Source organism: Thalassophryne amazonica, chromosome 15 (genome assembly GCF_902500255.1).
Source record: "Thalassophryne amazonica chromosome 15, fThaAma1.1, whole genome shotgun sequence".
Lineage (NCBI taxonomy): Eukaryota > Metazoa > Chordata > Actinopteri > Batrachoidiformes > Batrachoididae > Thalassophryne > Thalassophryne amazonica.
The window spans coordinates 10,375,527-10,486,983 of NC_047117.1; the positions used below are offsets into that span (position 1 = coordinate 10,375,527).

The following is a 111,457-nucleotide window of genomic DNA, read 5'->3' on the forward strand; positions in this document are numbered from 1 at the left end:
TTCATCTGCAAGATCGTCTGAGACCAGCCACTCGGACAGCTGCTGAAACAATCGGTTTGCATAACCAAAGAATTTCTGCACAAACTGTCAGAAACCGTCTCAGGGAAGCTCATCTGCATGCTCGTCGTCCTCATCGGGGTCTCGACCTGACTCCAGTTCGTCGTCGTAACCGACTTGAGTGGGCAAATGCTCACATTCGCTGGTGTTTGGCACGTTGGAGAGGTGTTCTCTTCACGGATGTATCCCGGTTCACACTGTTCAGGGCAGATGGCAGACAGCGTGTGTGGCGTTGTGTGGGTGAGTAGTTTTCTGATGTCAATGTTGTGGATCGAGTGGCCCATGGTGGCGGTGGGGTTATGGTATGGGCAGGCGTCTGTTATGGATGAAGAACACAGGTGCATTTTATTGATGGCATTTTGAATGCACAGAGATACCGTGACGAGATCCTGAGGCCCATTGTTGTGCCATACATCCAAGAACATCACCTCATGTTGCAGCAGGATAATGCACGGCCCCATGTTGCAAGGATCTGTACACAATTCTTGGAAGCTGAAAATGTCCCAGTTCTTGCATGGCCGGCATACTCACCGGACATGTCACCCACTGAGCATGTTTGGGATGCTCTGGACCGGCGTATATGACAGTGTGTACCAGTTCCTGCCAATATCCAGCAACTTCGCACAGCCATTGAAGAGGAGTGGACCAACATTCCACAGGCCACAATTGACAACCTGATCAACTCTATGCGAAGGAGATGTGTTGCACTGCATGAGGCAAATGGTGGTCACACCAGATATTGACTGGTATCCCCCCCAATAAAACAAAACTGCACCTTTCAGAGTGGCCTTTTATTATGGACAGTCTAAGGCACACCTGTGCACTAATCATGGTGTCTAATCAGCATCTTGATATGGCACACCTGTGAGGTGGAATGGATTATCTCAGCAAAGGAGAAGTGCTCACTATCACAGATTTAGACTGGTTTGTGAACAATATTTGAGGGAAATGGTGATATTGTGTATGTGGAAAAAGTTTTAGATCTTTGAGTTCATCTCATACAAAATGGGAGCAAAACCAAAAGTGTTGTGTTTATATTTTTGTTGTATCATTCAGCCCCCCCCCCCCCCCCCCCCCCCCACACAGCACACACAATGTGCGTGAAAGTGTCTTGTTGCTGTATTTTAACCCATGTGGGTCAAAATTCTAAATTGTTTCCAAACTCACATAATTTTGATCATGTTGGCAAAATACGGTGATTGTGACAAAGACTAAGAAACAAAAACTAGAGTTAGACAACGCCGGCCTCTTCTGAGCCGTTACAAGTCGATCAACAGTTGATCCAGCAACAGCAAATGAGCAGGATGCTGAGGTAAGCGGCAAACTGTATGGCGGCTAATTCTAAAAAGATTCTTTTACATTTAGTGAGGTGACTGTGTACCTCCATAAGGATCCTCTCCATGCTACCAGAAACTTCTAAAGACATTTACACCCATTCAGTTACAACAAGAATTGGTTTACCTTGAATGTTTTTAGCTTTCACCATACAATCACATTATGTAACTTTATGCAAACATTGTTTGCATTAAAAAATTAAGCCCAGGTTAAAAACGCTGGAGTGCTTCTTTAGCTGTACTGAAGCACAGTACTTCATGGACTATACTTTGGCTACTTTGCACTAATGGGCTGGTTCATGCAGACAACTCGGGCTGTTTATTCATACTGTCTACATAATCCACTAAACACTACTCCCAATTTGGGTGGGCAATTTAAGAGGTAAATTTAACCAGACGCCGTCCCCCACCTGTCAAACTCTGCCACTGCTACATCATGTCACTGCTCCACCCCAACCTCCACCTGTGACCTCTGATTGGGGAAATGTATTTATCTAATCATGACTTTTGACCCAGACTCTTGATTTATCTAAAGTCTGGGTCTGTTAGTGAAGCTTAGGGCTCGTGGCCGACAATCTCCTTAGTATTTCTTCTGCTTTCCTGTTGCTTAATGCTGACAAATTATACCTTAAATGTAGTTTTTCTGGCTGACTGATTCTGTTTTTTTTCTCTCTGTCCGAGATGCGGCTGAATTGGATGAATTAGGAACAGATTCAATGATTGACTCCCCCTCCCCAATCTCCCTGAAGGTGAACTGGACGCCTGCATGGGCTCTCGTCAATTGTTGTTGTGTTGTGTTCTGTATTGTACACGTTTTTGGAAGAATGAACTAAGCAGAGGGTCACCCCTTTGAGTCTGGTCTGCTTGAGGTTTCTTCCTCAATATCATCAGTAACTTTTTTAAGTGGGTTCAAACATTCTGTTTTTTCAGTGTTGTGTGAAGCGCCTTGAGGCAGCGTTGTTGTGATTTGGAGCTATATAAATGAAATAAATTTAAATAAATTAATCAACCCTTCCCAACATCACAAGCATGAATCTACAGGAAGTGATGAAATCAGACCCTCGATGGCAAACTCAAACTATGTTCTGCTGCAGCAGCAAATATGCTTAAACTTGAGTTGACTGACCTGCTGGTTGTGTTTTTTTTCTTACTGAAATCTGAAATCAACATGTTTGATATTATCTACAATCATGTCCTCCTCCTCCTCAGTCGCCCTCTTCCTTCCTGTGAGGTCATGCCAAAACCTGCTTCACATCAGGCCTGACAAACACCAACAAAGCCGAGCGCTCATTGTGGGGGTGGCAAGGCAAATAGCTCAATTGCATCAATTTAATGAGGGGAGTGGAAAAGCCTGGAGGTTTACCAGGTTTTTCCTGAGGAGGGGAAAAAAAATAATAATGAAAGAGGAGCCAGAGACGTAAAGGTGAGAAAGAAAGTGGAAGGTAAAAAAATGATAAAAGGTAAAAGTTTGCTGTAACTTAAAACACTGAAAAGGAAATGACTAAAAGGCTGAGACAAAGATTTAAACAAAGAAGCGTCTCATGAAAAATTCAGTCTGGAATGAGACACTGCAAAGAAAATTAAAAGCAGCAGATGGAGAAAAGGAATGAAGTAATCACAGATGACAAGGAGACAGATGAGTTACTGAAAATAACCAAACAGCCCAAACACCCCTGCTGCAATGAGCAGGCATCGGGAGCCTCAGCATTAACTATTCTGGACAGGGGTGAAAGGTCACCTGTTGGGGGGCCAAGAGTCAAAGCAGATCAGGTCCACCAGCAGTAGAGTCCTGCAGATTAACATTCTGAGCAACACCTCCAAGCTGCTCAGGTTCTTCATCAACATTTATACTTTTGTGTTGGCAGCTGTCAGTCACATTGACGATGGTGTCGCACCAGAAGAAGAAGTAGAAGATGAAAATCATCGTCTTTTGTGGCTACATGAGACCGTTCTGAGAGAACATTCCAGCACCCAACTTTGAGCACTGTTTTCTTCGGTTTCTTTTTTTTACTTGTTTGGTGCAGCAGTTGTTGCCCACATGACCACACACCTGGTGGGGCAGGCGCCCAGTGACAGAACAACACCTTATTGGCTGTGGGCCGCCTGACTTAAGGCGGGCGGTAGTCGTCCAATAAAGTTAATTAACCTCTTCCGCCAACAAGAAAGAGTCCAGGTGCCCAAACTGAGTTGAACAGATTTTTTTCAGAAAGTCCCTCTTGGTCAAACCCAGCAGTGGTGGGTACAGCTAACCTGAACGTTAGCTTAAATAACCGCTCATCCACTAATAATATGCTAAACCAATAACACCACAAACAAACTTTTAACTGAAGCGACCGCTAAATGCTAACTTCTATGATATGAATTGACATACCCAGCATTATGGGCGGGTATGTCAGTTGGGACCGCCCTGGATGGACGAGTCTATCAGTCACCCGTCAACAACAAAAATAAATAAATAAATAAAAATCGCAGGCTGCCATGATTACAATTTGTATACATTTCCAATATAGGTGATTCATATAATATTGATAAACAGACTGTGCTTTGTCTGATTTTTACTAAAATAATTGTGAAAGATTGAATGGTTCATGAAATGATCTGGTTAAAATGAAAACGTAACGGAAAGAATGTGTATAGAGTGTTGACTACTCAGCTGTGAAAGAGAGTGAGAAGTGAAAAAAACTACGCTGAACTAAAAGACTGATATATGACGTTTCTTTAATCCAGGACCACAGTGGGTCCTAAAAGCAGGGGTGCCAAAAAGGAGAGAATAAGGAGAAGGATTCTCTGGGCCCATGATTGACAGGGGCCCAGAAAGACCCCGAATACAATTCCATCCATCCATCCTGGCATCCGTCCATCTTGTTTTTTGCTTTTTTGTTTGTGTTTGTTTTTATACACTTTTACAATTCAATTTCAATTTATTTAATTTATATAGGCGATTCACACAAGTAAAGTCTAACCTTACCAACCCCCAGAGCAAACACACAGGCGACAGTGATAAGAAAAAAACTCCTTCAGATGATTTGAGGAAGAAACCTCAAGCAGACCAGACTCAAAGGGGTGACCCTCTGCTTGGGCCATGCTACCAATACAGCTAATACAAATATACAGAAATTTTTTGTCTTTTGTTTCTGCACCTGTACCAATGATATCAGTCCAATGCACGAGTGATACAATTCTAATACTGACAAAATAACCTGGTGGTGGCCCAGTAAGATTTCCTTTCATGGGGCCCAAAATCCCTGGTGGCACCCCTGCCTAGAAGAGAGTGAGTTAAACGCTGAATTTCATCATTATGGATAACTCACGTTGGGTACAAGTTTCATGTCCTGCTGGTAACAATAACAAACCATCTTTGGTGCATGAAATGTTTAAATCCTATTCAGTAGCCCAACATTAGAGGTGCAGTTAAACTGCGCTCACATGCGTTTATCCTGCACTTGCGCTGCAGTTCTTCTCTGCATGAACAAGACAACTGATGCTCGTGCATGATTTGTGCTCCTGCACACTATGTGTAATAGGCACTTACGCATTGCACTGAAGTCCAGAAAAAAGTTATGAGAACTTGATAATCCCAGCTCTGTGCAGAATTATCTCCTGCCACAACAATATCCCATCCGGCCCAGAGGACCTATTGTTGTGAGGCTAAAAATCCTCAAACCCAGTCAACCCTCAACTGCTGCTTCTGTTAACTGCAGCAGCACAATCCCCTTGTGTACCTGCATCGTGTTTCTGCTGCTTCACTTGTAGTTGTTTCATATTTTTTTAATCTCTCAGCCTGCTGAGATTCATTTTGAAAACTGGTTGCACAATTGTGTGTTCCTCCAGCCCAGTCTCACGTTTTTTGTTTTTTTTTTGTCCTCCCGTCACGAAATGATTCAAATGTTCACTATTGCTAAACCTACTCCTACCCCGTAACCTTAACCATAACCACTCCTGACCCCCCTGCTGCACTTTTAATTACGTGCACCCGTCACGGAATGAATTAGAATACATTCATGCTCCTATGATGAGAATTTTGCACTTTTTGTGACAATATACTTACAGTAACCAATATATTAATGTATATTATTAATGTTGCTGAATCACGACATGCATGAGACTGCGTTGGTTCCCCTCTTTTTTTGCTCATTATTTTCATACAGTTCCAGTCATCTATGTGTTTATCCTGCATTGTATATATATATATATATATATATATTCAGCCTTGGAGAATGTGGAAGCCATTAAGGCCCCGGGTAAGGGGAGAGCTTTGGGGTCTGCACTCAAACAAATGGCAATTTAAAGTTAATTCAATTAAACCTTGTACTGGCTTTCAGATGAGTTGTTCTTAAACAGCTTTTGTCCACTGCGCTGTTCTCATGAGAGTCAGAAACATGAGCTGTTACTCCGTTCTGGAGATGAGTCCAGAGTCGGTCTGCTCGTGTCTTCGTTGAGTTCAGCTCTGGATTTGATTAATTTTAATATAAAGGCAGTGACGTAAACACGTGTAATATCTTCTGCCTGCTTTTTAAAGTGCTATTCTGTGAAATTAAACATTTAAATATGCAGAAAACACATTTTTACAAGCCACTTTACTGAACAAAAATTAGATGTAAATATATTTCCAACGTGCGTGCTCATGCATGTACAGATCCTCGTCATTCATTTGTGTTTTACTGAGTTTAAACACTAGAGGGAGCTAATTACGTCAGAGATTTTGAAACATTGAAACAAGTGAGGTGACATGATGAGGCCACATCTAGCACAGCACACGATGTCTTCATTTTCATGCGGACTCTGGAACAATGTGCCAAAATGTGTGCTGCAAAGGTTTCAAACATTCTGCGATAGTGTTTCGAGTTAGCCGTCACTAATTTGCGGTATTGAGTAGGAGTGCAACAAAGCATAGTAATAATCATATTGTGATGCCTATATTGAAGTGGATTTAAAAAAAATAGTACCATGATACTGTGAAATGCCATCTACTGCACAGAAGAAACAACATTGCACAAAAAAAATCATAAATACCTTCAAAAATAGACAAATAGGAAACACACAACATCAATGATTACAATTTATACTTCAAAATCATTTGTTTCTTTAGCGTTAAAACATTCACCACAGATTATTTCTAAATAATTAGCAGGAATGGTGATGTAATGATGTATAATCATATGTGTCAAATCATGATATGTTGCGTATCGTACAGCTAGCGTATCGTTACAGCTCTAGTATTGACAAAAAGTTTTGGTATCATCCCCAGCCACACATTCTATCCATTCTTTAATTCTGTTTTTACTTTCCTGTCATGCTCTCTTGGGGAGGGGGAGTCACTCACTGGATCTTTAATTCTGCTTTTACTTTCCGGTCATGCTCTCTATTTCATCCTGTATATGCAAATATATTTGGCATCATGCTTCTCCTCACAGTTGATAACGTATTCACTGATGTTGACGTGTCAATGGGTGCACAGATGAGCACGTGACTTGCTCAGTGTTGACACGCTCAGTGTTCAGCAGGTGCCAAACAAACTACATGTAAAATTCAACCACAACTATTTGTAATTTTTCACAATTCCCCGTGTCCACTAACCATCCAGCAGGTGGCAGACACGTCTATGAGACATTTATTTATTTATTGATTTGGTGCATCATTTTTTTCAGAAGATGCAAAAGGGTTTGCCATTATGTTGTTTTAACCGGCTATTGTCTCACTCACCCACTGACTCACTCACCCACTCATCTACATTTTTGCTGTACAAGCCCAGCACTGTTACCTGTGCAGGAAAAAACCTTTCATGCCTCCTCTAATAATAGAGAAGCTTGAATCCTCGACTGGACGGGGTTGCTGTCCCTCCTAATGATGGGACTGACGCCTCTCCTGACAGCTCTCCTGATGACGTGAATGACTCATTACCATGGAGCGAGTGGAGAAGACAGCCTTGACGTCTTTCACGGGCATCTCTCCCAGTCACTGGTTCAGATATGTTGATGACACATGGGTTAAAATCAAGCAACAGCAAGTTGAGGACTTTACAGAACACATCAACTCGGTGGACGCCAATATCAAGTTCACACGTGAGGATGCCAGAAACAACCATTTAGCCTTCTTGGACTGTGATGTTATGATTGGAGAGAACAGGCAGCTCCAGACAGGGGTTTACAGAAAACCAACTCACACTGACCAATATCTGCTCTTTGGCTCAAACCAGCCCCTTGAACACAAGCTCGGGGTGATCAGGACGCTTCAACACAGAGCCCTACAGGTGCCCACAACTGCAGAGGGAAGGGTTAAAGAACAACAACGTGTCCGGAAAGCCCTCACAGTATGTGGGTACCCACGATGGTCCCTGGACAAAGTGCAGAAGTCCCAAAGAACAAAGAGACCAGATAGACAGGAGATGGAGACAAGAAGAAGAGGAGTGTCTCTCCCTTATTTAGCAGAAGTAGGGGAAAAACTACAGAGGATCTTCAGACAGCACAAAATCCCATTTTACTTTAAACGGGTTAACACCTTGAGACAGAAATTAGTTCACCCTAAGGACATGATCCCTAGTTACAAACAGAGCAATGTAGTGTATCATATCAGATGTCAGGAAAACTGTAACGAACACTACATAGGTGAAACGAAGCAACCTTTACACAAAACGCTATACCAGCACCGCAGAGAGGGCGCCAGTGGACCTCAGTCTGCAGTTCATCTCCACCTTAAACACACTAACCACACGTTTGAGGACAAGGAAGTTAAAATATTAGCCAGAGAGAAGAAATGGTTTGAGAGAGGGGTCAAGGAGGCATTCTTTGTGAAACGTTTGAAACCCAGCCTTAACCGGGGAGGGGGTCTGAGACACACTTTATCCCCTGTTTACAATGGGGTACTCAAGCCAAAGGAGTTTCAGTCTTTTGTTCATGGTAATGAGTCATTTACGTCATCAAGGGAGCCAGCAGAAAGTCATCCATCCCATCATTAGAGGGACAGCTGTCCTGCCATTAGGTGTGCTAACTAGAGCACAATAGTTGCTAATTAGAGCTATTGTTTAGTCACTAGCCTATAGCAGTCTGCCTCTCAGTAGGAGGGGTCTGGTTAGGTTTAAAACTCCAGCTTTTGTTGGCTTCTGTTTTATTCTTCTCTACAACAGTCAGACAGAAGTCAGACTTCCAGAGCAAGAATTTTAGCTGAGGAAGCTTCTGCGATTTGAAGCAAAACGTCCTCGCGTCAAGCAACCCAGTCCAGTTGAAGATTCAAGCTTCTCTACTATGGAAACCACCTGGACAACTGAGAGCCTACACAGAAGCATTACCATGAACAAAAAACCGAAACTGCTTTGACCTGAGTTGGGCTCTGTAGTGGAGTGTTTCGGTCTTTTTTCATGGTAATGAGTCATTCACGTCATCAGGAGAGTAGTCAGGAGAGCTGTCAGTCCCATCGTTAGGAGGGACAGCTACCCTGTCATTAGGAGGGTGCTAACTAGAGCACAATAGGTGCTAAATAAAGCAATTGTTTAGTCACCAGCCAATAGCAATCTGCCTCTCAGTAGGAGGGGTCTGGTTAGGTTTAAAACTCCAGCTTTTGTGGCTTCTGTTATTCTTCTCGACAAGAGTCAAGACAGAAGTCAGACTACCAGAGCAAGAATTGTAGCTGAGGAAGCTTCTGTGATTAGAAGCAAAACGTCCTCACGTCAAGCAACCCAGTCCAGTCAAAGATTCAAGCTTCTCTACTATGGAAACCACCTGGACAACTGAGAGTCTTCACAGAAACTCCTCTAATAAGGAAATACTGCTGACGCGATGACTATCTCCAAAAAATGACAAAGGATGGCAGTTAGAACACGCCCCCGCCCTCCGCCCCCATCTATACCATATGTTTTTACTGTATGAGAATTTTTTGTATCAGACACCATATAAATCTGTCAGTACTAAACAAGTACTGTGTCTCTGTGATTGAATACCTGTATGATGTCATGCTCCATTTTTGATGTCATAAAGAAAGTATTTTACATGGGCTCTGTAGCATACAGTCTAAAACACATAGCACATATGCCTTTGGGGGGGAGGGGGTCCAACTTTACTTTGCAATTTACACAGCATGTAATCTGAGCGTAAAATAAGACACAGGGTGCAAAAGAGCTGTATTTTCTCACTTAAAACAATCAACCTTCTTTCAAAAGAGGAGGCAGGTGCCGTCCCAGAGAGTAAATTGCCAAATAATTTCAGGAAGTGGGTGTGGTCATGAGTCACGAAGACTCTAGAACACTGGAAACGCATTCCAGAAAATAACAAAACATCTCCGTTAATAAATGGTCCGCAAAAGGTTCAGTGTGTTCATGAATCATTTCAAAACGTGTTACTCACTCCAACCAGCTGTTTTTGGGCTTGAATCTGTTCTCCAAAACTCAGAGAGAAAGATATGTGGCAGCCTAAATGGATTGCAGCTGGAATTTATGGTAAATACAAGGACGTACGCACACACGTACAGTGAGCTGGGGGTTAAGAGGATAGAGGGGACCTTTAAACCATTATCGAGGCCAACAATCTGTCTGCAGCTGGATTTCACCCCATTCACTTGTCCCTCTTGCCATTTTTCTCTCTCCCTCTCTCTCTCTGTGTTTCCACACCCAGCAAGTCCTGGCTGCTTTCATTACATCCAGATTGTTGAAATAAGTCAAGGCTGGCCCTCCTCGTCTCTTTGGTTTCCCTCAGCAGGCCGTGTGGAGGATGGTTGCTAAATGAGAAGCACATTGTGCAGCTAATGAGGGTGATGGGCTGTGAAGTTGGGGTTTGTTTAGGCTCATTGTGGCTCCAAAGGCTGTTGTCTATGAGTTGACTCTGTACTGACTAGTTTTGCTTGTATTAAGTGGATTAAAATGGCACAGATGAAGAAAAAAATGTTTTGTGTTGCCATTTTTTTTTATTTTTTTTTTTGAAGGTTTCAAAACTGGAGATTTTTGTCTGATGGGAATCTCGTCTTCCAGTGTGGTTCTGATTAAACCCATGTTGCGTTGATGATGCAAGCGCCAATTTTGGTATGAATACCACTGAAAAGTGCTTTTCTTCTAAAATGCCATTAGCCGTGTGAAATTTTGTGGGGTTATAATGTTAAAGTCATTCTTTAACTGCTTCAAACAGTCCATTCTGGAAGTTTCCAGTCTTCGTGCACTGAAGTGGAGCAAAACAAACTCTATCACAGAGAATCTCTCTGTGTGCTAAACGCAGGCTTGGGGAGTAACGGAATACACGTAACGGCGTTACGTAATTAGGATACAAAAAAAGGTAACTGTATTCTGCTACAGTTACAGAAAAAAAGACGTATTTAGATTACAGGTATATTTCGTAAAAATGGGGATTACTTCGCAGGATTACAATTTTAATGCCTTTTATGATATTATCTGTATATAAATTTTTTTTTTTTCTTTGAAACGAAAACGTCCCTTCATGAACAGCAACATGACGTCTCCTAATCGGGCAAAATATTGATGAAGTACACGGATGTTAATGCATTTTCAATGGAGATTCGTGACTGAACACACTCAGAAAAATGCTCGCAAAATACGTGTTAAAAAAATGCCATTTTGACCTGGATATCGAGCCAGTAAAATTAAATGACATTAAATTATATCAGGAAAGTATTAAACCTACTCGGACACTCACACATTCCCAAATATTAGTGTTGAAAGTGACACGGATCTGCGCTGTTTAAGCTGCTGAGGCGTCCTGCTGCAGCTGCTGTTCAACACAGCGCGGCTCCTAAAACCATTACAATACATTTATATATATATATATTATATTTTTACACAATTGTCCTTTATTGACCGAGTTTCATTCATGAAGTCAGTGGTGTGTGTGTGTGTGCACATCTCTATGTGTGGGTGTGACTGTGAGCGGCACAGCGTGGGTCATTATAATCTCATTATTTTAAGGTGCAAATTTAAAAAAAAAAATCCCCAGTCTTGTTGAACAATTTTAATCACTAACGACAAGTATTTTTACTAGACATTGGTCTAGCAGTGGACAAATATCAACTCTACATAAGTGAAGAGTTAATGGTCCGTGTCATAGGGTGACACGGGTACGGCAGGAGACATACAGCTGTTTATCATCCAAATATCACGGACAAAGTGACAAGAAGAACCAAAACCACTTACTTATGGAAGGAAATATTGTCTCTCTTGTTCCTCCGTTTGTGGCTTTGCCAACATGCGCAGCTTTCCGGCATGTTCCACCTGTTTCTTGAACTTCTATGCACCCAAATCACTAACTTGCCCGGAATTAAAATGGCGATCACGCCTCCTTACTGACAGGATTTACTTAATGGTTTTCATTATGCTTTTGTTCTTATTTTGAAAGTTCAATAAGCGGACTGATATGTTAAACATGGTGCAAATTTACTGAACAAGTAGCAGACTTTTTTTTGTTGTTTTCTATATTGTCCTGTAAGCCACTTTTAATTACAAATTCATCCTCACACGCCTGAGTCTTCATTATCCTTCATTTGTTTGGCATTTTTTGTTGAGAATTTAGCAGGTGAACACTGGGTGTGTTTAAAACATTATTGTGGTGCTCTTAATTCATAATGTGAAGTAAAACAGAGCATGCCATGTAAAAGAAACTGTTTTATTTTGGCTTAATAAACTGTACTATGTAGTCAAGACTATTTTTATTTAGTTTATTTTGTCTGTATTAGCATATTTGATATTGGAGTAATCCAGAAGTAATTGAAAGTAATCAAATTACATTACTTTAATATTATGGTACTTGGATTACGTTACTGATTACATTTTTTAACAGGTAACTAGTAACTGTATCAGAATACATTTTTAAAGTAACCCTCCCAACCCTGGCTAAACGTAGCTAGTTTAGCCCGCAAGCTAATGTGGTTTACTGTGTGTGGCCATTGCTGTGCACAAGCCACTACCTGGACCCACAGGTAAGAGATAGTTAATCAGTGAGGACTAGAGACATGGATGACTTTTAAAGCAAAAGTCCGTTGGCATTGCGGGTGAACTCCTGGAAGGAAATTCTTTGTTTTTTTTGTGTTGTTTTTTTTTTTTTTCATTGAACCCACAGATCCAACACGCCATCCCCCCCCCCCCCCCCCCCCCCCCCATCCCACTATGCTATTATGACACATTATTAGATTCATACTTCTTTTGCTGTTTGCCAAATCCCAAAAAAAGAAAGTAGTTCCGTTGGTGTAAGTTATCGTGCGCCATGTGAGGTAACACCTTTCAAAAATGGTTCATGTTTAATGGACAAACAAAGCGGCGAAAGAAAAATATTTATCTTCCATATAATTTTCTGTGGATTTCATTATGATACTCTCTAAAAAAAAAAAGTAAAAAAAAAAAAAATGCCCAGCTGTCCGAGCCGCAGAGACTGCTGTCAGTCTTCCAGCACTTTAAAGGAATGCTTTAAAACTAAAGGGGTGTAATCTGTCCCATGGTAAGTGTATATAATTAGATATTTGTGTTTTGTGTTGTATTTTCTGAGGTTTTACTGGGTTTTACTGTTTGCCAGCCTGAGACAGACGGAGAAACACTGTCCTATCCCATACGAATTGTTGGAACCATGTTCCCAAACTGTAGGTCGGGTGCAATGGTGAAGAACTGAGTGTGGAATGACTGATTGTCTTCTGAAGAGTCCTCTGCTGAATCCATGTCACCAACCACCATGTGTCCTGATCTTATTGTTGCCCTATTGCTTGATGACCTCACTTTGGATGGATCCATCTTGAGCAAAGGAATTATTATACCTAATTTTATCACACTGTGAGAGTGATTGGGACACGTTTGATTAAGATATAATTAAAATATGCATTAAATGTGGATTTAAATGTTAAATTTAAATGGCCACAAAAACCACAATCCAAATCAGATCCAGATCAAACACTGTTAGGTCATAGTGAGTGACAGTCTGCACCTCACTTTCAAATATGAGAGTGATTGGGACACGTTTGATTAAGATATAATGTAAAATATGCATTAAATGGGGTTTTCAATGTTAAATTTAAATGGCCACAAAATCCACAATCCAGATCAGATCCAGATCAAACACTGTTAGGTGATAGTGACAGTCTGCACATCACTTTCAAATATGAGAGTGATTGGGACACGTTTGATTAAGATATAATGTAAAATATGCATTAAATGGGGTTTTCAATGTTAAATTTAAATGGCCACAAAATCCACAATCCAGATCAGATCCAGATGAAACACTGTTAGGTGATAGGGAGTGACAGTCTGCACCTCACTTTCAAATATGAGAGTGATTGGGACACGTTTGATTAAGATATAATGTAAAATATGCATTAAATGGGGTTTTCAATGTTAAATTTAAATGGCCACAAAATCCACAATCCAGATCAGATCCAGATGAAACACTGTTAGGTGATAGGGAGTGACAGTCTGCACCTCACTTTCAAATATGAGAGTGATTGGGACACGTTTGATTAAGATATAATGTAAAATATGCATTAAATGGGGTTTTCAATGTTAAATTTAAATGGCCACAAAATCCACAATCCAGATCAGATCCAGATCAAACACTGTTAGGTGATAGGGAGTGACAGTCTGCACCTCACTTTCATATATGAGAGTGATTGGGACACGTTTGATTAAGATATAATGTAAATATATACATTAAATGGGGTTTTCAATGTTAAATTTAAGTGGCCACAAAATCCACAATCCAGATCAGATCCAGATCAAACACTGTTAGGTGATAGTGAGTGACAGTCTGCACCTCACTTTCAAATATGAGAGTGATTGGGACACGTTTGATTAAGATATAATGTAAAATATGCATTAAATGGGGTTTTCAATGTTAAATTTAAATGGCCACAAAATCCACAATCCAGATCAGATCCAGATCAAACACTGTTAGGTGATAGTGAGTGACAGTCTGCACCTCACTTTCAAATATGAGAGTGATTGGGACACGTTTGATTAAGATATAATGTAAAATATGCATTAAATGGGGTTTTCAATGTTAAATTTAAATGGCCACAAAATCCACAATCCAGATCAGATCCAGATCAAACACTGGTAGGTGATAGTGAGTGACAGTCTGCACCTCACTTTCAAATATGAGAGTGATTGGGACACGTTTGATTAAGATATAATGTAAAATATGCATTAAATGGGGTTTTCAATGTTAAATTTAAATGGCCACAAAATCCACAATCCAGATCAGATCCAGATCAAACACTGTTAGGTGATAGGGAGTGACAGTCTGCACCTCACTTTCAAATATGAGAGTGACTGGGACACGTTTGATTAAGGTATAATGTAAAATATGCATTAAATGGGGTTTTCAATGTTAAATTTAAATGGCCACAAAATCCACAATCCAGATCAGATCCAGATCAAACACTGTTAGGTGATAGTGAGTGACAGTCTGCACCTCACTTTCAAATATGAGAGTGATTGGGACACGTTTGATTAAGATATAATGTAAAATATACATTAAATTGGGTTTTCAATGTTAAATTTAAATGGCCACAAAATCCACAATCCAGATCAGATCCAGATCAAACACTGTTAGGTGATAGGGAGTGACAGTCTGCACCTCACATTCATATATGAGAGTGATTGGGACACGTTTGATTAAGATATAATGTAAATATATACATTAAACGGGGTTTTCAATGTTAAATTTAAGTGGCCACAAAATCCACAATCCAGATCAGATCCAGATGAAACACTGTTAGGTGATAGTGAGTGACAGTCTGCACCTCACTTTCAAATATGAGAGTGATTGGGACACGTTTGATTAAGATATAATGTAAAATATGCATTAAATGGGGTTTTCAATGTTAAATTTAAATGGCCACAAAATCCACAATCCAGATCAGATCCAGATGAAACACTGTTAGGTCATAGTGAGTGACAGTCTGCACCTCACTTTCAAATATGAGAGTGATTGGGACACGTTTGATTAAGATATAATGTAAAATATGCATTAAATGGGGTTTTCAATGTTAAATTTAAATGGCCACAAAATCCACAATCCAGATCAGATCCAGATCAAACACTGTTAGGTGATAGTGAGTGACAGTCTGCACCTCACTTTCAAATATGAGAGTGATTGGGACACGTTTGATTAAGATATAATGTAAAATATGCATTAAATGGGGTTTTCAATGTTAAATTTAAATGGCCACAAAATCCACAATCCAGATCAGATCCAGATCAAACACTGTTAGGTGATAGGGAGTGACAGTCTGCACCTCACTTTCAAATATGAGAGTGACTGGGACACGTTTGATTAAGGTATAATGTAAAATATGCATTAAATGGGGTTTTCAATGTTAAATTAAATGGCCACAAAATCCACAATCCAGATCAGATCCAGATCAAACACTGTTAGGTGATAGTGAGTGACAGTCTGCACCTCACTTTCAAATATGAGAGTGATTGGGACACATTTGATTAAGATATAATGTAAAATATACATTAAATGGGGTTTTCAATGTTAAATTTAAATGGCCACAAAATCCACAATCCAGATCAGATCCAGATCAAACACTGTTAGGTGATAGTGAGTGACAGTCTGCACCTCACTTTCAAATATGAGAGTGATTGGGACACGTTTGATTAAGATATAATGTAAAATATGCATTAAATGGGGTTTTCAATGTTAAATTTAAATGGCCACAAAATCCACAATCCAGATCAGATCCAGATCAAACACTGTTAGGTGATAGTGAGTGACAGTCTGCACCTCACTTTCAAATATGAGAGTGATTGGGACACGTTTGATTAAGATATAATGTAAAATATGCATTAAATGGGGTTTTCAATGTTAAATTTAAATGGCCACAAAATCCACAATCCAGATCAGATCCAGATCAAACACTGTTAGGTGATAGTGAGTGACAGTCTGCACCTCACTTTCAAATATGAGAGTGATTGGGACACGTTTGATTAAGATATAATGTAAAATATGCATTAAATGGGGTTTTCAATGTTAAATTTAAATGGCCACAAAATCCACAATCCAGATCAGATCCAGATCAAACACTGTTAGGTGATAGTGAGTGACAGTCTGCACCTCACTTTCAAATATGAGAGTGATTGGGACACGTTTGATTAAGATATAATGTCAAATATGCATTAAATGGGGTTTTCAATGTTAAATTTAAATGGCCACAAAATCCACAATCCAGATCAGATCCAGATCAAACACTGTTAGGTGATAGTGAGTGACAGTCTGCACCTCACTTTCAAATATGAGAGTGACTGGGACACGTTTGATTAAGGTATAATGTCAAATATGCATTAAATGGGGTTTTCAATGTTAAATTTAAATGGCCACAAAATCCACAATCCAGATCAGATCCAGATCAAACACTGTTAGGTGATAGTGAGTGACAGTCTGCACCTCACTTTCAAATATGAGAGTGATTGGGACACGTTTGATTAAGATATAATGTAAAATATACATTAAATGGGGTTTTCAATGTTAAATTTAAATGGCCACAAAATCCACAATCCAGATCAGATCCAGATCAAACACTGTTAGGTGATAGTGAGTGACAGTCTGCACCTCACTTTCAAATATGAGAGTGATTGGGACACGTTTGATTAAGATATAATGTAAAATATGCATTAAATGGGGTTTTCAATGTTAAATTTAAATGGCCACAAAATCCACAATCCAGATCAGATCCAGATCAAACACTGTTAGGTGATAGTGAGTGACAGTCTGCACCTCACTTTCAAATATGAGAGTGATTGGGACACGTTTGATTAAGATATAATGTAAAATATGCATTAAATGGGGTTTTCAATGTTAAATTTAAATGGCCACAAAATCCACAATCCAGATCAGATCCAGATCAAACACTGTTAGGTGATAGTGAGTGACAGTCTGCACCTCACTTTCAAATATGAGAGTGATTGGGACACGTTTGATTAAGATATAATGTAAAATATGCATTAAATGGGGTTTTCAATGTTAAATTTAAATGGCCACAAAATCCACAATCCAGATCAGATCCAGATGAAACACTGTTAGGTGATAGTGAGTGACAGTCTGCACCTCACTTTCAAATATGAGAGTGATTGGGACACGTTTGATTAAGATATAATGTAAAATATGCATTAAATGGGGTTTTCAATGTTAAATTTAAATGGCCACAAAATCCACAATCCAGATCAGATCCAGATCAAACACTGTTAGGTGATAGTGAGTGACAGTCTGCACCTCACTTTCAAATATGAGAGTGATTGGGACACGTTTGATTAAGATATAATGTAAAATATGCATTAAATGGGGTTTTCAATGTTAAATTTAAATGGCCACAAAATCCACAATCCAGATCAGATCCAGATCAAACACTGTTAGGTGATAGGAAGTGACAGTCTGCACCTCACTTTCATATATGAGAGTGATTGGGACACGTTTGATTAAGATATAATGTAAATATATACATTAAATGGGGTTTTCAATGTTAAATTTAAGTGGCCACAAAATCCACAATCCAGATCAGATCCAGATCAAACACTGTTAGGTGATAGTGAGTGACAGTCTGCACCTCACTTTCAAATATGAGAGTGATTGGGACACGTTTGATTAAGATATAATGTAAAATATGCATTAAATGGGGTTTTCAATGTTAAATTTAAATGGCCACAAAATCCACAATCCAGATCAGATCCAGATCAAACACTGTTAGGTGATAGTGAGTGACAGTCTGCACCTCACTTTCAAATATGAGAGTGATTGGGACACGTTTGATTAAGATATAATGTAAAATATGCATTAAATGGGGTTTTCAATGTTAAATTTAAATGGCCACAAAATCCACAATCCAGATCAGATCCAGATCAAACACTGTTAGGTGATAGTGAGTGACAGTCTGCACCTCACTTTCAAATATGAGAGTGATTGGGACACGTTTGATTAAGATATAATGTAAAATATGCATTAAATGGGGTTTTCAATGTTAAATTTAAATGGCCACAAAATCCACAATCCAGATCAGATCCAGATCAAACACTGTTAGGTGATAGGGAGTGACAGTCTGCACCTCACTTTCAAATATGAGAGTGATTGGGACACGTTTGATTAAGATATAATGTAAAATATGCATTAAATGGGGTTTTCAATGTTAAATTTAAATGGCCACAAAATCCACAATCCAGATCAGATCCAGATCAGACACTGTTAGGTGATAGTGAGTGACAGTCTGCACCTCACTTTCAAATATGAGAGTGATTGGGACACGTTTGATTAAGATATAATGTAAAATATGCATTAAATGGGGTTTTCAATGTTAAATTTAAATGGCCACAAAATCCACAATCCAGATCAGATCCAGATCAAACACTGTTAGGTGATAGGAAGTGACAGTCTGCACCTCACTTTCATATATGAGAGTGATTGGGACACGTTTGATTAAGATATAATGTAAATATATACATTAAATGGGGTTTTCAATGTTAAATTTAAGTGGCCACAAAATCCACAATCCAGATCAGATCCAGATCAAACACTGTTAGGTGATAGTGAGTGACAGTCTGCACCTCACTTTCAAATATGAGAGTGATTGGGACACGTTTGATTAAGATATAATGTAAAATATGCATTAAATGGGGTTTTCAATGTTAAATTTAAATGGCCACAAAATCCACAATCCAGATCAGATCCAGATCAAACACTGTTAGGTGATAGTGAGTGACAGTCTGCACCTCACTTTCAAATATGAGAGTGATTGGGACACGTTTGATTAAGATATAATGTAAAATATGCATTAAATGGGGTTTTCAATGTTAAATTTAAATGGCCACAAAATCCACAATCCAGATCAGATCCAGATCAAACACTGGTAGGTGATAGTGAGTGACAGTCTGCACCTCACTTTCAAATATGAGAGTGATTGGGACACGTTTGATTAAGATATAATGTAAAATATGCATTAAATGGGGTTTTCAATGTTAAATTTAAATGGCCACAAAATCCACAATCCAGATCAGATCCAGATCAAACACTGTTAGGTGATAGGGAGTGACAGTCTGCACCTCACTTTCAAATATGAGAGTGACTGGGACACGTTTGATTAAGGTATAATGTAAAATATGCATTAAATGGGGTTTTCAATGTTAAATTTAAATGGCCACAAAATCCACAATCCAGATCAGATCCAGATCAAACACTGTTAGGTGATAGTGAGTGACAGTCTGCACCTCACTTTCAAATATGAGAGTGATTGGGACACGTTTGATTAAGATATAATGTAAAATATACATTAAATTGGGTTTTCAATGTTAAATTTAAATGGCCACAAAATCCACAATCCAGATCAGATCCAGATCAAACACTGTTAGGTGATAGGGAGTGACAGTCTGCACCTCACATTCATATATGAGAGTGATTGGGACACGTTTGATTAAGATATAATGTAAATATATACATTAAACGGGGTTTTCAATGTTAAATTTAAGTGGCCACAAAATCCACAATCCAGATCAGATCCAGATGAAACACTGTTAGGTGATAGTGAGTGACAGTCTGCACCTCACTTTCAAATATGAGAGTGATTGGGACACGTTTGATTAAGATATAATGTAAAATATGCATTAAATGGGGTTTTCAATGTTAAATTTAAATGGCCACAAAATCCACAATCCAGATCAGATCCAGATGAAACACTGTTAGGTGCATAGTGAGTGACAGTCTGCACCTCACTTTCAAATATGAGAGTGATTGGGACACGTTTGATTAAGATATAATGTAAAATATGCATTAAATGGGGTTTTCAATGTTAAATTTAAGTGGCCACAAAATCCACAATCCAGATCAGATCCAGATCAAACACTGTTAGGTGATAGTGAGTGACAGTCTGCACCTCACTTTCAAATATGAGAGTGATTGGGACACGTTTGATTAAGATATAATGTAAAATATGCATTAAATGGGGTTTTCAATGTTAAATTTAAATGGCCACAAAATCCACAATCCAGATCAGATCCAGATCAAACACTGTTAGGTGATAGTGAGTGACAGTCTGCACCTCACTTTCAAATATGAGAGTGATTGGGACACGTTTGATTAAGATATAATGTAAAATATGCATTAAATGGGGTTTTCAATGTTAAATTTAAATGGCCACAAAATCCACAATCCAGATCAGATCCAGATCAAACACTGTTAGGTGATAGTGAGTGACAGTCTGCACCTCACTTTCAAATATGAGAGTGATTGGGACACGTTTGATTAAGATATAATGTAAAATATGCATTAAATGGGGTTTTCAATGTTAAATTTAAATGGCCACAAAATCCACAATCCAGATCAGATCCAGATCAAACACTGTTAGGTGATAGTGAATGACAGTCTGCACCTCACTTTCAAATATGAGAGTGATTGGGACACGTTTGATTAAGATATAATGTAAAATATGCATTAAATGGGGTTTTCAATGTTAAATTTAAATGGCCACAAAATCCACAATCCAGATCAGATCCAGATGAAACACTGTTAGGTGATAGTGAGTGACAGTCTGCACCTCACTTTCAAATATGAGAGTGATTGGGACACGTTTGATTAAGATATAATGTAAAATATGCATTAAATGGGGTTTTCAATGTTAAATTTAAATGGCCACAAAATCCACAATCCAGATCAGATCCAGATCAAACACTGTTAGGTGATAGTGAGTGACAGTCTGCACCTCACTTTCAAATATGAGAGTGATTGGGACACGTTTGATTAAGATATAATGTAAAATATGCATTAAATGGGGTTTTCAATGTTAAATTTAAATGGCCACAAAATCCACAATCCAGATCAGATCCAGATCAAACACTGTTAGGTGATAGTGAGTGACAGTCTGCACCTCACTTTCAAATATGAGAGTGATTGGGACACGTTTGATTAAGATATAATGTAAAATATGCATTAAATGGGGTTTTCAATGTTAAATTTAAATGGCCACAAAATCCACAATCCAGATCAGATCCAGATCAAACACTGTTAGGTGATAGTGAGTGACAGTCTGCACCTCACTTTCAAATATGAGAGTGATTGGGACACGTTTGATTAAGATATAATGTAAAATATGCATTAAATGGGGTTTTCAATGTTAAATTTAAATGGCCACAAAATCCACAATCCAGATCAGATCCAGATCAAACACTGTTAGGTGATAGTGAATGACAGTCTGCACCTCACTTTCAAATATGAGAGTGATTGGGACACGTTTGATTAAGATGTAAAATATACATTAAATGGGGTTTTCAATGTTAAATTTAAATGGCCACAAAATCCACAATCCAGATCAGATCCAGATCAAACACTGTTAGGTGATAGTGAGTGACAGTCTGCACCTCACTTTCAAATATGAGAGTGATTGGGACACGTTTGATTAAGATATAATGTAAAATATGCATTAAATGGGGTTTTCAATGTTAAATTTAAATGGCCACAAAATCCACAATCCAGATCAGATCCAGATCAAACACTGTTAGGTGATAGTGAGTGACAGTCTGCACCTCACTTTCAAATATGAGAGTGATTGGGACACGTTTGATTAAGATATAATGTAAAATATGCATTAAATGGGGTTTTCAATGTTAAATTTAAATGGCCACAAAATCCACAATCCAGATCAGATCCAGATCAAACACTGTTAGGTGATAGTGAGTGACAGTCTGCACCTCACTTTCAAATATGAGAGTGATTGGGACACGTTTGATTAAGATATAATGTAAAATATGCATTAAATGGGGTTTTCAATGTTAAATTTAAATGGCCACAAAATCCACAATCCAGATCAGATCCAGATCAAACACTGTTAGGTGATAGTGAATGACAGTCTGCACCTCACTTTCAAATATGAGAGTGATTGGGACACGTTTGATTAAGATATAATGTAAAATATACATTAAATGTGGTTTTCAATGCTTAATTTAAATGGCCACAAAATCTGTAATCTGGATCAGATCTAGATCAAACTTTTTCAGATGATAAAGGATACCATCCTACATAATTCTCTCAAATATGAAAGAGTTATGAATTTGTGAAAATTCATTTAATGTTAAAGATAGGGATTTTTCCAATTTTCCAAGATTTTTCTTGACTTTGACCTAGAAAATTGAATCAGTTCTTGTCTATCAGGATAGAAAATTCAGTAAAAATTTCATAACGATATATGAAAAATTATGGGTTTCAGGTTTTTCATGAACAGACAAACAGCCAGGAGTGAAAACATAACCTTCTCCAAACTTTGTTGGCGGAGGTAAAAATAAAACCTCAGCACTGAATTACCCATCATGCTCTTCTCTACACTGACAAGCACAAGAGTGAAAACAGGCCTTTGCTAATCTGATACGTAACTCTCTGCATTGCAAGTGGGGCTAAAAAAAAATTGATGTACGTATCCCAGACCTGAATAATTTCCAAACTCTCCCCCCTCAGTCCTAAAATCAAGTGCTGCAAAGACCAAGAAGTTGATTCAGATGGTTCAATCAGTTGGCAGTGCAGCTCCAGTTTTGCAAGGTTTTCATGATCGGGGTTGAGATTCGGGAAGCACGAGGTCAGAGTTTCAGCTTGGTCAATCGAATATCCAACAGTGAAGGAAAAAAAATCTGATCATTTTTATAGGTTTATGTTTCAGTTTTTGTTGCAGATGATTGTAAAACGTGAGTTCAGCTGAGTTATGATGAAAACGATTGTTGGCAGTAAAACCGTGATACCGAGCTGGAAACTGTGAAATGTTGTAATATTTTCCACTGATATCATTCTTGGCCGTTAGTGAAGAACACTGAAAATGACATTTCTGCACAAACCAGTGTAACGTCACAAAGTTGCAGTTGAGACTGTTTATTAGTGTAATAAGCGAGGCAGGCTGCGAATTATTAGCTTCTACTGAAGCTGGAAGTCCTTTTCCCACTTGTTTTTGCAGTTGTTATGTAGATTTTAGCTGATTCAAAGCCTCAAATTGGCCCAAAATTCCTAAAACCCAAAAGCATGTGACGGCGTCTGTGCCATTATAAACCCAAGTAGAGTTTTATCCAACACAATCCTAAAAAGGAAGCACAAAGCAGGCGTGTTCACGTCAGATCTTTTTAAAACTGCTGTTCCTCCACCAGCATTACTTTTCTGTCAAATGTACACAAAACATTTTGTATTATAAAGAAAAAGAGTTTTCCCAAAATGAATTGTGAAGGTTAAAAATATTTCAAGCGTTTCCTGCCCCCTCGCTGTCTGCAGACATACAGAGAGGTTTCCAGTCAATACATTAAAGCAGAGCGGATATATGAGCATGTGCATCTGTTTATTCTGGAATAGTGACAGATGACGTAAATTGGTTTTGGACAGTGCTGGAGTGTCCAGCACGGACTCAAATATAAAACAGAAAACGTCTCCTGTGTATCAAACATAAGGCCTTTTAAAATCCTTTTACATTGCTACTAAGTCAAATTAATGTTGCGTTTGAGGCAAGTGACAACCTCCAGTGATGAAAAATGAAGCCAACATAGAAGTGAGAAAATTTGCAGTTCCTTAAATGGCCACTTGAGGCGTGCTGCAAAAGAGGGTCACTCTGATAGACTGTATACATACTGGACTAAGCTTTCATGACATCACACATGGGTTTTATATAGAGACCCAGAGCAGCCGATATGAAGCCCTTATCTGGGCGTCGCCATGTTGGCAGCCCCTCCCATGTTGACTCACGATGTACTCATTAATGCATAAAGGGGTGGAGCATGGGTGACTCAATGTGTGACGAAAGAAGCCTGAACACTCCCCTGTCTTCGAGTCCGAACCACTTAAGCTAACAGGCTACCCTTGGTTTGGGTGTTTATTAAATCATAGTTTTGGGGACTGTGCAGTGGTTCTACTAATACGTAATTTGCTTGCTTGTTTTTGCAGTGATAAGGGCATCTGGAAAGTATTCACAGCACTTCACTTTTTCCACATTTTCTGGAACTGACATTCCTCAGACTGGGGTGACGGTTCATCTTTTAGGAGGACAATGACCCTAAGCACACAGCCAAGATATCAAAGAAGTGGCTTCAGGACAACTCTGTGAATGTCCTAGATCTGAAAATGGCTGTGCACCGACGCACCCCATCCAACCTGATGGAGCTTGAGAGGTGCTGCAAAGAGGAATGGGCAAAACTGCCCAAAGATAGGTGCACCAAGCTTGTGGCATCATATTCAAGAAGACTTGAGGCTGTAATTGCTGCCAAAGGTGCATCAACAAAGTATTGCAAAGGGTGTGAACACTTATATATACTCAACAAAAATATAAACGCAACACTTTTGGTTTTGCTCCCATTTTGTATGAGATTAACTCAAAGATCTAAAACTTTTTCCACATACACAATATCACCATTTCCCTCAAATATTGTTCACAAACCAGTCTAAATCTGTGATAGTGAGCACTTCTCCTTTGCTGAGATAATCCATCCCACCTCACAGGTGTGCCATATCAAGATGCTGATTAGACACCATGATTAGTGCACAGGTGTGCCTTAGACTGTCCACAATAAAAGGCCACTCTGAAAGGTGCAGTTTTGTTTCATTGGGGGGGGGATACCAGTCAGTATCTGGTGTGACCACCATTTGCCTCATGCAGTGCAACACATCTCCTTCGCATCATCCGTGAAGAGAACACCTCTCCATCGTGCCAAACACCAGCGAATGTGAGCATTTGCCCACTCAAGTCACTGACTTGAGTAATTCCTGTTAATTCTAGAATAGAATTTAAAATTCTTCTTCTTACTTATAAGGTTTTGAATAATCAGGTCCCATCTTATCTTAGGGACCTCGTAGTACCATATCACCCCAATAGAGCGCTTCGCTCTCAGACTGCAGGCTTACTTGTAGTTCCTAGGGTTTGTAAGAGTAGAATGGGAGGCAGAGCCTTCAGCTTTCAGGCTCCTCTCCTGTGGAACCAGCTCCCAATTCAGATCAGGGAGACAGACACCCTCTCTACTTTTAAGATTAGGCTTAAAACTTTCCTTTTTGCTAAAGCTTATAGTTAGGGCTGGATCAGGTGACCCTGAACCATCCCTTAGTTATGCTGCTATAGACGTAGACTGCTGGGGGGTTCCCATGATGCACTGTTTCTTTCTCTTTTTGCTCTGTATGCACCACTCTGCATTTAATCATTAGTGATTGATCTCTGCTCCCCTCCACAGCATGTCTTTTTCCTGGTTCTCTCCCTCAGCCCCAACCAGTCCCAGCAGAAGACTGCCCCTCCCTGAGCCTGGTTCTGCTGGAGGTTTCTTCCTGTTAAAAGGGAGTTTTTCCTTCCCACTGTAGCCAAGTGCTTGCTCACAGGGGGTCGTTTTGACCGTTGGGGTTTTACATAATTATTGTATGGCCTTGCCTTACAATATAAAGCGCCTTGGGGCAACTGTTTGTTGTGATTTGGCGCTATATAAAAAAATTGATTGATTGATTGATTATGACGACGAACTGGAGTCAGGTCGAGACCCCGATGAGGACGACGAGCATGCAGATGAGCTTCTCTGAGATGGTTTCTGACAGTTTGTGCAGAAATTCTTTGGTTATGCAAACCAATTGTTTCAGCAGCTGTCCTAGTGGCTGGTCTCAGACGATCTTGGAGGTGAACATGCTGGATGTGGAGGTCCTGGGCTGGTGTGGTTACACGTGGTCTGCGGTTGTGAGGCTGGTTGGATGTACTGCCAAATTCTCTGAAACGCCTTTGGAGACAGCTTATGGTAGAGACATGAACATTCAATACACGAGCAACAGCTCTGGTTGACATTCCTGCTGTCAGCATGCCAATTGCACGCTCCCTCAAATCTTGCGACATCTGTGGCATTGTGCTGTGTGATAAAACTGCACCTTTCAGAGTGGCCTTTTATTGTGGGCAGTCTAAGGCACACCTGTGCACTAATCATGGTGTCTAATCAGCATCTTGATATGGCACACCTGTGAAGTGGGATGGATTATCTCAGCAAAGGAGAAGTGCTCACTATCACAGATTTAGACTGGTTTGTGAACAATATTTGAGAGAAATGGTAATATTGTGTATGTGGAAAAAGTTTTAGATCTTTGAGTTCATCTCATACAAAATGGGAGCAAAACCAAAAGTGTTGCGTTTATATTTTTGTTGAGTACATGTGATTTTTTTTTAGTTCACTTTTAATAAATTTGCAAAAAAAAAAAGTTTTTCATGTGGTCATTATGGGGTGTTGTGAGTAGAATTTTGAGGGGAAAATGAATTTACTTCATTTTGAAATAAGACTGTAACATACAAAATGTAGGGAAAAAAATAAAGCGCTGTGAATACTTTCCAGATGCACCGTATGTTGGATGATGGAAAGCAACAAGCTTTCTTAATGCAGAACTCAAGTTTCTGGTGTTTGATTTGATTTTTTTGGAGTCAAGATTTTGAAAATAGCACACATCTAGTTGCCATCTGTAAAAACAATGTTTTATTCTGGAAATACACATCAGTATATAATATGACAATGATGTGTTCACATTCTTGCGACCTTGCACTTTGTGCACCGCCGTAGTCCGTACATACCGTTACCACCCCAGAACTGTCAGTGGCGCTAAAACATTTCTTTTTTTTGCTTAATTTGCTAAACACTCTTAGCAGTCAGACTTTAAACTATTTTTAATGCAAACCCAGATTTTAAACACACACACAAAGACATCATACAGAACTATACTGCTTGCATTTCTTAATGATCGATGTAGTTGGAGTCCAAGACATATTCAGTTACTTCAAAAAATTTATGAATCCATCCCCAATTTCTGGAAGTAAAACGAGGTAAAAGTGATGATTTACTGTAATTTTTCCAAAAGGTGCCAATAACAGTTTCACATACGTTTTCTGTATGTATTTTTAATACACAATATGAAATAGAGGTGTAATACTTGCAACTACATCAATGAGGTACTATGAACCGGTAGGGTTCACAATTTTAAATATATAAATCAGTTGAGTTATGCTGTTGCTATTTCCAAATCTTCAAACACTCGTAAAACTCCAGATTTGTGCAAGACTTTATCGAGACTGGCCACAGGAGTGTTAACTTTGTGATATATAATCAAAATCAACAGATAAATGTACCCGTGTGAACTTTATGTTCACTTCAGAATTTGTTAATAGTGTCGTACAGGGTCAGAATGCGAAAGATGTGTTATCTATGCTTAGCTAAGAATTAGAGGTGGGCGGATCGATCCTAATATCGATAATATCGATACCAACACTGGTATTGATATTGAACGATCCTCGTGTAAAAAGATCAATCCTCAAGCTTTTTTCTCTCCCGTACGCACTGACTGCTGCACACACAGATTCATCAAAGTCTACTCTCTGTCTGTAAGAGCAGCGCTGCGCTGCGCCACACAACACGGAGCAGCGCACCCTTGTTTGTCAGCCCTCTACCTCAGGAGATTTTAAGTTGTGTTGAGTGATTATTTTTTTCAACAAAAATGTTGATTGTGATAAAGTATTGTGTTGTCGCATACAATGTTTGGCAAAATTCTATCCTAGGTCTTTTGGATCCTTTGGATCTATGAAGCTAAAATATGAAAAAGTATTGGTATTGGTATCAATATCGGCGATACTGGGCCTGTATTTACTTGGTATCGGATCAATACCAAAATTCCCGGTATTGCCCACCTCTACTAAGAACCGCTGGCTTCTTCTACACTGTGCTTTCTGCAACTGTATCTGGTGCTGCTCCCAGTAGTGAACAAAAGCCAAGCAGAGGCAGTGCCAACATGCTGCAGCACAGCAGCAAAAATCTGATTTTTCGTAAAACATGTATTTGAAGGTTGGAAATGCTGCTTGTGGCGTATTCTATCGTGGAAAATTAATGTCTACATTCAACAAAAAAATGGGATCATTTTGCATCATCATCATAAAAGGTATTGTGCCAGAATTATATCCTATAATGAACGTATTTTTATTGTTGAATACTTTTGCCCATTTTATTATGTATCCCGATTACACAAAATTGGTTAATTTGCATTCATTTACAGAAATATTTTAAATTATGTTCTTACAATTCAAAGACGCTACAAATTTTGACCAGAACTGTGATTTTTTTTTTTTTTTTTTGTAGTAACTCTTAACATGTTGGACTGAAAAATCAAACAAGCAGTATGGACCTTTAAGATTGAAGTTTGTCATTAAGGAAAACATAATTAATAATAATAATAATAATAAAAAAAGCAGACAAGAAGCTGAATTCCCAGCATCAAACAGAAAAACAGACTAAATAATCAGACGACACACTCGGCCTGCACATTTCACAGTCTGCTTGGCTGTAAACATGTAAAACGTTCTCTAAACACACAAACCAATAATTACTGTTGAGAGTCTGGGAGAGTCAACACGGCCGAGTTGTACGTCACACACGATGTGGTCAACGGCCCAAAAAGAAAGGAGCGTCTACGGTCCAGCGACGCGCACAGCAAACGGCCTCAAAGCTCCATCATCGTGCTTTCTTTTCTTGCTGAGCATGTTACGCTTTATAGGAGAGGCCTCTGTGGTAAAACGCTTTTGAAGACCATTTAGGGCACTTTAGTGGTCAAAAACAGTCTGAAATGTATCTTAATGACATCCGTATGGAGCGCTGACTGAGCGGAACGCGACGCCTGCGACGCTTGGACTTGGGGCGTAACAGCTGATTCCAAATCACACTGTACTTTAAGCAATATTTGTCTGTTTGTTGATTTTCACAACGACACTTCACTCCAAACTTGGGACACATATACTCAACAAAAATATAAACGCAACACTTTTGGTTTTGCTCCCATTTTGTATGAGATGAACTCAAAGATCTAAAACTTTTTCCACATACACAATATCACCATTTCCCTCAGATATTGTTCACAAACCAGTCTAAATCTGTGATAGTGAGCACTTCTCCTTTGCTGAGATAATCCATCCCACCTCACAGGTGTGCCATATCAAGATGCTGATTAGACACCATGATTAGTGCACAGGTGTGCCTTAGACTGCCCACAATAAAAGGCCACTCTGAAAGGTGCAGTTTTATCACACAGCACAATGCCACAGATGTCGCAAGATTTGAGGGAGCATGCAATTGGCATGCTGACAGCAGGAATGTCAACCAGAGTTGTTGCTCGTGTATTGAATGTTCATGTCTCTAACATAAGCCGTCTCCAAAGGCGTTTCAGAGAATTTGGCAGTACATCCAACCAGCCTCACAACCGCAGACCACGTGTAACCACACCAGCCCAGGACCTCCACATCCAGCATGTTCACCTCCAAGATTGTCTGAGACCAGCCACTCGGACAGCTGCTGAAGCAATCGGTTTGCATAACCAAAGAATTTCTGCACAAACTGTCAGAAACCGTTTCAGGGAAGCTCATCTGCATGCTCGTCGTCCTCATCGGGGTCTCGACCTGACTACAGTTCGTCGTCGTAACCGACTTGAGTGGGCAAATGCTCACATTCGCTGGTGTTTGGCAAGTTGGAGAGGTGTTCTCTTCACGGATGAATCCCGGTTCACACTGTCCAGGGCAGATGGCAGACAGCGTGTGTGGCATCGTGAGCGGTTTTCTGATGTCAGTGTTGTGGATCGAGTGGCCCATGGTGGCGGTGGGATTATGGTATGGGCAGGCGTCTGTTATGGACGAAGAACACAGGTGCATTTTATTGATGGCATTTTGAATGCACAGAGATACCGTGACGAGATCCTGAGGCCCATTGTTGTGCCATACATCCAAGAACATCACCTCATGTTGCAGCAGGATAATGCACGGCCCCATGTTGCAAGGATCTGTACACAATTCTTGGAAGCTGAAAATGTCCCAGTTCTTTCATGGCCGGCATACTCACCGGACATGTCACCCATTGAGCATGTTTGGGATGCTCTGGACCGGCGTATACGACAACGTGTAGCAGTTCCTGCCAATATCCAGCAACTTCGCACAGCCATTGAAGAGGAGTGGACCAACATTCCACAGGCCACAATTGACAACCTGATCAACTCTATGCGAAGGAGATGTGTTGCACTGCATGAGGCAAATGGTGGTCACACCAGATACTGAGTGGTATCCCCCCCCAATAAAACAAAACTGCACCTTTCAGATTGGCCTTTTATTGTGGACAGTCTAAGGCACACCTGTGCACTAATCATGGTGTCTAATCAGCATCTTGATATGGCACACCTGTGAGGTGGGATGGATTATCTCAGCAAAGGAGAAGTGCTCACTATCACAGATTTAGACTGGTTTGTGAACAATATTTGAGGGAAATGGTGATATTGTGTATGTGGAAAAAGTGTTAGATCTTCGAGTTCATCTCATACAAAATGGGAGCAAAACCAAAAGTGTTGCGTTTATATTTTTGTTGAGTGTATATAACGGCATTCCGGAATTGCCAAGGCGAGATCAAATTGACCAAAGGTCAATCATTGATGGTCAAGGTCAAATTTTAAGGGGTTTTTTTTTCCACTCTGATTTGCACCAAACATGGCACACACACAGTTCTGGAATTGTTCAGGTGAGGTTAAATTTGCCAAACGAAAGTACGGCGCATTTGGCATTTGGGTTTGGGGTCAACTTCAACCAGAACTGGAACCACCAGTTTGACATTGACTTGTTTCTGTCAAATAAATGAAACATTACATCACATTCAAGTCTCCATATTAAAAAAAATAGCATTTTTTTAATCCATCCTACAATAACCACTGTAATGTTGTAAAATGGCCCAGTCCCAATGACTTTCCTTGGATATAGAGAATGTTTTACGAAAATAAGATAATTCATGTTGCCAGATGCTGTTGTTTTAATATAAAACACATGTCAAAATCTGTGTGACAAAACACATGAATATGTATATAATAACACATTTACTGCACTCTATGACTGATCAGTAATGGAATGGAAATACATGTGGGTCATTTTGTGATACTTTTCATCCTCAGTCTACAATATGTACACTCTAAGAAATAAAACGTTGAATTTAATTGATAAAGTTAAGGTAACGTTTTCCACATAACATTGTCAATTAAGTGCAAAACAATATTGTAGCTGAAATTAATTAAGTCAAATGAAACATTATTACTTAAATCCCTAAATTAACAACTGCAAGTATATTGAAAATAATAGTATTAATTACATTTTAAACCCCTGAGTTTCATTTCTTAGAGTGGACTTGAAATTAGAATAGGAATTTACTCCATCCATGGTGTAATTCTTCACTTTATTATTATTACTACTCACTTACTTACATACTCATTAATTTACTTATTTTACTGGTTTGTTGCAAGGAGCTCTGGAGTTATGATTAAAATGTAACCTAAAACACTGTAATCCATCATGACCTCAACTGGTATGTTCATTAAAAAGCCGTTAATAATGATTCTTTAAAAAAGTGACAGATAACAGCAATACTGAGCAGACAACAACAGAAAAACCCCAAAGAAACCAATAAGTATTAAAAAAAAAAAAAACAATCAGATACTATATCAAACATCCATGACGATACCAAACAATCCAGATTAATGTTAATTTTCTGCAGTTCTTCATTCAGTCCATTTATTTTACACAGCAAATATATTTTCCATGTAGACAACAGATTTTGGCTGTGAAAAAATGTTTGTACAACTGTACACACCAAAGGTTCTAAACCAACAATACTTGCAATTCCGGTTTAGATCAGATGATGGCAACAGCAAAAATCTAGACTTGTGAACCCTGTCCCTGCTGGTACCACTTCTGTGTTTTTCTGTGGTCAGTCTGTTCTTAGAGACACTCTGGAAAGGAAATCAATCTTTGTTTTCAGTGCAGTTGTTTTTTTTTTCTTAGTAATTCCCCATTGTCCCATTCGGGTTTACCAAAACCCTGTTTTGTACCAGGACTTGACGTCCAGCTGAGTCTACATTCGTCATTATTTTCATCGACTCACTTTCCTCTTGTTCTGTAGCTTAAATGGTACGACACACTCCTCCATGTCTCCCAAATCCAGCAACAAGATTACAGCTCACTTACATGGCAACTTTTAACAACAAGCCAAGAGTCAAAGGTGTCAATGCAAAAAGCACGTCCATTATGGATCTGATATAGACCCTCCTAGGAGACTGCACTTGGTTAAGTTTGACCAGTATCAAACTTATGAGATGACTTTAAACCACATCTTCTTTGGTTGTCCTACAGCAGTTTTATGATGATAATCATATTTCCAATATGCTATGATCATCAAAAACCCTCTTTTAGTGTCTCTAGGAAGAATCCAGTCTGTGTAGGTACATCTGGACATCAGAGGAAGCTTAAGTGCCACATTTCAAACTATCGATATCTGGCACTGGAATGAAATTGGTGACTTTGTGCACCAAGAAGGCCACATCAGCATGCTATGATCCTCATTGGACAAGTTCATGTTTTTCTGAATATCTCCAAGAGTTCATGCAGAATTGCATCTTAAAAATAAGATGGTTTTTAAGGCGGGCTACATTGTTATTTGAAGGAAAATGTCCTTGCATCAATGGCACCTCATATTCCAAACAATTTTGTTGCAAGGGTGGAGGGAGTTGAGGTGTGTGACAGCGCTCAATTTCAGACTGTTTGTGGGGTAGCGTACCATTTTCCCCATTGTCGAAGCATGCCTTGACCCCTTCCAGTTCTGTGAGGTCTGGATCAGTCGTTCCCAGCTCCAGTTCCATTCCAGCCTTTGCCTGTCTCCTCCTTCGCAGGCAGATGACCGTCCCAGCTAGTACAGCCAACCCCACCACCAGTGCCAGTGCAGCCAGGGTAGGTATGAGCATGTACGTAAGCTGGCTCTGTGTCTCCACCCTGGGCTCTGAAAATGTAAGGGGAACCTCTGAGGTGCGAGCCTCTGTACATGACGCCATTTCTGTAGAGTTATTACTCTTCAAATTGACTCGTTCACCTAGGGGGCTGGCACAGACTGAGTAGGTACAGTTGGGTTTCAAGCCACGAAGAGTGTATTCTGGGTAGGATGCCGGCACACTCAGGATCATGGGGCGTCGGTCAGGACCCGAAAGGTTACGATAAGTGAGCCTGATACCACGGATGTGTGGCCGTGTCTCAATGAATCGATGCAGGTCAAGAAGGACAGAAGTGGAGGTCACCTGTCTCGAGCTGATGGCTTCTAGTTCTGTATGTATTGCAGGGGCAACCACGGAGACCTCTGTTGCTAAGGGCTTAATTTTCTCAGGAACTTCATCCACATTCTCACAATAGAGGCCAGAGGTTCCTGAAGCACAGACACAGCTCAACTGTCCCATAAAATCAAAATGGCAAGTGCCACCATTGAGGCAGATGTTTGCTGGGCAAATGTGTTGCTCGTATTCTGTACTTGTGGAGCTAGGGGAGACAGGAGGCTCAGGTGGAAGAGGGTAACTGTCTGTTTTTGAAGAGACTGGCTCCTTGTTGGGTGGAGGAGGAGGAATGGCATTAGTATGAATGGATTCTGGTGATGTAGTAGGCATATGGGGCACAGGTGTACTGCCAATGGAAGAGCCCATCATTATCATGGTGGTCAAAGGACATCCAAAATCTTTGTGCTCAAGCTCTGCAAGCATTTTACCGGCATTAACTGGGGGGAAATGGCATCTGGTTTCCTCAGGCCTCCCAAGACTCACATTCTTCTCCTTGAGCCACACAGGGAACCATGATAATGGACACAAACAGTTGAATGGATTCTCAGCTGCTGTTAGGGTCATCAATCTTGTAAAGATCTGGAAGAAACCCTGTGGAAAACCTTGCAAATTTAGTGTACTTAGGTCCAGTTCTTGCAGTCCCGAAAGCTTCTGGAAGTCTTCCACTCTGAGCTCAACCATGGGGGTTGGCAGCTAGGTTGAGCTTAGTTAGGCCCTTCAAGAGTATTGCTTTAAGGCTTCAGGAACTCTGATAGCATGTTTAATGAGATATCCAACTCATGAAGGTTCCCATGGAGGCTATGAGGTCCTTATTCAAAGAAGTAAGCCCCAGAGAGGCTATTTTCAGAGCTTCCAGGTGGGAGTCTGGAGGTCTGATGGTCCCAGGGTTGGGATGTGGTTGTAGCTGAGATCTATAAGCAAAGATAGGGGAAATGAAGGGCTGGGAGGGAGGTGAGCTTGTTCCCCTGGAGCTTGAGTTCCAGTAGCATTTTTTAAATCCTGAAAGGCTTCCGAGTGGATGCTTTGGATACGGTTTTCATGGAGATACAGCCTCTCTAGCTGTACAAGCCCAGCAAAGCTTGCTTTGGATATGTGGCAATGATATTAGAGGACAGATCCAAGTTCTTGAGCTCGGACAGAGTCTCAAAGACACGGTCTGGGACTTCTGCCAGCTCATTCTGGCTCAGATCGAGCAACCCCACTGCTCCAGGCCCCTGAGTCATCGTGGGCTAAAGTGTTGATGCCGTTCGGAACACATAGAGATTCTTGGTGACAGAGGGGACACGAGGCACAGTGCTGACTTTCGTTGATAACAGAATATTGAGTCCTTGTCCACGCAATGTGCAGTCAGCTGGGCAGTCGATGGATGACACCAGCTGAGATGACAGGAGGGAAACCAGGACGAAGGGAAGCATGATGACAGCAATCCTGAAACTCTGAAAGAGAAGCAGAAAATATTTGTCTTCAGTTCCAGAGCATTTTCTTTAATCTGTGTTTCTGTCAACACACACACACAACACACACACACACACACACACACACACCACACCACACACCACACACACACACACACACACACACACACACACACACACACAAAATGTCCCCACACTGAACCACGTAGACATATACAGTTAACATACCGTACAACAGATTAAAGAAGAGCATTTGAGATTTCTGACGTCCCCCAAGGGTTGACCGAGGACTCAAAATAACAGATATGTGATTCACATCGTGATCCAGACTTTACCTCAATCCAGACTCCACAACACAACGCAAATAATTACATAATGATCCAGAATGGTCCGACTGACTGATCAGACGTTCTAATCTGATATTTAATTCACAAGCTGAAACAAAACGGTGTTGTCCCGATCTGGTTTTACATCGTGATGTTGTATCCGTGAAGTAGTTTTGGCGTAATCCTTAAAAGTCTACAAAGTAAAATCCTGATCCAGAATCCAGATCCAGATCCAGAGCAACTTGCCGAAAATTTAATGGAGTCCTGCGAGGCTAAACACCAATGTGTGGCTGAAAATGTGGTGAAAATCTGTTAAGTAGTTTTGACATAATCCTCAAAATATGACAAAGCGAAGCATACAATTGAAATCCAGATCCAGGATCCAGATCCGGATCACCTCCAACTACAGTGGAGTTTTCCATGGCCTAATATCTATCTGTGTGTAAATTTGGTGAGAATCAGTGAAGTAGTTTTGAAGTAATCCTGCTAAAAGACATGTCAAATAAATAAATAAATGCCAATAATTTTATTATGTCCTTGGAGATCGCAAAACCAGCACACATATACAATCAAGACTATTTTTGTTTGGTTAGTGGACTGATGTCTTGTAGGTCCTGGCTTTACTGTTATAACAAATTTCACTCAAAAACAAATAATCAAAACAATATCCAACATTACCAAAGCAAGCTTAAATTATTCAGTTTATTCAAGAAAAACTAAATGAATAGTAAATGTATGTAATCATAGAAATAAACATTTTTTTAAACAGTAATTACGAGGTCTATTAGAAACGTATCCGACCTTATATTTTTTTCAAAAACCATATGGATTTGAATCACGTTTGATTTACATCAGACATGCTTGAAACCTCGTGGGCCATACGAGAGTTTTTTCACGCCTGTCGGTTACGTCATTCACCTGTGGGCAGTCTTTGAGTGAGGAGTCGTCCACCCTCTCGTCGTTTTTTTCATTGTTTAGTAATGGCTCAGAGACTGTTGCTTGTTTGATCAAACTTTTCAAAACCTGTAGGCACAACTGAAGTGGGACACCATTCGATAAAATTCAGATGGTTTTCGGTAAACTTTTAACGGCTGATGAGAGATTTTGGTCTGGTAGTGTCGCTTTAAGGACGGCCCACGGCGCCTGAAGGCGATCTGCGCTGACGGCAGCAGCGTCTCGCCGTTTAAGTTGAAAACTTCCACATTTCAGCTCTGTTGACCCCAGTAAGTCGTCAGAGAACAGAGAACTTTCAGAAGAAGTCGGCATGAGGAGTTTATTTGTACATTCCATTGTTAACGGACATTTGTAATGAAAAGAACGTGCGGGCAGAGTCGCATGTCGGGCTGGACCCGACCGCGGGGGGTCGTGACAGGAAAAACACCTCCGTTGGTGGTGTTGTTGTGTTGTTGGAACATGCCCAAGCTGTTAAACAATTTCTCAGTTACTCACTTGTTGAAAGCCATCAAAAGCCGCCTGAATTTTACAAATGGTTTTCAACACGGAGGTGTTTTTCCTGTCGCGGCGCACCACAGATTCGCTGAGGTCGTCACGGAAACACTCGGCGAATTTCGCGCACGTCTTTCATTAAAAAATGTCCTTAAACAGTGGAATGTCCGCAATAAAGTCCTCATGCCGGCCTCTTCTGAATCTTCTCTGTTCTCTCACGACGTCCTGGGTGAATTAAGCCTTAAATTAGGATGTTTTCAGCTCGAAACAGGCTGACGACGGCGCCTGGAAGCGCTGCGCGACGTCCCGCTCCGTGGGAAGTCCTTACAGCGACAGAAACACCCCATAATCTCTCATCAGCCGTTAAACTTTTCACCGAAAACCAGCTTAATAGTGTCCACTCAGATATTCTTCAAAGGTCCAGAAAAAATTTTGATAAAGCAACGCGCGCCGTCTCGAGCAGCGTGTGAAACAAAGGAATTCAGCCGAGAGGGCTGGACCACATCTCACTCAAGGCCTGCCCACAGGGAACTGACGTCACTGACATGCGTGAAAAAACTCACGCATGCGCACGAGGGTTCAAGCATGACTGGTGTAATCGCACGTCATTCAAATCCATATAGTTAAAAAAAAATAAAAGTGTTGGTTTCTTATCTAATAGACCTCGTATATGCCACAACTAAAATAACACAGCTACAAGTCCACACAACCCCACAGAAAGGATTTAGTATGTGGTGACCCCAAGTGAGAAAAGAGAGAAGAACTTACTCGGGGAGGTGGACAGAAATGGACTTAATCTCAGAAAACAAGTATTATTTTGTTAGTTTTGTTTTAACCACAATTATGTTCTAAAATTTAAATGACTTACAACCAAGGTTGGGTAGGATTACTTTGAAATGTAATCCAAAAGTAATCAGATTACAAGTAATCCAAATGTATGTACATACATACATGTAATCCACATGTATTCTTTCAAAGTAATCCTAACCCAACCTTGCTTACAACTCTGCAGAAAGGATTATGTAGCCACGAAAGAGAGATACAGTGAGAGATGTGGACAACAATGGACTAAAATCAGAGAATCATTAACTGCATGGCAGCATGCAATTTTGTACGATATGTAAATCCGCTTTAGCAGAATAATTACTTGCTTGTAAACATGCTCAATAAGTCTTTTTGTGTCAGCTGCAGAACATAGAACAGAATAGAATGGATGTTTATTGTCATTGCATTTCTGCAATGAAATTCTGGGGGCACTTTCCAAACAGCAGCACCTTAAAAAAAAAAAAAAAAATTCAAAACAGTGGCAAGCTGTTTGATTAAATAAGTTGATTGAAATGAATTTGTACCACACTATATCAGCTTGCTTGGCAAAGAGTTTGGTTTAACGGAGGTTAGGGTTAGGTGACATGTACAGCTAGCTAATGTGATACTAGTTTGTGTGTCACGGCTAGCTAATGTGATTTTGGATATAGTGTCTGCTTCCACTGGCTAACAAGTCAGCTATATCAAGACAACATTGGATCAAAGTTCACCAGACTTGAACTCAACATGAATATCTGTGCAAACCCAATGAATATTTGCTAGCGTCTTTGAGCTAGCATCCAGGGTTTTCATATAGCCCATAATCCCTTGTGCGCCAGAGAGTCGCTGCAGTCAAAACAACATAGAGAATCCACATGATCACAATTGTAAATGAATATTATACTACAAAACGTATTTTTTATGCTTTTCGTCACGTTAATAAGAGACTGCTGCATGATACCCTGAAAACTTGCTAAAACAATTATAACGAATAATCCGTGTCTGTTACGTTTAATCTGCGTGGAATTTAATAAACACAAACTGAGTTTCAGACATATTATATATATTAGTCTGGAACAAAGAGGACAAACAGTGTTGTAAAGAACAATAATCAAGACGTTAAAGAGCAAACTTCATTTTCCCCCAGAAAGACATGATCAGGAAGCGATTGTAGCTCACAGCAGCTCCCACTGAAAATAACGGAGAGACAGCCTGTGATTCTCATATGTTTACATAAAACAAACGCCATAACAACGTCTATCAACCCAGAGAATATATTCATGAGAGTTTTAGGCACAATATAAAAATTGTTTTATGTTGCGATGTTAATGCTGTTGTCCATGTGCAATGGTTAAAGTGCTGCGTGATCAGAGTGTCTCAATGCAGTTCTCAATGTTTACTGAGATCTCGCAGCGCGGCGAACTCTCCGAGGTTTTTGCGGGATTTGAAAACCTGAAAAGAGCGGATGGGATATTTGCTGAAATGAAGTGAAACTTGATCTAAAAATTCACTGCCAAAAATGCTAGCGTAATGTGGTGTGCTCTAATTTGCTGTTTCATGTCCTTAATCATCAGACACCCTGGGATCACAACCGACAGGCTGAGGCAAAAGGTTAACCCGGCCCACCCGGGGTGACCCTTCCGGGTTAAGTGATAAAGTCATTCAGCCTCTTGGCTGTGTTTATGAGACAACCGTCAGCCCATGACATGGAGCCTGCAGTAACGTAGCTGGACACCCACAGATGCACGGCTACTACACATAACATATCCAAGGCAAATATCCTGTACGTGTGAAGGCGCACGTACGCACACTCACTCGAGGTCACGTGTTTACTCACTCAAAAACCTCAGCAGCTCCCAAAAATGAACTCCAGCCAGTGATAATGGCCAAAAAATGATGTGGAAATTGAGTGAACACATGAAAAAAGAGGTGCTAGACAAATACTCAAATTAATAGGTTGATCAAACTAATCTACAAGTACAATTTATGCAGACTTAATTTGAACTAAGTTATTTTGCGTGTTACCATTTATTAAATGGTGCAATGATCAATATGTTTTTCTTTACGTGTTACTCAAGTGTATTGATGTATTGTATGCAGTACAAATGGAATGATTTTTTAGTGGTAATTTGTGCCATTTTTGGTGTCACCTACTCTTTACTTCACCCTAAAAAAAACCCAAAACATTATCTTCAAGAACACGTGAAATACCTTATTACGTACATAAATAACCAACAATCACGTACAATCCATTTCAATCTTATAATTAATCAAAAACCCAGACAGAGCTTTAATTTATTTGAAAGCTTGACTCTTAGTCTGTCCATCCAAATTGGAAGTCCCAAAAAACAGTTTTATTGTTATTATCTATCGTCCACCTGGTCGTTACTGTGAGTTTCTCTGTGAATTTTCAGACCTTTTGTCTGACTTAGTGCTTAGCTCAGATAGATAATTATATGGTCGATTTTACATCCACACAGATGCTGAGAATGACAGCCTCAACACTGCATTAATCTATTATTAGACTCTATTGGCTTTGCTCAAAAAGTAAATGAGTCCACCCACCACTTTAATCATATCTTAGATCTTGTTCTGACTTATGGTATGGAAATAGAAGACTTAACAGTATTCCCCTGAAAACTCCCTTCTGTCTGATCATTTCTTAATAACATTTACATTACTCTGATGGACTACCCAGCAGTGGGGAATAAGTTTCATTACACTAGAAGTCTTTCAGAAAGCGCTGTAACTAGGTTTAAGGATATGATTCCTTCTTTATGTTCTCTAATGCCATATACCAACACAGTGCAGAGTAGCTACCTAAACTCTGTAAGTGAGATAGAGTATCTCGTCGATAGTTTTACATCCTCATTGAAGACAACTTGGATGCTGTAGCTCCTCTAAAAAAGAGAGCTTTAATCAGAAGTGCCTGACTCCGTGGTATAACTCACAAACTCGTAGCTTAAAGCAGATAACCCGGTAAGTTGGAGAGGAATGGCGTCTCACTAATTTAGAAGGATCTTCACTTAGCCTGGAAAAAGAGTCTGTTGCTCTATAAAAAAGCCCTCCGTAAAGCTAGGACATCTTTCTACTCATCACTAATTGAAGAAAATAAGAACAACCCCAGGTTTCTTTTCAGCACTGTAGCCAGGCTGACAAAGAGTCAGAACTCTATGGAGCTGAGTATTCCATTAACTTTAACTAGTAATGACTTCATGACTTTCTTTGCTAACAAAATTTTAACTATTAGAGAAAAAATTACTCATAACCATCCCAAAGACGTATCGTTATCTTTGGCTGCTTTCAGTGATGCCTGTATTTGGTTAGACTCTTTCTCTCCGATTGTTCTGTCTGAGTTATTTTCATTAGTTACTTCATCCAAACCATCAACATGTTTATTAGACCCCATTCCTACCAGGGCTGCTCAAGGAAGCCCTACCATTATTTAATGCTTCGATCTTAAATATGATCAATCTATCTTTGTTAGTTGGCTATGTACCACAGGCTTTTAAGGTGGCAGTAATTAACCATTACTTAAAAAGCCATCACTTGACCCAGCTATCTTAGCTAATTATAGGCCAATCTCCAACCTTCCTTTTCTCTCAAAAATTCTTGAAAGGGTAGTTGTAAAACAGCTAACTGATCATCTGCAGAGGAATGTCTATTTGAAGAGTTTCAGTCAGGTTTTAGAATTCAATCATAGTACAGAAACAGCATTAGTGAAGGTTACAAATGATCTTCTTATGGCCTCGGACAGTGAGACTCATCTCTGTGCTTGTTCTGTTAGACCTCAGTGCTGCTTTGATAGTTGACCATAAAATTTTATTACAGAGATTAGAGCATGCCCATAGTATTAAAGGCACTGCGCTGCGGTGGTATTGAATCATATTTGTCTAATAGATTACAATTGTTCATGTAAATGGGGACTCTTCTTCACAGACTAAGTTAATTATGGAGTTCCACAAGGTTCTGTGCTAGGACCAATTTTATTCACTTTATACATGCTTCCCTTAGGCAGTATTATTAGACGTATTGCTTAAATTTTCATTGTTACGCAGATGATACCCAGCTTTATCTATCCATGAAGCCAGAGGACACACACCAATTAGCTAAACTGCAGGATTGTCTTACAGACTATAAGAACATGGATGACCTCTAATTTCCTGCTTTTAAACTCAGATAAAACTGAAGTATTGTACTTGGCCCCACAAATCTTAGAAACATGGTGTCTAACCAGATCCTTACTGTGGATGGCATTACCCTGACCTCTAATAATACTGTGAGAAATCTTGGAGTCATTTTGATCAGGATATGTCATTCAAAGCGCATATTAAACAAATATGTAGGACTGCTTTTTTGCCATTTACGCAATATCTCTAAATCAGAAAGGTCTTGTCTCAGAGTGATGCTGAAAACTAATTCATGCATTTATTTCCTCTAGGCTGGGACTATTGTATTCATTATTATCAGGTTGTCCTAAAAGTTCCCTAAAAAGCCTTCAGTTAATTAAAAATGCTGCAGCTAGAGTACTGACGGGACTAGAAGGAGAGAGCATATCTCACCCATATTGGCCTCTCTTCATTGGCTTCCTGTTAATTCTAGAATAGAATTTAAAATTCTTCTTCTTACTTATAAGGTTTTGAATAATCAGGTCCCATCTTATCTTAGGACCTCGTAGTACCATATCACCCCAATAGAGCGCTTCGCTCTCAGACTGCAGGCTTACTTGTAGTTCCTAGGGTTTGTAAGAGTGAATGGGAGGCAGAGCCTTCAGCTTTCAGGCTCCTCTTCCTGTGGAACCAGCTCCCAATTCAGATCAGGGAGACAGACACCCTCTCTACTTTTAAGATTAGGCTTTAAAACTTTCCTTTTTGCTAAAGCTTATAGTTAGGGCTGGATCAGGTGACCCTGAACCATCCCTTAGTTATGCTGCTATAGACGTAGACTGCGGGGGGTTCCCATGATGCACTGTTTCTTTCTCTTTTTGCTCTGTATGCACCACTCTGCATTTAATCATTAGTGATCGATCTCTGCTCCCCTCCACAGCATGTCTTTTTTCCTGGTTCTCTCCCTCAGCCCCACCAGTCCCAGCAGAAGACTGCCCTCCCTGAGCCTGGTTCTGCTGGAGGTTTCTTCCTGTTAAAAGGGAGTTTTTTCCTTCCCACTGTAGCCAAGTGCTTTGCTCCAGGGGGTCGTTTTGACCGTTGGGGTTTTACATAATTATTGTATGGCCTTGCCTTACAATATAAAGCGCCTTGGGGCAACTGTTTGTTGTGATTTGGCGCTATATAAAAAAAATTGATTGATTGAATTGATTGATTGAGGTTGCATTCATGACATGCACAATTACAGATCATCTACGTAAGTATATGAATTCAGTATTTCAATTATTCTCACACAGTTACGTCAAATCCGAGAAACCTGGACCTTCAGAGGTGAAGTAGCACAGATGTCGATGAAATCTCTCGATGTACGTTACTAGTAAAAACATAAAGTTTGAAATGAGCTTGTTTCTTATGTCTGTCCTCTGATAAGACTGTAATTTAAGAATATGTAAATATGTAATTTTTTTTAAAGTACGACTACAATCTGACAAATGTGTGATATTTGTTTGTTTTTAGAAGGTTTATCTTCAATTTTTCTATCTGCTCTGTCTTTGACCATGAAAAAGCGGCGTCACAGATTTCTTTTTGCGTCAGTGAGTCACCTGAACATTTGAATATAACAGTGTGACATTATCAGGAAACTTGGTTTCATCCCAATCGAATATTTACAGGAGAAGAATTTCTGCAAAATGAATTTGATTATGGAAAAATTAACGTCACAATTTCATCCAACAAAACTGATATTTTAACATTGTGTATATTAGAAACACTACAATAGGGACACTTTTGTTTTTGATGCAGATCATGTTGAGATAAGAGGAAACAGCTCTTGGTGTTCACAGATGATTTGAAGTTTGGATTCTGAGACCTTATTATTAAATCCAGACCTGCTGGAGACCGACGAGTGTGTGTGTGTGTGTGTGTGTAAACGTATGATTTCATCAGGCTCACTCTGGTTGTTTGATTAATGTGAAAAATGCCAGCGTCATAAAACTCAAACTTTAACTGCATCAGTAGTCAAAAGGAATTTAAAACTGAGCAAGTGGAAAGAAAGAAATAACAAAAGAAGTGAAAAAATGTTAGATTCATTTCAAGGAATAAAAATCTAAATGGGTGAAGAATGTCTTCCAAATGCGTCTCTTCAAATATACTGTAAGCATCTTTGTGGAGTGAAAAATGACCGCGTATATATCCTATATTAACGTCCTGTCACATATATATCCTACATTAATGTCATGCTCACATATATATATCCTATACTGATGGATGTCACACAAGACAACGCCATTTATTTTCTGCATTGATTAGCAAAATGGACCTGGCTGGATATTTCAACCACAAAATAACTGTTTTTTACATATTAGCTGATGTGTTGTGTTGTGAAAGTGTAGTAACACGGACCCACAACAGGGGGCGAAAATGAACGGACAATAGATGAGCCAAAAATAACAATTTAATGTTGTGAATGTGCACAACGAATACAGGCAATTGCAGATTTAGAACCAAGTCAAAGATACAAAGGTGATGTGTGGGCAGGCTCAAGGATAGAAGACGTCTGTCCAGAGAAGGGCCGGGCCCCACACGATTTCCACTGCCCACGGATCTGGAACACACCGGAGCCGCCAAGTCCTGAGTCCCCCAGCTGGCCACCGTCTCCAGCTGTCAGATCTGTACTGCTGGCAGGAAGCAAAACAGTTTAATGGTGGGTGTGTGCACACCCAGCAAACAGTCAGCAACACAGTCCCTCTTCTGGTGGGAAAAACACCTCCACCTCAAACACAGGAACACAGTTCGTGCAGTCCTTATGGAAATACTTAGCAAGTTTGGAGTGAGGAGCGAAATGCGTCAACTCCTCCCAAAATCCACAAACTCGGCTATCATCCAGAACTTGGCTTCTAGCTGTAAGTATATCACAAGCAACAACTGCAAAGGTTCAGGCATAAGCAATGTGCATTTGGCACAAAATGGCTGAGAGTTTACCTGAGAGGTAGAACGATATCTCAGCAGCGAGGTGGAGTTGCTGCCCGACTTTTGCGGAGATGGTGGTGATGAGTGACAGCTGGTGATGATAATGAGTGACAGCTGTCACTCCCGGTTGCTCCTGTGATGCGGTTGCACCTCCTCCTGCCTGAAGCCCGCACTTCAGGCAGGGCACCCTCTGGTGCTGGGCCAGCAGTACCTCCTCTTCAGCGGCCCACACAACAGTTGGTAATGTGGAGCTAATTATCACACATAATTATCTAACATAATTGAGTAAAACTACTCACTGGAGTAGCAGCTAACACATGTGAGAAAATATCTGCGCTAATTCCTTATTTTATGTTAGTGATCAAGTATTTGCCAATGTTATCTTATTGGAAGTCTCAGAAATCTGGTTTAAAGTTTAAGCATAAGAGTTAAGTTTAACTTAAAATCGCATGTGCAAGTTTCAGATACAGGGATGGCTCCCCCTGTCTGTGAGAGCCAGTAACATATAGACTAAACCACACCCACTGTAACGCCCGCATTGTATAAAAGTATCGTGCCAGCCACATTTGTAGTCTTTCACAAGATGAACCCCATCAGGACCTGAATTTCAACGTGACCTTCAATAATTCAAAATGAGGATATATCAATTTGGTTCTTGGAAAGGGGCAGTTTATTACATAAAGAATTGGGATAAATTACACACATTAAACACTTTATTTAGACCTAAACAAGTGCAACAACTCTGATTTTGCAAGCTCATTAGCAAAGTAACTGACTTGATGGGAGGTAGTTCCAAGTATTTCACGTCTTCTATGTGCTCAGTTTATGGTTTAGGATAAGAGTTGGTTAGGATTATGGTTACAGTTAGGGTTAGCTAGTTAGTTAGCTAGGCTAGGGTCATCGTTAGGTTTTGCATTCAAGGTTAGTCAACCAATTACACAACCTTAACAGAAGGCTAAAAGCCCCGGCTTGGTGAGTGCTTGTATTAACTAGGCTCTGCTAGTTTGTTTGGTTGCTACCCAAAGTGTACTCCCCTTTATCATTTGACACAATCTACATAAAACTACAAAGTATTCACTATTACTATTTTTTATTTTATATTACTTCTATTTTGTCATTTGATTTGTAAATGAACCACAATGGAAATAATGTTTTCCATCCATCGATGGCACAAGAAAGTGCCATCAAGTGCCTCTGGCTTCATGCACACGGGTATAATACCTAGTTATATATACACTTACCAGCCACTTTATTAGGTACACCTCTTCAATTGCTTGTTAACAAATGACTAATCAGCCAGTCACATGACAGCAACTCATGCCCTAGGCATCTACACCCCTGGCAAAAATTATGGGAATCACCGGCCTCAGAGGATGTTCACTTCAGTTGTTTAAATTTTGTAGAAAAAAAGCAGATCACAGACATGACACAAAACTAAAGTCATTTCAAATGGCAACTTTCTGGCTTTAAGAAACACTATAAGAAATCAAGAAAAAAAGATTGTGGCAGTCAGTAACGGTTACTTTTTTAGACCAAGCAGAGGAAAAAAATATGGAATCACTCAATTCTGAGGAAAAAATTATGGATCACCCTGTAAATTTTCATCCCCCAAATAACACCTGCATCAAATCAGATCTGCTCATTGACATTGACCCTATGTGTCTTTTTGCAAGGAATGTTTTTGCAGTTTTTGCTCTATGGCAAGATGCATTATCATCTTGAAAAATGATTTCATCATCCCCAAACATCCTTTCAATTGTCCAAAATATCAACATAAACTTGTGCATTTATTGATGATGTAATGACAGCCATCTCCCCGTGCCTTTCCCTGACATGCAGCCCCATATCATCAATGACTGTGGAAATTTACATGTTCTCTTCAGGCAGTCATCTTTATAAATCTCATTGGAAAGGCACAAACCAAAGTTCCGCATCATCACCTTGCCCAGTGCAGATTCGAGATTCATCACTGAATATGACTTCATCCAGTCATCCACAGTCCACAACTGCTTTTCCTTAGCCCATTGTAACCTTGTTTTTTTCTGTTTAGGTGTTAATGATGCCTTTCGTTTAGCTTTTCTGTATGTAAATCCCATTTCCTTTAGGCGGTTTCTTACAGTTTGGTCACAGACGTTGACTCCAGTTTCCTCCCATTCGTTCCTCATTTGTTTTGTTGTACATTTTTCGATTTTTGAGACATATTGCTTTAAGTTTTCTATCTTGACGGTTTGATGTCTTCCTTGGTCTACCAGTATGTTTGCCTTTAACAACCTTCCCATGTTGTTTGTATTTGGTCCAGAGTTTAGACACAGCTGACTGTGAACAACCAACATCTTTTGCAACATTGCGTGATGATTTACTCTCTTTTAAGAGTTGATAATCCTCTCCTTTGTTTCAATTGACATCTCTCGTGTTGGAAGCCATGATTCATGTCAGTCCACTTGGTGAAACAGCTCTCCAAGGTGTGTTCACTCCTTTTAGATGCAGACTAACGAGCAGAATCTGATATGATGCAGGTGTTAGTTTTGGGGATGAAAATTTACAGGGTGATTCCATAATTTTTTCCTCAGAATTGAGTGATTCCATATTTATTCCTCTGCTTGGTCTAAAAAAGTAACCGTTACTGACTGCCACAATCTTTTTTTCTTGATTTCTTATAGTGTTTCTTAAAGCCAGAAAGTTGCCATTGAAATGACTTTAGTTTTGTGTCATGTCTGTGATCTGCTTTTTTTCTACAAAATTAAACAAATGAATGAACATCCTCCGAGGCCGGTGATTCCATAATTTTTGCCAGGGGTTGTAGATGTGGTGAAGACGATTTGCTGAAATTCAAACCGAGCATCAGAATTGGGAAGAAAGGGGATTTTTAAGTGACGCTGTTGATGTCAGAGGTCAGAAGAGAATGGACAAACTGGTTGAATGGGCAACTACGTGATGCTATCGTGTCAGTATGGACCAACATCTCAGAGGAGTGTTTCCAACAGCTTGTTGAATTGATGGCACAAAGAATTAAGGCAGTTCTGAAGGCAAAAAGAGGTCCAACCCGGTGCTAGCAAGGTGTACCTAATATAGTGGCTGGTGGCTGTATACAGAAGGTTGGAACTTTTCGAAAGGAGAAAATGGGAATATTTGTGGAGAATAAAAATGGGAATTTATCAATTGGTCATGAATCCCGTTAAACAGCGAGCACCAAACATGCACCCAGGCTTTAGTCTTCCTCTTTGAACAGCAAACACATCGCTGAAGCTACTTGTCATAAAAGGTATCAAATCCTCTATCCTCTTTCCGCTTTCACCCCACTTCTTCCCGCTCTTCCTCCTCTGTGACCTCCTCTGTCTCAGTAAACTCCTGCTTTCCTTTTTCTGACCTCTCTAAGACTCCCACGGTTAAAGTTGACAAGAAACCTGAGATTGTTTATTAAAGTCTGGCCACACGTCTCCTTTCATAAGAGAAGGTGAGTGAGATCTGAGTCAGCATGACTGGAATTTGCAATATTCCTTGAAAATATGTTTTTATCAAGCACCAAGGGAGAGGAGTCGGGGGGGGGGGGGGGGGGGGGGGGGGGGGATAACTGGCAACGGCAAAGTTAATTTTGTGTTTGAAGAACAAATATTGGGATTTCAATGGATTATATAAACATTTTATAATTTCAGCAATACTTAAGTGTCTTGCTCAAGGGCACTGGAAGAAGATCAAACTGTTCATCACAGAACGGCAAAATAAGACAAAAGCCTTGGAAAAAAAAAAGGTACATGTGAAATTGTGATTGGTTGGTAGGTGAAAACCAGTTCTCAGCAGGTTTGCGGTGTTTTCCTTTATTTACCTAAAATTAACTCAGCATATGGCAGCGATGCAAGAAAAAAAAACACGACTGATGACTGTGGATTGAGAAAGTGTTGCAGCAAGCTCCTCCAATCTGTCCCGTCTTGTATCAAACCACAGAGAAAATCTCTGACAGCCTCTTAAATTCTCTCCCCTCAGTGTCCAATTACAACTTGGTTTCCGCTTCAGTCTTGTCGGCGCAGCGACTCCCCGTCTGCATCAAAAACACATTTGAGAACTGGCGTGGCTTATGATGGACAGATTAATTTGGAACAAAAGTGTACGTAGACAAAAAGGAAAAAAAAAAAAATCTCAAACGGGTTCATGTTTCAGTTGGAAGGAGTCAAAAGTTTACGTGTTCAAGAAGTGGACAGATTTTAGCACAAGCCACCAAAAACTAATCCTGAGAACTTGGCCAGTCATTCTTTTAAATTTCATTTGTATCTGTTATTTAAAGATGAACCATGAGCTTAGAATGAGATCTTCATAGGCCCCCTCACAGAGCCCGCCATAGTGCACCTCCATGTTGATACAGTAGCCCTAAAGGGACATTCTGTATGGACACCAATGTTTGCATTTTGCAGTGTGACCAGGAAACTGAAAAAATGACAAGAAGAATCAGTTTATCTCCCACACACGGTCTACTGGTCGCTATTGGAGGCTAACAAATTTAAGAACTCTCATCTTTGTGAAATGGAGGCATATCACAAGAGAAGGTAAGGGAGCTTGAATCCCCATTGCCAAAGAAGAGAAAATGTGAAGGGGAAAAAAAAATATCATAACCGGCAAGGGCATAATGCAATCTGCTACCTCACCACTAGATGGCACTGCTACAGTTTTAACTGTCAAAATCAACAACTTGGCATAAATATTACACATTCACTTGGAAAATTTGTGTTTTAAACTGTGCGACCTGCAACCTGATCTCACGCCAAGTTGGTGATATCAGTATCAGGAAATTTGGGGTGACATGGTGGGGAGGGGATAGGGCACTACCCCCATCACACCAGAGGCCAAATGAGCCCGAATCCCGTCTGAATGAAAATTCAACCCACATTCAGGAGGTGTCAAAGTGCATTCACGGCCGTCGGACAGCATTCTGAGAGCAATCTAAACAGTCGTGCTCCCACCTCAAATGTTTTGCTCATGTTCAAAACATTTGTGGTGCAGTCGAAGTGGAAAAACTATCGAACGGCAGTCGAAGTGCCGTCTGACTGCATTCTGAACAATCCGATGGCGTGAAAATGACATTCATGACATTCTGATTTCATTCGGGGGGGACGTTTGATATGTTTCCGTCGCGGCCAAATGTCCAGAATGTGCCTGAACACACCATGAGTGCACCTCGAGTGCTGCCAGGCATGAATCGTGGCTTTTTTGAGATTCTGCCTGACTCGACTTGGCTCGTGCTCATTCGTACTGTCACGGGGGTCTTAAGGTTAAAAATAGTGATGTGATGCATTTTGTGACAGTATCACAACAACAACAAAAATAAAACCCATGAGACTGGGCTGCAACCCGATGTTGTTTCTACGTGTTTCTGTAAAACATAAGAAGAGGAGCCGTCTGTTTTCAACATGTGCATAATTTTTTTGTGAATACAGACGATTGTGCAGCAAAGCATTCCTGGTTATCGTGGCATCAGCGATTTGTCACCATGTGAGGTCATGCAGCTCTGTGCTGAGTGACGACATCTTTAAACAAAACGATGGCGCTCAGTGGTTTTTATCCATAATGTCTCATATCACAAAAGCTAATTGGGCGTCATCCGCATTATTCTCATACAGACATAAATGTAAAACAAACACGTACACAGTGAGAGCGCGGTCGCCGGCGCGCTCCTCCGATAATGGAGTCTTACGGCTGTGACATGTGACTGGCTTTGGGCGAGGAGCTAGTTGGCTTTAAAGACGGAACCTGGCTCTGTTTGTAAGTGCAGTCAGTTTTTACAGTACAATAGCGGGATTATCCTCAGAGCCGCCTGTCATTCCTCCGAGTGCGCTGCTGGGTGAAAAACGCGCCTCAGTATCGGCTGATACGGATGTTGGGCCGTTCCTCCAAAGTAAACATGTGGTTGAGTGTCTGATCTGTTCTGAGAGGTCTGTGTCAGATCAGGCATCGTATGCAAACCCGGTGCCAGAGAGTGTCAGATTCAAACTCTCAGGACAAGACCGCGCTACAGACCTCCGAGGCAGCCCCGCACGCTCCGGAGCTGACCTCCGACCTCCCCGCGGACAGCGGTGAGACGACAGACGGCTTCCATTCCGAGGTCAAGAAAGAATTTTACCTCAGTCCTGTTGAGTTCAAAGACTTATTTCTCATTCGAAACAGTTTTCATGAAGCACGAATCCACTTGAGCTGCTACCATCACAATTTGCCAGAGAGAAAAAAGAAACAAGATCAATATTTATCTAAAAATCAATAAATATGTATTTGGCAAAACAAAAAACAACAACAACAAAACCCCTCAGAAATCTCAAATGCACACACAGTAAATTTTGTAGTGTTAATTTAACCCTCAAGTGACCAAACTATATTAGTGACTGATACGACCGAGTGGGGTTATTTATGACCCCACTGACTTTATATTGGAATACTTCTATATAAATGATTGTTTTAGGGTTCTTCATATTTATTTCACTCTCTAATATATTTGTCCATCATCCTTTTCATCCTCACTCTGGGCATCAAGAATCAGTCTGGATACTTGTGCAGCTGTAAATCTTACTGTTCTAAGTCTGTTGGCTTCCCTGAAAAACAGTAAAATATAATGATTAGAGTCAGCAAATTACAAAACCATCTGAAGCTATAATTTCAAAAAGATAATAGATCTTCCCAGGGTCATAAGTGAACCCGCACAAATTTGGATTATACTTGCCGCACAGATCGTCCGATCCTTGTAAAATTCTATGAACAAATTCAGGATAAATTCAAGGTGGGAATTTTTTTTTCTCATTAAAATTAGAAAATTGGTGCACAAAATTTATTCCTGGGGTGTTTGAACATTGCATTGCACCACCAAGCGCATAACATGTCATTCATGATGGTGTTAAATCAAATCCATCACCAGGAATTAACTCTACTGGTGTTGATCAACATGATAGATCACGCTAATAGATTGTGTTAATTTAATTGGACTTTTGCTGTTTTTGCATTTTAAATCCATCTTAAAGTGATTAGAAAGTAGTTTGGAGTACTTTGAATTCAAAAAAACATATTCAGTTTCAAGCTGCTTAATGCTGTTCAGTCACAGTGGAGACCAATTTAAATCCAGTTTATCTCAAACCAAAATGAAATCTACAAAATCCTCCCAGCTGGAGATGGTTCAGATTTGTCTGTCTTTCGTGATAAATGAGGATTATTTATGGTAGTCAGCTGCAATAGAAACATTAATGGTTGGACAAGCACGTGTTTGTCTTTCTTGAATGTTTTGAACTTGAAGTCTCACAGCGCCAAAGATCTGCTTTTCTCAACCACCTTTGGTGACGTTCCCCACTTGGACTTTGGTGCTTCCGCGCAGATGTTCCTGGATCCTGTCCAGCTGCTTGTAAGTGCCTCTCAGTGGACGTGATCCAAGCTTGAATCTTGCACCCAGCGACTATGTCCTGGACTGTCTCAGGATCTTCTTTGCACAGCCTGCTCTTCAGGTCCTGGTGGACCTCTGTGGATCTGGTACCTGTTCCTGTACTGCTGTGATCACCACCTCTGCGGTGTCCTTCAGACCAGGCTTTGCTTACAAAGCACCTCAGCTTCAGTAAGACAAGTACACAATCGAAATTTTGAGGATTTTTTTTTTTCCCAGATGGAGACCAGTTATCTATCTATAAAGCAAGATGCGTCTGTGTGTATGCGGCTCGCATAGCAAATGTGCACGGTGCAGTCACAGAGTTCAGGAGCAGGTCCCAGACACCTTCTGAAGAGGTCCAATGGGCAAAACTCCTTAATGTGTATCCAGGTCCAGTTCTCAGCGGCAGCAGACCAAGCAGCTCATTCCACATTTCCCCATCCTCGACCGACTCCTGTATCTCTTCCCAGGGGGATTCCAAGGCCAGCTGGGAAATATAATCCCTCCAGGCAATCCTGGGTCAATATGAACTGATTTTTGAAAATTGCCACATATCTAACTAAGAAAATGTTCCATTTCAGTCATACAGCCCACCCATTAAAATCCACGCTGGAGTCAGACGGCCTGTTCTGATTGTTCCCGTCGTGTCTCTAATGTCATCTAAAGTGTTCACAGTCAAATGTGATTAAATTTGAATTCAACTCAATTTGTGTCTAAGTCATTCAACAAATATTTGAAATTATCTGTCAATTTTGACAGATGGGATAACTCACTCTTCTTCAACCGCTTTTCTGGAACCAGGTCACAGGGGCAACAGCTCCAGCAGGGGACTTTCACCAACAACTTATAACTGTTGACTTTCTTTGAGAAATTCAGTCGGCTCAGTTCTCCCAAGACCCTGCTATGTGTGTTTTAAATGTTTTTGCATGTTTTGCTACATGTTATACATTTTCCTATGTTTTGCTGTGTGTGTTTTATATATTTTTATATGATTTGCTATGTGTGTTTTATATATTTTTATATGATTTGCTATGTGTGTTTTACACGTTTTTGTATGTTTTGCTGTGTGTTTTTATATATTTTTGTATGATTTGCTATGTGTGTTTTACACGTTTTTGTATGTTTTGCTGTGTGTTTTTATATATTTTTATATGATTTGCTATGTGTGTTTTACACGTTTTTGTATGTTTTGCTGTGTGTTTTTATATATTTTTATATGATTTGCTATGTGTGTTTTACACGTTTTTGTATGTTTTGCTGTGTGTTTTTAGATATTTTTATATGATTTGCTATGTGTGTTTTACACGTTTTTGTATGTTTTGCTGTGTGTTTTTATATATTTTTATATGATTTGCTATGTGTGTTTTACACGTTTTTGTATGTTTTGCTGTGTGTTTTTATATATTTTTGTATGTTTTGCTGTGTGTTTTATATATTTTTGTATGATTTGCTATGTGTGTTTTCCATGTTTTTGTGTGTTTTGCTACGTGTGTTTTACACATTTTTATATGTTTTGCTATGTCTGTTTTCTAAGTTTTTATATGTTTTGCTATGTCTGTTTTATAAGTTTTTTTATGTTTTGCTATGTGTGTTTTACATGTTTATGTATGTTTTGCTATGTGTGTTTATATGTTTTTGTATGTTTTGCTGTGTGCGTTGTGTACATTTTTGCATGTTCTGCTATATGAAAAATATTTAACCTCTTTTTTTTATGGATATCGGAAACCAGTTCTTTTGGAGAACCGCTAAGAAATGATTCGATCCATCGACATACCTACCCAGCCTTTTTGCTTAACGATTCCCTTATCGGTCCTTCAGAGTGTCCGTTGTTTTTGAGAGTGTTTGTCGGGAAAATGATCATTTCTCTACGTTGATTGCAAACCCTGCAGCAGGTTTGCAATCAACTATTTCTGCACCGCCGCTCTGCTTTGAAGCTTGAAGCAATGAAGCAATGAAGCTGTGCACCAACCCGCTGCTTCATTGGTTCTTTGCTTTGCTGCTTTTCAGAAGTGGCAAATCTGCTTTTTATCCCCTCTCAAAGCCATTAAAATATGTCAATCATGAGTCACTTTTGTGCGGATTAAAGTCACTAACGGGGACTCCTGTCTTGTTGCGAGAAAGAAACGAGAATCGTCCTTCATTCTTGTTCACACAGCTCCAAACACTGCTCCGCTCTCTACCGAGTCAAGTTAGAAAGCTAGAGTCCGGTCGGAATTAATAACTTCAAAGCGAATCGCTGTTTAAATCAAATGACACCTCTTTCCAAAACGCTGTAATACTAACAAAATGTTTTTCCTCCCAAAATGAGATGTCCTACTCAGAGGTATGGAGTGACATTCATGCCAAAATGTCTGAAAGGAAATGCTTTGACAAAAAATACAGATTTTGTTTATTTCTATTTATGTCCAGAGATCAAGGATCCACCATGTAGAATTTATTTATTTCCAGAGATCAAGAATCCAGTGACCAATGTCATATTTATTTACTTTAAGACTCAATAAAATGTTGTTGACATTGAAAACCAGTAAAGTCTACTTTTAGTACACAGAAAATTCACAAGAGGTATCAATAAGGGAATCGATAAGGTATCGGATCGATAAGCGGAATCGATAATGGTATTGATATTGATAAAATCTTATCAATACACATCCCTACCCAGCATTTGGATAAAAAGATCCAAAACAGTTGAAATTTTCAGTTGTTTTACAGAAAAGGACTGAAACTGAATATGTATAGTTCTATTTTATGAAAGCCAACACGTTTGCAAAGTTTGGTGAATGTTCTGACTATATTTACATATTTATGCCGAATTCATTGAAAAATGTAACTGTACCCCAGCTTACCTTACAATTTCTGACTGTGCATGTGGCATTTGTAGTTTAAGGTTTATAACTATTGTGGCAGTCTTTGTACAAAGTGTTAAACAAAAAACATGTAGACTAAAACAAATGCGTGAAAGCTTCACTACATACTTCATTTTTAAACTGTCCAGCCTTTCAAAGGAATGCAGCTCAATCAGTATGACTCTATAAGTACTTATCTGCTTTCTAACTGAGTGGGTGCTCATGTCATCGCGCCAAACCGACCTGAGCTGTGAAAACACAAAGATCCGGCGTGCAATCATGACTGTCACGTGACGAGATGCTGCTCAAGCAGTTTGTCTTTGCTCCCTGATGAAGCCCTGGTGAATCGTAAGGCTTCGTTCTGCAGCTGAAGCACGATATCGTTGCTTATTTGTTGGAGATAAAAGCTTTGCCACCAAAGAGTAACAGCAGCGTCAAAATGACACAAAACAGGTCGACATGCACGCACACATTCCTGATTGTGTTAACACACACATGCACACAGTCTCCGGCACAGCTGGATTGTGTTACCCACAATACACTGCAGCCATATCTCAGTGTGAGACAGAATGAAAGCACAACGTAAACCTTTGTCTCTCCCCCTCCCCATGATAAGAACAAGGTAGAGAGAGATTACAGGACACCAAAACCCAGAAGAGAAATGTTGTCTGACAACCGACGGCTTTGTGCATTCATAGAAAAACACACAAAAACTAGAGCACTGCACATGTAGAGCGCAAACCTCTGCCAACATTAATTTACAATTCCATAAATTTTTACCCTGGTAAAATTTTTCAAGGTCAAAGTCCTATTAGAAGTGGCTTTTCATAAGCGAAAATATAATACAGAATATCAATCAAAAGGGGGTTTCAATGTTAAAAAGAGTCAAATAGCAGTTAAATCTGCAATACGAATCAGATGCGGATCAAACTTGGTCTATTCATTGAGAGTGCCAGCTTGCACCTCATTGTCACAAATGAGAGATTGAGGCACTTTGAGATCTAATTTTTTTTCCATAAAATGGAAACATACACAAATTAAAATGTTGTCTTCTCACAATCTTACAACAGTTTTAGGGCCATTGAATTTCTTTTTTTTTTTTTTTTTTTTTTGGACTTCGAGAATAAAATCGTAATTTACGAGAAAGAAAGTTAGAATATTACGAGAGTAAAGTTGTAATTTTACGAGAAAAAAGTCGGAATATTACAAGAAAAAAGTCGGAATATCATATTATGACATTATTCTCATAATATTATGACTTTATTCTCATAAAATTCCGACTTTATTCTCATAATATTACAACTTTTTTTCTTGTAAAATTACGACTTTATTCTCGTAATATTACAACTTTATTCTCGAAGTCTAAAAAAAAATTCTTTGTGGCCCTAAAACGCCATCGTACAACCTAATCCCAGAAGTTTACATTTGGAGGTGCAGAATGTTTACACTCTGTCAGTGTTGGTGGTTTGGCTTGGAAATCAATTTATGTAAAAAAAAAAAAAGTATAAATAAATAAACTTGCAGTAATGTCTTTGTTTTCCTGTCAGTTTAGGGACAGTTAGTTATACTTTAGTGGACACCGAAGAATTGTGATTTTACAGGACTCCTGATCACATGACATACGTACAAGCGGGCAATTTAAACGAAACAACCGTTCACATGTTGTAGCCTGGCTCTTTGTTTTACAAGCTTTTATTTTGCTGGGGGGCAGCAAGACACGGCTCTGTGATTATGTGAGGAAACGGGGTCGAGGAGGTAACTGTGTGGGAACTGTGAAGGAGGCGTGAGTTACTGAGGTAAAATAAGAAATAGACGGGCTCATAAATTGTTTTACAAAGTCAGTCTATTGAGAGATGACTTCACTGTAGTGGGAAAAAAGTGGGCGTGAGTTACTGCAACCAAACTCCCACATGGGCCCACAGTGGAATATCCTGTTATCTGGAAACCTTTACTGTAAAATCAAGTTGAAGACTTAATGAAACTCCTAAAGAAACAAGCGCATAGTCAATGCCCACCGCACCCTGGGCAAACACTCAATGACATGTGACACTTGTCTGCAAAAAGCTTTTACGAAGAACAGTTCAGTGATTTTGACTTTTTGACCCCAAAAATGAATAGGCTTCTTGGGGCTGCCATGCCTAATGGGCAGTAAAAAAAGTTATTGTGCTCACAATATTTTTACAAAGTATGTTGCAGTGACATTGACCTTTGACCGTTTGATCCTAAAATCAATAGACTTCTCGGGGTCACCATGACTACGTTTACATTCCGTTAATATTCGGGTTATGGTCAATATTCCGGTTTCTGAATCATTAGGAATAACCCGTTTACATGCTTAAGCAGACAGAGTTACTCCTGTATACATGGTCATTGGTATCATTTGGAATATCCCCATCTAAACAGCGACGCACGTCATCCACTGGTGCTTGATTTGGTCTGGCGTTCGTGCAAATCCTGCTTTGTGTAAAACCCCTCAATACACACTTTTCTCAAACAGGCATTAACATTTTCTCACTTTTCTCTCCTGCGGACTGCCTCTGCATTAAAACAGCGAGCGTAGTCTCTAGACCTGTTGCCAGATTTGACGCAGCTCTGCACAGCAGAGAGGGGGGCGGTGTGAGTGGCCCGCTGCAGCGATTACCGAGCCCACAGACTCAGTAAGTGCATCGGAGGCAGAACAATCGCGGTGATGCCGGTGCCCGTGCTGCGACAGTCCCGCCTGATAAGGACGTAGAACACAATGCATTGTTTACATCTGCTTCTGTGGTGTAAGGTGGGTTGCGCGTGCCGCATACAAGTAGTTGCCATACTCAAAAGAACAAGATTCCTTGCGGATAGGACATGCGCAGAACACAAAATAATGTTCCTTTCTATGGGGATATCCCAATGCGCATTTATATGACCTGATATTCGGGTTAGAAAAGGAGTAACCCAGGGGTCTTATTTGGGTTTTTAAAAACCGGAATATGAGCATATTCGGGTTTTTGCGGGTGTTTACATGGCCGTGCGCAACGAGGTTATTGCTAATATTCTGGTTATGAAAGGGTTATTGGCTGCATGTAAATGTAGTCATTGTGTAATGCAAACACCACATTTGGTGACAACTGGGCCAGTACAACTGAAGTAATCTCGCTCACAAATTAAATGTCACATGACTGCCTGACTGACACATAGTGTCGCCTAGCCCTCTGGATGCACCATGGGGGAAAAATAGCATATAGTTTGTGCAACTGTCTGTTGCACACCAGCATGACTAGTTTTGTTTGATGCAGAGCAATCAAACTTTTCCTTTGTTTGATTCTGGCAGGTGTCAAACCAAATCAGCAAATTGTGAAAATGCAAATGCAGAAAGCAACTTAGCTCAAAAAGGGGTTAAAGTGTACGGGTAACATGTTGACCTGTGACCTTTGATTCACTACACTTCAACCGCTTCTTGACATGATCACATGATTTTGTATGAATGTAAAATCTCTGCTGCTGGCACAGGGATTATCTTCAAAATGCCTTTCGTAATGGTCTCCATACTTGACATAAATGGCAGAAAACTCCTTTTCCAAAAAATATCACTGACAAACCCTGCACACTATACACATCACCATATAACTATACAAGTAAATACTTACACATATGTCAATAATGGTATTTTTGACTATGTATGTCCATCTTGTGATTTCTGTATGACTTTAATATGAAGTCATTCATACCAATAAATCACAAATATTTTGCTAATCAATATATCCTGTAGGGTCAGCACGGTGGGTTAGTGGTTAGCACTGTTGCCTCACAGCGAGAAGGTCATGGGATTGATTCCAACCTGTGGCCTTTCTGTGTGGAGTTTGTGTGTTCTCCCTGTGTTTGCGTGGGTTCCCTCCGGGTGCCCTAGCTTCCTCCCACATCCAAACACTTCCATGTTAGGTGGATTGGAAACTTTAAATTGTGTGTGCGGGTGTCAATGTGTTTGTTTGTGTATATGTGGCCCTGCGACAGACAGGTGTCCTGTCCAGGGTGTACCCTGCCTCACCCCCTATGACTGTTGGAATAGGCTCCAGCCCCCCATAACCTGGTTGAAGATGAGTGTGAGTGAGTGCATGTCTTTAGGTTATCCACCTAGACTCCTTGGTGATTTAGACGGACAAAAAAAAAAGTGATTTTGGACCATGTTTCCCTTATACAAACTACTCCAAAATCTAATCACCTCTTGGTAAAAGTAAGTCCCTTTGGCTGCTCTGTTGTTTGCACTTGAGGTCTCCACAGCAAATCCGAGGTGGATCTCCATGTTGAATTGGCACAAATTTTAGGTCGGATGCCCTTCCTGACATAACTTCACATTACATGGAAAAATATGGCAGTAGTGGGAATTGAATTGGGAACTTTCCACACTGAAACCAAGTACACTAACCACTTGGCCACTACCTCTGCCCTTAAGCATCTCTTGGTATCTATCCAAATTATATTTCCACCAAGTTTGATGAAAGATTTGTCCAAGTGTTTCTGAGTTACCTTTTCCACAAAACCCTGCTATCACAAAGAGCAGCTCACAAAGTACTGGAACAACAATAGAAACTACTTTAGTGACAGAACTTTTGTGAAACATTCAAAAACTGGAAACCTTTGCACCCAACTCTTGTGGTACAGCAGCAACAGACAGAAATGTCAGAATAGGTCTGTACTAGCGCTGCTGTTTATCTTTTACGTCTTTTGACATGAGTGTTATTAACTTTTAAATCCATAAATTGATGCATCAGCACCTGTCAACCTTTTCCCAGCTTTACACTCCATAATCAGGAAGCCCTTTGGCAGGATTACCCCTGAGGAGAAACCAATCGGCTGCTCTCCACTGATATTAAATGTGACACAGACGAACAGACGCACAAAATCCAGGAGGGCTTTTTGTTGTGTTTTGGTTGTTTGGTGACAGCAGTTCTTCTGCCGTCTGAGGTTGTAGGAATGTCAGCAGTGAAACGCCGCAAATAGACTCAGGCGTTTTACAGACTACAAAAGAATAAATGTACAATGTCTGTGTGTTCACACTCCACTGGCTGTGAGCCTGCAACGTCTTTCAACTGCTACAAATAAACATGTCAGCTCACTGGCTGCGCTGCCAGGCACAAAACATGCACAGAGCTCGGGTCTGCACAGTCGCACTGCAGTATGTCAGCATAAAGTACTACCACAAGTGTACTCTTCCTCCAACTCTTCTTGGCGCAGACTATTTTTAAATCTTTCTTACAATGATGCAAATAAAGCAAAGTTTCCTGAAATGATTCAATTTTACTTTTGTTGTCTCGTATTCATAAATGTTGACTGTAAGTAGAGCGTCTCAGTGGTAGATCATCGTGAAAACTGTCGCAGCTCAACAGTGCAGGTGGCTCAGTGGAATAGGACTTGGCCTATCAATATGCAGACCTGGGTTTGCATCTCAGTCACTCTACATTTGACATTTCATATGCATCATCCCAATTCATCCAGCTGTAAATGGGTACGCTTCTCAGCTTGGGAAGTACGTAACCTGCGATGGACTTGTGTCTCCTCCAGGAGGAGTCATAGATGCTTGTTCGTTACAGAATCCAGAGATAAGTCTGGCACCAATGGTCTTCAGGGCCTAAATAGGACACACCAGTCATGCTAATTATGTGACAAATTCTATTTTCAATGATTAATCAATATCAAGAGCCAATCTTGACAAAAATAAGCAGAATGATCAATCTAATTAAGTTTATGCAAATATTGAATTTTTGTGGTAATTAAAATCTGTATGTGGATTCTGGAATATCATCATAAAAAGCGGAGGACTCTCTGAAAGCCAGATGATGTCACATTTTGATCTGGTACCTCCAAATCCCTCACCATTACACTAGCTGAGATCCAGACATTCACATGGACCTTTAGAACAAGCATTTAGTTTTTGACTGTTGATTTGGGTGTCCTTCATCAAGTTTGACAAGTCTGTAATGTTATGTGCCGACGCGGGTTGAGGAGCGGACCTGCGTCTGACTGAACCCAGCGTTAAATAACCAGAAAGCAGTTCCAAAAACAAAACAATTTTATTTTTCCCCTCTTGTGCAATAATTGTGTACAACATAAAATATGGTTTGTCTGGCGGAGTGAAGGACGGCGCGCTCTCCAGCGCCCAAAGGGATCAAAGCCCGGCGCTTCTGGACTCACATTCACCGCCAAACACCCCCCAGGTGGACACGACAAACTGACTCTGTGAAGGATAGAAGAGGTGAGGTAAGTCAACAGCTACAACTAATATCCTTCAAAGGCACACACTATCAGCAACACATTCAGGTCTGAATTTAAGCTTTATGTAAATGAATAGCTTCTCACAACAGGTGGAGGATCATCAGTCCGCACGCCACAGCCGTGAGAAGCGAACTGCACAATTCTCATCAATGTTCAAATATACTGCGTAACAAAATACCAAATTACTATTAACACTTATTCAGACAATCAATCACCTCTGATGTGTGCTGACAGCATGTGTCCCTCACCCGTCCTCCTTCACAGGCACGATGTATCAAACCCAGGTGCGGTCCTCAGCGTCTCACAAACGAACGTCACAAGGTCAAGTTCCCGGCAATTCTGCTTGAATCACTCATGGCTTAAATGCAGAACGCCATCTCATTATCTGCTTCAGCTGAAAGTCTTTAAGTTTGCACGTGAGCATCATCCACAGGTGCTGCAAATCATGCTGATGAGGGTGAAGGACTCTTCTGCCAGCACCTTCTCCACAGACAAAAAACAGTTTGCATACCACCTTGGAGAGCAAAGAAAAGAAAACAACACAAAAACATCCAGCCAAATCCCCCAACACACAACATGTAAGGTCTCAAGATTCTTCTATGTATGTATATTAGATCATGCAGGTGGTTGTGGCCCAACAAATCTTTTCAAGATGGTACTTAAGGATCCAAATTATTACTACTTGGCTTAATCCTTTTGATTGTTTCTCTTCCTGATAAACACAAGATTACACATGTTCTAGAGGTGGGCCATTGAATACAGGCAAAACTAGAAGGCATTCAGATACCAACACCACATGTTCCTCAATACTTACAATTTCTTCTGGACCCTGGATCCAAAGTATGTTCCAGGTCCAAATTCAAACCAAATCCCCTCATTTTCTAGGACATTATCCATCTGCTCACCGAATTTCATCAACACCCTCTCACAATTTTTTGAGTTAAATCTTGCAAGGAGCCAAACACTCTTCTGGATCTCGGATCTAGAATATATCCTGCATCACCTCCAAAACTGAATTAGTTATTCCCTGAAATATTATCCATCTGCTCACCAAATGTCACCAACACCCTCCCTCAACATTTCAAGTTAAATGGTGCAAGGTGCCAAACATTTTAGAACATAGGCTGCTGTTTAAAGAGGAATTCATCTGGGTGTATTTAACCTGCTGACCCACTGTAAGTCTGACATTGAGGAGAAGGTCAGATCTGGGACCAGTCGCTTCATCCAAGACAGCAGAGAACCACTTTCGGACCTGGATATCACCCACCCAGGCAGACAACTGATACATCCTCACCTCTCAAAAGTAACCATTTATCTGCTGGAACCAGGTGAAACTTTGCTTGTGTCCTTGTCTTTCTCCAGCCGCTGGAGTTATAAACACTGAGGCACGCACTTGGTGGATCATGCCCAGAGAAATTCCTTCACAACTCAAGTGATACTCCCTCAGTAACCATTCGTTTGACACAAAGTCATTCCGCCAGTAGCCAAAGATCCTCTGAAGAGACCTTGTACCAAAAACATCCAGTCGTCACCTTCAGTGACTGATTGTCCTACAAGTCTCAACCATACAGTAAGACAGGATACAGCAGGACCCTAAAGACTTGGACCTTCATTGTCTTGCAAAGGTATTAGCATTGCCAAACTATAACTATTATTTCCACATGTTTATATGGACTGCAGTAGACAGTCTAACTGACTTAACACCAGTAGTGGGCACAGCTAACCAAAAAGTTAGCTTCGATAACCGCTAATCCGCTAACTGAAAAGTTGACTTTTATAGTACTAAACCAATAAACCACTAAAAAATTTAGCAGAAGCTACAGCTAACCGCTAACTTTCAGTATTGTCTCTGGTACACTCTCAGCCACTGACAAGCCGGTTTTGAGTTTAAGCACCGCCAACGCTTATGATGAGAATCAAAGACAATCACAAACCCAACAAAACTAACAAGTCAGTGCTTCTATCTTTGTGCGCCCTGCCTACTGCTGTAAGGAAGAGTCATTTACATTCAACATACAATGGTCCAGATGTGAGGCAGAAGTCATGAAAAGCAAAGCAGGTTTGACTTATGTTTTGATTTATAAACCAAACTAATCCGGATAGTTTAACTACATTAATGTCAACTCTATGATTTCACAAAGTGAAAATATAACACATATATTTTAATTTTAAGATAATGCGCTAATTCTGAAGGTTTGAACATTAACACACACAGATGCCAAAAGGCATTATGGGAAAATGAGCCTCTGCACATCACTGATTGGTTGGTTTATTATATGTAAAAACCTACACACGTTACTGTAATGTGTGTGTTGTTTTTTTTTACAAATAAATGTGTATTTGTAAAATATGTCATTTTTTTTCATTTGTAAAAAAAATGGCATTTGCAAAACTAAAAATTCTGTTTAAGTGTTATTCAGCACAACGACCTTGTGATATCGCAGAATTGTCAGTTTTGCAAATGCCTTTTTTTACAAATGAAAAAAATGATATACAAATACACATTTATTTGTAAAAAACAACACACACGTTACAGTAACTTGTGTGTTAGTTTTTACATATAATAAAAAAATCGCACATCAGGTATCAGCCCTGATTTTTGTGTAGCTGCTGCAATACAGTTTTGGTTTATTATTCTGTAACTGCTTAAAACTGAAATATGGTTTGACATTTATGTGTCTCAATTTTTTTCTTCTTTACAAACAACAAAAGGTGGACCTGCTCAAACACACAGTGCTACGTAGTTTCATCTGACAGAAGCTGTTAAAATTATAGTAATTAACAGGATGTGATCGAACTGGTTCATTTGTTTTCTTCTTGAATTCATGCTCAGTCATAGTAACAAAATGTCACACATTTTGTTGGTTTCACATATAATTCACTTTAAACTTTAAAAAACTGTGTCAAGTCAGTATTTCGTTTCCTAGTTTGCCTCAAATCAAACGAAAAAGGTTATAGATTTTTTTCTGATATGCATCCATTCATCCATTCATTCATGCATGCTGTAACATTTTGATTAAAAAAAAATAGAAGTGTATTTGAATATAATGAATTCTATTTTAAAGTTAAGGTTGGGCAGCACGGTGGCTTAGTGGTTACCACTGTTGCCTCACAGCGAGTAGGTCATGGGTTTGATTCCCACTTGTGGCCTTTGTGTGTGGAGTTTGTGTGTTCTCCCTGTGTTTGAGTGGGTTCCCTCTGGGTGCTTTGGCTTCCTCCCACATCCAAAGACATGCAGGTTAAGTGGACTGGAAACTTTAAATTGTCCGTGTGTGTGTGTGTGTGTGTGCAGGTGTGACTGTGCTTGTTTGTGTATATGTGGCGTCCTGTCCAAAGTGAACCCCACATCTTGCCCTTTGACCACTGTGATAGGCTCCAGCTCCCATGTGATCCTTGACTGGAGTGAGCGAGAATGCATGAACGTTAACGCTCTTGTTTGTGTGCTGGTTTCTCTCCATACTTGAACGTGAACCCACTGAAAGCACATTAACTTTAACAGTGTTATGAGAAAGGAGTTGTGATGAAATATTTTTTTCCTGCACGCTGCATTTGTCTGCTGCCTCCCCCAATCATCCTCCGGCCCAGTTGATGGACGGTCACCCGCGGGACTCTGACCCCAGAGCGGCCTCGTTACGCTCATTAAGCCCTGCTGTCACTTACCTCCGTTTGACTTCTGGCAAATTACAGGTTGGATTTGAGCCAGGTGAGGATGGGGGGGGGGGGGGGGGGGTTATTTTTTGTTTTTCAGTTTTCAACATGTCAAGACACAAACCGCCACGACGGCTCGTGTCAACGCGTCGACTCCAGGCTTCAGCGTCTTGACGCTCACTCGTTCTGTTGTTGAGTCAAACACTTTTTCTGTGTGTCTTGGATGAGGACTATTTACTGCAAAACAAATCTGGCCACAGGTACACAAAAAGGAGCCTGAAAGTTATTCTGGCCGCACACGACGGCACACGGCACGCCATGACAAGGCGTGTGGCCTGCTGTGTGAAAGCAGCAAGCAGTCAAGCTTTATGCACAGAAGAGTTTTATTCACAAATCTAGACTAAAAAAGATTTCATTTTATCAAAAGATATCATTTTTGACCGATAATTATTGGTATTATGTTTTTATAGCATTTTATCATTTGAAGTGCTTTATTTACTTTACTTATTCCCACGATGGGCTGACGTTCGTGTGTGTGAGGAGTCAAGACAGACAGACAAACAGTTATGCAATATTTCACCTGTGAAATACTTCAGTTGTACTCAACCCAAGAAGCCTTTTGATTTTGGGATGAAAGGTGGAGGTCACCAGATCATTCACCCACTGTAAGCATTTTAAATGGACTGCATTTATATAGCGCTTTTCCATCTGCATCAGATGCTCAAAGTGCTTTACAATTATGCCTCACATTTACCCCGGTGCTGCCATACAAGGTGCTCACTACACACCAGGAGCAATAGGGGATTAAAGGCCTTGCCCAAGGGCCCTTAGTGATTTTCCAGTCAGGTGGGGATTGAACCCATGGTCTTCTGGACTCAAGCCCAACACCTTAACCACTAGACCATCACCTCCCGTAAAATCATCATCATCGCCATCATCTATAAAATTGTTAGAAAAATATATCGTTTAATAAAATAAAAATTCTTAAAGCTGTTCGGGAGTTAACCAGTTTCCCTGGCTGTGACTGGTGAGATGGAACCAGTCTCAGCTTCACAGTCCGGTGGACATGACAGAGACATTCAAAAGAAGGAGCAGGACTTTAAGAAAAAAAAAGGAAGTAATGTTTTATTTGTCTGTTCGCAGGATAACTCAAAATGTAATGAACAGATTTTTAACTAAATTTGGTGAAGAGATTGATAATGTTCTGAGAAATAAAGGCTTACATTTTGGAGGTGATTCAGATTATATTCTAGAACTGAGATCCGGAAGAATATCTGGCACATAGCAACATTTAACTCAAAATGTTGTGAGAGCATGTTTATGAAATTTGTTGAGCAGATGGATAAGATCCTAGAAAATGAAAGGTTTTATTTTTTAATTTGATCTGGAATATATTTTGAATCCAGGATCCAGAAGAGTTTTGAGCAGTATGTGTTCTTGGCAGAGGTCTGATATCTCTCTCTCTCTCTCTCTCTCTCTCTCTCTCTCTCTCTCTCGGGCCCTTCTGGTTAGAGCTGTGCTTTTAACGGGCTCTGACGGCGGCGACACACTATGATCATGTGACTTCAAGTCATTTGTGGTGGCAAATCACAGAGACCATGAGTGCTAGAAAACGGCAACAGCTGCTGCTCTTATTCCCCATCACATGACGCTTTTACATTATCATCAAGCACATAAAAACCTCAGCCAATCAACCCCCACTGCTGGGACACCTCATTAACGGGGCATCGGGTCAATTAACTACGGAGCTCAGCTTCTACGCGGGGGGTTGAAAGAGACACAGCACAAAAAAAAACCTGACACCTCATTCTGTTAATGTTACAGAAAAGTGTCCCTGAAAGCGGATGTCGTGTGTGTGTGTGTGTTTACTTTGTTACTTGTCTGTTGACTTAAACTTCGTACAAAGATCCTTTAAACACACTCGTTCTGGTGGAAGTTGAATCAATTAGTGTAAACTGTTTGTTTGGCTGCGTAAAGTCAGTGACCTCGACCGGTTCACGACCCATAAACAAACACTATATGCCACATGCTCTACAAACACACACACACAATCTGGTGTGTGGTAGCGGGCCTGATTACTGTTTTCACAGCAATAAACTGCTGCAGACAAGATCTGTGCTGAGTGAGTGTGTGTGTGTGTGTGTGTGTGTGTGTGTGTGTGTGTGTGTGTGTGTGTGTGTGTGTGTGTGTGTGTGTGTGTGTGTGTGTGTGTGTGTGTGTGTGTGTGTGTGTGTGTGTGTGTGCAAAATAACAGGTGGGCACTTTTTCACGAATCTTGGTGGGAATAATCGTTGATTAACTTTGGGAGCTGATCAGTCAAAGGTCAAGGTCACAAAAACAATCATCTGAAAAAATATGACATTTTCCAGGATAACTCCACAACCAACAGGGTGAAAGAGACAACATGAAGCTCACACCAGTCAGTAAATTACAGTGAGGAAAATAAGTATTTGACCCCCTGTCAGTTTTGCAGGTTTTCCCACCTACAAAGAATGTAGAGGTCTGTAATTTTTGTCATAGGTACACTTCAACTGTAAGAGGCAGAATCTAAACAAAATCCAGAAAATCACATTGTATGATTTTTAAATAATTAATTTGCATTTTATTGCATTAAATAAGTATTTGAACACCTACCAACCAGCAAGAATTCTGGCTCTCACAGACCTGTTAATTTTTCTTTAAGAAGCCCTCTTATTCTGCACTCTTTACCTGTATTAACGGCACCTGTTTGAACTTGTTACCTGTATAAAAGACACCTGTTCACACACTCAATCAATCACACTCCAACCTGTCCACCATAGCCAAGACCAAAGAGCTGTCTAAGGATACCAGGGACAAAACTGTAGACCTGCACAAGGCTGGGATGGACTACAGGACAACAGGCAAGCAGCTTGGAAGAAGACAACAACTGTTATGATTATTTATTAGAAAGTGGAAGAAACACAAGATGACTGTCAATCTCCCTCAGTCTGGGATTCCATGTAAGATCTCACTTTGTGGGGTAAGGATGATTCTGAGAAAGCTCTGAACTACACAGGAGGACCTGGTCAGTGACCTGAAGAGAGCTGGGACCACAGTCACAAAGATTACATGAGTAACACATGATGCTGTCATGGTTTAAAATCCTGCAGGGCAGCAAGGTCCCCCTGCTCAAGCCAGCACATGACCATCTGGATGATCCAGAGCAGGCATGGGAGAAGGTCATGTGGTCAGATGAGACCAGAATAGAGCTTTTTGGATTAAACTCCACTTACCATGTTTAGAGGATGAGAACAACCCCAAGAAAACCATCTCAACCGTGAAGCGTGGGGGTGGAAACATCATACTCTGGGGGTGCTCTTCTGCAAAGGGGACAGGATGACTGGACCGTATTGAAGGGAGGATGGATGGGGTCATGTATTGTGAGATTTTGGCAAACAACCTCCTTCCCTCAGTAAGAGTATTGAAGATGGGTCATGGCTGGGTCTTCCAGCATGACAATGACCCCAAACACACAGCCAGGGCAACTAAAGAGGGGCTCTGTAAGAAGCATTTCAAGGTCCTGGAGTGGCCTGGCCAGTCTCCAGACCTGAACTCAATAGAAAATCTTTGGAGGGAGCTGAAACTCCAAACCTGATAGATTTGGAGAAGATCTGTATGGAGGAGTGGACCAAAATCCCTGCTGCAGTGAGTGAAAACTTGGTCAATAACTACAGGAAACATATGACCTCTGTAATGGCAGACAAATGTTTCTGTACCAATTGTTAGGCTCTGTTTTTCTCGGGGGTCAAATACTTATTTTCCCCACTGTTTTTGGAATCAGATGGTATCAACATGTCTAAAAATATTACCCACGGTAGTATTGTGTGAACACTGGTTATGCTCTGCCCCGCTGTACCTCTCATTGTGTAAAAGTGTTCGGAAAAAATACTGGATGAATTTTTTTTTTTTTTAGGTTAAGTTTGAGTTTTCACCCATCTGTGAGGAAAATGCAACACAGATTGTCCTGCTTCATCCTCCAGATCAGGTCACCTCATTAACAGTACACCTGCCTACCCAGAGGTGGAACGAAGTCACCACCAATTCTTTGCAAGCTGACTTGAGACTTGACTTGGGACTTGCAGATTGTTGACTTGACGTGGTTCTGCGCCTACCAGAACCACATTTGGGCAGGTCATTCTGAGAGCAGATTCACATGAAGATGCTATTTTTACCCAGCAGCCTGTTTGGTTTTAGGTACAGCCTGACCGATGTGGATTTTTAAGAAGCTGATATCACTCACTCACTCACTCATCTTCAACTGCGTACTCCAGTTAAGGGGTAAGGGGGGGTTAGCTGGAGCCAATCCCAGCAGTCATAGGGTGTGAGGTGGGGTTCACCCTGCACAGGACACCAGTCTTTCACAGGCCGATACCGATATTAGGGAGTTAAAAATTTACAATACAGATATATCTGCTGATAAAAAAAAAAGACAGATTACTCACATTTCTTAGTCAAACCCTTATGACAAAGAAATGTAATTGAGGCTTGATGTTTTGCAGTTTATAGAAGAATATTATTATAAATATGTGTAAATATAACCAACAGCTAACAATGTATAGCATGCTGCCTTTGCTTGGATTGGAATTTGCTGTGACGCATCACTCAGAATTTGCACAAAAATAGACTTCTTATGTGTTCTGGTCCCACCCACTCTGATTGAAAAGAAATGACAGCTGGTGGCTTGTCCTCTGTCTCTTGTAGCTACCAAGTGACCAAGGGGTGATGGGGTTCTAGCCATGCTTGACAGCATTGGACACATTGTAATGGCCCTATTTCCAACAGACATTGTTTACTGCATTTTTTATTTTGTTTTTTAAAAAACGTTTTCATATCAGCAAAAGTAACATAGTAGGTGTCTGTTGGCTTCAAGTAGGATGTTGTAGGCTGATCGGGAAGGGCGGATGGGGATCACACATGCACACCACACTCACTACATACCTTCTGTCATGCAAGAATAAATTGCATATATGTGTATTAATGTGCATAAATGGTTCTGCCAATGTGGCATTTACAGCCCAACCCTAACCCTAACCACCCCGACCCCCCCCCCCCCCCCCCCCCCCACTTCACTTTTTATTTCATACAGCCATCACGGAATGAATTAGAATGAAATAGATTAATAAATTAATGTATATTTCGTGCTGCTGAATCACGACTTGCTGTGAGACCAGGTTGGACATTTACCGTTACTATATATGCAGATGGGGAAAAGAAAAAAGAAAAAAAAAAGGAGCCAAACCAGTTTCTCTCATAGTGCACATAGATAGTGTAAACATGAACTCTATCACTTCCAAACACATTTAACTCTTTTTTTTTTTTAAACAACTAAAATTGAGCAGGTTCACATCAGTTTCTGGTCGATAAGTAATAAATCTCAAAGAGCTGCTCCGGCTGCTGTTTAAAACCACATTATTCATGTAAATCCAGCTGAAAGCTTTTCAAACAATAGTAGTTCAAAACAAGATCATGTTTGATATGGAGCAGTTTAAAGGTGTACCGCCTCTGGGTTTTTTAAGATTTAAGCAGTGTTGCCACAGTTACTTTGAAAAAGTAACTTAGTTACTTTACTGATTACTCAATTGTAAAAGTAACTAAGTTAGATTACTAGTTACTTTTTTAGTTACTTTTCCCAGCTGCCGACAACAACCCTCTGCCACCTCAACATGACAATGATACCTGTTTTGCCAAAACTCACTTTATAGTCACCCTTTCTTGACTTCAATGAAAATAAATACTTGTTTTATAAAAAGTAAAATAAAGACGTCTTTCTTGACCTCATATTTAACTGTTGACAGCACTGTAACAGTAAAACTTGCAATTTCGAGCCTACATTGTTTATAAAGGTAACTATTAAATTCTAACATTTTTCTAACATTTAAATTCTCTCTAAACATTTTACTTGTCGAAATTATTATTATTTTAAGCAATATTAGTTGTAGTAAAAAACGGCTTCAAAATTGCACCTTTAATCTAGGGGTGTTGTGGGGGAGGGGGGCACATCCCTGCCCCACGCCCCCATTCCATCTAGATTCGCCCCTGCTTTGGCGTTTGAGCACAAAGAATGGATAACATTTATTTATGCAGAAAACATGACCAGATTTACAGGTAAGAAAGTTTTATTGCATTTTCACATCATGTGGTCCTCAGAAAGAGAGTTTAGGTGCATTTGAGTGGAAAATAGTGTTAGTTGTTGACGCGTCGCAGAGGATCAGCTGTTTTTAACGACCAGATACAGAGCGGCTCAGCTCAGCTCTAAATAAAGGAGGAAAAAAAGTATAAAAATGTCTTTGTAAAGTTCAGTGCAGGTGTGCTGATCACCGCGCTTTAAGAGGTGAGGACAAGTCGAGCAGCTGCAAAAAACCGCGGATTAAAAGCTCAAACTCACTTAAAGTGGGCAGTTCAGTCGAACCCCGACCTCCTGCCCACAGACCAAGTTTAATGCTGTTATCGACCCACAATGAAAAATAATAGTAACGCACAGTGACATGGAGAAGTAACTTTAATCTGATTACTGATTTGGAAAGATTAACGCGTTAGATTACTCGTTACTAAAAAAAGTGGTCAGATTAGAGTAACGCGTTCCAAAGTAACGCGTTACCGGCATCACTGGATTTAAGTCATAATAATTTTAAAGTTGTACACCACACTCACAAACACTAAGATGCGAGAAAAAAAGCAGCAATAAATAATAACTTTCTGCACACTTACTCCAAGCAGCTCTTTAATATGTCTTTTTAAAAATTTAAGTCATAAAAACAACTGTCTTTGGCATCACAATGATTTTATTCCTTAGACTTTAAATAAGGGATTCATAATATGACATTACCAATATGATCAAAGCTCACACTGTTTGTAAAAAATTGGTAATTTATTCTCCCAAAGGGAAGAAATTCCATTGATCAGATGTCATGACCTATATTTAGCAGAGATGTCGGATCACATGGGGGCGTCCTCCGACCTGTGAGAGGGATGTTGGGAAGCACATGGTGACAGCCAATCAGAGTAAAGAAAGGCAGCATGACGTCAGCTAGCATGACGTCAGCTAGCTGCTCGTGAAACAAAATAAACAAAAATGGTGGAAAATGCACCAAAACAGCTTAATTCTTTATAAATCTATGTTTCTCATATACGTTTGTAAAAGTTAGCAAGAAATAAACACTTATAAATCTAAAAATACTGGTTTTGAAACCAGATAACACCTCTGAAGTGATTTAAAGACATCTTATGGATGTTAGCATTTGCAGGGCATGCACATGCATCATGCTAGTGCGTTGTGTCACTGGTCATCTCAAAACCTCATGCACACACGCACGCATGGGCTTCCTCATTAGAAGGAAATAAAACTACATTCTAATGCTTGAATTTCTGTAGAAACAAACGTTTGTCAGCTGTGTACAATTTGACCAGCTGTATACGCCTTTTAAAAAAGATACTGTTTTTTAAAAGCAGTTTGAAGGCCTCAGTGGATGGGGCTTGAAGACTTCATTTGTGCTTTCATATCTTAACAAGTGAGAAAGACATTACGTTGATTTAGGCATTACTCATCATTCGAGTAAACCATCATAAATGTGGGTGGTGGTTAGATCACTGTTTGGGGTGGCCACAGCGGGTCTGTGATCGACTACAATCTGCCATCCCTACAGGACCTGAACACCTCCAGGGCCCTGAGGTGAGCAAAGAAGATAGTGGCCGATCCCTCTCACCCAGGACACAAACTTTTTGTCACCCTCCCCTCTGGCAGACCACTGAGGTCCATCAGGACTAAAACCTCAAGACACAAAAACAGCTTCTTTTCGTCCACAGCTGGACCTATAAATGATGCCAGAGACTCCCATTTACCTTGCCTCCCCCCTTCCCCCTACTCCCACAAAGTACATATTGATCATCCCTGCACTGATAACTGGTACCGTTCATCTTCATGACTTTGCACAGCCCCATTCCACTATATTTATTTGACAGTGAGTTTTGCCCATTTGCACCTATTTCTTCTTACATAAGCATTTTTTCCTTTTCTTTTATTGTTGTATGTGCACCAATGACACCAGATCAAATTTCTTGTATGTGAGAACCTTCCTGGCAATAAATTTGATTCTGATTCTGGTACAAATTCACATTGGGATTAAGTTTTACACTTGATGCCTTTCTGACCCAACTCCAGTTTTACACAAAGAACCACATAAAGGGTTACTATTATTTTAAGATATAATCTTGGACACACACACACACACACACACACACACTGTAGACTGCATTACAATTTAGTCCCAGGATGACTAATAAAAGTCTCCTGTCCCTGTCTGAGGTCACAGACGACCCCGTAAGCTTCACATTTATCACGGCTCTTATCTCCTCAACAGGCTGTAAATCAGGACACAAACCAGACTGTGTTTGCACTTGTTTGAGTATCAGCAGGACCAGATACCAAACACCTTCACCGCTGATAACACAGAAGCTCTTTTGTTCGTCACGTCTGAGTTATTGCATTATTAGTCTAGGAAAAAAATTATTAAAATAATGTGCTTCAGATGTGGACATGGAACTGTTTTTATCCCCCCAGTATCTTTATTAACAGACATCTCCAGCAGAATTTGTCTCTTGTAGCAAAATTACTCACATTTCAGCCTCTTTGCACAGATCAAAAAGAAGATGCATGATTTGTGGTGTTCTGGATGTCAGGTCCAGATCTTCTCTGAAATTCTGACGAAGATCTCAGTTGAGCTCCCTGAAACGTGGTGGAATGATTACATGTATCAAACCGGTGGAATCCAATCCATTTTGGTGCTGATGGTGATCTGATTGTTAAATGTGGATGGCTTTTGTGTCAGTTGGTTTATTTTTTGGTGTGTTGGTCAGTTTCAGGCAAGAGCCGTAAATCTTGGGTGGAATGACCAAAGAGGTCAAGAAGTCAAACTTTTGTAGTTTCAGACTTGATTTTTGGGTCGAATGTCATCCATGTTGTCATGTTCGATGGAAACTGGCCGTCGGGTTCGGGAGGACGAGGGGAACAAACAGACAGATAAAAGACTGAAATTACAGTATATTTGGACAGAGGTGCAAAATACAAGGACTATTTTCTGTAGTTGGAGTTGTACACCATCTGGGCACTTCTCTGTTTTTACGTGATTTTGGTCTTTTTTTAATCGTTGGATAACAAAATGAGAATATCAGATGTTTCATGTCAACATAAGAATGTCACCAAATTGGATCTTAAGCATTTTGTAAAATATCTTGAATATCATAATTGGCTGTTTTATTAGATTTATTTTTTTGTTTTCTATGATTATCAAAGGCATGAGGCTTTACTTTTATTCACATTCCCTCACAGATATTTTGATTTTACGGAAGGATACTGAAAATATGGAGGCTCAGCTGAATTGAACAGGAGAAGCAAACACGAGATAAGTTCACGAGTTCGATTAAACTCAAGCGTGGATCTGAAAAAAGATAGAAACCACACACATCCAACCAATTTCTGCACATGAACTTTAACCTCAACAGCTGAGAGCAAGCACATCCCAAGATCAAGAATGCAGATATAAACGGGGCAGTGTTTCCTGCAGTCACATTTTTAAGTGATTACAAATGTACACGTGTGTCTGTAACAGTGTTTTTGACTCAGATTGACTTCCTTAAATGACTCCTGTGTGTCTTCATTTTGAAGTCATTCATACCAGTCAATTAGAAACATTTTGCTAATCAATATATACTTCAGATCATCTGTCTGGGTTTCTCGTTTTTTTAAAGACACAAAATAAATCAGTAATTGTTTTTGAGGGACATATTGGATGCTTGACCTTTGACCAAACTACTTCAGAATTGAATCAGTTCCAGATATCTATCCAAGTAATATTCCCACAACGTCTGAAGGAAATCCTTCCAGATATTTTTGAGTTATCTTGACACACACACACACACACACACACACACACACACGCACACACCAGTGAAAACAATATCCTGCTCTCGCTGCTTTGCAGAGACGCAGGATAACAAAGGCTACAATGCTGAGCTGCATGAACCATAATCCCCGCAGTTGCGTCTCTCCAGCACCTTGACTTATTGCAGTCTGTCAACTTTTAACGGTTGGGGTGTTTACTGAAATTCAGGATGTTTCTGCGTTGAACAAAAACCAAATCAAACCCTACAGACATATTAAGTTTCTGTGATGAGGCTGTAAAATCACCCCATCAATTTTTATAACCCCAATTTGTCTAATACGTCCCATCTGTTCCAACGAGACCGACTCCGAACAGTATGATGCTTGGCCAATCAACAGCCGGCTGAATAACCTCCTGACTGCTTGTCTTGGCCTCGTAACGCCCCGTCTGTGTTTGCAGCTTGGTCTCATTGGCGTCTGTTGGTATGATGTCCTGGCACGTCACAGTCGATGGACGTGGAGAAAGAAGTGTCTCCTCACATGAACCTGACTACAGAGTCCAGCGGGTATCAGGGGGAAGCGTTTGTTTAAACTCTTAATTTGACAGAATGAATTCAGTGATTAAAGGATACGACCTCAGTGAAGATGTTTCTTGACATCTGATGTTCTCTTTGGAAAGATGTGCCTAAGAAAATGATTTGTTTTGTGTATGTGTGTATATTATGATGGCGTTTTAGGGCCACATTGAGATTTTTTTGTTGCTGTTGTTTTTAGACTTTGAGAATAAAGTCATAATAATACAAAAATGAAGTTGTAATTTTATAAGTCAAAAACCTTCTAATATTACAAGAATAAACTCATAATATTATGAGATAAAGTTGTAATTTTATGAGAAAGAACCTGTAATATTACAAGAATAAAGTCATAATATTATGAGAATAAAGTTGTAATTTTATGAGAAAGAACCCGTAAAATTACAAGAATAAAGTAATCTTATTGTCAATTGTCAATATGTAAGATTATTGGTTGAAATAATCAGATCAATAAATGGAATAGTTTTGACAGTGTTGAATGTTTGGTCTCTAAAGTAAAGGTCAAATTGGATTCTATGACATGTGACATATGTTACCCCGTAACATGATAACTAAGCATGACACATGGTGTAAACTATTCCTTTTAAAACTCAATAATTTGCATCACTCTTTACCAAAATTGAAAAAACTTTTAACTTTTGACCCCTGTACAAACTGAAATTGACCTTTGTCACCATTCTTGCTGTTTTTATCCTATAACTTCATAACATTCAGTCACAGATAGTCCAAACTATACCTTTTTGGAATCTTTATGATCAGACAAACAAAGTGGTATAGTTTTCATTATGATTGGAGCATTTTTAAATTTGACCCCTGTGTAATTCCTCAATTGACTCCTACCAGGCAGCCTACTGAAAATTCGAATGGTCTGTCCATTTTTTCAAAAAGGTAATGTCTAAGGAGTATTTGTGCTGAATTTGGTGCTTGCATTTCCATTTGAAGGATTCCTCTGTAAATATTATGTTATCTGCTGCACTGCAAGGCATCACAAACATCTGGCACCACTGTAACTTCATTTACATGATTAAAAAATGCATTTCAGGAAACATATAGATGTTTTTATTGATGTCTGGTGGATGCAATTTTGATGTCCTTAAATGTCACTCTCTCACTGCAGCAGTGTAACCTTTTGATCCTCTTTCCATCACTTTGATGTGGCTTTCAGTTCTCATCTGTGAACAAGATGTTGAAATTTAAAAGACCACAGACTCACCCACAGCCACAGTTTGCACGGCTGGATCCAGCGGGCCGATGTTGTGCAAAACGCTGAGTCAGTTTAGGCTGTGGTTCAAAACCAGGGGGGAGCACCGACAAAGTCGTTTCATCTCTCCAAGGAGGCGCATGATGTTACTACACACAGATGGAGATGGAACAAAACAACGATAGGAGACACGCCAGAGTTTATATACGCAAAAATATTAACCACAAATATGCCTAAAGTGAACCAGACTGTCATCTGCAGTTCCACCCCAGGATAATCTCCAGACTGCACCGTCCCCGCCGCCCATTCCTTCCACAAACCCAAACACAAGATGGGTAATTGAATAAGTTGCTGAAGATGCACTTGCAGCTCGCACCGTGCCACAGCTGTACATCACCTGACGCCGCTGATCCACGCTACAATCCAAACTGCTGGTGTTGCCAACCGAACACCCCCCCACCCCCCGCACCTCAAAAAAATCACACACCCCTCCTTCACTGCACGTGTCATTCCAGAGCGTCAGCAGGAATTCACTGATTATCACGTCGTTTCTGCTTAAAACTGTACTTCAGTCACATCTGTCTCAGCGACAGATATGTGAAGCTTTTGTACAACAATCATTTCCACATAAATTCAGCATTATTTCATCATAAAAGACGGGGGAGATATTAGAGCACCACAGCAGCACGTCTGAGTCTGACTCTCTGAGTCTGACTCTCTACACCCAAAGCGATCTAAGGGAATAATGTGATTGTTAACCATCAGATAACAAAGCACAACCTCTTAAAATCATTCTAAAGTCAGTTTTAAGCAGAAACAAGGTGATAATCGGTGAATCACTGCCGATGCTCCGAAATGACACGTGTGCAGTGAAGAGATTTTTAGGGGGGGACCGTTCAATCGGCGACACTGGTTAAATCTCAGCTTTTAAACACTGTATCACGCTCCAACGTGACACTTTGCTTTACTGTTGCATTTAAGGCCACATCAGAGTGATTTTAGCTTTTTGTTGCTATGGATCAGCTTTTTTTCCCCACACTAGTTTTTCATGCTGATGTCACACCTGTTCTTTCATTGGTTGTATTCTGGAAAGGTCAGACAGGTCAAAGCTGACTTTGGTTGAATTTTTAACACATCTCCAAAACCTAAGTGGTTTGGCGGCACCAATCAGCTCTCCATAAATGAAATGCCGAGCTTTGTTTGGTAGTAACCAAGGCTAAGGTGACAACAACAAAAACAGGAACTGAACTTACAGTTTATTAGATCAGTAAACTGGAAAATTGGTAGAATTTATTGTTTCAAAACTACAACTTTACTATTTTCCATCTGAATATTCTAAACAGTGTGCTGCAGTTGGCATAAATATGTCCTGAGGTTTTGTTTCCACAATATTCTATAACTGGCCCAAATACAAGACAATGACTGATTATAAGATGACATATTTTTGGAAAAATATTTATATAATATGCTCGTACTTTAAACATCATTTATAAAAATACTGTTTTTGAAATATATTTTATTTGAAAATAATTCTCATAAAAGCACCATGAGGAAAAAATTGTGAGATTCCATAAAGCAGTAGTGCAATAAACACTGTGTACTGGCCTACTTTGGGTTCCTCAGATCATCATGTCACTCAGTGGTCCACTTTCTTTACATGGTCACCACTTCCATAATGACACAACACACAATATAAGCTCAGGACTTTTTGGATGAGTAAACGCTTGAATGTTTTTCAGTGATTCTCAAGAAAGGAAGAGGAAAGTGACTATGGAGAGTTTAAGAGTTTTTCAAAACTTCAAAGGTCTGTATGGCCAAAAATAATCAGAACAAAGAGTTGTTGCATAACGTGCACTAACCACCACTCAGTGTTAAGGAGTGTGGTCTGAGGGGCACAAAGATACAGAAGTAAAAAGGGCACGACGTGGTGAGATTCTGATGCTGTCTTTATTAAGATAAAATCTCTCCTAATGAAGGCTGACCAGTGAAATGGGAGTGTGGGTCCACTGTTTAATTTTGAGAAATTCAGCAATTTAGACAATTGCTGAGGAACAACAGGAGCTTTGTTGTGTGGGCCGCTGAAGAGGAGGTACTGCTGGCCCACCACCACCAGTCTGCGCCCTGCTTGGAGTGCGGGCTTCAAGCATGAGAGGGCGCCGAGACAGAGTGACAGCTGTCACTCATTTACACCAGCTGTCAACAATCACCGTCATCCCTATAAAAGCCGGATCATTACTCCACCTCCTCGCCGAGAAATCAACTACCGTCGAAAGTAACCTTCTCTGCTGATTATCGTTGTATCTAACATTGTTCTGTGTGCAGCCGTATTCCTGTGGATTGAGTCTGAAGCTGGATTGGCGGATAGTGGGAGTGCGACATTCTTCGCCTCTTACTCCATCCAGGGAAGAGACTAACAGGAGCTGCACGGGTGAAATTGTGTCTGGAGGTGGAGGTTTTCCCTCCTGGAAGATCTGTAGAAAAAGGATTACTGGGTGTGTGGATACACACTCACCATAACTGTCTTTTCATCTTCTGCCAGCAGTACCAGGGTCTGCAACAGAAGACGGTGACCACCTGGGGACTCAGGACTTGGCGGCTCCGGTGTTCTTCAGGCCGTTGGTGGTGGAAGCTGTGTGGGTCCCGGCTCGCCGATCGCCAGAGGTCTCCTATCTTCGAGTCTGCCCGCACGTCACCTTGTGTACAATTGGCATTATCTTTGTCTGTATTCAGTTGTGCGTTTCACAACATTAAATTGTTACTCTTTGTCTTATCCATTGTCCGTTCATTTGCGCCCCCTGTTGTGGGTCCGTGTTACGACCCTCTCCCAACAGGATTTCTCGGCCATTCCTCATGGATCCCGAGGGGCGTCAACCACAGCTTGAACAGCCAATGGGAGAACAAGGAGCGCAGGCGTCAGCAGGAGGCGTGGTAAGTGATCTGCAGCAAATCCTTACCGCTTTCACCGCTCAGTTAAATCTGGTAACCGAGCAGAATGCAGTTCTCAATCGGAGGGTGGAGGCTCTCACCGCCAGAGTGGAAGCGCGTGACTCGAGCGCTGCTGCAGTGACTCCTCCTGCTGGCTCTGGGCCACAGATAGACGTTCCACTGGCCGTTCAACAAACCCCCCCACCGTCCCCTGAAGCTTACATAAGCCCTCCAGAACCGTAAGGAGGCTGTGTCGAAACGTGCGCAGACTTCTTAATGCAGTGTTCGCTCGTTTTTGCACAGCGTCCAGTTATGTACGCATCAGATGCCAGCCGGGTGGCTTATGTGATTAATCTGCTTTGAGGTGAGGCACACGCTTGGGCTACGGCGCTTTGGGAACAGAATTCGTGGCTCCTGACGTCATACGCTGGGTTTGTACAGGAATTCAAACAGGTGTTTGATCATCCCAACAGAGGCGAGACCGCCTCGAGCGTGCTGCTGTCAATGAGACAGGGGCGCCGAAGCACAGCTGATTATGCAGTCGACTTCCGCATCGCGGCTGCGAGGTCCGGCTGGAATAATGTTGCGCTCCGCGCCGCCTTCATAAACGGACTGTCTCCAGTTCTGAAGGAGCATTTACTGGCTAAGGAGGAACCGCAAGACTTCGAGGGGCTTGTCAATTTGGTTATACGCTTAGACAACCGGTTGAGTGAACACCGTCGGGAGCAGGCCGGGGGGCGTGGTCGGGCACAAGCCATCCCTCTCTCCTCCGGGTCCGAAAGGGTGTCGTCTTCCCCACGTTCCACTGCCAGAGGGCTCCGTGTGGCAACAGCTCCCCCTGCTGACGAAGCTATGGACACGAGCAGGGCCAAATTAAAATCAAATATCAGACAAAGGAGGCTGGCCCGCAGGGAGTGTTTTTTCTGTGGCTCTTGTGAGCACATGTTAAAAGACTGCCCCAAACAATCAAACTCCAATGCCCATCCTTAGGAACTGGGTTAAGGGTGGGCCATAATATGTACACAGGGAAAACCCATAAATCAGCAAGAATCCCAGTAACAATCCTGAGTGGGGATTTACCCCTTCACGCCCCAGCACTGGTAGACACGGGGTCAGAAGGGAATCTGCTGGACAGCAGATGGGCCAGGGAAGTAGGGCTTCCTCTGGTAGCCCTGCCTTCACCATTGAAGGTACGAGCACTAGATGGCACTCTACTCCCGTTAATTACACATCCGACACAGCCGGTAACCTTGGTTGTGTCTGGGAATCACAGGGAGGAGATCGTGTTTTTTGTGACACCTTCTACCTCCCGAGTGATTCTGGGATTTCCATGGATGGTGAAGCACAATCCCCGGATTGATTGGCCGTCTTGGGTGGTGACGCAGTGGAGCGAAACCTGCCACCGGGAGTGTCTTGGATCCTCGGTTCCACCCGGAATTACAGCTAAAGAGGAGGTCAAAGTCCCCCCCAATCTGACGGCGGTGCCCGAGGTGTACCACGATCTTGCTGACGTCTTCAGCAAAGATTTGGCACTCACTCTTCCCCCGCACAGACCGTACGATTGTGCCATCGATTTGATTCCGGGCGCTGAGTACCCGTCCAGTAGATTGTACAACCTCTCACGTCCGGAACGCAAATCGATGGAGACCTACATCCGGGACTCCTTAGCCGCCGGGTTGATTCGGAACTCCACCTCCCCGATGGGTGCGGGTTTCTTTTTTGTGGGTAAAAAAGACAGCGGACTCCGTCCATGCATTGACTACAGAGGGCTGAACGAGATTATGGTTCGCAATTGATACCCGTTGCCCCTGTTAGATTCGGTGTTCACGCCCCTGCATGGAGCCAAAATGTTCACCAAACTAGATCTTAGGAATGCGTACCACCTGGTTCGGATCCGGAAGGGAGACGAATGGAAGACGGCATTTAACACCCCGTTAGGTCATTTTGAGTACCTGGTCATGCCGTTCGGCCTCACTAATGCCCCCGCGACGTTCCAAGCATTGGTTAATGACGTCTTGCGGGACTTCCTGCACCGGTTTGTCTTCGTATATCTGGATGATATACTCATCTTTTCTCCAGACCCTGAGACTCATGTCCAGCATGTACGTCAGGTCCTGCAGCGGTTACTAGAAAACTGGTTGTTTGTGAAGGGCGAGAAGTGTGAGTTCCACCGCACTTCTTTGTCCTTCCTGGGGTTCATCATCTCCTCCAACTCTGTCGCCCCGGATCCGGCCAAGGTTGCGGCGGTGAGAGATTGGCCCCAACCAACAAGCCGTAGGAAGCTGCAACAGTTCCTCGGCTTTGCAAATTTCTACCGGAGGTTCATTAAAGGTTACAGTCAGGTTGTTAGCCCCCTGACTGCCCTGACCTCCACTAAAGTCCCCTTCACCTGGTCGGATCGGTGCGAAGCCACGTTTAGGGAGTTGAAACGCCGGTTTTCGTCTGCACCAGTTCTGGTGCAGCCTGATCCTACTCACCAGTTCATAGTGGAGGTGGACGCCTCTGACTCAAGGATAGGAGCCGTTCTGTCCCAGAGCGGGGAGTCCAACAAGGTTCTCCATCCATGTGCCTACTTTTTCCGCAGGTTGACCCCCGCTGAACGTAACTATGACGTGGGCAATCGGGAACTCCTCGCGGTGAAGGAGGCTCTTAAAGAGTGGAGACACCTGTTGGAGGGAGCTACGGTGCCTTTCACGGTTTTCACGGACCATCGGAACCTGGAGTACATCCGGACCGCCAAGCGGCTGAACCCCAGGCAAGCCCGCTGGTCCCTGTTCTTCGGACTCTTTGACTTCCGGATCACCTACCATCCCGGGACTAGGAACCAATGATCTGACGCACTGTCCCGGGTGCACGAAGAGGAAGCCAAGGCCGAGTTGTCAGACCCCATCGAGACCATCGTTCCCGAGTCCACTGTCGTGGCCACCCTCACATGGGACGTGGAGAAGACCGTCCGGGAGGCCCTGACCAGGAACCCGGACCCGGGGAACGGTCCTAAGAACAGACTTTACGTCCCACGAGAAGCCAGGGCTGCCGTCTTGGACTTCTGCCACGGATCCAAGCTCTACTGTCATACCGGAGTGCGAAGGACCGTGGCAGTAGTCCAGCAGCGCTTCTGGTGGGCGTCACTGGAAGCCGACGTCCGGGACTATGTCCAGGCCTGCACCACCTGTGCTAGGGGCAAGGCGGATCATCACAAGATCAGGGGCCTCCTCCAGCCCCTGCTTGTGCCTCATCGCCCCTGGTCTCACATCGGCCTGGACTTCGTCACGGGCCTCCCGCCGTCCCAGGGTAACACCGTCATCCTCACGATAGTGGACCGGTTCTCCAAGGCGGCCCACTTCGTGGCCCTCCCGAAGCTCCCAACAGCCCAGGAGACAGCAGACCTCCTGGTCCACCACGTCATGCATCTGCATGGGATACCATCGGACATCGTTTCGGATCGTGGTCCCCAGTTCTCCTCGCAAGTCTGGAGGAGTTTTTGTAAGGAACTGGGAGCCACCGTGAGTCTCTCGTCCGGGTATCACCCACAGACGAACGGCCAGGCAGAGCGGGCGAACCAGGAGTTGGAACAGGCTCTCCGCTGCGTAACCTCCGCGCATCCGGCGGCTTGGAGTGACCATCTGGCCTGGATCGAGTACGCCCACAATAGCCAGGTCTCATCTGCTACTGGCCTCTCCCCTTTCGAGGCGTGTTTGGGTTATCAGCCCCCATTGTTTCCACTTGTGGAGGGAGAGGTCAGGGTCCCCTCGGTCCAGGCCCACCTGCGGAGGTGCCGTCGGGTGTGGCGGACCGCCGTTCTGCCCTGTTGCAGGCCCGGACGAGGGCTAAGGCCCATGCAGATCGCCGGCGTTCCCCGGCCCCTGCATACCAGCCTGGGCAGGAGGTGTGGTTATCAACTAAGGACATCCCACTGCAGGTGGAATCGCAAAAACTCAAAGACCGGTTCATCGGACCATTCCCAATACTCAAGATCCTCAGTCCAGCCGCAGTGAAGCTAAAACTCCCGGCTTCACTGCGGATTCACCCAGTTTTTCATGTCTCTAGGTTAAAACCATACCACGCCTCACCACTCTGCACTCCTGGACCCGTACCACCTCCTGCCCGTATCATCGACGGGGAGCCGGCATGGACTGTTCGTCGGCTCCTGGACGTCCGTCGGAAGGGCCGGGGTTTTCAATATCTGGTGGACTGGGAGGGGTACGGACCTGAAGAACACTCCTGGGTGAAGAGGAGCTTCATCCTGGACCCGGCCCTCCTGGCCGATTTCTACCGCCAACACCCGGACAAGCCTGGTCGGGCGCCAGGAGGCGCCCGTTGAGGGGGGGGGGTCCTGTTGTGTGGGCCGCTGAAGAGGAGGTACTGCTGGCCCACCACCACCAGTCGGCGCCCTGCTTGGAGTGCGGGCTTCAAGCATGAGAGGGTGCCGAGACAGAGTGACAGCTGTCACTCATTTACACCAGCTGTCAACAATCACCGTCATCCCTATAAAAGCCGGATCATTACTCCACCTCCTCGCCGAGAAATCAACTACCGTCAAAGGTAACCTTCTCTGCTGATTATCGTTGTATCTAACATTGTTCTGTGTGCAGCCGTATTCCTGTGGATTGAGTCTGAAGCTGGATTGGCGGATAGTGGGAGTGCGACGTTCTTCGCCTCTTACTCCATCCAGGGAAGAGACTAACAGGAGCTGCACGGGTGAAATTGTGTCTGGAGGTGGAGGTTTTCCCTCCTGGAAGATCTGTAGAAAAAGGATTACTGGGTGTGTGGATACACACTCACCATAACTGTCTTTTCATCTTCTGCCAGCAGTACCAGGGTCTGCAACAGAAGACGGTGACCACCTGGGGACTCAGGACTTGGCGGCTCCGGTGTTCTTCAGGCCGTTGGTGGTGGAAGCTGTGTGGGTCCCAGCTCGCCGATCGCCAGAGGTCTCCTATCTTCGAGTCTGCCCGCACGTCACCTTGTGTACAATTGGCATTATCTTTGTCTGTATTCAGTTGTGCGTTTCACAACATTAAATTGTTACTCTTTGTCTTATCCATTGTCCGTTCATTTGCGCCCCCTGTTGCGGGTCCGTGTTACGACCCTCTCCCAACAAGCTTCTTCGTGTCCATGTGAAAATGGATATATAATAGTCCTAATAAACATGCTTGTTTAAGGGGTATTTTATGACACCTGTTGTTATGGATTTACATAAGATGGCATCCATTTTTTCAAATGTATTTCCAAGAAAAAAACAGACTTTAATATAAGGTGACCCCCATTTTTCACAAAGTATCGGTGTTTGATTTGCATGATGTTCATTTTTCCCTTAAGTTTTTTCAAGATTTAATTAAGCATTTTTGTATTTAGAGCAACAGACAAATGTACGGTTATGAAGCTCCAAATTAATACCTAATTCATGTATTTATTTTTAACTTTTCCAAGCATACCATTCTTTTTACTTTTCTCTTCATAAAATTAAAATAAATACACCCAAAACTAATAAAAAACAATTACAAATTTTACTACAAAAAATAAGTCAAGTCTGCATTAATTAACATCTTCAAATGGTGTATAGAAATCCTGTAATGTGAAAATATCACGAGCCTTAAACGATCTGACACCAGGAGCTGTGCAACACTTGACGCGGTGACCTAAACTTGCCCTCATGCTAATAAACAAATCAGTATCAGTTGAAAATGTAGCGCAAGCCTCAGCGTGCCACTGTGACACGTTTTGTGTTTCTGTGGTGGTCTAAGGTTCCTCAGATAGTCGGCTTTGGGCTGACTGGAACCCCACGACAGGCGAGGTTCAGACACACACGCTGCTCCGTCATGCACATATATTATTTGGATAAGACGGTCTGGGATCACATGAATGCTGATTCCTCTTTTTCTTTCTCTCTCTCTCTCTCTCTCGCTCTCTCTCTGCCTCTAACTCCACCTCTAGTCCTTCTGCTTGGTTGGTTTCTTGTCGCGCTCTGTGGGTTGACTGGTGGCCCCTTTGACTTCTGACCCCTTAATCCCCTGCCAGCTGCAGCGAGGCCTCCAGAGGACTCTGAGATTTGTGTATGTGTGTGTGTGTGTGTGTGTGTGCGTGTTATAACTGAAAGGAGGGGGCATGTAAAAATAAATATGTGTGGGTGTGTAGACCCCTGACTAATGATTATTTCCACTAGTGATTAATCTGTTGATTATTTGGTCATAACATTAATTATTTAGTTTATAAAAAAAAAAAAAAATAAAAATGGAAATTGTTCATCATAAATTCCTACATCCCAAGTTGTCATCACCTAATGATTTGTTCTGTCTGACCAACAACTTAAAAATCATAAAATATTCAGTGTGCATGATTACAACATAAACAGAACTTAACCAGAAAGTTGCATGACTGAAGGTGGAATTGATCCCAGATCAATAAGCATTAACACAGATGACATGTCTTTGAATAAAAATGTATGTGTGTGTGTGTTTTGACACTCAAACAAACTTAAAAAATAATAATAATAATACAGTAAAACTCGCATATAATGGATTCAGGTGGACCAGCGAATTTTGCCTGTTATATGTATAAAACGGGCGAAATCCGTTATACGAATAAAATGGACAAAATCCGTTATTTGTATGTAACGGATTAGTTACAGCCGAACGATCTACGGGGAATCCTGAATCTGGACCTGCCTCATTTAATGACCAGGTCAAAACTTCATCCGAAAAAAATAAACACCTGCCTTAAATAAGAGCCGGATATTATGTGCATTAAAAAGATTACATTTGGTTGAGTTGGTCTTTTTTCTAAGTCTGCTGGTGCTTTTAAATCCTAAAGCCTGATTTATGCTTCTGCAGCTCTGTAACTCTGTGGCCATGCAATGACGTCGACGTGCGTATGATGTTTTTAAAGTTCTCCATCACGTCTTAATGCAATTTACCATAGGAACAGCCGTAAATTGCATTAAACGTTTTGGTAAATTATGGTAAATTTTTCTGGATTAATTTGTCTCTCAACAAGCTCCACTTCTTTAACCTCCAAATCGACATAACGGTACGTATAATTTCCTCAATAAATTGTAGGTCATTTGAACGTCTTTTTCTGACTTTGTGTTGTGAAGTTGGTAATATTTGCGGACTTTTCTGCCAAACATATTTGTAAATGTAATCGGCAGGCACACCGCAAAAACTATTAAAATATGACAGAAGAGGAAGGTGGAAGAAGATGGAGAGAGACAGCAGCATTTTTTTAATAATCACCGGCTTGAATTATGCCCTGCCTTGTTTACATCCTGTGTCTGAGCATGGTTTGATAAAAAATAAATGGCCGGTCTTTAAATCACAGAAATACAGTACGCGCTTTCCTCAAATCTGCGAGTGTCAGTGCTGAACTTCATTTCATACCTGTGTTACTGGGCACGTCCAGACTGCTCAGTCCGGTACACGCGAGGGGTTTTTAATGGAAATACATTACGACGGGCCTGGACGTTTTGTCCGATGTGAGCGAAAATCTGTTCTACAAAATCCGTTTATATATGCCGTTTATTACATGGAAAATGATGGAAAATCGATTCATCTGACGGGTGAAATCATGTTGCATCGCTCGCTGCCTGCTTGCATCGATTTTTTCCGAGGCACATTGAATGCACCACGGACCGAAGCCAGAAAGCACATTTCTACAACAACAAACATGATGACATCAATAGCCTTTTTGCTTAACTGTTTCCTTATCGGTCCTTCAGTTCGGGGCGCTGCAGCTGTTGTTTTTGAGGGTGTTTATCAGGAAAATGATCATTTCTCTACGTTGATTGCAGACTGCAGCAGGTCTGCTTGAAGCTTAAAGCAACAAAGCAGTGCTTCGACCTGCTGTTTGCTGGTTCTCTGCTTTGCTGGTTTTCAGAAACAGCAAGTCCGCAATGTCATCATTAACGCCTCTCAAAGCCATTTAAAGATGTCAATCGTGAGTAGGGATGCGTATTGATAAGATTTTATCGATATCAATGCCATTATCGATTCCGCTTAGCGATCCGATTCCTTAACGATTCCCTTATCAATACCTCTTGTGAATTTTCTGTGTACCAAAAGCATGCTTTACAGGTTTTCTATGTCAACAACATTTTACTGAGTCTTAAAGTAAGTAAATAAATATGAAAGTGGTCACTGGATCCTTAAACTCTGGATATAATAAACTCTACATGGTGGATCTTTGATCTCTGGACATGAATACAAATAAACAAAATCTGTAGTTTTTGTCGAAAGCATTTCCTTCCAGATATTATTGGCATGAATGTCTTTCCATACATCTGAGCTGAGCTCTTGCAGCTGACTGCGCTACACATCAGGATGTAATTCATAAAGAATGCAGGACGTCTCATTTTGGGAGGGAAAAAACATTTTAGTCGATTGTAGTTTGTCTGTATTAAGAAGTGTCATTTTGGATATTGATCTCCAGCAGCATTACAACCAAATTCCAAATAAACTGAACCTATTTGAATTGACTCAGCGCTGCAGCCCAACCATGACAACTTCAGGGTCTGCCTGAAGGGTTTTAGTCCCAAAATCTACTTGGAATTGGGTTAATTTGGGTTAAGTGATGTGATAGGGCACATCAAGTATATTACAGAATTCTGGAATCTCTGATTTGTTTGAATACCATCATCTGACACTTGAAAAACACAGCGCTTTATTAAATGAAGCAGAAACAATATTAAGCCTGCTTTGATGCTTTCAGGGCAACTAGATCTTATCAAGGTGATACCCTGGCACACCAGAGACCACATTCTTATCCAGCTAATAATTAGTTTGAAAGTGAAATACAGTGAGACATAACGATCCATCCGTCCATCTTTCACAGCATATCCAAAAAGTTGGCTATGTCTTTACAGTTGGGTTTGTCATTCACCTAGAAATTGGTCAAATAAACCATAAAGGAGTAAAGTTCAAGAAACATGAAGTTTTGTGTGTGCAAAGGGTGATTGAGAAGTTATGAGCCTGACCCAAAAAAATTAGGGCGTGGTTCTCCATCTTTTGCATTCTGAGGAACCAACATTTCTCAAATGTGTGAAATGTGGAGTCATTCGCCTCTGGTACCTCTGCAGTCCACATCTCCTTATTCTGCAGGAATATCACAAAGCACCATATACACAGTAATGGAGGAGATGAGTGCAAAATATGTTTGTTTGCGATCATGTGAACACGGATTGGATATTTTTATATCATTTCCTTGGGGTAGTAGTTCACTCCCGACCCCAAAGGATCAACTAACTGGTTTCTCTGAGAGTCGCCTGGTCTCAGATACAGAGGTGTTGATTCTCATTCCATCTGCTTCACAAATTGGAGGTCATGCTCCGCGGCTCTCATAACTACAACATCTGCAAAAACCCCAGATGCAAGGTTCCAGCAGCACTGTATAGCAACACATAGGGTAAGAACCACACAGAGCATCAAAAGTGCAGTTATTATCAATGAACACAATTGTTTTGGTATTTAAATTGCACTGGAGTATAAGTTGCAGAACCTCTCAAACTAGTAAAAAAAAAAAAAAAAAACTGTGACATACTCTGGAAAATAAGGTACTCATAAACACTTGGTTTTAAAAGGTGAAGATGATTAAGGAAAAAATGCAAACGCAAATGAAGCGGCATCCTTGTTGCTGCAGAGGAGGCTTTGCATCTCTGCTATATATGATAATCATGAACAGGAACATGACGATACACGTGTCCCTGAACTCATGCAGGCAAATGCGGTCTAAAACACGTTCGCCTAAACCGACGCCTGAGGCGGACAAAGCCGAGGAAGCTTTCGCACACGAGATGTGCCACACGTGAGCATGGGCATCAGCGTGCACGTCCGTGAGCCAACACTGCCGGTTTCCTTATGTTTGTCAAACGACTTCTTTCTTCACCTTTTGTGGCCTTGAGTTGTGCAGAATGTCAGAGGGCCGCTCTGCAGCCCTTTGAAGTGATTTGTGAGGCCCTGCAGCGTGTAGCAAGAATGACAGCTGATGAATGCATGTGTGCACGGTCAGGCGGTATTTCCGCGAGACAAAGTGGGGCTCTGGAGAGCAGAGCTGGAAGGCATGACTCCCCTAATCTACCACTGTCAACTCCACCTTGACACAGACCCCGCCCATCGCCCTCAGGTGGTGGTGCGACTGCTGGGGAACAGGAGGATGTTAGTTTAACACTTCAGACAGATTAAGTGTCAAATATGAACTCTGTATTCTGTTTGCCTGCATCATTTTTGGAACTGACAGACTTATCCTCGCTGTTCCACCAGTAGCTTCATTTTGTGCAGTATGAGGAGATGGAAACGGCCAAAAGTGGACTCAGAACATGTTGAAAAGTTGCACAAGACTCTGGAAATGTGCAAAACCATTGCACAATTTAGGAAAGTTCACAGAAATTTTGTGTCACAAAAGAAGATGATGCTAAAGGTGAGACAGCAGGTTAGAATATTGTTCCTTCTGCAAAGTCAAACAACTCCTAATGTTAACTCAATAAAAGTATTGATTAGTCAAGATCAACACTGAAGATGACTTTAATGTGACTCATTTCCATCTTTAATGCTGCTGGCTTTAATTAAGCATTGGTTTTCTAGCAACCATTGACCTAACATGCAGAGTGAGATCAGGAAATGTCCAAATACTTGTGGACCAGAGTGTATATCAGTGTGGAGTGGAATGGGGAGTGGCCTATCAACTGTACTTCCAAAGGCGAAGCAATCACAAATGTGTATGAGATCTCAAACCGAGCTTCGCCCATGTACCGCGCCACTCATTTCGCTCAAAAAGCTTTACAATGATGCTTCTGTTCACTCACTGACACACACACACACACACACACACACACACACACACACACACACACACACACACACACACACACACACACACACACACACACACCAGTGATAGTGATTTCTCAAATCTGACAGGGACTCAAGCTGAAAGTCCTCTGGGCACAAGCCCACCTCTCTAACCTCTTTGTGAAGGTTTTGGGTCACCACATTTGGCCTCAATAGCTTCAGTGCACCTTTGCATTGTTGATCCTTCAAGTATCTGGAGCTCAACTGGAGGGATGGAACATCATTCTTCCAGAAGATAAATTCCCTTATTTGATGTCCTTGAAGACTTTGGAACAAAAATTCCCATATACAAGGTCTATTAGACAATAAACCGACCCTTTTATTATTTTTTTTAACTATATGGATTTGAATGACGTGCGATTCCACCAATCATGCTTGAACCCTCGTGCGCATGCATGAGTTTTTTCACGTGTGTCGGTGACGTCATTTCCCTGTGGGCAGGCCTTGAGTGAGATGTGGTCCCGCCCTCTCGGCTGAATTCCTTTGTTTCACACTCTGCTCCAGACGGCGCGCGATGCTTTATCAAAATTTTTTCTGGACCTGTGAGGAATATCCGAGTGGATACTATTCGAGAAATTAAGCTAATTTTCGGTGAAAAGTTTAACGGCTGATGAGAGATTATGGGGTGTTTCTGTCGGTGTAAGGACTTCTCACAGAGCGGGATGTCCTGCAGCGCTTCCAGGCACAGTCGTCGGCCTGTTTTGACCTGAAAACATCCTAATTTAAGGCTTAATTCACCCAGGACGTCGTGAGAGAACAGAGAAGATTCAGAAGAGGCCGGCATGAGGACTTTATGTGGACATTCCACTGTTTAAGGACATTTTGTAATGAAAGACGTGCGCGCAAATTCGCCAAGTTGTTTCCGTGACGACTCGGCGAATCTGTGTGCGCCGCGACAGGAAAAACACCTCCGTGTTGAAAACCATTTGTAAAATTCAGGCGGCTTTTGATGGCTTTCAACAAGTTAGTAACTGAGAAATTGTTTAACAGCTTGGGCATGTTCCAACTTGCCCGTTAAGATTTCCAACGGAGGTGTTTTTCCTGTCGCGACCCCCCGCGGTCGGGTCCGGCCCGACATACGACTCTGCCCGCACGTTCTTTCATTACAAAATGTCCGTTAACAATGGAATGTCCGAATAAACTCCTCATGCTGACTTCTTCTGAAAGTTCTCTGTTGTCTGACGACTTCGTGGGTCAACAGAGCCTGAAATGTGGATGTTTTCAACTTGAAACGGCGAGACGCTGCCGCCTCGAAGCGCAGATCGCCGTCAGGCGCCGTGGGCCGTCCTTACGGCAACACTACCAGACCAAAATCTCTCAGCCGTTAAAATTTTTACCAAAAACCAGCTGAATTTATTGAATGGTGTCCACTCAGTTGTGCCTTACAGCTTTGAAAAAATTTTGATCAAACAAAGCAGCAGTCTCTGAGCCATTCCTAAACAATGAAAAAATCGACGAGAGGGTGGGCGACTCCTCACTCAAAGACTGCCCACAGGAGAATGACGTAACCGACAGGCGTGAAAAAACTCTCACATGCCCACGAGGGTTCAAGCATGTCTGATGTAATCACACGTGATTCAAATCCATATGGTTTTTGAAAAAAATAATAAGGTCGGATACTTTTCTAATAGACCTCGTATGTTAAATTGGGTTGAGATCTGGTGACTTTGAAGGCCACAGTGCACAATTCACATTTTTATCAAACCATTTAGTAAGACCTTGTGCCTTATGGATGAGGACATTATTCATTTGTTTGTTGTTTGTATTATTATTCTGGGTTTTCCTTTAATTTGTCATCCATTGGGTTTTCCTATTTCTCCTACTTTTGTTATTCCAGTGATGGACTTCCATAACTCCACACGTCAATGTTCTCACTTCCACCTCATGCAACCTCTACTCCTGCACTCCCTTCACTGCCCACATTTCTGTCCCAGATCATTCTTGACCTTTAATCCCCATGTTAATTCCTCTGTCACATGTGAAAACTGAATCGGTCCTTCCCCCTTACAGTGGTCTCTTCTTAAGGTGGGTCGCTCTAGGTTGGGGTTTGATGGGGCTGCAGTTCCTCCAAAAATATCAGTAAGAGTTTCTCACATTCTGACCCAGACATTTCTTGTCCACTGCAAAATAAGAGAAGAAAATATTGCTTCTTCTCATCATAGCTGTTATTTAGGATGAATCTACCAAACATCTGTTGGCACTTAATGTGTGGAAAGGTCTGGTGTGCGTTATCGATGGCATACTCATTGTTAAACTCTAAGGCTGGTATTTTAACTGTTGTTATCTGACCACAGATCTGCCGTTGGATGCATCTTATTCTCCGGGTGTCTCCTGGTACCATAAAAGAATGTTACTACAAGTCTGTGTGTCTCGTCTTTATCTTCCAACTCAACCATAATGTTTATACAACACACTTTAGGATGGGGGGGAATATAAGGACACGCTCCCTGGGGTGAAGGGCGAAGGTGGGGGTTGGGTTCGGGGAAGCTCGGGGTTCCCCTCTGCTGAGCATGTTAAGTCTTGGTCTGTTGCAGGTTTGAGCCTAGAATTCCTCTGGTGTCAAGGAAACGTGTAAAGATGTAACACGAGCCTTTAAAGCTGCTGAAAACAGACACCAAATTTAGCAGCGGAGTGACGTTGTGTTTGCCCTGAGTTCATGGAAAAGCTGCATTAGATGGAATTTCCATGTGTGAGAAGCTGAAGTCCAAAACAGAACCGTGTCTGCTCCACCTTCACATTACCGACGCTGCAGGATTTGACTGACATCGATACAATAGCTTTACATCTTACAACCTGAACACAACAGTACAGCACAAAACAGACACATCTGGGGCTTTTAAATGATATATCAATTAAAATGAGTGTATTTGTGGTATTTAAAGGTAAAAAATTCACACATGCATGACATGACCAGGTTCACAACGCACGTGCACCCTATTTGTATACACAACAAAACTGAACTGAAGGCACCTATTCTACAAAATAACAGCAACAGTAAACACTGATGAAAATACAGAACTTCTCCTTACTGCTTCACCTCAGGGAGCTTTGGTGGCCAATATCCACCAGACAATCTCTCACTTGAGTGCACTTTCTCACTTGCAGCACCTGTCAAACTCTATCTTACAGAACATGAGAGATGACTCTGACTGGTTTATTGCTGTTACTAATGAAGCGGATAACTCCAACCCCTTCCTTTACATTGCACTGTAGTTTGCACTAAGCTCATACACCCTGTAAGTAACACAAATGAGTTGGACACGCCTCCAAAATAGATTTGTGCTATCCAGGGTAAACTGTGCTTCAGATTGACAAGATAGGGCCCTTCATCTTCTGGACAAGGTTTGTTTTGTTTGGTATGAATTGACAAAAGACTAAATTGGGAGTTCAGGTTTATAGTCTTCCAGACAGACACTAATTTGTAAATATGTTAATATCAGTACTATTAAATGACTTAGTAGATGTTAATATGTAATGTTTAGTCATCTACATATATGCACTGACACTCACTAAACGACTCTACAAATGTTTATCAGTTCTGTTACTTCAAAAAAATAAATAAATCTAAGGAATAGCATCCGTTAAATGACCCTTTGGGGCCACTGCACAAATATTCCCACTTGTAAATTTACAGTATGTCTTTATTTTGGTAATTTCTAAGTGGTAAAATTGCACATCATCTCTTTAAGCAAAACCAAAACAAACCAGACGGAAGCCCCATTAAAAACCAAAAGTGTGTGTTACTGTAAATGGGTTCAGTATGGATGTTCTTTTGACGGGTGAAATCAGTGGCGTGCAACCTAATGAGCGGACTGAGCCCAGTGATTTATCAGCAGTCAGAGGCCCGGCGCTGCACGTCTGCTCCATCTGCGTGGTCCTCCTTTCCTTAAATGTTCCCAAATGAGCTGAGGAGCCGGCACTTGCTCGACCTGGTATGTGCAGCTGCACAACAGCAAGCGGACAAAAGTTTGGCTTCCCACCTTATTGAATTATGTTTATTTCTAATTTGAGCATAAAAAACTTATGATAGACGTGTCAGAAATGATTCAAATGAAAGGCATCAAAGGGTCGATGTATCCAGTGAGTGTGTGCATGACTGTTTTTTAGACAATCGTAACATCATTTCATTGTTTCAGTGATGCAGTGGTGTCATCACTTATACAACATAATGACAAGTGATTAGCTGATCAATATATGGATCACCTATTGCTGTGAAGATATCTTTGAAAGTATGAGGCAGTGGGGGGAGGGGTGGTCAATTATGACATCTTTTTGACATTATCATAATGTGACTCGTACAATTCAAAATGTTTGGCCCTGAGTTCATATAGCTGCATGAAAGCCAGCATCTACACGGGTCATACAGTAGTGTTCAGAATAATAGTAGTGCTATGTGACTAAAAAGATTAATCCAGGTTTTGAGTATATTTCTTATTGTTACATGGGAAACAAGGTACCAGTAGATTCAGTAGATTCTCACAAATCCAACAAGACCAAGCATTCATGATATGCACACTCTTAAAGCTATGAAATTGGGCTATTAGTAAAAAAAAAAGTAGAAAAGGGGGTGTTCACAATAATAGTAGTGTGGCATTCAGTCAGTTTGTCAATTTTGTGGAACAAACAGGTGTGAATCAGGTGTCCCCTATTCAAGGATGAAGCCAGCACCTGTTGAACATGCTTTTCTCTTTGAAAGCCTGAGGAAAACGGGACGTTCAAGACATTGTTCAGAAGAACAGCGTAGTTTGATTAAAAAGTTGATTGAAGAGGGGAAAACTTATACGCAGGTGCAAAAAATTATAGGCTGTTCATCTACAATGATCTCCAACCATCAAAATGGATAGAGGAATAACCAGAATGGCAAAGGCTCACCCATTGATCAGCTCCAGGATAATCAAAGACAGTCTGGAGTTACCTGTAAGTGCTGTGACAGTTAGAAGACGCCTGTGTGAAGCTAATTTATTTGCAAGAATACCCCGCAAAGTCCCTCTGTTAAATAAAAGACATGTGCAGAAGAGGTTACAATTTGCCAAAAAACACATCAACTGGCCTAAAGAGAAATGGAGGAATATTTTGTGGACTGATGAGAGTAAAACTGTTCTTTTTGGGTCCAAGGGACGCATACAGTTTGTGCGACGACCCCCAAACTCTGAATTCAAGCCACAGTTCACAGTGAAGACAGTGAAGCATGGTGGTGCAAGCATCATGATATGGGCATGTTTCTCCTACTATGGTGTTGGGTCTATATATCACATACCAGGTATCATGGATCAGTTTGGATATGTCAAAATACTTGAAGAGGTCATGTTGCCTTATGCTGAAGAGGACATGCCCTTGAAATGGGTGTTTCAACAACACAATGACCCCAAGCACACTAGTAAACGAGTAAAATCTTGGTTCCAAACCAACAAAATTAATGCCTCGCAGATGTGAAGAAATCCTGAAAAACTGTGGTTATACAACTAAATACTAGTTTAGCGATTCACAGGATTGCTAAAAAAGCAGTTTGAACATAATAGTTTTGAGTTTGTAGCATCAACAGCAGATGCTACTATTATTGTGAACACCCCTTTTCTACTTTTTTTTTTTTTACTAATAGCCCAATTTCATAGCCTTAAGAGTGTGCATATCATGAATGTTTGGTCATGTTGGATTTGTAAGAATCTACTGAATCTACTGGTACCTTGTTTCCCATGTAACAATAAGAAATATACTGAAAACCTGGATTAATCTTTTTAGTCACGTAGCACTACTATTATTCTGAACACTACTGTATACTGTAGCCGCGTCTAGAAGAAAAAAATGCAGAATCCAGTGTCTTTTTTCAGAACAAACCAGTCTGAATAGTCATTGAGAATCCCTGAACTTTTCAGAAGTTCAGGGATGAGGGGTTGTTTATTTTTGCTGATTTGTCACTCAAAATCTATTGCAAAAGGTGACAAAAGCTCCTCTGCAATAGCAGATTAGACAGACACTTGGTTCATGCTGAGGGTGAGTACGTTTTAATTGCCATACATTAGCTAGCCACAAACTGTTTACTGTTGTGATAGCAACAAATCCCACACATAGGCTTTTTCCCTCCACTGAAAGCACTGAAAGCGCTGAAACGTAGTGTTTGTGGGCGCTTTCTCAGCAATTTTTTTTCCAGTGCCAGAAAAAAAAAGGCTATATGGAAACGTGCAGAAATGACGCTAAGATTAACAGCTGACAGGAAACGAGGCCTTGTGTTGTGAAAGTGTAGGAACACGGACCCACAACAGGGGGTGCAATGAACGGACAATGGAGAGAGTAAATAACAAGATTTACTACTGAAACAAGCACGAGTAATACAACAAACACAATGTGGGGTCGAATCCGCTGGTGTCGTGTGGGCAGGCTCGAAGGTAGGAGACGTCTGTCTCAGTCGAACCGGAACCACCCAGATCTCCTCTGCCACCGAACCCTGGAAATACTGGAACCGCCAAGTCCCGAATTCCCAGGTGGCCACTGCCTCCGCTCGTCGGATCCGGTACTGCTGGCAGGAGAGAGCTACAACACACAGGAGTGGATGAACGCACCCAGTAACAGAGAGGGGAGAAGCCGCCTCCACCTCTTGGCAAAGTATAGCAGGAAGGTGAGTACTTATCCAAAGAATGAGGTTTTCAGTAGTCACCAGTCCTGAAAAAGGTTTTAACAGTCTTAGCTGATGATGCAATGTATAACTGCAGAGAATACTACCTTGGTCTTAGGCGATATCTCGGCACTGAGGTGGAGACGCCGTCCTCCTGATATACCTCGGTGCTGAGTAGAACAGCTGTGTCTGGTGATGGGTGACAGCTGTCACCCAGGCTACTCCCATGATGCGGCAGCGCCCTCTGGTGCCTGGAGCCCGCACTCCAGGCAGGGCGCCCTCTGGTGGTGGTGGGCCAGCAGTACCTCCTCTTCAGCGGCCCACACAACACCTTGATTCTAATTCTACTTGTTGAAGGTAGTGTATATAATTCTTAATTTACTTCTGAATTGCTCGTTTAAAGGGGAGCTGCTTTCTTAAAGCTACAGTGTAAAGGATTTAGTGTCATCTAGTGGTGAGGCTGGAGATTGCATTATGCCATCGCCTAACATGATTTTATTTTCCTTCATGTTTCGCTCCTTTGGTGATGGTGATTCATGCTCCCTTGCCTTCTCTTGACAAAAGCAATATGTGTGTGATTCTCCAGTTCACAAAAACGAGTGTTCTCAACCTTATTTTCCTGCAGTAACAACCAGTAGACATTTGTGTAGAGGAGGAATCACTGATTCCCCTCCGTTTTTCTTCAGTTTTCCAGCCACACTGCAAAAAAATGCAAAAGCCAGAGTAAGTTTGTCCCTTTTGGATTTCTGTATCGACAAAACAGTGCACCATGTCGGCTTCCATGAGGAGGCCCAATCCCATATAGATATGAAGAGCTCATTTTAATCTTCTGAAAACACATTGATTCATTATTGTAGGTTATTATAAAAGAACAGAGAGATGCTAGAATGCATTTCTGTTAATAAACATCCCTAAATCCTACATACTGTCGGAACTGCGTGGTGTTTTAAGTGTACACGCTTGGTCTTCGTGGCCAACAGTTCTGCCTGCTTATCCCGCAGGTAGCAGCTCCACGTGAAGTGGTCTTCACATACCACTGAATTCCGCCCGAATGGGAAGGTTTTCAGTGTATGACCCGTACCGAGGTTGTGTAGCCAATGTTTGACTAACTCCGAATTTGTTTCGTCCGTTGGTTTCGGCACTCAAAAGAAATGTTTGCCTGGGTTTCTCCGCTTGTTGTTGGACAACCGTACTCTTTGCACTCTGCCATTGTCCTCAGTGCTATTTGACCAGTTCACTTCTTCTTCGCCTTCTTTCACATCACTGGTGGACAACACGTGACGGCACCCAACCAGTCCACTGCAGCCCAGACAATCACAAAAATCAATGATCGCGTGTCACTACTGGGGCTCGAACAGCCCATGAAGGAGGCAACATGTCACTGACCATGCCTGACGGACAGAGCAACGACTTAGAACTCGAGCTTACTTGATGAGGGCTCATTACCAGAGTAACCTGATGGGATCACTAGTATTACTAGTGATGATTTAAACAGCTATTTTTTTAAAATGCACTACAGGAACGCTTTAAGGTAATGAAGTTCCCAAATGACTTAAGCGTGTTACTATTGTGTTAAAATCCAACCCCTTGTCCACATTGTGACACCTGGATCAAGTAGGGGATTGCCTGTTGGGGTGAAATATGTTGGGGACCTTCTGTGCACTGTGACCATTATGGTAACCATGAAAGCCCAATAGAACCCTAAACATGAGATAGCTAATGGAGCTCTGGTGAAACAAGAAGTCCTCAATGAAGATTCAGGTGGAGGAGGTGATGGATTGTCACCCAACAGCTCTGAAGGGAAATGAAGGTTGCTGCAGGTCCACAGACCTACAATTTGACTGGAATTTCCCAGCCAACAGACCAGGCGAGGAATCTCTGAAGGACCATAGCGTTTGGCGGTATGCAGCGACACTGCCACGTTAAACAAACCCACTCACAGGTGTCTCTAGATCGATCAAGAGACAGTCTCCTCACCACAAAGAGACTGCCAAGACTATAATGTTGGTTGGGGTTGATGTTGGTTGGTTGGGGTGCTGATCATCAGAGTACAGATATGAAGCTGATGACAAACAGACAAACTGGGTAAATACATTTTGAAGGGGAAATGTCTGTTCTCTTATGAGGTTGTGTTGGGGCGACTGCAATTCTTGGGCAGGGATCAAAGCCCCATTGAAGCTGCCTGTGTGTTAGCAGGAGTAAAAATCAGAGTATGTGCAGATCTTACGTTTTGTTGGCACCATGAGTAACGGTCAGTCTTTTTTTGGTGGAGTGTTTTACGGTAACATGGCCAAAGTGAATTCACACACCATCATGCCGCAGCTCAATCCTCTTCACCTTCTACCTTTTAAGTGCCTTCGTGGGGTTATTAGCTCTTTGATTCCTTTAGGTTCCCCCTTTTTAGTTGTCAAAGTGGCATGACCCAAACACTTATTAGCTGACCCCTGGGATTAGTCCAAGCTGGAAAACGAGAGGGAGGAGGTGGAGTCAAGCCTTCACCTCAAGGTGCCTGCTGCAGCATCTCACAAAAACCTTAATTAAATCGCTGAGACACCGAGTAAGGAATGTTTGCTTTGCTCTCTCTTTTTTTCGATCGTATGCTTCGTCCTTCAGTCCATCATTCTTTCTTTGCTTTTCCCAGACAGCAGATGCCACGCTGGGTTTGTTCATCTGGCTGCTCCACAAATCACACTCATGTTGTCTTTTCAGCTCTCAGGCTCTTCATAGAGCCAACAGAGTGATGTTGATCAGCAGGTCACCTTTTACCTGCTGCACCAAAAGCAAAGCGGGTCTCAAACCGTGTGATTCCGTGTCTGTTTGTGAAAATGTGTGTGGTCGATGTGTACGTGATATTGTGACAGACTGTGCACCAAGATGTAACATTCTTTAAAAAAATAAAATAAAATCACCTCACTATGAATTTGAACAGGTCAGATGTTGGGTAGAATTCATTTCCAATTGTGGCCACCAGGGGGCAACACCTCTGACACACTGTGCATCCAATATCTTGACAAAGACTTCATGCATCAGGGTGAAACTTTGTAAATAAAATCACCTTAGGCAAGTTCAACACTGGGCACATCTCAGTTCTAATCATGGCCACCAGGGGGCCAAGTCCCTGACATATTGTGTGTCCAGTATCTTGACAAGGACTTCTTAGATACAAATTGGTACATAAGGTTGCCTCGCTAACACCTCAAACAAGTTTGACACTGGGCATTTTGTTTGATTGTTTGTTTGTTTGTTCCGATTCTAACTGGAGCCACCAGAACCAAGTCTCAGAAACCTAGCGTATGCAGTATCTTGAAAAAGACTTTTACAACAAAGTGAAACTTAGTACAGAAGGTCATCTTACTAAAATCTTAGACATGTTTCATTTTGGAGTTATTTCAGTCCTAATTTTAACAAACAGGGGTCTCTGAAACCTAGTGCATGTAAGAGCTCTACAAGGTCTTCATGGATAATGATCAAACTTGATTGTGTAAATTATACCTTGCTAAGATCTTGCAAAAGTTATAGGTTGGGATCTATGACACAGGTTAGAGTAATACACAGTTACATATTTCTTTAAATAGGATTTTAAAGGTGGCAAATCAAAATATCAGTGTCTTGATAGGCAGCTGTTTTGATCTCAAAAGTTGAGGATTTATTCTAAATCAATTGATATTTACATAAGATACCTTTAAGTTCTCACACCAGTAATCTTGGTCATTAAATTTTTTAATTCCTTAGTTTTTTTCCTCACATAAAGCTCTTTTGAAAAATTGAATTCAATCACATGAAATTCTGAACAAAATGTCATTTTATAAAGAATTGTAGCAAAAACAACAAACATTGAACTGAATTGTTGATATCTTCCCTTATATCACACCAATCCCATACAAGTCAGCTGTTATTAACATGTTGTTCTTGATACTGGTCTATCAAGTTTTTAAAGTTAAGTTAAAATAGATTTAAAATGTAAAAAGCTGTTTTAATAGCTAGTTTTAACCTGCTGCAAGCAAATTAAGATATTTTAATATTGGTTTTGAGACGGCAAATGGACTGCAGTTATGTAGCGCTTTTCCATCTGTATCAGACACTCAAAGTACTTTACAGTGATGCCTCACATTCACCCATTCACAGACACACTCTCACACCGATGTCAAAGTGCTGCCATGCAAGGTGCTCACTACACACAGGGAGCAACTTGGGGATTAAGAACCTTACCCAAGGGCCCTTAGTGATTTTCCGGTCAGGCGGGGGTTTAAACGGAGGAATCTCATCTCAAGCCCAACGCTTAACCACTAGACCATCACCTCCCCAAAAATAATAATAAAAAAAAAACACAGAATGGCAAAACATAAACTATTTAAACCTGAAGTAATTTAAAAGCAGTTTTAACCATTTTATTGTTTTGATGTACAGTAGTTCCAAACCACTTTATCTCAAACATCAAGGAAAGTGATGATCTTCATATTTGAGAAGCTACTGCATATTTAATTTCTTAAATGCGTATTTGATTATTTTCTATTTACTAATCAGTCATTTCAGGTGTGCACATGCTGCAGAGGAGTGCACTTTTAAACACATGAACAACATAAAGTCATCAGCATAAAGAGACACACAAACTAATGTGACGATTTATCAGGTTTTCCACCCTGTGGGTTACAGTGGTGAAGATAAACATTTGAACTCAAATCTGAAACTTTGGACCAACCATGAAATGCTGACAGGATAAAAGCTGATCCTCTTTCACTGCGCGCCCCTCGTCTGACCGGGGACAGTGACCCGAGGTAATAACCCGGTGTGCGACCGGGGATGGTGACCCGTGCACCAGGTGAGGAATTCCAAGATCCACATGTTATCAGCAGGGAGTTTTTGACATGTGCGGTAGGCAGCAGGTTCGTTTTTGGATCAGAACTTGAAAACCGATTCTGCTCCGGATTCAAACACGTGAGGTTTCTCTTGCGTAAAACGCAATGAAACCACATTCCCATGCACTTAATGTTTAGCCCCGTGCACACATGAAGTTATCCATCCCAGTGGATGTGAGTGAGAGCGCAGCAGCGCAAGAGGACCTTCTTACCTCGGCAAAGTTCACCCGAAGTCCTCGCAGTGCGCTCCGGAGGTTCCAATCTCTGTATCCACTCTGACCCCGCGGTGCAAAGCTCTGCTGGGTTTCAAATCACCGGTCCAGTCAGAGTTGGGCCGAAAAGCGAAGACTACCACTACTAAAAGTCCGCCAAGGTGCTGGAGAACCGGTCCGGCGGAGTTCTGTGGCGCACGGACGCACAACAGTGGTGCTCATTGAAGCGCAGCACCGAGCGCTTAACACAGGCTGCGAGTGGGAGGTACCGGGAGCGAGGGCGCGCCCCAGTGCGCGTCCCCGACGGTTGCTGCTGCAGGCTGCACCTGCAAAAAAATAAAATAAAAAATAAATAAACAAAATACATGAATAAAAAGTTAAAAAGTCCAGGATGGATGAATGAGAAAGTGTGAAAGGACCACGTGCGAGGTGCACGTGATTTATTGGTTTACGCACACTTGAATTCAATGTTTGGTGTTCTCTTTACCATCAACCCCCCAAAAATAAAATAAAAACAAACATTTGAAATATCCAATAGAGGTGGGCGGATCGATCCTAATATCGATACCAACGCTAGTATTGATATTGACTGATCCTCGTGTAAAAAGATCGATACTTAAGCTTTTTTCTCTCCTGCACGCACTGACAGCCGCACGCGCAGATTCATCAAAGTGTATGCACTGTGTCACACAACACGGAGCAGCGCACCCTTGTATTGTGGTTTGTCAGCCCTCTACCTCAGGAGATTTTGTTTTAAGTTGGGTTGAGTGATATTTTTTAAACAAAAATGTTGATTGTGATAATAAATTATTTTGTTGTCATATACGTTTGGCGAAATTGTATCCTAGGTCTCAAGCCTGAGAGTTCTGTTGAATTGTATTTATATATTTATTTTTATTGGTTATGAAGTGACACTGTAAAAATTGTCAGAGTGATTCAACCTTCAACATTAAGTTCAATTGCTGCCTTCAAAACATAAGTCAACACAACTTCAAGAAATATTCAACAGGAAGGTAAGTTACAAGCTGGTAACTGATATAACTTACTTACCTTCCTGAGTTGAATCTTTTCTTGCCACAGTCAGCTGTGCCAAGAAAAGCTTTGGCCTCCTGCTTTGACTCCTCTGACTGACCATGTCAGATGTCACACAGAGCATGTGCCATTGGTGTATGTTGTTGGTTATGCATGCGCGTTGACTTGTGTGTGTGTGTGTGTGTGTGTGTGTGTGTGTGTGTGTGTGTGTGTGTGTGTGTGTGTGTGTGTGTGTGTGTGTGTGTGTGTGTGTGTGTGTGTGTGTGTGTGTGTGTGCATGAGCTTTATGCAACTTTCAACTGAGTTAATGCCACAAGACACCTCTAGTTAAGTTGTAATACAACACCAATTCCAATGAAGTTGGGATGTTGTGTAAAATGAAAATAAAAACAAAATACGATTTGCAAATCCTCTTCAACCTATATTCAATTGAATACACCACAAAGACAAGATATTTAATGTTCAAACTGATAAACTTTATTGTTTTTGTGCAAATATTTGCTCATTTTGAAATGGATGTCTGCAACACATTTCAAAAAAGCTGGAACAGTGGTATGTTTACCACTGTGTTACATCACCTTTCCTTCTAACAACACTCAATAAGCGTTTGGGAACTGAGGACACTAATTATGAGCATCATGATTGGGTATAAACAAAGCATCCCCAAAAGGCTCAGCCGTTCAACAGCAAAGATGGGGCGAGGATCACCACTTTGTGAACAACTACATGAAAAAATAGACCAACAGTTTAAGAACAATGTTTCTCAATGTTCAATTGCAAGAAATTTAGGGATTCCGTCATCTACAGGCCATAATATAATCAGAAAATTCAGTGAATCTGGAGAACTTTCTACATGTAAGCTGCAAGGCCAAAAACCAACATTGAATGCCTGTGACCGTCGATCCCTCAAGTAGCACTGCATTAAAAACCAACATCATTGTGTAAAGGATCTTACTGCGTGGGCTCAGGAACACTTCAGAAAACCATTGTCAGTTAACACAGTTCGTCACTACATTTACAAGTGCAAGTTAAAACTCTACCATGCAAAGTGAAAGTCATACACCAACAACATCCAGAAATGCCGCCTTCTCTGGGCCTGAGCTCATTTGAAATGGACAGACGCAAAGAGGAAAAGTGTGCTGTGGTCTGATGTGTCCACATTTCAAATTGTTTTGGAAATCATGGACGTCGTGTCCTCCGGACAAAAGAGGAAAAAGACCATCTAGATTGTTACCAGTGCAAAAGTTCAAAAGCCAGCATCTGTGATGGTATGGGGGTGTGTTAGTGCCAATGGCATGGACAACTTACACATCTGTGATGGCGCCATCAATGCTGAAAGGTACATCCAGGTTTTGGACCAACACATGCTGCCATCCAAGCAACGTCTTTTTCAGGGACGCCCCTGCTTATTTCAGCAAGACAATGCCACGCCATATTCTGCACGTGTTACAACAGCGTGGCTTCGTAGTAAAAGAGTGCGGGTACTAGACTGGCCTGCCTGCAGTCCAGACCTGTCGTCCATTGAAAATGTGTGGCACATTATGAAGCACAAAATACGACAACGGAGACCTTGGAGTGTTGAACAACTGAACAAACAAACAAAAATGGGAAAGAATTCCACCTACAAAGCTTCAACAATTAGTGTCCTCAGTTCCCAAACGCTTATTGAGTGTTGTCAGAAGGAAAGGTGATGTAACACAGTGGTAAACATACCACTGTCCCAGCTTTTTTGAAACATGTTGCAGGCATCCATTTCAAAATGAGCAAATATTTGCACAAAAACAATAAAGTTTATCAGTTTGAACATTAAATATCTTGTCTTTGTGGTGTATTCAATTGAATATAGGTGGAAGAGGATTTGCAAATCATTGTATTCTGTTTTCATTTACATTTTTCACAATATCCCAACTTCTTTGGAATTGGGGTTGTAACTTTAAAAATATATATATACAAATTACATCACTTTTTCTCGTTCAGACAGCGCTTCACTTTTTAGAATGTAGTGTGTCACTAATGTAATCTTTGCGACTGTGGTCACCGTCCCAGCTCTCTTCAGGTCATTGACCAGGTCCTCCCTTGTAGTTCTGGGCTTTCTCAGAAGAATCAACCTTACCCCACGAGATGAGATCTTGCATGAAGCCCCAGACTGAGGAAGATTGAGAGTCATCTTGTGTTTTTCTTCTGTTTTCCAATAATTACACCAACAGTTGTTGTCTCCTCGCTGCTTGCCTGTTGTCCCGTAGCCCGTCCCAGCCTTATGCAGGTCTACAATTTTGTCCCTGATGTCCTTAGACAATGCTTTGGTCTTGACTCTTGACAATGGTGGACAGGTTGGAGTGTGATTGATTGTGTGGACAGGTGTCTTTTATACAGGTAACAAGTTCAAACAACAAGTTCAGAGAGGAGCCTCTTCAGCCAGATTGCTCCTTCCCAAATGCAGGACCAACAGACTGAAAAACTTTTTTGTCCCTCAGGAAATCAAACTGTACAACTCCTCACTCGGGGGAGGAGGAGTAACAGGAAGACAGAGGACGGGAATGAGAGGAACAGTGGTAGCCAGTAAACCAGTGTTGATCAGAATGTCTGCAAACTGATTTTCCTTTTTTACTTTCACGTTTGATACTCTGTGTGCTTCTTACCCTGTGTGCTGCTATATGTACAATGCTGCCTGAGGAGTCTTCCCAAGGGATCAATAAAGTTCTATCTATTCTAATCTAAACAGGTGCAATTAATACAGGTAAAGAGAAAAACTAACAGGTCTTGCTGGTTGGTAGGTGATCAAATACTTATACCAAAATGTAATTAATTTAATTTTATTTAAAAATAATTGGTGGCCACCAAAGCCACTGTCGCATGTGACTAAAATGGTGAGATATATCCCAGAATGTTCAAAAAATAAAATTAGAAAAGCCCATCATCAACAGTGAAATTTAAAAACTTCTTCCTCTCGATGAGTTTGACCATTGCACCCAATTTAATGGCAATCAGCTGAAAACTTTCTGATGAAGGTTAAACACGCTGAAAAGAAGTAGTCATCCGAATGATGTAAGAGATTTTTTTTTCCAAAAAGTCCTTCTTTCTTTTTTTAAACACGTTCTAAAGGAACAAACCACATTGAACCAGACATGAACTTGGTGTTATAAAAAGCAAAGCCAAATCACTTTATGCAGACTTTATCTGGAATGCAGTCGTCAAAGCTGAAAAAGTTGATTCAAATCGTATTATCACACGCGTCCACTTAACAGTGGAACAGTTTGAATGCGAGTTCACTGCGGGGTGAAAAATCTCATTTGCTGTTGTTTCTGTAGACCACAAATAGTTTCACCAAACCTGCTCCTTATTTATTTTCAGGCACTTAACATGCAGCGCAAATACGTTCAGTCAGGCCACATTTAATACTTTATTCATGATAATTAGTCACATGTTTGCCTTCAGGTGTCTGCTTTCATCACACCCCACAGCACACACACACACACACATGCACACACACACACGTGCACACACAGTGACAAAGTTCTACCATTGAACTCATCAGGTTAAACAAAATGCTTTATTACAAAGGTGAGTACAGAGCAATAAATTTGGTTTGGCCTTAGTCCCATCTCAGCAGTGGGATGAGCAGACATTCTCGAATCCTGCCGCTGGAGGAGGCAGGAAGCGGAGCCCATCCCCTACAGCAGACAGGGACCAACTGGAATAGTGGGGCAGTGGAGGGAGTGTCAGGTGGAGAACTGAAAAATGGTGAGAAGTGAGTGAGATACTGAAGCTTTTGAAGGATGGGTCTGTGTCCAATTGTTTGTGGTGATGCTTATTGCTAACATATGTTAGGATTATGTTCATAGCTGAAGTCAATTAGCTGATTGTGAGAGACTGAATCGTGAGTCCCTTGGTAAAACTTGTGTTGCATTTCTTCTTCCCCATGCAAAATACATCCAGAGCCAACAGGTGGATATTTGGGAGGAGATGAGGGGGACAACATGTAAGACTGTTCTGCAGCAACAGGAAGTAGGAAGATCATTTTTATCCAGTTAGAAAGAGCCTGCAGGCTGATGTTGCCTTTATTGATTCACAGTATTTGATAAGCAATCAATCAATCTGTGATAACCTTTACTGCGATGGTTGACTGATAACATTTTGAGACAAGTGGGATTTCTAAAAACAATGATTTAATATTTTGCAAATGCTTTCAAGGTGAGAGAAAAGTAACAAGCAGCAATTTTTATGTGTTTTATTGAAACAACAGTGAGTTTTAGGTCTTTTTCTTAATTTCCATATCAAACGTCTGTCATTAAGGTTCTGATTTGCAAAAGGTTTGCATGTGAAAAACTTGCGCCAATACAACAGCTCCTGCAAAAATAAAAGTATAATATTCACTGTGCTGGAGGTTTTCCTCATTTTGTTATGTTACAGCAGAGGTCTCAAAGTCATTCCAGAAAGGGCCGAGAGGGTGCCGGTTTTCTTTGCAACCACACACTCCACCAGGTGATTTCACTGATTAACTGATTCCACCTGCTGAAAGTGATGTTAATCAGTCAAATCACCTTTGAAACCAGAGCTCTTCCATAGTTCTGCAAGCACAAAGTCCACATCATTACTGTCAAGGATGCACTTTAAAATCACTTTGATGTGAAGGTTGCAATAAATTTGATGAAAACTGGTGTTAAAATGTCTTTCTCTAATGTGAACCACATTTTGTGGTGGGTGGAACAAAAACAAACTTGCAATCAAATTCCAGTTAATTCATTTTGTGTATCATGCTTTGTCCACAACAGAAAAATGTGCAGAAACACGTGCACATCAAGATAATCATGACTGACGTGGTCCAATCTCTGTGTGTGTGTCAGGTGCAGTGAGAACCGTTCTTTGCATACAGTTTGCAGTGTGTGCCACCAGCAGAATGCAGTATAATTATTCACCGGTCTGCTTAAGTACCATCAAAGTAACAATAATTAAATGACTGAAATAGCAGCTTGCAGTTTTAATTGACAGCGTGTGAACATGCTCAGTTTATGTGGTCGAATTTGTACATAACATAGTTGCAAAAAGATGATTGAATTTCATTTTGTGCTTACATGATTTTGGAGGACACTGTGGGTCATATATATATATATATATATATATATATATATATATATTCAGTTATTCAGTTTAAATTATTAGCGCCAATTGATAGATGGAATTATTAAGCTAATGAAGCTGCAAGCAAAGTGGAGGATCTGAATGTATGTATGTATGTGACACTGACGAAACTGATCCCACCAGAGTTGTGACCTCAGCCATCAGAGAGTGGCCTTGTGTTGCGTATACCCGTCTGCGTCATGTGGAAGTGTGAGAAACAGGAAGTGATTTTTACAGGAGTGCGAGAAAACAAACAGCTATGCAGTGATGTTTGATCTGCTGCTTTACAACCGGGCACTGAAGTGGGATTTTCTTATGGGAACACACCTGTGAGGATTTCACTAAAAATAAATGAGGACAAAGTGCTGCAGGATGCATTAATTATTTCATAACTGGATTTAATGAATGGATCACATAGTGGATTATTAATCTTCTCTGTAGACCATAAAGATTCTGAGGAGCTGAGAAAGAAGTGAGGAAAAGGTGCTAGAATTGATTTGCAGAAACTGATCAATTCATTAATAGTTCCAAAAGTACACACATCCTTTGTAAATGTTCTCCTTTAAAGCTACAGTGTGTAGGATTTGAGTTTATTTGCATCCATAACCATCAGTTTATTAGCATATAATTCATAACCTGCAACAATGAATTAATATTCTCATGAGTTTAGAATAAACCCTTCATATCCACATGGGAGTGGGACCCCTCATGGAGGCTGCCATGTTAATACAGTAGCCCTACAGGGACAAGCTTACTCCACCTTTCACATAAATAAATTGAATTGAATTGAATTGTTTGTTGGGCATATGGTGTGTTTTTCTTTTCTTTTTTAAATTCCTACCACGTTTGCCCTCTCATGGATAATTATTCCTTCTTAAACTACCGTAATCCCACATCGGAATGCCAGGGGGGTCTGCTTACAAATATGCCTAAATTTATTTTCATTTCAGGTGGACATTTAAGCAACTTTCAGAGAAAAAGAGGTTGGGCTTATGCTCAATATGATTGATATGATCATTTTTCAAACAGATTTCTCGTAAATGAAGCAATCATCCCAGGTGAGTAGAATGCACTTATCTTTGATTGGTAAAAATGCTTCAAAATTAGTAATGTTGACAAAAAATATTAACTTATGCTTGCAGAACTCTTGGAAAACCTTCTCTGACCTCAATGGAAGCAGTTTGAGAGACGTATACTGAGGCATTGGGACTCCTGAGCTGAGTATCGTGGCTGTCATCGTGTTTATAAGTATGTCCAACGAAAGTTGAAGGACTTCATCTATCATTGACAGTCTGTGTTGGTTCTAATTGTTGGCTCGGTGTAGTTCCTGCAGCGTGAACACCGGTGAGGCCTGGAGGCGGGTACGAAGTGGGAGTGCTGCACACAAAGTGTTTATGTGATTCACACAGCTGGGCCTGGGAAGGCTCGACCCTTCACAGACCTCCCCACCACGGCGGAAATGACTTCTGTCCGAGTAAGACCTTCGCTTTTATTTTATTTTTTTTTTTGGTTCCTCCCGAAAATTCTTGCACTCTGCTACAGGAATGTAAACATGACAGGAAAACAAAAAGGGATGGAGCAGCGGGAAGCACGCTGCTAATCTCAGGGTATATGCACAGTGTACAGCTGGCAGCATGTGTGTGTGTCAGCCTGCGTGCATGCACTTCACATGCACTACTGTATGCCTTACTATACAGCAGCCAAAATTCTGTTAAGGAGTGATGATCCTGGTATCAGGCAAAACATGCACCAGGGGAGAGGAAAATGTGAAACACCACCAAGGAATTCAGGCCTGGAGTTACTTTCCCCGGGAGAGGTGGTCGTTTTACTGGTTGTGATCCAGGAAAACAGAATGAGTCCAGCACCCACATCTTGATTCCCCCATGCCCCCCAATGTCAAAGATTACAGCAAAAAGTGTCAAAGTACTGGTGTAACAATCCAGCACCATCGCACAGAACTCAAGGAAACTTGATCAGCAAACATGTGTTTGATATGTTCCCCCTCAACCCCCCCCCCCCCCCCCCCCCCAAACACACACACCAGCAATTAAGTGAATTGCAGTAGCACCCAAAATAAGGACAATTTTTTTTTTCTTTTAAGACCTGCAGGTCTGGTAAACACCAAGTACTAGTTTGTCACACTGAGTACTATGCTGCCTGTTGTATTCTAAAGGTGAAAAAGAAACCAGCAGGCTCCAGCCAAATAGCCAGCCTCTCACCCAAAATAACCATGAATTTTGGTTTTGACTACCTTTAGGTTTATTACGCAACAAGTACTAGTTTGTCACACTGAGTACTATGCTGCCTGTTGTATTCTAAAGGTGAAAAAGAAACCAGCAGGCTCCAGCCAAATAGCCAGCCTCTCACCCAAAATAACCATGAATTTTGGTTTTGACTACCTTTAGGTTTATTAGGCAACAAGTAGTAGTTTGTCACACTGAGTACTATGCTGCCTGTTGTATTCTAAAGGTGAAAAAGAAACCAGCAGGCTCCAGCCAAATAGCCAGTTAGCACCCAAATAATCCTGAATTTTGGTTTTGACCACTTCAGGTTTATTTAGCACCAAGTACTAGTTTGTCACACTGAGTTAGTACTATGCTGCCTGTTGTATTCCAAAGGTAAAAAAGAAACCAGCAGGCTCCAGCCAACCAGCTAGCTAGCACCAAAATAATCATGAATTTGGGTTTTGACCACCTTTAGGTTTATTGAGCACCAAGTACTAGTTTTTCAGTTTTGCAGCCAATCAGCTTTGTTTCCATCAGATCTCAGAAGCAAAGCAGAGGTGTGTAATACTTGGATGGAACACCAGGGACTGTGTGTTTCTCCAGGGAAAACTGGAGTTGTGTTAGGAAAGGCACCTGGTGTAAAACGTGTGCCAAACCTCTATGCAAAACTGTACTGGATCTGCTATTGCAATACTGACCAAAGCGGGGTCAGTCGAAAAACAAACAACTACTTCTGCAAACTGAGTATCATGTTGGCTCTATAGGTGTATCTAAAAGGTGAAAAAGAAGTCAACAGGCTGCAGCAACTAAGAGTTCGCTACAGCTATCTCCAAATATAATAATGAATTTTTGTTTTGCCCACCTGCAGGTTTGTTAACCACCAAGTACTAGTATGTCACTATGAACATTATACTGCCTGTATAGCTGTATCACAAAGGTGAAAAAAGTCAGCAAGTTACAGGGCTTTCTCCTATTTTGCTTCTTTTCTCTGAACAAATCACCTTGCTGATTTTTACTGAGCCCATTAAATCTAGACTTAGAACACATCTGTTCTCTGACTAACATAATTATATTTTGAATAAATTAGTATTCTTTGGCCTATGATTCATCATTAATCTTGTTGGGTTTGGATTTCAGTCTCATTATAACATAGTTTTAAGATTACAAGTTTGTATGTGTATTTTGAAATGTGACCTAGCTTCCTGATATATCAGATTACAGCATTGTTTGTGCTATTATTTAACATGTAAGTACACTCTAAAAAAGGAACCGCTGTCTCAACAAGAAAAAAT

General features: G+C 41.2%; 1 pseudogene; it reads right to left on the reverse strand.

The window, feature by feature from the left end:
- Positions 1–31,110: 31,110 nt before the first annotated feature.
- LOC117526241 lies at positions 31,111–102,030 on the reverse strand (annotated as a pseudogene).
- Between the last annotated feature and the right edge of the window lie 9,427 nt (positions 102,031–111,457).